Source organism: Aotus nancymaae, unplaced genomic scaffold, assembly GCF_030222135.1.
Source record: "Aotus nancymaae isolate 86718 unplaced genomic scaffold, 86718_ANA_hifiasm-v0.15.2.pri h1tg000058l, whole genome shotgun sequence".
Classification (NCBI taxonomy): Eukaryota; Metazoa; Chordata; class Mammalia; order Primates; family Aotidae; genus Aotus; species Aotus nancymaae.
In genome coordinates this window covers 5,877,056-6,021,234 of record NW_026988472.1, presented here as the reverse complement: position 1 = coordinate 6,021,234, position 144,179 = coordinate 5,877,056, and the positions used below count along the sequence as shown (strand labels likewise).

Sequence of the window (144,179 nt, the reverse complement as noted above, 5' to 3'; positions counted from 1 at the left end):
TTGGGGACCCCTGCCTTAGAGGTAAGAGAAAATCATATATCCATAAAACCAGAGCAAGATACTGTTTTTTTGTTTTTATTTTATTTATTTATTTTTTGAGTCAGAGTTTTGCACTTTCACCCAGGCTGGAGTGAAGTGGCACAATCTCGGCTCACTGCAACCTCCCAGGTTCACGCGATTCTCCTGCCTCAGCCTCCGGAGTAGCTGGAATCAGAGACATGCACCACTACGCCCAGCTGATTTTTGTATTTTTAGTAGAGACGGGGTTTCTCCATGTTGGCCAGGCTGGTCTTCAACGCCTGACCTCAGGTGAGCCACCCCCCTCAGCCTCCCAAAGTGCTAGGATTACAGGCATGAGCCACTGCACCCGGCCTAAGATACTTTTTTGTTGTTGTTGAGACGCAGTTTTGCTCTGTCACCCAGGCTGAAGTGCAGTGACCGAACTCGGGTCACTGCAACCTCCGCCTCCCGGGTTCAAGCAGTTCTCTGCCTCAGCCTCCAGAGTAGCTGGGATTACAGGCACCTGCCACCATGCCTAACTAATTCTCATATTTTTTAATAGAGATGGGGTTTCACCATCTTGGCCAGGCTGGTCTTGAACTCCAGACCTTGTGATCCACCTGCCTCGGCCTCCCAAAGTGCTGGGATTACAGGCGTGAGCCACCATGCCCAGCCAAGATACTATTTTTTAAGCAGAAAATGTGTTCTTGGAAATTAAAATGTATTATGAAGGCCCAGCACAGTGTCTCATGCTTGTAATTCTAGTACATTGAGAGGCAGAGGTGGGAGGATCCCTTGAACCCAGGAGTTTGAGACCAGCCTGTGCAACATGACAAGACCCTATCTCTACAAAAAAAAAAAAAACAGGAAAAAAATTGCCAGGCATGATAGTGCATGCTTGTATTCTCAGCTACTCGGGAGGCTTGCTTCAGCCCCAGAGTTCAAGGCTGCAGTGAGCTGTGATCATGCCACTGCACTCCAGCCTGGGCAACAGAGTGAGACTTTCTCTCTCTCTCTCTCTCTCTCTCTCTCTCTCTCTCTCTATATATATATATATATATATATATATATATATATAATGAAGAACGTGTTAAAAGGGTTGAATGATACTCATGTTTGGAGAAATCTTCAATCTTTCAGAAAGTAAAGCCAAATAATGAGTTAGTAAGTACAGATAGATGATAGATAGATGATAGACAGATAGATAGACAGAAAATAGGAGAGAAGAGAGGAGAAATAAGAGGTCTACACCAGAACATCTGACATCCAAATAATAGGGATTCCAGAAAGAATAGGAGAAAACAAGTGGAAAGAAGTGATCAATAATTCAAAAAAAAAATCTCCAGAACTAAGGTCATAAATGTCCCGCTAGAGCGGGAGCCTGTGGCAGGAGAATGCCTAGCACTTTCAAGGAACAGCAAGGAGGCCAATATGACTAGGGTAGAGGGAGTGAAGGGGAGAGTTGAAGACAGGGAGGTCAGAGTTGACACGGGTGACAGATAAGTCCTGGCAAACTAAGGATTTGGGACTTTTACTCTGAATAAGTGAGGAATGTTCAGTATTTTGAGCTAGGAGTGATATGATTTGACTTACATTTTAAGACTTTTTATTGGCGGGGCACGGTGGCTCACGCCAGTAATCCTAGCACTTTGGGAGGCCGAGGCGGGCGGATCACAAGGCCAGGAGATCGTGACCATACTGGCTAACACAGTGAAACCCCATTTCTACTAAAAATACAAAAATTGGCTGGGCATGGTGGCGTGTGCCTGTAGTCCCAGGTACTCGGGAGGCTGAGGCAGGAGAATCGCTTGAACCTGGGAGGCAGAGGTTGCAGTGAGCCAAGATCACGCCATTGCACTCCAGCCTGGGCGACAAAGTGAGACTCTGTCTCAAAAAAAAAAAAGACTTTTTATTTTGAAATCAGATTCACAGGAAGTTGCAAACATAGCTCAGAGAGGTCCCGTGCTCACCCAGTTTGCTCTAATGGATGGATCGTACACAATTATAGTACAATATAAAACCAGGAAGTTTACATTTTTGTGTTATGTATTGTTCTATGCCATTTTAACTTATATGTAGATTCATGCAACCTCCACAATCAAGATGCAACACTATTCCATCACCACAAATACCTTCTTTGTGCTTCCTTCTTATAGTTAGACACTCCACTTTCCCCACAACTCTCTAATCCCTGCCAACCAATAATCTTTTTGCTATCTCTGTAATTTTGTCATTTCCAGAATACTGTATAAATGTAATTATATACTATACTGTATTATAAAATTAGCTTTTTTCATTCAGCATTATGATCCTGACACCCGTTCAAGTTGTTCCATGTATCAATAATTTATTCTTCTTGGTTCCTGAGTGGTATCTGATGATATGGATGTACCACAGTTTAACCATTTACCTATTGACATATAGTATGTGACATTTAGGGCCTGGCTTTTTTCACGCCACATAATGCCCTTGAAGTTCATACAAGTTGTTATGTGCCTCAAGATTCATTCCCTGTTTTTTTTTTGTTTTTTTTTGAGACGGAGTTTCGCTCTTGTTAGCCAGGCTGGAGTGCAATGGCGCGATCTCAGCTCACCGCAACCTCCGCCTCCTGGCTTTAGGCAATTCTCCTGCCTCAGCCTCCTGAGTAGCTGGGATTACAGGCACGCGCCACTATGCCCAGCTAATTTTTTGTATTTTTAGTAGAGACGGGGTTTCACCATGTTGACCAGGATGGTCCCGATATCTTGACCTCGTGATCCACCCGCCTCGGCCTCCCAAAGTGCTGGGATTACAGGTGTGAGCCACCGCGCCCGGCAAGATTCATTCCTTTTTATTGCTGAGTAGTATTCCATGGTATGGATGTGCCAGACTTCATTCATTCATCTGTTGGTGAACATTTTGGTTATTTTCAGTTTTTTGCTATTACAAATAAGGCCAGGCACGGTGGCTCACACCTGTAATCCCAGCACTTTGGGAGGCTGAGGTGGGCGGATCACCTGAGGTCAGGAGTTTGAGACCAGCCTGGGCAACATGCAAAATCCCATCTCTGCTAAAAATACAAAAATTAGCCAGGCATGGTGGCGCCCACCTGTAATTCCAGCTACTGGGGAGGCTGAAGCAGGAGAATCACTTGAACCCAGGAGACGGAGGTTCTTTCACTGCATGAAATTTTGATGAAGTCCATTTATCAGATTTTTTCTTTTATGGACATGCTTTTGGTATCATGTCTAAAAACTCTTTACCAAGGCCTAGGTCCTGAAGATTTTCTCCTATATTATTTTGTAAGAGTTTTTTTTTAAAATATATAATTAGATGGAGATCACTAAAAAGAAGATCACTTGGTCTTTCATTGACATACTCTTTTTTTATTTTTTTATTGTATTTGGGCTCTGGGGTACATGTGCACGTCCTGCATCCTGCAGGATTGTTACATAAGTACATACATGCCATGGCAGTTTGCTGTCTCCATCCCCCGCCCCATTGCCTACATCAGGCATTTCTCCCGGTGTTATCCCTCCCCCTCCTCCCTGCCCACTCCCCGCTGGCCCCCCTTCCCTCCCCCCACCCTCCCCCACCTAGCTCTGTGAGTGTTGTTCCCTTCCCTGTGCCCATGTGTTCTCATTGTTCATCACCCGCCTATGAGGGAACATATGCGGTGTTTGGTTTTCTGTTCTTGTGTCAGTTTGCTGAGAATGGTGGTTTCTATGTTCATCCATGTCTCTACAAAAGACACAGACTCATCATTTTTTATGGCTGCACAGTATTCTATGGTGTATATGTGCCACATTTTCCTTGTCCAGTCTATCATTGATGGGCATTTGGGTTGGTTCCAGGTCTTTGCTATTGTAAACAGTGCTGCTATGAACATACATGTGCACGTGTGTTCATGATAGAACGATTTATAATCCTTTGGGTATATACTCAGTAATAGGATTGCTGGGTCAAATGGAATTTCTATTTCTAGGTCCTTGTAATTTATATTTTACACTTAAACTTATAATTCAAAAAATAAATTAAAAAACATAATTCAAATAAAACATTTGCTATTCTCTGTTTCTCAAATATTTAAATTGAAATTGAAATCTGGAAACATGGTTATTTCTGGGTTTTCTATCTGTTACATTGATCTATGTGTCTATCTCTTCACTAGTAGCACAGTTTTGATCGCTGTGGTTCCAGTGTTCCATGGCTTGTGGCTGCATAATCTCTGCCTCCATCTTCATATGGCCTTCTCCTTTGTATCTGTGTCTTCTCTGCTTCTACCTCTTATGAGGAAAGTTGCCATTGGATTTAGGGTTTATCCAGATAATCTAGGATGATCTCATCTCAAGATTCTTTTTTTCAGACAGAGTCTCAGTCTGTTGCCCAGGCTGGAGTGCAGTGGTGTGATCTCCGCTTACCGCAACCTCCACCTCCTGAGTTCAAGCAATTCTCCTGTCTCAGCCTCCCAAGTAGCTGGGATTACAGGCCTGTGCCACCATTACAGGCGTGCGCCCGGCTAATTTTTGTATTTTTAGTAGCGATGGGGTTTCACCATGTTGGCCAGCCTGGTCTCAATCTCCTGACCTCAGGTGATCTGCCTGCCTCAACCTCCCAACGTGCTGGGATTACAAGTGTGAGCCACCACACCCAGCCTCATCTCAAGATTCTTAATCACATTCACAAAAATCATTTTACTGAATAAAGTCATATGCACAAGTACCAGGGATTTGGATGTGGACATACCTTTTTGGGGCCCAACATTCAACCAAGTACAGCTCTTCTAGTTCTTGTGCCTTTCCATACAAACATTAGAATAATCTTGTGTATATCTACAAAAACTGGGGCTGAAAGTTTTGACAGGAATTGCATGAAACCTGTGTATCAATTTGGGAGAATTAATATCCTTACTATGTTGAGTCTTCTAACCAATGAACACAGAATGTCTCTATATTTAGATCTTCCTTTTCATCGGCATTTTGTAGATATCAGCCTACAAGTCCTGTGCAAATTTTGTTATATTTACACCTACACATTACATTTTTTAGTGACTGTACATTTTTCATTTACATATCTTTAATTGCAGCTCCCAGGTGTTGATTGCTTAGTACAGAGAAATATAATGTGGGAGTCGCTGCATGTTAACCTTGTATCCTGTAGCCTTGATGAAGTCACTTAGTTCCAGGAATTCCTTTTTGTAGATTCTTGGGATTTTCTACATAAACCATCATTGCGTCTGCAAATAAGAACAGTTTTATTTCTTCCCTTTCAATATGAATGCCTTTTATTTAATTTTCCTTACTAATCGGTCTGGCTATGGCTTCTGTGCTAAGTTATATAAGGGTAGTATATCAGACATCCTTACCTGTTCCTGGCTTTAGGACCACTAAATATGTTAGTTATAGATTTTTTGTAGATGTTTCTTATTCAGCTTAGAAAGCTGTCATGGGACCAAGCACAGTGGCTAACACCTGTAATTCCAGCACTTTGGGAGGCTAAGACAGGCGGATCACCTGAGGTCAGGAGTTCAAGACCAGCCTGGCCAACATAGGAAGACCCTGTCTCTACCAAAAATACAAAAATTAGCTGGGCATAGTGGTGAGCACCTGCAATCCCAGTTATTTGGAGGCTGTGGTGGGAGAACTGCTTGAAACCGGGAGGCAGAGGCTGCAGTGAGCCAAGATCACACCACTGCACTTCTGCCTGGGCAACACAGCAAGACTCTGTCTCAAAAAAAAAAAGTAAGTTGTCATGGACTAAATGTTTGTATCCCTCAAAGATTCATATGCTGAAGCCCTAACCCCCAGTGTGATGGTGTTAGGATGTTAGACCTTGGGAGATAATTCAGTTTAGGTGAGGTCATGAGGGACAGACCCTCATGATGGGATTAGTATCCTTATTAGAAGAGACAGAAGACAGCTGTTTGCAAGCTGGGAAAAGGCCCTCACCAGAACCTGACCACACTGGCACGCTTATCTCAGACTTTCCAGCCTTCCATACTGAGAAAAATAAATGTCTATTGTTTAAGTCACCCAATCTACAGTATTTTGTTATAGAAGCTTGAACTGACTAATACAGTTCTCCTCTATTCCAATTCTCCTCTATTTTTGAGTTTTTATCATGAATGGGTGTTGAATTTTGACAAACGCTATTTTCCGCATCAATTTATATGATAATGCAATTTTTCATTTTCACCTGATTTATGGTGGATTACATTGGTTGATTTTCAGTTATAGAACCAACCTTGCATCCTTGGAATGAACCCCACTTGGCCATGGTGCATTATTCTTTTCATATAGTGCTGAATTCTATTTGGTAATATTTTGCTAAGAATTTTTGTGTCTATATTTATGAGGGACATGTTTCCTCATACTATCTGATTTTGGTATAAGTGTAATAATGGCTGAACAGAATGAGTTGGAAAGTGTTTCCTCCTGTTGTTTTCTGGAAGAGATTGTGTAGAATTGTTACTTGAAGTGTCTGTTAGAATTACCTAGTGAAGGCTGGGTGTGGTGGCTGACGCCTGTAATCCCAGCACTTTGGGAGGCCGAGGTAGGTGGATCACTTGAGGTCAGTAGTTCGAAATCAGCCTGTCCAACATGGCGAAACCCCGTCTCTACTAAAAATACAAAATTAGCTGAGCATGGTGGTGCATGCCTGTAATCCCAGTTACTCGGGAGGCTGAAGCAGGAGAATCGCTTGAACCTGGGAGGTGCAGGTTGTAGTGAACCAAGATCGTGCCACTGCACTCCAGCCTGGGTGACAAGAGCAAAACTCCATCTCAAGAAAAAACAAAAAAAAAGAATTATCTAGTGAAACCATCTGTGCCTGAATTAGGGGAGTTAAATAAGATTCAATTTCCTTAATAGTTTTAGGGCTATTAAAATATCTATTTCATGTTAAGTCACTAGTTAAGTGTACTTTTTGAGGATCTGGTCCATTTTTCTAAGTTGTTGATTTAAACAAGCCACTACATTCCCTTAAGCCAAAGCCTAATCCAGAGCAAGGCCCTAATTCTCTTCAATTCTATAAATACTGAGAGAGGTAAGGAAGCTACAGAAGAAACGTTAGAAGCTAACAGGGATTTGTTCCTGTAGTTTAAGAAAAACCATCTCCAGAACATAAAAATGCAAGGTAAAGCAGCAAGTGCCGATGGAGAAGCTGCAGAACATTGTCCAGAAGGTCTAGCTAAGACAATTGATGGTGGGTACACTAAAAAACAGATTTTTGATGTAGATGGAACAGCTTTATATTGGAAGAAGATGCCATTTAGGACTTTCATAGCGTGAGAGAAGTCAGTGCCTACCTTCAAAACTTCAAAAGACAGCCTGACTCACTTGGTAGGGGCTAATGCAGCTGGCGGCTTTAAGCTGAAGCTGATGCTCATTTACCATTCTGAAAATCCTAGGGATCTTAAGAATTATGTTAAATCTACTTTCCCTGTGCTCTATAAATGGGGGGAAAAAGGCATGATGACAACACATCTGTTTAAAGCATGGTTAACTGGATATTATAAATCCACTGTTGCGACCTACTGCTAAGAAAAAAAGATTCATTTCAATATACTACTGCTCAATGGCAATGCACCGTCACCCATGAGCTCTGATGGAAATGTACAAGATTGACGTTGTTTTAATGCCTGCTAATACAACGTCCATTCAGCAGCCCGTGGATCAAGGAGTATTTTCAACTTTCAACTCTTATTATTTAAGAAATAGATTTTGTAAGGCTATATCTGTCAAAGATAGTGCTTCCTCTGATGGATCTGGAAAAAGTAAACAGAAAACCTTCTGGATGGCATTCACCATTCTAGATGCCATTAAGAACATTTGTGATTCATTGGAGGAGATCAACATATCAACATTAACAGGAGTTTGGAAGAAGATTCCAACCCTCGTGGATAATTTTGAGGAGTTCATGAAAGAAGTAACTGCAGAGCTGGTAGAAATAGCAAGAGAACTATAATTAGAAGTGGAGGCCAGGCACAGTGGCTCATGCCTGTAATTCCAGCATTTTGAGAGGCTGAAGAGGGAGCATTGGTTGAGCCCAGGAATTCAAGACTAGCCTGAGCAACATAGGGAGACCTCATCTCTACAAAATATTTTTTAAAAATTATCTGGGCACAGTGGCACATGCCTATGGTTCCAGCTACTCAGGAGGCTGAGGTAGGAGGATTGCTTGAGCCCTGGAGGTTAAGGCTGTAGTGAGCTGTGTTTGTGCCACTGCACTCCAGCCTAAGCAACAGAACAAGACCCTGTTTCAAAAAAATAAAAATAAAAGAAGAAGTGGAGCCTGATGATATGACTGAATTGCTGCCATCTCATGATCAAACTTGAACAGATGGGGAGTTACTTCTTATGGTTAAGCAAAGGAAGTGGTGTCTTGAGATGGAATCCACTCCTAGTGAAGATGCTGTGAACATTGTTGAAATTACAACAAAGGATTTAGAACAGATTACATAAACTCGGCTGATAAAACATCAGCAAGTTTTGAAAAGATTGACTCATTTTGAAAGAAGTCCTACTGTACGTAAAATGCTATGAAACAGCATCATATGTTACAGAGAAATCTTTCATGAAAGAAGAGTAAACAGATGTGGCAAACCTCACACTGTTGTCTTATTTTAAGAAATTGCTGCCTTCTTTCTTGGGCCGGGCGCGGTGGCTCACACCTGTAATCCCAGCACTTTGGGAAGCTGAGGTAGACAGATCACAAGGACAGGAATTCGAGACCAGCCTGACCAACATGATGAAACCCCGTCTCTACCAAAAATACAAAAATTAGCTGGGCATGGTGGTGGGTGCCTGTAATCCCAGCTACTTGGGAAGCTGAGGCAGGAGAATCGCTTGAACCCAGGAGGCAGAGGTTGCAATGAGCCGAGATCATGCCACTGCACTCCAACCTGGGTGACAGAGCAAGACTCCGTCTCAAAAAAAAAAAAAGAAAGAAAAAAGAAATTGCCACAGCCACCTCAGGCTTCAGCAACCACCACCCTGATCAGTCAGGAGCCATCAACATGGAGGCAAGACCTCCCACCAACAAGCAGATCATGACTTGTTGAAGGCTCAGGTGATCACTACCAATTTTTAGCAATGAAGTATTCTTAATTAAGATATGTACATTGTTTTTGACATAATGCTATTGCATACTTAATAGACTACTGTATAGTATAAGCATAACCTTTCTAAGCTTTATTTAGATATTCATTTTGTTACAGTGGTATAGAATCAAACCCCTCGATGTCTATGAGGTATGCCTGTATTGCCTTATCTTCCTTTTGTGTCTGCAAAATCTGTAGTGATACTCCATTTCATTTCTGACATTTATAATCTGTGTCTTCTTTTTGTCCTTTGTCAGTCTTGCTAAAGGTTTGTCAATTCTATTAATTTTGTCAGAGAGTCTGCTTTTGATTTTCTCTGTTCTTCTGTTTTCAACTTCACTGATTTCTACTCTTTATTATTTCTATCCTTTGGCTTGGTTTTCGTTTATTTTGGTCTCCTTTTTTTTAGCTTCTTGAGGTGAGATTTGAAACTTTCCTAAGTAAACTCTTAATGCTATAAATATCTCTCTCAGCACTGCTTCAGCTGCATCCCACGGATTTTGAAACGTTGTATTTTCATTTTTATTCAGATCTATGTATTTATTTTTATTTATTCACTTTTAGACAGCATCTTGCTCTGTTGACCAGATTGGTCTTGAACTCCTGGCCTCAAGCAATCGTCCTGCCTTGGTGTCCCAAAGTGCTAGGATTAGAGGTGTGAACCACCACGCCAGCTTGTACATTTTTATTGAGATATAATTCACATACCATGAAATTCACCATTTTAAAGGTCACAATTTCACCTTTTTTTTTTTTTTTTTTTTTTTTTTTCTGAAACAGAGTCTTGTTCTGTCACCCAGGCTGGAGTGCTGAGGCTTAATCTTGGCTCACTGCAACCTCTGCCTCCTGGGTTCAAGTGATTCTCCTGCCTCAGCCTCCTGAGTAGCTGGGATTACAGGTCCACACCACCACACACAGCTAACTTTTATGTTTTTAGTAGAGATGGGTTTTCCCCACTTTGGCCAGGCTGATCTCAAACTCCTGACCTCAAGTGATACGCTCACCTCAGCCTCCCAAAATGCTGGAATTACAGGCATGAGCCACAGCTCCTTGCTGGGGTAATGCTTTTTTATCCACCATCAACCTCTTAATTTTTGCACTTAGACCGTTTATACCTAATATAATTATTGATATATTAAGAGTGAATGGCTTGATGACTTGTGATTTTATTTAAAAAAAGGGTGAAGTGTGCCATTTTACTTGTATTTTCTGTTTAGTCTGTTTTTCATTTGTCTGCTTTCTTTTAGCTGTCTTCCTTATGGTTACTTGAACATTTTTCAGAAATCCATTCTTATTTATCTATAGTAATTTTATACAAAACAAAATCATACACATTTATTTACAGATCACAATACAGCAAAATGTAAATGAAATTTGAGAAAATTGCTCATTTTTTCTAACTGAAAATATAAAATAGAACTTCTTCAGAAAAAAAGATTTACATAAAAATTTACTTTGCCTCAGGTTTATGCTCTAAGAGTAAATTTTATAAAAATCAGCGACCAGTCTTCTTATGTTTAAATTAAAATAAACATAAGAAATATAAATGAATAACTTCCATTTATGTAGTAGCAAAAAGCATTAATTCTTTTTAAGAAAGAAACTATTTAATTTCTGCTCAGCTTGGATTCACCATAGATGCAATCTGTGAATGAGATTAGTATCTGTGAAGTCCACTTGTGGCACTCACTTTATTCTGTGCCCTAACTGAGAATTACAGAGTGCCCTGACCCACCCGACTGCAGGCAAGCTTGATCCCAACCTGGGCCTTGAACATTCCCAGACACTGATAAAGGTATCTAGGTTGTTGTCCAAAACACTGAAAGAAAGTGGCCCTGGCCCTGACCAAATTCCTTCAACCCTCATGTAAACTCCATACCCTGGTGCACTGGTTTCTAAACTTGGTTGATAAAGAACAGCAAGATTTGAAAAGACTGACTCCAATTTTTTTTTTTTTTTTTGTACTTTAGGTTCTGGGGTACATGTGCAAATCACGCAGGATTGTTGCATAGGTATATACATGGCAAGGTGGTTTGCTGCCTCCATCCTCCCAATCACCTATATCTGGCATTTCTCCCCATGTTAACCCTCCCCAACCTCCCCACCCCCTGCTGTCCCTCTCTTAGCACCCCCAACAGACCCAAGTGTGTGATGCTCCCCTCCCTGTGCTCATGTGTTATTGTTCAACACTTGCCTATGAGCGAGAACATACAGTATTTGGTTTTCTGTTCTTGTGAAGACTGACTGTAATAATTTTGAAAGAAGTTCTGCTGTGGGTAAAATGCTATTAAACAGTACTGCATGCTACAAAGAAATATTTTGTGAAAGGAAGAGTTAACTGATGTGGCAAACTTCACTGTTATCTTATTTTAAGAAATTGCCAGGCCAGGCGCAGTGGCACGCATGTAATCCCAGCACTTTGGGAGGCCAAGTCAGGGAGATCACTTGAGGCCGGGAGTTTGAAACCAGCCTGGCCAACGTAGTGAAACCTCGTCTCTACTAAAAATACAAAAATTAGCCGGGCATGATGGCACACACCTGTAATCTTCAGCTACTCACGAGGCTGAGGCAGGGGAATCGCTTGAATCCCGGAGGCAGAGGTGGCAGTGAGCCAAGATCATGCCACTGCACTCCAGCCTGGGTGACAGAGGGAGACTCTGCCTCAAAAAAAAAAAAAAGAAAGAAAGAAAGAAAAGAAAAAAGAAAAAAAGGAAGAAATTGCCACAGCTACCTCATTCTTCAGCAACCACCACCCTGATCAGTCGGCAGCCATCAACATTGAAGCAGGACTTTTGATGCAGACATACCTAGGTAGAACACTTCTTTTTTCTCACTGTCTGTTGTGAGCATTGCTGCAGCACTCTAAGTAAGTTCCTCTAATAAATGCTTTAGACTGATCGCTTTGGTATTTAGTGCTTCTTTCTTTAGAATCCCAACCAGCTCAATCTCAGGACAGTTTGGGGCACTCCCTTGTGTGAACTCCCTTACCACTACTTTTGGGGCAGCTCCAGCCACACACAGGTTCAGCAGCACAGAACAGAATCTCATCCAAAGTATAAATTTGCCATCTTTAGGAAAGTTTCAGAATTTCTTTCTTTCTTTTCTTTCTTTTTTTTCTTTTTTGAGGCAGAGTCTCACCCTGTCGCCTAGGCTGGAGTGCAGTGGCACCATCTTGGCTCACTGTAACTTCCGTCTCTTGGGTTCAAGGGATTCTCCTGCCTCAGCCTCCCAAGTAGCTGGGATTACAGGTACCTGCCACCACAGCTGGCTAATTTTTGTATTTTTAGTAGAGACAAGATTTTGCCATGTCAGCCAGACTGGTCTCGAACTCCTGACCTCAGGTGATCTGCCTGCCTTGGCCTCCCAAAGTGCTGGGGTTACAGGCATGAGCCACCATGCCAGGCCCTTATTGAGGCATTTTTATGATGGCTCCTTTATACTTCTCAGATGATTTTATAATCTGTGTATAGTTGACCCTTGAACAATGCAGGGTTAAGGGCAACAACCCCTCACACAGTCAAAAATCTGTGCATAACTTTTGACTCCCTCAAAACTTAACATATATGTATGTGTTTTGTATATGTATTATATAGAGTATTCTTACAATAAACTAAGCTAGAGAAAAGAAAATGTTATTAAGAAAATCATAAGAGAAAATACATTTACTATTTATTAAGTGGAAGTGGATCATCATAAAGGTTTGCATCCTCTTTATCTTCACTTTGAGTAGACTGAGGAAGAGGACAGGCTGATTTTGCTGTCTCAGACGTGGCAGAGGCAGAAGAAAATCCACTTATAAGTGAACCTGCACAGTTCAAACCCATGTTCAAGGGTCAACTGTATCTTGGTGTTCACATCTGTTGATTGTCTTTCCTCAATTTGAGATCTTTCTGATCCTTGGTATGACAAGCAATTTTTAATTGAAACCTAGATATTTGGGGTATTATATGATTCTGGAATTTAGTAAAATCTTCTGTTTGAGTTGAACTCCTTTGAGCAGAGTCTGGCAGGAAAAGGCGTGGTGCTACCTCATTAATGCCAGTGATCCACCTGCCTCAGTCTCTCAAAGTGCTGGGATTACAGGCATGAGCCACTGCATCTGGCCATGTGTGTTTTATATATATCTAGAGTTCTTGGTTATACTTAGTGGGCAAAATAGGAAAAAGTTTGTCTACTCCATCTTCTCAGAAGTGGAAGTTTCTGAGGCTGTAGATGCGGTGTTGAGATTAGACTATAGGGAAGTGATGGAGGAAACAGTAAGACAGGTTAGGAGGTTGTCGTGATTTTCCAAGTGAGAGGTGACAATTGTTCTCACCAAGGTAGTAGCAGCAAAGATGGTGACAAGATGTCAGATTCAGTAGGTATTTTTAGGTAAATCCAACGGGATCTTGGGGCCCCAAAATCACTAAAGCTAAAGGGAAAAGTCAAGCTGGGAACTGCTTAGGGTAAACCTGCCTCCCATTCTATTCAAAGTCACCCCTCTGCTCACTGAAGTGAATGTATATCTGACTGTCTCCTTTGGAGAGACTAATCAGAAACTCAAAAGAATGCTACCATTGGTCTCTTATCTACCTACAACCTGGAAGCCCCCTTCACAACTTCTGAGTTGTCCCACCTTTCCAGACCAAACCAGTATTCATCTTACATGCGTTGACTGATGTCTAATGGCTCCCTAAAATGTATAAAACCAAACTGTGTTCTGACCACTTTGGGCAGATGTCCTCAGGACTTCCTGAGGCTGTGTCACAGTCACACGTCCTCAACCTTGGCAAAATAAACTTTCTAAATTAACTGAGACCTGTCTCAGATTTTCAGGGTTCACAGCTTACAGCTTGGATATGAAGTGTGAGAAAGGGATGAATTAAGGATTCCCAAGGTTTTCGGCTTGCACAACAGGGAGGATGAAGTTGCCATCTACTAATATGAGTGAGGCTGAGAGAAAAGCAGGTTTGGGAACAGATGATTAAGAGTTAAGTTTTGGACATATTTCCACGTGAAAATATGGAGTAGGCAATTGTATATTACATCCCCCCACCTTCCCCTATTTATTCCTTCTGCAACTACAACTACTCATTTGTGAAATCATCTCATTCTGTCAGAGGCGTGTGAATCAGAGCAACTCCATCTCAAATAGGAGCTGGGTAAAATGAGGCTGAAACCTACTGGGCTTCATTCATAGACAGCGAAGGCATTCTAAGTCACAGGATGAGATAGGAGGTCAGCATAAAATACAGGTCATAAAGACCTTGCTGATAAAACAGGTTGCAGTTAGGAGCCGGTCTAAACCCACCAAAACCAAAATGGCGACGAGAGTGACCTCTGTTCATCCTCACTGCTACACTCCCACCAGCTCCATGACAGTTTACAAATGCCATGTCAACATCAGGAAGTTACCGTATATGGTCTAAAAAGGGGAGGTGTGATAATCCACCCCTTGTTTAGCACATCATCAAGAAATAAACATAGACCAGGCATGGTGGCTCATGCCTGTAATCCCAGCACTTTGGGAGACCAAGGTGGGTGGATCACCTGAGGTCAGGAGTTTGAGACCAGTCTGGCCAACATGGTGAAACCCCATCTCTACAAGAAATACAAAAATTAGCCGGGTGTGGTGGCAGGCGCCTATAGTCCCTGCTACTTCGGAAGCTGAGGCAGAGGAATCACTTGAACCCGGGAGGTGGAGATAGCAGTGAGTCAGGATCATACCACTGCCCTCCAGCCTGGGCGAAAGAGTGAGACTCTGTCTCAAAAAAAAAAAAAAAAAAAAAACTTCCGGCTAAACATTAACATTGGGTAAATATGTCCATAAGGTTTTATTAAAAATTGGGTTTAACATTAATAGTACATTAATGTAAAGGTGAAATTTGGCTTATTTGGTATAAAAATCATACCGGAAGGATTATCAAATGTGAAATGGTGTTTTGCTTTCTTTGGACTATATTTGCATAAATGTGTTACTGGTATATGTTCCAAAGTTATGGAAATCTCCTATAATTCTAATATGACTTAGTGTATGTTATTAATAATTATAATTGTTATGTAAAATTATGTATGCCACAGAAGTAACCAAATTTCCTTATCAATTGTGGCTTTAATAGTGGCTGTCCTAAAACTTTTTATCATCCACAGACAATTGTTGTCTGGTTTTAGTCCTCTTTAGAAGGTGGTTTATAATCAACTACAGACCTCTAGCAGGTGTTCTTAAATGCAGATTTTCGGATAACTTTGGAGATTGTAACATCTGACTAAAGGAAAAATCTTTCAGAACTCTCATAGAGAATTGAAATGTTCATAACTATCAAACAGAAGTTAATTACATGGACTAAACTAAAGAAGTTTAATCTTTTTAACTTTGCTTAAAATGTTGCTGATCCTTTGTTTTGTTCAGACAAGGAAACTTTTCAGAGTTAAGGAGACTTTTGAGCTACTTCCAGCTTGTAGCAATTGAGGAAAGTATACTGCTGTGAACAAAATTTGGAACGTAATTGTTTCTCTCTACCTGATTTCTCCAGAATTTGGAAACTAGTTGTGAGTATTTTTAACTTATGGCAATATAGTTATTTGCATAGTGCAATAAGAATCTGTTTTCTTTTGTAACGGGACACAACTGGAGAAATTGGTTATTTTACCAAAGCTTTGACTGGAATGGTGTGCTTTCCTTTAAGGAATCAAACTTGACTTATAAAGCTAATAAAAGCCCTTTGGGGAACCGGCCTCATACCTTACCTACGCAGTCCCTTGACAGGGATTCTGACCTATGATAAGTAAAGAACGTCACTTTCTCACAGGTCCAGGAGCCCAAGTTATCTTGGGACCTCAAAAGGACAGGAATTTACCCAACTCATAGGTATTTGAGGGTACAAACCCATGGCAGGGCTCAGCTTTAAAAAAGTCTTACCTGGGGAGAGAGATCCAAGATGGCTGATCGCTAGCAGCTTGGGCTCATAGCTCCCAGTGAAAGCGCAGAGAACGAGAGGACGCCACACTTTCAGACGAATATTTGTTGCTCACGGAACAAGAGATTCCCAGCAGAGGAGCCCCACGGGTCACTAGAGCGACTCTTGTAGCTGGCGCGGCAGTTTTGCTGGCGCCTTAGCGCGCCAGTTTTTGGTGCAGAGTCCAGAGATTCCCGGGCAGAAAAGCACCATCCATCTTAACACCGCTGTTTTGGCCGGTGCAGTGGATTGCTCAGATTTTGGCATTGGGAATCAACAAGTTGGACGTCAGCTCAGAGACCTAGTTAGAAAGTCAGTAATTACAAAGATGACAGAGGGATAAATATATAATGAAGAGAAGAAACCAGACTAAAAGGCAGAGAATACTCAAAATCAGAATGCCTGTCCCTCTACAGGGGATTGCAATTACTCATCAGTAACGGAACAAGGCTTAATGGAGAATGAGTGTGTTCCAATAACAGAAGCAGGTTTCAAAAGGTGGGTGATAAGAAACTTCTGTGAATTAAAAGAACTTGTTCTAACCCAATGCAAAGAAACTAAGAACCTTGAAAAAAGGTTTGACGAAATGCTAATGAGAATGGACAATTTAGAGAGGAATATAAGTGAATTGATGGAGCTGAAAAACACGACACGAGAACTTCACGAAGTATGCACAAGTTTAAACAGTCAAATTGATCAAGCAGAAGAAAGGATATCAGAAGTCGAGGACCAGCTCAGTGAAATGAAACGAGAAGACAAGATTGGAGAAAAAGGGATAAAAAGGAATGAGCAAAGTCTTCAGGAAATATGGGACTATGTGAAAAGACCTAATTTACGTCTGACAGGTGTACCTGAATGTGACGAAGAGAATGAATCCAAGTTGGAAAATACTCTTCAGGATATCATTCAGGAAAACTTTCCCAACCTAGCAAGGCAGGGTAATATTCAACTCCAGGTAATACAGAGAACACCACAAAGATATTCTTCAAGAAGACCAACCCCAAGACACATAATCGCCAGATTTATTAGGGTTGAAATGAAGGAGAAAATACTAAGGGCAGCCAGAGAGAAAGGTCAAGTTACCCATAAAGGGAAACCTATCAGACTTACAGCAGATCTCTCAGCAGAAACCCTACAAGCCAGAAAAGAGTGGGGACCAATATTTAACATCCTCAAAGAAAAGAACTTTCAACCCAGAATTTCCTATCCAGCCAAACTAAGCTTTATAATCGAAGGAAAAATTAAATCCTTTGCGAACAAACAAGTACTTAGAGAGTTCACCACCACCAGGCCTGCTTTACAAGAGCTTCTGAAAGAAGCACTATACATATAAAGGAACAACCAATATCAGCCTTTCCAAAAATATATCAAAAAGAAAAAAACATTAACACAATGAAAAACTTACACCAACTAATGGGCAAAACAGCCAGCTAGCATCAAATGCCAGTATTAAACTTATATATATTCTAATCGGATAAAAAGCCAAAACCCATCGGTATGCTGCATCCAGACCCATCTCACATGCAACGATACACAAAGACTCAAAACAAAGAGAAGGAGGAAGATTTATCAACCAATCAGAGAGTAAAAATAAACAAATAAACAGCAGGAGATGCAAATCTCGCCTCTGATAAAGTAGACTTTAAAGCAACAAAGAGCAAAAGAGGCAAAGAAGGACATTACATAATGGTAAAAGGATCAATGTAACAAGAAGAGCTAACGATTTTATAGGTCAACCAGACAGAAAATTAACAAGGACATCCAGGACTTGAACTCAGACCCGGAACAAGTAAACTTAATAAACATTTATAGAACTCTCCACTTCAAGTACATAAAACATACATTACCATCTCACACCTATTCCGTAAGTGACTACATAATTGGAAGTAAATCACTCCTCAGTAATCGCAAAGCATTTCATAGGTTTAAATGAAATATTGGTTGGCTGCTTGTTTGTTATTTTCTTCCCTTATTCCTTCCTGTCTACATCATTAAGTATAATTATTGGTATAAAAGAGGTTTTCAATACCCATTTCTAAAATGCATTCTAGCCTGGGCAAGAAAGCAATACTCCCATTCTCTCTCTCTCTTTCTCTTCCTTTTTCTTCCTCTTCATTCTTTTTCTTTCTTTCTTTCTTTTCCCAAAAAAAGAAAAAAGAAAAAAAAAAGTCTTATCTGCCAAGCACAGTGGCTCACACCTGTAATCCCAGCACTTTGGGAGGCCGAGGCGGGCAGATCACAAGGTCAGGACTTTGAGACCAGCCTGCTCAATATGGGGAAATCCTGTCTCTACTAAAAATACAAAAATTAGCCGGGCGTGGTAGCTGGCACCTGCAGTCCCAGCTACTCAGGAGGCTGAGGCAGGAGAATCGCTTGAACCCAGGAGGTGGAAGTTGCAGTGAGCCAAGATTGGGACACTGCACTCCAGCCTGGGCGACAGAGTGAGACTCCACCTCAAAAAAAAAGTCTTATCTGGGACTCCTTACAAAACAGAGTTCCATCAAAGCCAATTAAAAAGCCTATGTGTAAACTGGTTATTCTAGTTAGAAAAAAAAAAAAAGCCTATGTGAAAAATAATTATTCTTGCTGCACTTTATACAAATAATCGGCCAAATATAATAAAACAAGTTGGTCTTACCAGGATTTGTCTTTAGTAAAAATTGGAAACTGGAGAGAGAAATACTGTTTCACGAACCATGGTACACTTGTTATTAGATTCTCGTCTCATCAGTTGTTTTTGTTTCTGCAATTTAGGCTAACCCTGCTTATTCCTGTGAACCAACCAGTGATCTCTGACTGCTGCTCAGAAGAAACAAGAGGGATGGGTAATGTAAAAATCTGGATCAGGGCTGGGCGCGGTGGCTCACACCTGTAATCCCAGCACTTTGGGAGGCTGAGGCCAGCGGATCATCTGAGATTAGGAGTTTGAGACCAGCCTGACAAACATGAAGGAATCCCGTCTCTACTGAAAATACAAAAATTAGCCAGGCGTAGTGGTGCACACCTGTAATCCCAGCTACTAGGGAGGCTGAGGCAGGAGAATCACTTGAACCCAGGAGGGGGAGGTTGCAGTGAGCCAAGATCGCACCATTGCACTCCAGCCTGGGCAACAAGAGCAAAATTCCATCTAAAAAAACAAATCTGAATCAGTATTCTAATTCTGAGCACATTGCAATCAGTTAACAATCCCATATCAGCTTAGTTCCAACAGTTTCCCAGTTCATGAAAAGTCTTCTAATTTAGTTTACTTGGAATAACTTTACTTATTTTGCTTTACTCTTGTGGAATATATTCCTGTTATACTCTTTTTTTTTTAGAAAGGAAGAAAATTATTTTATGCTTGGGTCACTTTACAAACAAGGAAAACTACAGTATGGTCTTCAGTAGGATGAAATGAGCCAAACACTTGGAAAATACCACCCAGGCGTCTGAAGACCATATGGAAATATAGAAAAATTCTTTATATGCCTTTCTAAATTAAAATTAGGCAATAACAAATCAAATTAACTCCTATTAAAATTACAAATATGGTTGCCTAATTTTTTCATTTTTATTATACTTTAAGTTCTGAGGTACACATGCAGAATGTGCAGGTTTGTTACATAGGTATACACGTACCATGGTGGTTTGCTGCACCCATCAACCCGTATTTGCTTTTGCCAGATGCTCCAGAGAGAATGATGGTTTCCAGCTTCATCCATGTCCCTGCAAAGGACACGAACTCATCCTTTTTTATGGCTGCATAGTATTTCATGGTGTATATGTGCCACATTTTCTTTATCTAGTCTATCATTGATGGGCATTTGGGTTGGTGCCAAGTCTTTCCTATTGTGAACAGTGCCACAATAAACATACGTGTGCATGTGCCTTTATAGTAGAATGATTTATAATTCTTTGGGTATATACCCAATAATGGGATTGCTGGGTCAAATGGTATTTCTGGTTCTAGATCCTTGAGGAATCACCACACTGTCTTCCACAATGGCTGAACTAATTTATACTCCCACCAACAGTGTCAAAGTGTTTATATTCCTCCACATGCTCTCCAGCATCTGCTGTTTCCTGACTTTTTAATGATCACCATTCTAACTGGTGTGAGATGGTATCTCCTTGTGGTTTTGATTTTCATTTCTCTTTTTTTTCTTTTTGTTTTTACTCCATCTTGCTTCTAATGATTTGCATTTCTCTAATGATCAGTGATGATAAGCTTTTTTTTCATATGTCTGTTGGCCACTGCTGTTATACTCTTTGTGTAGAAATACAGGACAAGCTTACCGAATGTTTTCTTAAATTAAACACAAATTAATCTTCCGGACATCACTTTTTGTTGAAACTCAAGAATTATGAATGGACCTTACCATATTGATGTTTTCTGACTGAGCTCCTCTTTACCCTGAATGCAAGAGACTCTAATAGTTAGGCAGGAATATCATTGCCCCTATTCAGTCTGAAGAAGTTACAGAAGATGCATCTTCATCCCTCTGCAACCCTTAGGATTAAGGGTTCTCTTATAAAAGGGACGGGGGGAATGTCAGAGGTGTGTGAACCAGAGCAACTCCATCTTAAATAGGAGCTGGGTAAAATTAGGTAGAAACCTACTGGGCTGCATTCACAGACAAGTCACAGGATGAGACAGGAGGTCAGCACAAAATACAGGCCATAAGGACCCTGCTGATAAAACAGATTGCAGTAAAGAAGCCGGCCAAAACCCACCAAAACCAAAATGGCAACGAGAGTGACCTCTGGTTGTCCTCACTGCTACACTCCCACCAGCGCCCTGACAGTTTACAAATGCCATGGCAAAGTCAGGAAGTTACCCTATATGGTCTAAACAGGGGAGGCATGAAAAAGCTATCCTTTGTTTAGCACATCATCAAGAAATAACCATAAAGATGGGCAACCAGCAGCCCTTGGGGCTGCTCTGTCTATGGAATAGCCATTCTTTTATTCCTTTACTTTTTCTTTTTGAGATGGAGTCTCACTCTTGTTGCCCAGGCTGGAGTGTAATGGCACCATCTCAGCTCACTACAACCTCCCCCTCCTGGGTTCAAGCAATTCCCCTGCCTCAGCCTCCCGAGTAGCTGGGATTACAGGCGCCCGCCATGGCACCGGGCTAATTTTTTGTATTTTTAGTAGAGACAGGGTTTCACCATGTTGGCCAGGCTGGTCTCGAACTCCTGACCTCAGGCGATCCACCCGCCTCAGCCTCCCAAAGTCCTAGGATTACAGGTGTGAGCCACCGCACCTGGCCTCTTTTACTTTCTTAATAAACTTGCTTTCACTTTGCACTGTGGATTCACCCTGAATTCTTTCTTGTGCGAGATCCAAGCACTCTCTCTTGGGGTCTGGATCGGGACCCATTTCCTGTAACATATTTTTCTGTCCTGTAACAATTCTATCCTCCACATATCCCAGCCTCTTATCTTTTGCCTCTCTTTAACTCTGTGCTATTTGCTGAGTAATTTTGTAAGATCTATCTTTCAGTTAAGTGATCTCTTCAATAGTGTCTAATCTCTATTTAACTCATACATCGAATTTTAAATTTCAATTTTTGCGTTTTTGGTTCCTAGAAGTCTGCTTTGATTCCTTTTTCAAATCTGCCTGTTCTTTTTTTCTCAATAGTGTTTGGTTCTTTTGTTTTTATTTCTTCTTTTATTTACTCAATCATTTTAACATACTTTATTATTTCTATTAGCTTCTTCTGTTGTATGAAGTTCATGGAAGTTTAATTCTACTGTTTGTGGTGTTTGCTGTCTCTTGCTTATTGTGGATTACTTCATTCATGTTCAACTGAGGGATATATATGAAAATCCTGTTCAGCCTGGCTTGTAGTCATGTTTGTACTAACAGGTTTGGTATTTGCTTTTGCCAGATGCTCCAGAGAGACCAATTTATCTGTTAATTTCACAAGTTGTAGGTTCTGGGACCATATCAATAGTTTAGATTTGAACCAAAAACCTATGTACAGCTCAGTTACATTGCTAAGAAAAAATTTCCCCATCCAAAGCCCAGGCCAAGACAGACAAGCTACTTAGTTGTGTCCCTATGCTAGCAGGAAGGCTATTTTTTTAGTCTCTTTCCCTGAGGCCGTAACTTTGAGAGCCTCCTCATCTCAAGTGGGTCAAAGAGCTCTCTCCTATTCCTTTTGTGTTAAGACTCATTCCCCTGCTACTCATATTTCTTGATCTGGGTGATGATTACACTAATGCATTCACTTTGTGACAATCCATCAATCTGTACATTTAGAGTCTGTGCCTTTCTTTATATGTAGATTATACTTCAATTAAAAAGTACATAAAATCGAAAATCATTTTAAACCCTCAACAACATATCAGTTCAACCTAAACTGATCTACAGATTTAATGCAACTGCTTTCAAATCACCAGCAAAGTATGTGTAGGCACAGAAAAGCTTGTATTAAAATTTATATGAAAGGGCACAGGTCCTAGAATAGCCAAACAATCTTGAAAATGAAGAATAACGTGGGAGGAATCACTCTACATGATAAGAAGGATTCCTATATGGGTACAGTAAAAAAAAGCAGTGTGGTATTGATAGAGGGATTGATACGTAAGATTAACAGAACAGAATAGAGATTCCAGAAATGGACCCATACAAGTATGGCCACCTGATTTTTGGCAAAGGCAATTCAATGGAGAAAAAATAGTTTTTTCCAACAAATGGTGTTGGTACATTTGGACATTTCACAGGCAAAAAAAAAAAAAAAAAGAAGAAGAAGAAGAAGAAGAAGAAGAACTGAGGAACCTTGACCTAAAGCTCTTACAATATACTGAAATTATCTCAAAATGGATCATAGACATAAATGTAAACATAAAATTATTAAACTTTTAGAAGATAACAACATAAATTTTTCATGAGTTAGGCAAAGAATTCTTAAACAGGGAAATCCATAAAATAAATAAAATCAATAAATTGGAATTTATCAAATTTTAGAACTTTTGCTCCATGAAAGACACTGATAAGATAATGAAAAGAGAAGCTACACACTGGGAGAAAATATATGCAGATCACATATCGAACAGATAATCTGTATCCTAAGTAAATAAAAAGCTCTCAACACTCAATTGTAAAAAATGACCCAATTAAAAACATCAAAAATTTAAACAGGCATTTCACCAAAGAGAGAGAGAGAAAGAGAGAGAGAGATGGCAAATAAGCACAAGTAGAAGTATTATGTGGAAGTCATGTGGCTTATTTGAAATGATCTCACTCCCAACTCCAGAGGGTCTTTTTTTCACAATGATTGCACCATATAATCCAGGCCTACATCAGTCAGTAGAAAGCATTCCTGGGCCACAGGGATAGTTCAACTGGAACAGAACTCAGGCCCTTTGAAAAATGATTGTGGAAAGTGACCATATCCCTATTTGTGGCAGGCAGCCATCTTGTGACCATGAAGAAGTATCCTGAAGACAAATCTAACACACACAAAATAGGGCGGCACTGATATTATCAGGACCACAGCTCCGATCAAACTATGCCTAAAACTCACATACCTCTAGACTTATCAGTTACATGAGGCAATGTCCTATGCTTGACTTGCATTTTCTGTTATCTGCAACTGAAACATCTTTATGTCTACCACACTTAACGGTCAACATCCTTCAACACGTTACCTCCAGGAAACTTTTCATGGCTGGCAAATGCTCTTCTCTCTTTTCCTTTGAGCTCCTCCAGTCTCAAGAGTCTGAGTCACTTACCTTATCATTTTTCTCTCTCAGACATACACACACACGCCCCAAACCCCTGTGAAACTTTTGTGGTGTTTTCTCTAACTTTCCACCCTTCCCTTGGTTATAGCCCTGACCCTGGCATTTATTACACTGAATTGTGACTTGTCAGTGCCTGTCTCCTCCTTCCCTGAAGACAGTTCCTGAGGGCCTGACAGTCCGTTGACTCAGACAGACCTAGGTTGCCTCCACCTGGAATGTCTATTTTCACACATTCCAAATCCTACCCCTTTCAAACTCAGTGCCAACTCTGGAAGGAGGAAAGCCTGTGACTGACCGAGAAAGGACATGTGGAAACTTTCTGGGATTATGGTAATGTTCTGTATCTTGATAGGGATGTGGGTTACACAGGTCTGTACACTTGTCAAAACGTGAAATTATACTCTTAAGATGTGTGCCTTTATTTCATCTTATATTTTACCTTAAAAAAGATTCAAATAGTGAACTCTAGTAAATGACATGCATGCTGAAATGTTTAAAGGAATGTGTACACATGTCCATAATTTTGAAATGCATAAAGAGCTGATACATGGGTAGCATATGTGATAAAGCCAAGTGTAGTAAAATACTAACTGTAGAATCTGGGTGGTGGATATATGGGTGTTTACAGTACAATTACTTTGACTTTCTGAATGTTTGAAAATGTTCATCACAAAATGTTAGGGAAATAAGTAAGGACTGTGGGTCAACATCTCTGGTATCTTCACAGCCACAGACTTGGTTTAGACCTCATTACACCTTTTTATTATTTTTTTCTATTTTTGGAGACACAGTCTCACTCTGTTGCCCAGGCTGGAGTGCAGTGGGGCAATTTCAGCTCACTGCAACCTCCACCTCCCGGATTCAAGCGATTCTCCTGCCTCAGTCTCCAGAGTAGCTGGGACCACAGGTGCATGCCACCAGGCCCGGCTAATTTTTTGTATTTTAGTAGAGATGGGGGTTTCACCGTGTTGCCCAGGCTGGTCTCAAACTCCTGAGCTCAGGCAATCTGCCCACCTCGGCCTCCCAAAGTTTTGGGATTACAGGTATGAGCCACCGCACCCAGCCAACCTCATTATATCTTAACTGGAATCTTGCAATCGACTTCACACTGGCCTCCACATTAGCCCACTGCAGTCTCTCCTCACCCCAAGGATCACCAGAGAGAACCTTCCAAAACATTGGAGCCTCCGTGATTCAGTCCCTGCCAACCTCTTCAGCTTCATCCCTGACACTTGCCACCTTACTGCAGCCTGTACTCCAGCTCAACCCAGGGCTTGTAGCTCCACTCACACACCAGGTTACTTTATGACTTTCTACGTTTGCTCATGCTGTTCCTTTTGCTTGGAATGCTTTATTCCAACTCATCCTCTGCCCTCTTTGCCTGGTGAATGCTCTTCAAACTTAATCCAGGCATTACTTCTTACCAGAAGCATTTCCTGCCACTCAAACTGGGTTGGGTCTCCTTCTTTCATGCTCCCATAGCACCTCAAACTTATTTGTAATATAGTATTTATCCCACAATGATGCATGTGGGTTTCCAAGTCTCTATACTAAATTACATGCTCCTTGAAGATGAAGCTCTCTAATGGCATGCACAGGGTCTAAGAGGCTTTGATAAACGACTGTAGAACTGAACAATTGATGTTGAACTGGCATGGATGATACTGTGGCACCTTCAAACAATTTTGTTATAGATTTGGTTGTATCTCCACTACAGTTTAAGGCCCACCACCCCTATTGACTCAGCCATCTCCCTATGTCTCTCAACCACCACCTCTCTCATGAAGCCAACTCAATTTCTTGAGTTGGGATATCTTGAGTTGGGATAAAGTAAGGTCTTTTGACAGTTTCTTACCCCAGTTTGGAATATTGCCCCCAATTCCTCAAAGGTTTACTTTCTCTGTACTTCTCTGAGCTTCTAGGCCTTGTTGGGCAAATTTTGACTGGGAAAAATTCAACTACATTTGCTGATCACCTGAGTGCAGACATCAAAATACATATATTATATATAATTATATGTATTATGAATATAAATATATGTGTGTGTGTATATATATATATACACATATTTTAGTTCAAAGCCAGACAGAACTAAGAATTTTCTTTAAAGGCACTAGCTAAGCCAGGCACAGTGACTCATGTCTGTAATCCCAGCACTTTGGGAGGCCAAGGCCGATGGATCACAAGGTCAGTTCGAGACCAGCCTGGCCAAGATGGTGAAACCCCATCTCTACTAAAAATACAAAAATTAGTTGCGCTTGGTGGCAGGCGCCTGTAATCCTAGTTACTTGGGAGGCTGAGGCAGAATCACTTGAAGCCGGGAGGCGGAGGTTGCAGTGAGCCAAGATTACGCCACTGCACTCTAGCCTATGTGATGGAGCAAGACTCCGTCTCATAATAAATAATAAAAAATAAAAGCACTAATATAATTCCTCCCAAGAATCCTGTGCAGTAGGGATCATATCTTCATTTCATAGATGACAAAACTGAGGCAAGGAAATATGAAGCAACCAGTTTAAGATCACATAGGAAGCAGAGCTGGAATGGAATCACTGGTCTTCTCACCTCCCAGGCACATCCTCTTTTCACCGCAGCCCATTGTCTCCAGGTTAGGCCAGGTTCTGGAAAGCCTTCAGAGCCAGAGGGTGTAACAAGCAGTTGGAAATCATTAAGTGTTCTTAAGCAGGAGGGGATGATGAAAATATAACTTTGGGGAGATACTCCTGAAAGGTTGTATATGACAGAATACAGTGTGAGGGAGGCTACTGGAATCCTGACAAGGACAACATAAAATGGGTACTGTAACTCTCTCATTACAGTCATAGGTGAGTGCTGGCCTTACAACGGGGTCCCATGGAAAAGGAGAGGGCATGAGGTGGTTAACTATTTTGAGAGTTAAAAAGCTGAAGGGGATACAGGAGTCCATCTTGTCTCTTGGGTTGAGTGGCTGACCTCATGGTCTGCCTCCTGGAAATGGCCTGAGATTTCTGCCTTTTACGGGATGTAGGAGTCCAGGAAAAGGTCAAAGTTGACAGGACAGTTGGGTGAAGGCTTCCTTAGGAAAGTGGCATTCGATGGGACACTAGATGAGGTGGCGCCCTCCCCATCCCTCCTTCAGCAGCTTCCTCACTAGCCTCCCTGGCTTCAGTCTCTCCCCCTCTTCACTCACCTCCAAACTGATCCTTTTTAAAAAGTTGGATCATGTAATTTTCTGCTTAAAACCCTTTAAAGGTTATTTGCCATTCTTGGGATAAAGTAAGGTCTTTTGACAAACATCAAACTTACATATCCTCCATAATCTAGAATTTTAAAGTAAGCATTATGCCTAAAAACTAACAAATTATGATTATATGCCTTCTTAAACTACGTATTCCCTCTTGGGGACTGTGCTGACGTACCCCCAGCTGAGTCCCAGCAGCAGTTTATGATATTACTGGCTTTTATCTATACACACACACCCCAACCTCTTTTTATTCATGCTATTGCTTCATCTCGGATTACTCTCCCATTGTTCTTAGCCAGACCAACTGATTGCCTTTCATCTTTCAGCTCAGGCATCACCCAGTTGGAAGGCTTCCCCAATATTCTTGCTTCTCTAGAATGGATTCCCTGCTCATCTCTATCAGTGCGTTTTACCAATATGATGCTCCTCTCCTCCATTCAACTGACTGGATGGCAAGTGCCATTTCAGTTAAGTTGGTGTGTACGGAGTCTTGATGAAGGAGCCTATATAGTTGAGTCAAGGGAAACAACATGAGATAGCAAAAATGGGGAGCTGTACTCAGGACAAGTTAGGGCTAGAGGATTCAGTCTGGGAATTAACAGCACCCAAAAAGTTTAGGGACAACCAAGATTCTAGAGTCTTCATAGCTAAGATAATTCTATCTTGCAAATGTAGAAACTGAGACCCAGACAAGCAGTTTCTCCCAAATTACTTGGTTAGTCAATGAGAAGGAGGGCTCTTAGCGACAAGTCCTGTGCACTTTTCCACTCCATACTGGAAAGGTGGAAGACTGAAGTTGGGTACCTTGTTTCCCTCCCAATTTTGAGACAGGAGCCTCTGAACTGCTGGCACTTCCTGCCTAGACTGAGAGTAAGGTGACCAAGATTCTAGCTAATCCTCTAATCTGAGGCTGGTAAAAACAAAGCACAAAACAGTGCTTTGTCCCTTGACTGAGGAAGATGGGGTAGGAACTGGTGACAAAAATAACCCAGCCCGTCATTCCTGCAAAGGCTCTAAAATCCTTCCTATTTCCTTTCTACTAGGAAATAAAGTTCTCCATGCTGCAGACATGAACACCATCAAAACCCCACCTACTATTGAGACAGACTGTGAGAACTGGAGGTGGTCATTTAACCAGTAGGTGCCAAAACCAGACAGCCTCACTCCAGACCCACAGAAGCAGAATCTCCAGAGGAAGTAATCTTGATTGGGTTCAAAATACTTTAATAGGTGACCCACAGACAGTGAGCAGCCTGCCCTGGCTCACACACAGAATCACGGTGGTGGTGAATTTGAAACTGAGGCTCCCAAGATCACCCTGGGAGCTCTCCTGAGGAGGTAACTCTTAATTCTGCACCTTGCACACAACAGGGGCTTAATAAAGATCTGTTGGGTGCTTGAGCCTCAAAAGATTTTCTAATATGGTGAAGGGAAAGAACATGAGTTTTGGAATCAGGCAGATCCTGCTGCAGAAGACGTGGCAAACTTCAGTCCCCTTAACTGTAAAACCGGGCATATTACTTCATGCGGTTTTCAGTGAGAATTAAATGAGATATCCTAAGTAAAATCTCTAGCCCATGCCTGGCACCCAAAAGGCACTGAATAAATGGTAGTGGTTATCAGTGAGAAGTGGTGGAACAGAGTGATAAGAATATACATTCTGGAACCAAGTTGGTCCCAAAATTTTCATGTATGATACAGGAAGGTTACTTTGTTTCTTCATTGGTACGATGAGGGTGTTGGTGAGGATGAAATGAATCAATAAAGCATTAAGAGCCAGTGCCTGGCACAAGAAAACAAGTGCGGTAATTGTGAAAACAAGCTCTGATAATTATATTCTAACCTTTGTACTGGCCCTAAGCACAATAATCAAGTCCAGATTGTACAAGTGGATGGAAGAGATGTCAGAGAGAGAAAGGGGGAAAAAAAAAATCCCACACGCACAGAAAGAGGACACACTTCCAAAAGCAGTCTGTGGAAAGCTCTCCCATTGAACTTGTCAGACCCCTTTGAATTATCACACCCTTTCTTTTCTGCTTACTCTGCTTCTGATGATCTACTTCAGGTTTGTGAAGTGTGTCCCTCCTGAGGGTGGGAATACCCTTCCCACTTCAAGCACAAGACTGAGCACCAGGGAAATGGCCACTGACAACTTACTGAGGGACAAAGGAATACAAGGAGAAGGCGGCACTCCCGGACACTGTACCACACTACCACCCCCACCACGAAAAAAATAATGCCAAGCAAAGCAATTGCCAAGATAAATCACTTTTATCTCTATAGGAAAGGGAGGATCTAAAAAAAATATAAATTACATTAGTAACACAACATAAGAAAAAGACAGGGGCAAAACAACAAATAAGTCTGAATGATGTTATTCTAACCTATTTATAAAAAGGCCCTGCATCAGAAATTCACAATCCTACCCACTTCTAAAAATATATTTAGACATGTACAGAAGCGGTGGGCTTGTTTTTAAATTGTTTGTTTTTTTTGTAAAAATATATTAAAGGTGAATAGAAATCCTCTCTCCCTTCCCTCTATCCAGCCCCCAGCTGGGGATTGGAGATCAGGGGTGACTATCTCGAGGTGTTTTAAACTTGGATTACTAACACTCCCAACCCCTCCCCAACTCACTTCACTTAGAAGCTGAAACATTAAAAAAACAAAACAAAACAAAAAAACAAAAAGACATCAGCCTCTTTGGAAAAGCATAACTCTGGGTAAACTTGCTTTTCATTGGAAACACAAAATAACAAACAGGAGGCTCCAAGAACCCAACTAAGCTAAATGAAACCCAGTCAAATGGAGGCTGGGTTTCAGCTCCACAGAAAACTTCTAACAAAGAAACAGAGGGAAAAGGTCGGAATCAGGGGGATTTGCTAGCAATTAGCTGCCTTTGAAAGATCAAGGGGGTGTTAATGGACAAAAGGGCTGGGGACCTGATCTTGGTTACAGCAGTCACCGCACAGTCAGGCAGTTGCCTACAGAGGGACAGAGGCTTCTCCTGCCCTCCCCTCACTACCCTCTTCTGCCTTGAAATCCCCAAAATAAGCAAAGCTGGGTAGAAACAGAGGGGAGGGGAGTAGGGACTTACGTGCTGGGGGGGAGGTAGCCAGGCTTTTTGCCTTTGGTGTGACTAGATGGAGAACTGCTTGGCCCCTGGGGTCCCCAAGGTAGAGAAAGCAAATGGGCTAAAGGAACCCCTGATTCCGAGGAAGGAAAGTAGAGGCAGGGCTATGGAGAAAATAAAAGACAAACTGGAAATACAAAGATGACGAAGGAAGCCTCACAAATTCCCTGTGGCCTGCATGGTAGCTGTTAAATTCCCCAGAAGCACTGGGCAAGCTGGGGTGAGGTTGGAGTGGGTGGTACAGGTGGAGAGGGCAAGGGTACACTCCACCTGGGCAGTGCCAAATGGAGGTGGGGGGATGTTCTCCATCGAGTCCAGACTGCCAGTGAGGCAAGGCAGGTGGGAGGTGGGGGCACTGTCTAGACAATGGAGATAATCCACAAAGCAAAGACAGGGGAGGGGAGGATCGGATGGATGGTCTGCTTCTTCACAGATAGGTGTCTCTTCTCCTCGACTTGGCCTTGTGAATGGCCCGTCTGCACTCTGCTTCAAAGATGACCTATCGTCTGGAAGTGCAAAGGCTCAGGAGTGAAGATGTGAGTCCTGAGGTCTTCTTCAGAGCAAGACCTCAGGTGGAGAAAGAAGCATGAAAGTTCCCATTGGAGGACCCAGGTGTGGGCCGTCCTGTCACACCCTCCATAATGTCCAGGCTGTGCTCTGTGGTATAGGTGGAGCAAGCAGGCTGTTGGGCCAGGGTTATCTGCTTCAGTAGCAGGTGCTTTCAGGTTTCTGGGTGATGGTTTTCCACCTGCCAGGGCCCAGCCACAGCCACAGCCACGTGGATAATGTTCTACATGATTTCAAAATCCAGGCAAATCCCTGCAGCTCACCCTAAAACAAGTGGCCTCGTGTAGGCAGCTAAAAGTAGCTTCCTCCAATAGGCTACAAAGCCGTGGTCGAAGGCTTGGTCATCTGACCTCTCCCTACCTTGACAAGAGGGAGGAATCACCTTTCTTCCCAAGGATAAGTGAAGTCAGCATTTCTAGGCCACTTCTGGAAATGGCCCACAATGGGGCAGGAAGAAGGCTCTGGGCCTTCCTCTTTATTTCCATGAAGTATTTGGCAAGAGGAGGCAGAGACCACAGCCTTCTTCCATGAGCAAGTGTGGAGGTGGGGCGTATCCAATGGACTGGGGAAACAGGGCAAGCAGAATGGGTGGAGGTGGGCAGGCTTCTGGATATAGGGCTAGAGTTGCAGAAAGTGTCAAGCACTGGGCCTCCCACTTCATGGCTCAGGCTTCTTCACGCCTCTCCTCATCCTGCCTTCCAGCTCGAGGGGGCATCAACAGTAAAGGACAGAAAGGCAGGTGAAAGGGGAGTGGTTTGGACAAGTAGAAAACAGGATTCTAGTCAGCTGGAAATGTCTCCCATTTACCTGCTACTCAGAGGTATGGAGAAGGCAGGCAGGATGCTCTAGTGAAAGTGGGGAGGGAGCTAGGAGGAGTCGGTGGAGGGGTCCATGCCTTTGGTAAGTCCCAAAAAAGCAGGACAATACACCTCAGCACCTTGTCCGGGGCAGACAGGATCCAGGAATGCCCCGAGAGTTGACAACGGAGAAGGCAATGGGGGTGAAGGGGTGAGGGGTAGGACAGAGGAGGGCTCACAGAAGTAGTTTGCCATTTCTGTGGATTTTCAGGATACGTCCGAGTCTCTGCTTTGCTGTGGCCAGGCCCTTTTTGGGACGCTTTCCTGTGGGGGAAGAGAAAAGTAAACAAGGGCTATGGCAAGGGCTTTAACACAAATCTGGCACCAACTGCTGCCCTCCTTAAATATTTCCATCCAACACCATATGACCTCCTGTAGCAGCAACAGACCCCCTGGTTACAGTTTGTCTGGTTCTTCTCCATTGATTCCTCTGGTCCCAATCATTTGCCTTCCAATATTCCGCAAGGAGGTGAACGTGCTTCCACACCCTCTTATCCTACCCACGAGGACTGGGCAAGTGCCTGGTTAGTGATTAGAGCTCAGTGTTCCTGAAGTTACCATCCCTAGGGCCTTGCTTCATTAGAAGCTCTCATCTTCACCATCCTTCAACAACACATCAACCTCCGTGCCCTTGAACAGTGTACTCTAGGGACTGGGCTTTGAGGACCAAAGTGAGGGAAAGGAAGGCTTGAGTCCCCTAACTCTCTCTTGTCTCTGTCTCCCCACATTAAATCTCCTCCCATGTCCTATCTGACTGCCTCCATATTTGATCAGTTCATCTCCTCCCTCTCCATTCCCTCTGGCAGAGCCCCAGTTGCTCTTCCTGCCTGCCTGAATTTGTGCCTCCTCCCTACAGCTCCCATCTCTAGCCCACCCTCTACCTCCTTCTGGCCACCAGAAGCATGTTTCTAAACTAAAACCTGATCTTATCTCTACTTCAAATCAGTATCTCTCCATGGCCCATAAGATCAAATCCAAGCACCTGAGGTTGGCCTTCAGTGTCCCTCCCTGGTATTGTCATCTACTAGAGCATTTAGGATTTGGGACAGGTGGCTCTAAGATCCTTTGGTTCTACAACCACATGGCTATTGTACCTTGTCCTGCCTGATTGCTCTGGGAGCCAACTGAAGGGCGCCGCTGGGTCAAGAAGACACCGGGGGCCATAGGTGTGGTGCTGCGATTTGGCTGGGCCATGCCAAAGGCATTGGGACGAGCAGTGTACTCATGGTCAGCAAGACTTCCTGACAGGGCCTCTTGTTTAGGCTCAGGAGGAGGCAGGGGTGAGGAGGAGGTGACAAGCTGTGGTGTGGCAGCCACAGTGAGGGCTGGTACTGTCAGACTAAGATTGGAGTCTTGAGGGCGAGGCTGTTCCACCTCCTTCAGCAAAGGCTTCTTCTTGATATATTTCTTCTTTTGGGCCTTCTGTAGCTCCTGAAACACAAGCCAAGTAGGAGGAAAGATTCAGGAGAGAAGAAAAGAAGAAAAGTTCCCAGAAAAGGAACTAACTAGAAATGGCCAATATGATTGTGCAACCTGCCACCCTCTCCCTACCTGCACCAAGTCTAGTCTGGATGTAAACACAACATGTAACAGGCCTTCCAATACTTGAGATCATCTCTTTGTTACCATCGATCCTTAAGTCGCCACTGTCACTTATTAGTACAGTAGCAAGAGAGCTGTAAATGAATTTGAGACTAGGATTTTGGTTCTAGTGTTGCCACTTATGAGGCAGACCTTGGACATGTCTAATAATGACGACTAAATTTACACCAGCAGCTGAGGCACTCTATGTACTTTATCTCATTTAATCCTCTTAACAGCCCTAAGAAGAAAAAAAAATCCTAATTTTACAATGAGAAAATGGAGGTACAGGGATATTAAGTAACTTGAGCCCAAAGCCTTACAGCAGAAAAGTAGTTTGATCCAGTATTTAACCAGATCTGGAGACACCTTGCCAACTTCTCAAAATGGAAAATTTGAGTATAGAAAGATTATTAGCTTTCAAATGAGATAAAGCCGAGTTAAAATCCAGGCTTATGCTCCCTAAATTGGATGACTATGGTCAAAGTGACTAACTTTCTGAATCTTACCTGCCTCATCTATAAAACAGGTAAAATAATACCTGTTTTTAGGGTTTTTGAAAAGATTAAGTGATGACATAAAAATAGACAGATATTCAGTAAGTGGTTAATTATTATTCTATCTTCATCTCTTATACTGGCTTCTCTTCCTCTTGCTGGTCTTTTTCTTTTAACAGAGGGCTTGACAATCCTCCAGGTCGCTGGGTCTAAAAACCTCACTTTGGGATGGGAATGACAAATAAGGAGTTGTGTCACTTCTCTCAATACCTTGTATTTCAACCATCCACTGCCCTATAGATCTACTATCCACTGCATAGTGGGTACCTGTATAGTGGGCATCTGGAGCCCTGAGAACCTGGAAAGGTGGCACTGAGAGCATGTAAATAACTTCACCTTCTGAAATGCTACACAGCCACAAAAAACCAACTCGGTGATTACATTTCTTTGCCTTCTTTTGGCAACACAAGCCTACTCTACCTTCAGAAGATCTGACAGGCTGTGGCTACCACAGGTATTTCTGGGGGGCAAGAATAACAATATTAGTAACACATGCCAACCATTCTTCTGTAATTACTCACTTAATACTAGTAAGAACTGAAGAAGTAAGAATTATAATCCCATTTGAAGGATGAAGAAACTGTGGCACAGAGAGGCTAAGTAATTTCCCCAAGGTTACAGGACCAGTAAGTGGCCAAACTGGGATTCACATCCAACCCATTTGGCTTTACAATCTCTTCCCTCAGCCATACCACTATTCTATCCATACCACAAGCTGCATTTCTGCCCCTTTTTCTCTCACTTAAATACAGAAATTACCTCTTCATATCTAGATCACTAGCCTAAATGTTGCTAGCTTTGCTGCCAATCTCTTTCACATGTAATTTATCCAGATACCCCCACAGACAACTACACCATCTTATGACAGAACCACTTTCACCTTGCCAATCCTCTTGCTCAAAAAGCTGTTAGCAGATCCCTGCCCAAGTTCAAACTCCCTGGCCTGACATTCATAATCTTCCACAGTCTGGCTGTTTACACTTAGCCAACCGATAATGATGATAATGAAAAGCTAACAGGCCTATAATACTTACTCTGTACCAACTGCCATTCTAAAAGAGTTTGTATAAACATAACCTCATTTATTCCTAAAATGAAGTCTATGAGGAAATGAAACAAAGAGAAATTAATTTGCCCAAGTGGTAAAACTATTATATAATTTAAATCCAAGCAGGCTGACTCCAGAATCAATTCTTATAACCATTACTTATTTAAACTAATTCCCTAACATGAAGTCTCCAATCCAGAAAGATTTGTTTCATTCATTCATTCACTCACCCCAGTATTTTATTTTATTTTATTTTTTTTTATTTTTATTTATTTATTTATTTTTTTTGAGACGGAATTTCGCCCTTGTTACCCAGGCTGGAGTGCAATGGCGCGATCTCGGCTCACCGCAACCTCCGCCTCCTGGGTTCAGGCAATTCTCCTGCCTCAGCCTCCCGAGTAGCTGGGATTACAGGCACGCGCCACCATGCCCAGCTAATTTTTTGTATTTTTAGTAGAGACGGGGTTTCACCATGTTGACGAGGATGGTCTCGATCTCTTGACCTCGTGATCCACCTGCCTCGGCCTCCCAAAGTGCTGGGATTACAGGCTTGAGCCACCACGCCCGGCCCCCAGTATTGACTAAATACATGTTCTGACCCTAGTGGAGATACCAAGTTAAATATATTCCCACTCTTGAAGTATTCATAATTTAATAAGAAACACCAAAAGGTACATTTATGATCGTAAGTACTGCAAGAAAATGCTATAGAAGGATATAGAAAAAGGCCTCTGAAATAAAGTAGTGGTAAGTAGTGCGAAGGGCTGTTAGGTAAGGCATCTGAGAGGGTATGACTCTCAATGGGTAAAAGAAATATCTTGTGCCAAGGCACAAAAGCATGAGACAATTTGATACGCTCACTGAGGGGACTATGAGTATTGCAGTACAGTACGGTTGTATAAAGGGTGTGCATTAGAGGCTGGCAGGAGGTCAGGGAGATGACCAGAGACAAAATCAAGAGGGCTTTGTGGGCTATACCAAGGAATTCCTTTCTCCTAGAATGCCTCCCGGGCCCCTACCAGAAGCCCAGACTGCAAAACCCCTCCCCAATTTCAAAACCTTTTTTTTTTTTTTTTTGAGATGAAGTTTTGCTCTGTTGCCAAACTGGAGTGCAGTGGCACAATCTGGGCTCACTGCAACCTCCACTGCCTGGGTTCAAGGGATTCCCCTGCCTCAGCCTCCTGAATAGCTGAGCACAGGCATGCGCCACCACACTAGGCTAATTTTTTTTTTTTTTGTATTTTAGTAGTGACAGGCTTTCACCATGTTGGCCATGGTGGTCTCGATCTCCTGACCTCGTGATCTGCCCGCCTCGGCCTCCCAAAGTGCTGGGATTACAGGCGTGAGTCACTGCGCCCAACCTCAAAAGCTCTTCTTTGAGGTAATCTCTCATCATCCCAAACAGAAGTAAGCTACTTAAAAGGCACTAAAAGGCACTAAGAATAATTTTCTCACTTTTATTTAATTTATGTTTATATAAAACAGTAGAACCCCCTTTTTCAAATTATAGCTTACATTGTATTGGGATATACATAGGAGAGAGAAGTTCTGGTCAAAGAAGATTGCCAGGCCTGCTTGGACTCTGTTGGTTCAATACAATAGCCTGAGACATTTCTAATCAACTCTACTGCTCCATAGGACATCATATGAAAAACATCATTCTATTAAATATTATTTAAATAGGATATAATGACTTAACTACATAAACATCTGTTTAAATAGAAAGGAACATGAAGTTTGAAGTTAGAGGATATGAGTTTGAATCTTGTCTCCTCTATTTACTGGTTGTATTATCCTGGACTAGTCACTGAACGAGAGCCTCATTTTCTTCACCTGTAAAATGATGAAAATATCACCTGTTGAACAGGGCTATTGGGCAGATTACATTACACATTGTACACGAGTGCACCCAACATAAGGCAGATGTTTAATAGTGCTCTAAGCTATAGGATATAGCATTAGGAGATAATGGGATATTGATAACAAGAGAATCAGGAAATTCGCCTCCAAAGGCTCCTAAGCACATTACACAGATTAAAAAACTTTTAACTGTAATGCTAGGAGGTGAACTTGATTCTAGTGAAGATCACTCTTTCAGACAAAAAAAAAATTGGTGGGTAAAGATTAAGATATTATTTCATAAAGAGGACAAGAAAAAATTCTAATCAACCAAATTCCAATATTGGTGGGTGGTTGACAACTTGAGTGTACTCAGCTGAGTCACTCCCTTGGGCTTCATATGAGAGCAAAGGATGGATCTGGTCCTTCTCATCTGAGAGATTTTTACATACCAAGAAAGGTAAGTGATATCTGCAAGGGTTTTCTCTGGCCTAATATTTTCTTTCAGCCTAAATCATGTCAACTGTGTAACCTGTGGAAGTGGCTTGTCATTGAGTTGGGATAAGAGGGATTTAAGAGGGGATTGGGGCTGGGATACTGCCAAGGATAAAGATCAATGGTTACTCAATGACCACTGAGACAAAGGTGGGATCCTATCAGCCTGCAGGTCTAAATGTTGAGGCTCTAAGTCAAACTGCTTTCAGTTGCAGGGTCATTACCTGGGGTATCAGCACCTACCTGCTGGGCCAGCTTTGCAGCTGCTGCAGCCAAACCTGTCTCAATAGAGGCTACCCGGGTCCCCTCACGCACAGGACGGTCCTGCTTCGGCAGAGTTGGGGTCACACGGGCTGCAGGGGAAACAGGGTGAGAAGGTGTCACTAAGACATTTATCTGAATGCTAGCCATATTCCCTACCTCCAAGGTCTCTAAAGGTGGCGGTCTCATTGGTCTTCCTGCTTCTAACATTTTATGAAGACAGATTTTGCCATAAGCAGCTAATTCACAAATGCTCAAAGCACACATTGATTAAAGGATAAAAGTGAACCTCGAAGAGGAAAAAAGAAAGAAGAAAAAAAAGTGAATTTCCCTTGGCTCGGCATGATGGTTCATGCCTGTAATCCCAATGCTCTGGGAGGCTGGGGTGGGGCCTTGTCACTACAAAAAATTAAAAAGTTAGCCAGGTGTGGTGGCATGCACCTGTGGTCCTAGCTACTTGGAAGGCTGAAGTAGGAAGAGTGCTTAAGCCCAGGAGTTTGAGGTTACAGTGAGCTACAACTGCACCACTATACTCTAGCCTGGGCAACAGAGTGAGACCCTGTCTCTAAAAATAAAACAATAAGCCAGGCCAGGTGCAGTGGCTCACACCTGTAATCCCAGCACTTTGGGAGGTCGAAGCAGGTGGATCACTTGAGGCCAGGAGTTCGAGACCAGCCTGGCCAACATGGCGAATCTCATCTCTACTAAAAATATAAAAATTAGCGGAGCATGGTGGTACACACCTATAGTCCCAGCTACTCAGGAGGCTGAGGCATGTGAATTGCTTGAGCCTGGGAAGCAGAGGTTGCAATAAGCCAAGATTGCGTCACTGCACTCCAGCCTGGGCAACAGAGCAAAACTCTGTCTCAAAAAAATAAATAAAACAAATCAAAAATAAAAATAAAAAATTTTGGGAGGCTGAGGCAGACAGATCATGAGGTCAAGAGATAGAGACAATCCTGGCCAACATGGTGAAACCCCATCTCCACTAAAAAAATACAAAAATTAACTGGGTGTGGTGGCATGTGCCTGTAGTCCCAGCTACTTGGGAGGCTGAGGCAGGAGAATCGGTTTAACCCAGGAGGCAGAGATTGCAGTGAGCCAAGATTGCACCACTGCACTCCAGTCTCAAAAAAAAAAAAAAGTTAATCTCCCTGAATTGGCATTTAAGGTTGTCCCATATTCTGCTTTTGGCCTACTTACCTCTCCAACCTTATTTCCACATCCATATTCTCAGCTTCTCCAGACAGATGGCTTCCTTATTACATCTCCAGAGTTTCTACAGCTCATCCTCTCTCCCTGTGCTTTCATCCTCACCATCCACACTATCTAGAGTACTATTTTTCCTTTTTGTCTGCCTATTCAAAACCTACCCAATCTTTAAGGTAAGCTGAAATCAGTCTCCTACACAAAACCTCTTTGGTTCCATTGATCTCTTTATCCTCTGAACTTATGATCTATACAAATTACTTGATACATAGCACATACCACCTTGTCTCATTCTCTAATGCTGATGTGTGTTATTCTGTCTACCAATCAAGCTATGAGTTCCTGAACAAGACCGCCTTCTTGCATGACTAATGCCTTACCAACTTGAAATAAAAAATACTCAATCCACCGTTTCAAAAGGAAGTATATTTCAGGATAACCAAACAGCCCCGAATGATGAGACAACTATTCTTCACAGAAGAATGCCAGCTACTAAATGTAGAAGGAATGACAGAATTAGAAAATCACAACTGTGAAAATCCTAATGAAACGACTGACTCTAGGGAATTGGATATTCACACAGCACCAAAATATTACCTCACAGATTACCTGCTTATCTCAAAAAGAAAACATTTATAATGATGAGATCAAGAGATTACCACTTTAAGTATGAACTTTACTGTCACTAATAGTGAGAAAGCACAACACAACTTCATCCGCCTCTTAATGAGAAGCGATAGGAAATTCATACCACCTCATAAGTAATTTTGTTGAAGAGCTAAAATCAAGCAAGCTATTCATATTACTTCCAGTATTTAGGAAGCACAGGGATAGAAAAACAAGTTAAATGACACCAGAAGAAAACAAGCAGATATTCTACAAGCTAAACTGGCTTTGTCTCTTTAAAAAGACAATGTCACAAGTAAGCAAACAGACAAATCTAAAAGGTAGGACATGCTATAGGGCAATTATACCAGTGTCTACCACAAATCAATAGCACAAAACAATAAAGGGGAGACTGCTCTAGATTGAGAGGGTTAAAAGGCATGACATTCAAATACCATGTGGACTCTGTTCAGATCCTGATTTAAACAATCTATTATAAAAACACCTTTTCACGGTTTGACAATTTAGGAAATTTGATTACAGACCTGGAATTAGATAACATCAAAGAATTACCAAATTATTGTTATAAGGTTTTGTGAGAAAATGTCCATTTTTTAGAAATACATACTGAAATACATGGGGGAAATGGCATAATATCTGAGGTTTGCTTTCAAGCAAAGAAAAAAATTTTTTAGAACAGTTAAGTGATAAATGAAGCCAATATGGCAATATATTAATAACTGTTCATTCTCACTGGTGGATATATAGGAGTTCAATGAACTATTTTATTTACTTACTTATTTATTTATTTATTTAGATCGAGTCTCACTCTGTCGCTAGGCTGGAGTGGAGTGGCGCAACCTCGGCTCACTGCAACCTTGGCCTCCCGGGTTCAAGCGATTCTCCTGCCTCAGCCTACCGAGTAGCTGGGACTACAGGCACACACCACCACACCCACCTAATTTTTGTATTTTAGTAGAGATGAGGTTTTACCATGTTGGCCAGGATGGTCTGGATCTCTTGACCTCGTGATCCACCCGCCTTGGCCTCCCTAAGTGCTGGGATTACAGGCATGAGCCACCGTGCCCAGTCCTATTCTATTTTTAAAGGAAAAAATCTGTCACAGAAAAAAGATGTGGTGGTGCTGCTGACCTAGATTTAAACTCTTTGGTTAGCTATTGCTATTATAAAGGAGAATTTCTGGATAAGCGGTATGCATATTCTAGAACAAGCAATTCGGAAGGCTGAAATTCTTTCTTTAAAGGTAACATTTGTTTAAAACATGATTGGAAGCAAATTTACCAAAAATATTGATACATAATTTTTTAGGCATGGATACTTGGATATTTTTTATATTGTTCTCTATATTTTTGTACGTGTGGTGGTTTTAAAACATGGCTCCAAATCCTATGATACCTTTCCTATTGACAGGTGCCTGACTCTTGAATCTATGCAGGCTCATTTTGTAACCTATAGAATATGATATAAATGATACTATGTGACTTCTGAGGCTAAGTCAGTAAAGGCAATTTCAGTTTCCACCCTGCTTGTTGGAACAATCATGCTTAGCAATCTGAACTGCCATGTAAAAAGTTTGATTGCCTTGAGTCTCCTGGGCAGTAAGGAAGCTAGTCACATGGAGAGGCCACATGTTAGCCCTTTCAGTCTTTTGTGTCCTCCCAGGCCAGGCACCAAACATGTAGGTGAAAGAGACTTCAGATGACTCAAACTCTTAGCCAACAAGTCACCCTCAGCCTTCAAGGTTTTTCCAGCTGAGACCCCAGACTTTGTGCAGTAGAGACAAGTTGTTGCCACTGTGCCATTTCCAAATTCCCGACCCACAGAATACATGAACATAAGAAAATGGTGGTTGTTTTAAGCCGGGGGAAAAAATCCTCCTCGATTAGACTTGGGTTTTGGAAGGGGGAAAAAGCTATAAAAGACGTTTTGTGGAAACAGGTGGGGAAATTTGGTTATGAACTTGGTATTTAAAGACCTTAGGAAATTATTACTTAATTCTGGTTAAGTATTAAAAAAAAAAAAGTAATGTGGTTACAGTGGGGAATGACAAATGTCCTTATTCTTTTTTTTTAAGATGAAGTCTTACTCTGGTAAAATCTCTGGTCACTGCAACCTCTGCCTCCCGGGTTCAAGCAATTCTCCTGCCTCAGCCTCCCAAGTACCTGGGATTACAGGTGCCCACCACCATGCCTGGCTAATTTCGTACTTTTAGTAGAGACAGAGTTTCACCATGTTGGCCAGGATGGTCTCAAACTCCTGACGTCAAATGATCCAACCGCCTCAGTGTCCCAAAGTGCTGGGATTACAGGCGTGAACCACTGCGTCTGGCTGGATGTCCTTATTCTTAGGAGATACTAAGGATAAAATATGTTATGATGACTGTACATTACTTTGAAGTGCCTCAGGGAAAACTATAGATAGCCAGACAGATATAGATAGATGAATCAAGCAACTACAGCAAAATGTTACAACTATAGAATCTGGGTATTGAGACTATACGTATTCATGTGCTATCCCTTCTACTTTTATGTATATGTAATATGTCATATTATACTTTGGGAGGCCAAGGCAGGCAGATCACTTGAGGTCAGGAGTTTTGAGACCAGGCTGGCCAACATGGTGAAACCCTGTCTCTACTAAAAATACCAAAAAAATTAGCCAGATGTGGTGGCACACGCCTGTAATCCCAGCTACTCAGGAAGCTGAGGCAGGACAATCACTTGAACCCGGAAAGCGGAGGTTGCAGTGAGCTAAGATCGTGCCACTGCACTCCAGCCTGAGCGACAGAGTGAGACTCTGTCGCAAAAAATAAAATAGTCATATTAACGAATTTTAAATAATGAACAAGACTAAGAGATTATAATAACCAAATGCAATGTGTAATCCTTGAATGGATTCTGGTTTAAGCAAGCCAATTTCAAAAGATATTTGTGGTACAACTGGGGGAAATTTGAGTAAGTACATGGTACTAGATAACGTGGCTGGGCACAGTGGCTCACACCTGTAATCCTAGCACTTTGAGAGGCCGAATCACAAGGTCAAGAGGTCGAGACCATCCTGGCCAACATGGTGAAACCCCATCTCTACTAAAAACATACAAAAATTAGCTGGGCGTGGTGGCGCGTACCTGTAGTCCCAGCTACTCGGGAGGCTGAGGCAGGAGAATTGCTTGAACCCAGGAGGCGGAGGTTGCAGTGAACCGAGATTGCGCCACTACACTCCAGCCTGGTGCCTGAGAGAGACTCTGTCTCAAAAAAAAAAAAAATGCTACTTTTGCTTAGGTGTCATATAATGGTACTGTGGTTAAGAAAGAAAATATCATTCAATGCATATTTAACTATTTAGGATGAGATGTCATGATAGGTGACATCAGTGAAAGTGGCAGAGTAAGGACCTCCAAGAATTCATTCCCCTATAAAAAAACAAGGGAAAAACTAGCAAAAACTGTCAAGATGAATTTTTTCAGAACTCTGGAAAGTAACAAAAGGTTTGCAGCAACCTGGAAAACATTTATTCAAGAAAAACAGCTGAATCTCAGTAAGAACAATGAGCTTTGTGCATTTTAACTTGCCTTAGACATATCTACCTTGCCCTAGCTTAGTGAACGCCTTGAAAAACAGCAGCCCATGTTCCCAGTAATATAGCGAGCAGAACGGAGCTAGAGCTTTCTTTCAAAGCCTAGTACTAAAACCCTCTCCCTCCCTGGGGGATATTTTTTAAAAATGGTTAAAGGCATGTGCTTAATGTCATACCTGTTTAAGGTGATAGATAACAGTTGTGGTAAACAATAGATTAACCTAAACAATTTTTTTAAAAAAGCTAAGGAATGAGATGCCCATAGAGAAAGTGAAAAGCTCCCACACATTTCTGCAAATCAAAAGACCACATGCATGGGTTGGGGCTCTAAGACTGGAGAAGGCCCTAAGCATGCATCTCTGTCTAACTTTGAGATGTTGCACAAGGAGGATGTGAAGGCTACGGCAGAGTTGTAAACTACCTGGCTGAGTGAAGGCATGCTCCAACATGCACATAGAGAGGCCCTCAGCAAGCACTGGGAGACTCACTGGTTCCAGGTATTTCAGGAAATCTGTGTCCAATCATGAGACATCTACTAAGCTAAATGAGTAGAGACATCAGTGGGCACACACAGAAGTTTACAGACTTTACAGAATTAGTTCAGAAAAGCCACTAAACAAAACCCAACTACAACAAAAAGAGTGTTCCCTGAGAAGCAGAGTGGAGAAAATCTGATTTTCAGAGTTGCCACAGCATTTAAAATGTAGTTTTCAACAAAAAACTATAAGACATACAAAGAAATAAAGTAGAGCCATTCACAAGAAAAAAAGCCATCAGTGTAAACTGTCCCTGACTTCCTAGACAAAGTTGGAGTTATCAGACAAGGACTTTAAATCAGCTATTTTAAATGTTTTCAAAGGCAAAAGGAGACCATGTCTAAACAACTACAGGAAAGTATGAGAATGATGTCTCACCAGAGAATACCACAGAGACAGAAATTATAAAAAGAAACCAAATAGATATTTTGGAGTTGAAAAGTAAAATAACTGAAATGCAAACTTCAATAGAGGGTTTTAATAGCAGATTTGAGCAGGTAGAAGGAAAAATTACTGACTCTGAAGGTAAGTCAATTAAGATTATCCAGTCTGATGAGCATACAAAAAAAGAGAATGAAGAAAAGTGAACAGAGCCAAAGGGGATCTGAAGGACACCTATTTGAAGAAATAGCAACTAAAAACTTTCCAAATTTGATGAAAAACAATCTATACATTCAAGAGCTGAACAAACTCCAAGCTGGACAAACATAAAAGGCTACACATCATAACCAAAACCAAAGACAACAATAGAATTTTGAAAGCAGCAAGACAGAAGTGACTCACAACCTAAATTGAATTCTCCATAAGACTGATACTTTATTATCAGAAACCATGAAGGTTGGAAGACATATTCTAAGTGCTAAAAGAAAAACACTATCAATCAAGAATTCTAGATCCAGGCTGGGCACAGCAGCTCACACCTGTAATCCCAGCACTTTGGGAGGCTGAGGTGGGTGGCTCACAAGGTTAAAACTTCAAGACCAGCCTGGCCAAGATGGCGAAACCCCATTTCTACTAAAAATACAAAAAGTAGCCGGGTGCGGTGGCAGGTGCCTGTAATCCCAGCTACTCAGGAGGCTAAGGCAGAGAATCGCTTGCACCCGGTTGAGGGGGTAGAGGCTGCAGTGAGCCAAGACTGCACCACTGCACACTCCAGCCTGGGCGACAGAGTGAGACTCTGTCTCCAAAAAAAAAAAAAAAAAAAAAGGAGAATTCTAGATCTAGTAAAACTATCCTTCAAATATGAAGAAATCAAGATATTCCTAGATAAACAAAAACAAATAGTTTGACACTAGTAGACCTGTCCTATAAGAAATGCTAAAAGGAAACCTTCAGGTTGAAATGAAAGGACACTATACAATTGAATCTACATGAAGAAATAAAGAGCACTGGTAAAGGAAACTAGATAGGTATATATTTAAAAGACAGTATCTGGCCGGGTGAGGGTGGCTCATGCCGGTAATCCCAGAACTTCGGGAGGCCGAGGCGGGTGGATCACAAGGGCAGGAGATCGAGACCATCCTGGCCAACATGGTGAAGCTCCATCTTTACTAAAAATACAAAAATTAGCTGGGCGTGGTGGCACATGCCTGTAGTCCTGGCTACTCAGGAGGCTGAGGCAGAACTGCTTGAACCCAGGAGGCGGAAGTGACAGTGAGCCAAGTTCTCACCACTGAACTCCAGCCTAGCGACAGAGCGAGGTTCCATCTCAGAAAATAAAAGACAGTATCAGCATATTTTTGTTTGTAACTTTTTCTATCTGGATTAATAGACAATTACATAAAGCAATTACCACAACCCTATGTTCATGAACACAATGTATAAAGATGTAATTTGTCACAGTAAGAGCATAAAGGAGAAGAGTAACGGAGCTATATAGCAGCAAAGTTTCTGTGTAGTATTGAAATTGATAATAATGTAAATTAGAATGGTATAAATTAAGTTGTTAGACTACTAAGAAAATAACTTGGCTAGGCATGGTGACTCATGCCTGTAATCCCAGCACTTTTGGAGGCCGAGGCAGCCAGATCACCTGAGGTCAGGAGTTTGAGACCAGCTCGGCCAACATGGGGAAACCCCTACTCTTACTAAAAATACAAAAATTAGCCAGGCATAGTAGCACGTGCCTGTAGTCCTGGCTACTTGGGAGGCTGAGGTGGGAGGATCACTTGAATCCAGGAGGTGGAGGTTGCAGTGAGCCGAGATTGCACCACTGCACTCCAGCCTGGGCAACAGGGTAAGACTCCATCTGAAAAAAAAAAAAAACCTCATATATATATACACAGATGAAAAAGGGAATTAAAATGGGATCCTAGGGCTGGGCACAGTGGCTCATGCCTATAATCCCAGTACTTTAGGAGGCAAAGGCAGGTGAATCACCTGAGTACAGAAGTTTGAGACCAGCCTGGCCAAAGTGGTGAAACCCTGTCTCTCCTAAAAATACAAAAATTAGCTAGGGGTGGTGGTGGGTAACCTGTAATCCCAGCTACTCAGGAGGCTGAGGCAGGAGGAGAATTGCTTGAACCCGGGAGGCAGAGAGGTTGCAGTGAGCTAAGATTGTGTCACTGCATTCCAGCCTGGGTGACAGAGTGACACTTTGTCTCAAAAAAAAAAAAAAAAGTGGGGGAAATCCTAGAAAATAGCTATTAAACACAAAATAAGGCAGTAATTAATGGAGGAATTGAGGAACAAAAAAGAAGTAAGATATAGAGAAAACAAATAGCAAAATGGATGTTGTGAATCCAACTTTGGCAGCTATTAGATTAATAGACTGAACTCTCCAACTGCAAGGCAGATACTGGCAGAATGGAATAAAAATAACTCTACTATATGGTATCTGTACAAGACACACAGTTTAGATTTGAAGACACAGAGAGGTTGAAAATAAATGGATGAAAAAAGAGGTAATAATAAAAATGGTACTCAAAAACAATGGCTATACTAACATCAGACAAAAGAGACTTTGAGACAAAAATCATTACTAAAGACAAAGAAGAGCATTTTATAATGATAAAAAGGTCAATCCATCAAGAGGCTAAATAATTACAAACATATATATACCTAACAACAGAGGCTCAAAATAGATGAGGTGAAAACTGACCAAATTGATGGGAGGAAACAGATAAATTCAATAATAGCTGGAGACTTCAATACCACATTTTCAATAATGAATAGAACAATCAGAAAATCAGCAAAAAAACTAGAGATGTGCGATTTTGCTTAAAGTGCCTTGAAAAAATAGAATAAAGCAAATGCAGCAAAATGTTCATTATTAAATCTAGGTGACAGATATATATAGGTGTTCATAATAACCTCTTGTATTTTCTGTCTGAAAATTTTCATAACATTTTTAAAAGGAAAAATATTTCCTGACTATTCTTGTGCTTGTGATTATTGTAGCATTATAGTATATTTAAATATGTAATAGGCTAATTTCATTTACTTTCTCTATCCCAATATTCTTTAAGCTAATCATATCTGTTTATTTTTAAATTACTTTTAGAATGAATTCCCCATAAAATTCCATTAGGATTTTGATTTACGATAGTGTCAAATGTATACATTAATTTGGAAGGAAATGACTCTTTACAACACTCAGTCCTTCCAGGCACATGGCAAATCTCTATTTCTTCATGTTGGTTCCACACATATCTTCTTACAATTATTCTTGCATATTTTATATATTTGTTGCTATTGTCATTAGCATTTCTTTTTCTCAGTACATTATGGTTATTACTAATATGGTACTTCTTGATTTTTGGTTATCTGGTATATATCAAATGATTACCCAATTTATTGAATTCTCTTATCAGTATGAACAGTTTTTAGTTGATTCTCTTTCATTTTCTAATATTATATAATTATATCATAACTTTATTTTTATTTATTTCTATTTTTTTGTAGAGATGGGGGTCTTACTATGTGGCCCAGGTTGGTCTTGAACTCCTAGGCTCAAGCAGTCCTCCCACCTCAGCCTCCCAAAGTGACAGGGATTACAGGCATTATAACCACCATGCTCAACCCCATATCTGTATTTTCTATATTGATTATAAAATCATACCTTATCTTTCACTCATCAAATATTTATTAAACATCTCCTACAGGCCAGGCACGAGGCAAGGTGCTACAGATATAATGATGGTCAAAAGTAAACAGGATTCTCACCCTGATGGCTCACATCATGATTTGGTCTCTTCATTTCTAAAAGTTACAGTTCTTATTTCTGCTTCACTTCTAATTACACTGGCATGAACATCTAGAACAATACTAAATAATAGCAGTGTTAGTGGGCACATTAGTCTTATTCCTGATCTTAATGGGAATACCCTTAGTAGAATGCCTCGATCATTTCTGAGTTAAGAATTCACTTTGAAAATGTGATAAAAATTACTAGCTGAAGGAATATACATACATACATGCATGCATGGATTTACATGAAGTTTTAATAGAATTTTAGGAGATTCAAAGGTCCATGAACACCAACTAATGCAGCCCTGCTCTACAGTTTCATACTATTGGGTTAAGCTAAATGTTCTTCTTCATCTTAAGAACTGTCTTTGTAGTTAACTAAAAGTCACTTTTTAAAAAGTTTGCAGTTTTTTGGCCGGGTGTGGTGGCTTACGCCTTGTAATACCAGCACTTTGGGAGGCTGAGGCAGGTGAATCACTTGAGGTCAGGAGTTCGAGACCAGCCTAGCCAACATGCTGAAACCCCCTCTCTACTAAAAATACAAAAATTAGCCAGGCATGGTGGCAGGTGCTTTTAATCCCAGCTACTCGGGAGGCTGAGGCAGGAGAATCACTTGAACCCGGGAGGTGGAGGTTGCAGTGAGCCAATACTGCACCATTGCACTCCAGCCTGGCCAACAAGAGCGAAACTCCAACTCAAAAAGAAACACAGAAAAAACCAAGGGTGTTAATTATCTACTCTCTGAATAAGCAAACAAATGATCAACATTTGATATGAAATATTCATATTTTTCATGCAGAATGAGGAAGAGGTACCATAAGCAATTTTATGTGTAAAATGTGTGTGTGTGTTTGTATGAAACAAAGGATGACTAGTCCCTTATTATATAAAATGGCAACTGAAAAAGTTTAAGAATCACATGGATAAGTGGGCAAAGGATGTAAACAAAATTTATAATGGAAGAAATTTTAATGTTAATAAAACATAGAGGAAATGCTTAATCAAAAAAATGTAAATTAAATCAATGAGATACTGTTGTTTGCTTGTGAATTACCAAAGATCAAAAACTCATGGTAGAGGCCGGGTGTGGTGGCCCACGCCAGCACTTTGGGAGGCTGAGGCTCATCACCTGAGGTCAGGAGTTCGAGACCAGCCTGACTAACATGGCGAAACCTCGTCTCTACCAAAAATACAAAAAATTAGCTGGGTGGTGGCAGGCGCCTGTAATCTTAGCTACTTAGGAGGCTGAGGCAGGAGAATTGCTTGAACCTGGAAGGCGGAGGTTGCTGTGAGCCAAGATCACGCCATTGCACTCCAGCCTGGGCAACAGAGCAAGACTCTGTCTCAAAAATAATAATCATAAAAAAAAGTCCCTCATGGTACAGACTATTCATTCTCAAACAAGTATCATTCTCTCTTTCCTGCTTACTAACGAAAACACTGATTTTGTGGGATAGCAATATGCTTAGATAAAAAAACGTATCTCCTGGCCTCTCTGGCTGACACAATTTCAGCCAAAGAGATGTGTAAAAAAAGTGGAACTTAAAACTCCTTGAGAAGGGGGAGTGCTCAATAGGCCTGTTTCTTTTTCCTTTCGCTTTTCTCTTTCTTGACTGCAGCCCAGAGTCCAATGCTGGAGGTGAAGTAGCCAGCTTGTGACCCTGAGAGAATAAGCACTCACTAATGATATTTGAGACATTACTCATAAGCAAATACTACTCCTAATTGGTATGTTCAATGCTTGCATACATTTCATAAACAAGTACTCACACACGGCTGACAGAAGTGTAAATTGGTACAACTTTTCTGGAAACCACTTTTGCAATTAATTATCAAGAACCTTTAAAACATTATTAACAAACTGTGTTGGCAAGGGTATAGGAAAACTGGCACTCTTGTCCATTGCTTGTGGGAGTACAAATAATCCAATCTCTAAGATGTATTCCTTTTGTTTTTAAGACTCAGTCTCGCTCTTGTCCACCTGGAGTGCAATGGCGCCATCTCAGCTCACTGCAACCTCCGCCTCCCGCGTTCAACCAATTCTCCTGCCTCAGCTTCCAGAGTAGCTGGGATTACAGGTGCCTGCCACCACACCTGGCTAATTTATTTTTTTTTTTTAGAGACGGGGTTTCACTATGTTGGCCAGGCTGGTTTTGAACTCCGGACCTCAGGTGATCCGCCTGCCTCAGCTTCCCAAACTGCTGGGATTACAGGCATAAGCCATCGTGCCCGGCCTCTTTTGTTGTTTTTTTTTCTAGATGGAGTCTGGCTCTGTCTCCAAGGCTGGAGTGCAGTGGTATGATCTCAGCTCACTGTAACCTCCGCCTGCTGGGATCAAGCGATTCTCCTGCCTCAGCCTCCTGAATAGCTAGGATTACAGGTGTACGCCAGCATGCCAGGGTAATTTTTTTATTTTTAGTAGAGATGGGGTTTCACCATGTTGGTCAGGCTGGTCTCGAACTCTTGACCTCGTAATCCGCTGGCCTCAGCCTCCCAAAGTGTTGGGATTACAGGTATGAGCCACTGCACCCAGCCTCTAAGATGTATTCTTAAGAGAAAAGCAAAGCACATAAGAGTGCATAAAATATGTTTCCAATTGAGTTTAAAAAAAAAAGGGAGGGAGAGAAAACTTATAAACATATTCATGTATTTGCTTATATATGCATAAACTGTCTGAGAGGATAAATTAAAAAATTGATAACACTAGTTGACTCCAGGTGGGGAACTGGAAGGCTATGAAACAGGGGTGGGAAGGAAACTTTTCATTGTATAACCTCACGTACTTTGGCCCATCTAAGGTTTCATGGCGAACCATCCTAAGTAAATAATTGGAGATATAGACATTTACATATAAAGATGTTCACTCCAAATTTACTTATTGTAAAAACTTGACAATAGCCTAAATGTTAGAAACTATATATTAGGTGTATGGAACTGAAATCTTGTAGCCATTAAAAATATCATTTATAAACAATGGCATAGGAGCATGCTTATCAGTTAATGTAGAGTATTAACAATGTAGAGTATTTAATAACCTTGATAGCATAAACAAACAGAAGGTTACAAATGGGAAGAGTAGGGTCACTAATATCCGTATCTTACAAAGTAGGTAATCAAGGGAGATCGACGGCCTGTAATCCTAGCACTTTGGGAGGCCGAAGCGGCTCAATCACTTAAGGTCAGGAGGTTCGAGACCAGCCTGGCCAACATGACAAAACCCTGTCTCTACTAAAAATACAAAAAAAAATAGCTAGGTGCGGTAATGTGTACCTATGGTCCCAGCTACTCAGGAAGCTGAGGCATGAGAATCACTTGAATCCAGGAAGTGGAGGTTGCAGTGAGCCAAGATAGTGTCCAGCCTGGGATACAGAGTGAGATTCTGTCTTAAAAAAAAAAAAAAAACAGAGAGAGGCCAGGCGCAGTGGCTCATGCCTATAATCCCAGCACTTTGGGAGGCTGAGGTGGGCAGATCATGAGGTCAAAAGATCGAGACTATCCTGGCCAACATGGTGAAACCCCGTCTCTATTAAAAATATAAAAATTAGCGGGGCGTAGTGGCACGCGCCTGTAGTCCCAGCTATTCAGGAGGCTGAGGCAGGAGAAATGCTTGAATTTGGGAGGCAGAGGTTGCAGTGAGCCACTGTACTCCAGCCTGGTGCCTGGCGATGGAACAAGACCCTGTCTCAAAACAACAACAACAGCAAAAAAAAAAAAAAAAAACAGAGAGAGAATGACAGAAGCTGATTAAAGGAGAAACAGACTTGATAAATCAAGAAAGGGTGGCATACCTCTCTTGAGTTTTGGAGATATCTACCAGGAAATGAAAACTATGAGGCTGTCTCTTAGGAATGGGATTGAAGGTGAGGAAAGTAGGAGCAGAAGAACATTGCTTTTCCTCCTAAATGTATCTATACTTTTTGATATGTGACACACACCACTTTGATTAAAAGGCCAAAAATATTTTTAAAGCAGGGTGCATAATTGTATACACAGTGTGATTTAAAGCATAAACATTTAAAAATGTATAGGAATAAGACTATAAGGAAACATGTCAAAATGTTAATAGTGGTTGCTTCTGGGTAGCAGACTCATGGATGGTTCCTTCTTTACAATTCCTTTTCAGTATTTTCTAAAATTTCTATTGTGCTAACCAGAAAAATTTACTTTGACAGAAGAAAATAAAGCTGGACATGATAGGAGAAAATAAAATTTAAAAATAGGTCTTTTTTTTTTTGAGATGGAGTCTCACTCTGTTGGCCAGGCTGGAGTGCAGTGGCACGATCTCGGCTCACTACAACCTCCGCCTCCCCAGATTCAAGCAATTCTAGTGCCTCAACCTTTCAAGTAACTGAGACTAAAGGCACATGCCACCACACCCAGCTAATTTTTATATTTTTAGTAGAGACGGGGTTTTTACCTTGTTGGCCAGTCTGGTCTCAAACTCCTGACCTCAAGTTATCCACCCGCCTCAGCCTCCCAAAGTGTTGGGATTAAAGGCATGAGCCACTGCACCCAGCCAAATTTTTTTCCCCCCAGTTGAAGTTTTGCTTTTGTTGCCCAGGCTGGAGTGCAATGGCGTGATCCTGGCTCACTGTAACCTCTGCCTCCCAGGTACAAGCAATTTTCCTGCCTCAGCCTCCCGAGTAGCTGGGATTATAGGCACCCGCCACCATGCCCAACTAATTTTATATTTTTAGTAGAGATAAGGTTTCACCATGTTGGTCAGGCTGGTCTTGAACTCCTGACCTCAGGTGATCTGCCCACCTCGACCTCCCAAAGTGCTGGGATTGTAGGTGTGAGCTACCGCACCCAGCCCCCAATTTTTTTTTAAAAAGGAAACATTTACTCGTTAACCCACTAAGAGAACTCTTCTGAGGAATGCCCTGCTACCCCTACCACAGTCCGTCGACCTCAAGCAAACACCAAAAAGTCTAAATAAGGGAGAGTGAGAAGAACAAGCCCTTTATCTGCTGGGGAACCACAGGTACTGAAATCTTAATGACCTCTATGGCAGACTGTTGCAGTAATGGCCCTCAGCGTGCTCATGTATCCTTGTATGCATGAGCCTTTGTGATATGACTTTGCAGCTCTCCTCTCAAAAGGTGCACTCTATTTCTCCAACCCTGGGATCAAGGGTTAGCCATGTAGCTTGCTTTAGCCAATGGGACAACAGCAAACATGACATAAGCAAAGGCCTGAAAAGTACTTGCACATTGGGGCTTGTCCTCCTCTCTTGCTGCTAGAAACCTTTCTGCCATCTTGTGGAAAAGCTTGGTAGATCAAAGACCATGTAGAGAGAAGCCTTAGCCATGTAAGTAGGTCTGAGACACCCGAAGGAGAACTTTTGAGACCATTCAGCCCCAAGCAAGCTGGCCTAGACTAGAAGAAAAGCTCAGCCAACCTACGGAATCATGAGAAACTATTAACTGTAATTTTAAGCCACTAAGCTTTGGGTAGACTGTTAAGCAGCAAAAACTAACTGACGCACCCTCAGTGTGAATACTGTCCAGCCAAGGAGATGAAGAAAATTCTTTCATTACTCTCTAAACTCCATGTTCAAGTGAATGGTCATTCTTCTTTCCTCAGAGATGGCTCTCAGTATGGGTGATAATCTTGGGCCTTTTTTGTTATTTGTTTTTTTTTTTTTCGTTTTTTTTTTTAGTTTTTCTTGTTTTTAATCTTGGGCCTTATAGAGCTCAACAGTCAGCAGAATTTCCTTCCTTGACAACAAAACTATCAGAGCACTGGGATGATGGTATCAGAATGTTCTCAGAAGCCTCAGACTGCGTGCTAAAATCTGTTCGACGTCTTCCTTTCATCTCAAACCATGTATTATCAAAAGCAACATGCTCCATTACCTCTAATTTTACTGGACTAATTACATAAACTCTGTGTTATTAATCATTTTAGTTCCAGCACCTAATATAGTGCCTGGCACACAGCAGACACTCAACAAATGTTTGCTGAATAAACAACTGATTGACTGAATCAGGTCTTCTGATATTAAATATCCCCCCTACCTCAACTCTATTGTCCCCGACCACCCCTAGAGAGTTTAAGAGACAGAATACTAGATTACCTTTAGGACTCCATGGAGCATCATCCGAATTCTTCTTTTTCTTGGGTCGAGATTTCAAAGCAGGGTCATCATCATCAGACTCCAGTGAAGGATAGACTGCAGGGAGAGAGAAAAACAGGGTAAAATGAGATCTCATCCAAAGGGTGAAGACAGAATGACACCTACTCAGGCAGCTCCTACCCCTCCCCTACGAATGTACCTTTTACTTAATCCATACTCAACTCCAAGAGTCCCTGAATGTACCACATACATTTCATGTCCTTCTACTTTGCATACTTCCAGCAAATGTCCTCCTAGATTCACATATTTCTGATTCATTCACCCAACATCCGTTTAGTGAATAACTTCATGAGTTACTTTACTCACTCTTCAAAATTCGGCTTTAGATTTACTTCCCATAAGAACTCTCCCCTCCCTCTCCTAATCTGATTCAGACACTTCCTTCTCAGTGGTCCATAGTATCCTGGGCATCCCTCTATTGAAGATGTTATATAGTATTTAAGAGCTGATTAGTAAATCTATTGACTCCAATTTACCGTGAGGGCAGGAATATGTATCATTTATTTCAAATTAAGGGAGCCTACTAACACAATGAAGCATAAGTGCTCAGTAACTGTTTACTAAGTAAATGAAGAAATAAACGGTACATACTTAATGTACACAAAGGGAATAAAAAGATCACCTGGCTGAACTGGGAACAAGATTATTAGAACTGCATGGTCTGAATGGGAAAACACACACATCCAAGTATTCCACATAACACAAACACATACAAATAAATAATTTTATCACATTCTCCTCTCAATCCACATGTGAAACACATGTGATTTAATGGGAAGATGGTCTAGAAAGGTCCTGCTGATGAGATAAACACTGCTGTTGCTGCTAAACCTATAAGTAAAGGAAAGTGAGAGAGTGAAAACTTTCTCCTAATGATCCTAATCCCACTCCTCCTTGTGACTAGCTTCTAGTTTCTCTAGAATTCTACTTCATCAGAGGATTCCAGCCTCCTACTTCTTTCAGGAAAAGCCTCATTTTTCTAATGAGTCTATTTTCCAGGCGTTCCTTGTTGAACAAAGAGGTAAAATTCCTGCCTCTTGACTTCTTAAAGAATTTTCTTTTAAGAAAGACGGGCCACTGATTGTCCCTAGAAAGAAATGACCTAGTAAAAAAGTTGACTGAGGGAAGTCCTCTCCCTACTAGCCCCAGTAACTATCAATGATATGTCATTGGGTTGAAAGGTTTTTCTACCCCAAGGAAAATGTGTGGCATGGAACAAAGACCTTGAACCTCAGGGTCAGATAATTACTTAGAAATCCTGGATTGATCCACAAATGGCCAAGTAGAACCTCTAAGTCTTAGTATCTTCACCCATAAAACTGAAATACGACTACCTATTTGCAAAGTTGTGAGGATTACAAAATATGTGCAAGGCAACTACAAAAGGAATTCCATTCTAAGGTCCATGTCTTATTCAAGAGGGGCTAAGATATAGATAATTTAGACACTAATAAAAAAGTTTAAGAACATTTTAATGTTAAAGCAAATGCTAAATTAAATATTTTGACATCATAAAATCAAAAATATTTTAAAACATACAACACAGCAAGGTAACAAACATGGTATGACAGTGGCTAAAGATAAGATATATAGAACAATGGAACAGAATAGAGATCCCAGAAATAAACCCTTGGTTAATAACCATTATATGGCCAAATGACTTTTGACAAGGGTACCAAGACTACAAAATGGGGAAAGGACAGTCGCTTCAGCAAATGGTATTGGGAAAGCTGGATGTTCACATGCAAAAGAATGTTTTGTTTATACAATAAACAAAAATTAACTCAAAATGGATTAAAAAACCTAAATGTAAGACCTAAAACTATGAACTCCTAGAAGACAGGGAAAAGCTTCAGAAGACTGGACTTGGCAATGATTTCATGGGTATGACACCAAAAGCACAGGCAACAAAATAAGAAAGACAAATGGGACAACATCAAATTTAAAATCTTTGTGTACAAAGGAAGCAACTGACAGAGTGAAAAGGCAACCTACAAAATAGGAGAAAATAATTGCAAAGAGTATATAAATGCTCAATGACTTACAATGGGGTTACGTCCCAATAAAACTATTGTAAGTTAAAAACATCCTAAGTTGAAAGGATTTTTTTTTAATTGTGATTTATTTTTTTAAAAAAACTCCCATGACAGGGAGTGGAGCATCACATACTGTGGTCTGTTGTGCGGGGGGTTGGGGGGGAGACTAGGCAAGGGACAGCAGGGAGTGGCGAGGGATAATACAGGGAAGAAATGCCAGATATAGGTGATGGGGGGATGGAGGCAGCAAACCACCTTGCCACATATGTTCCTATGCAACAATCCTGCATGATCTGCACATGTACCCCAGAACCTAAAGTACAATAAAAAAATAATAATAATAATTAAAAATTTAAAAAAAACTCCCATGACAGATTACAAAAGCATATTTTCAACGTAGGGTATTATCAAGTTATAATGGGTAGCCCCACTGTAAGTTGAGGTAGGTACTAAATGAGTATCACTTTCATACCATAAAGTCAAAAAACTTGTAAGTTGAACTATCGTAAGTTTGGGACCATCTGTATAGATAAGGGGTTAATATCCAGAATATATAAAAACCCACAACACACACACACAAAAAAAAAGTGGGCAGAGAACTTGAAGAGACATTTTTCTAAAGAAGATGTACAATTGGCCAATGAGTATATGAAGAGATGTTCAACATTACTACTAATCATTAGGGAAATGCAAATCAAAATCACAATGAGATACCACTTCACACCTGTCAGTGTGGCCACTATCAAAAGAATAGAAAGCTGGGCATGGTGGCTCACACTTGTAATCCTAGTAAATTTAGTAGGAGGCTGAGGTGGGAGGATCACCTGAGCCCAGAAATTCAAGACCATCCCGAGACTCCACCGCTATACAATTTTTAAACGTTAACCAAGCTATGGTGTTGCATGGCTGTTGTCCCAGCTATTCAAGGATGAAGCAGGACTATCGCTTAAGCCCAGGAAGTCAAGGCTACAGTGAGCTATGATCATGCTACCGAATCCAGCCTAGGCAACAGAGTGAGATCTTGTCTCAAAAAAAAAAAAGAACAGAAAATATAACAAGTGTTGGTGAGTGAAGATATGAAGAAGTTGGAAACATGTACAGTGTTGGTGGTTATATAAAATAGTGCAGCCATTATGAAAAAAGGTATAAAGGTCTCTCAAAAAATTAAAACTAGGGTCAGCCACGATGGCTCATGCCTGTAATCCCAGCACTCTGGGAGGCTGAGGTGGGTAGATTATTTAAGGTGAGGAGTTTAAGACCAGCCTGGCCAACATGAAAAAAACCCCATCTCTATTAAAAATATAAAAATTAGCCGGGTGTGGTGGTGGCACGCCTGTAATCCCAGCTACTTGGGAGGCTGAGGCAGGAGAACTGCTTGAGCCTGGGAGTTGGAGGTTGCGGTGAGCCCAGATTGCATCACTGCACTCCAGCTTGAGCAACGGCTCCATCTAAAAAAAAAAAAAAAATTAAAAATACAATTACCATATGATCCAGAGATCCCACTTCTAGGTATTATCCAAAAGAATTCAAAGCAAGATCTCAAAGAGATATTTCCACACCTCCATTCACTGCAACATTATTCATGACAGCCAAGATGTCCACCAACCCAAATGTCCACCAACAGAATGGATAAAGACAATACAGTGTGTCCAAAGCAAATGGCAACAAAAGCCAAAACTGACAAATGGGATCTAATTAAACTAAAGAGCTTCTGCACAGCAAAAGCACTATCATCAGAGTGAACAGGCAACCTACAGAATGGGAGAAAATTTTTGCAATCTATCCATCTGACAAGGGCTAATATCCAGAATCTACAAGGAACTTAACAAATTTACAAGAAATAAACAACCCCATCAAAAAGTGGGCAAAGGATATGAACAGACACTTCTTAAAAGAAGACATATTTCATATGTTCAACAAACATATGAAAAAAAGCTCATCATAACTGGTCATTAGAGAAATGCAAATCAAAACCACAATGAGATACCACCTCACGCCAGTTAGAATGGCGATCATTAAACAGTCAGGAAACAACAGATGCTGGAGAGGATGTGGAGAAATAGGAACGCTTTTACATTGTTGGTGAAGTGTAAATTAATTCATCCATTGTGGAAGACAATATGGTGACTCCTCAAAGATCTAGAACCAGAAATACCATTTGATCCAGCAATCCCATCACAGGGTATATACCCAAAGAATTATAAATCGTTCTATTATAAAGACACATGCACACGTATATTTATTGCAGCACTGTTCACAATAGCAAAGACTTGGAACCAATCCAAATGCCCATCAATGATAGACTGGATAAAGAAAATGTGGCACATATACACCATGGAATACTATGCAGCCATAAAAAGGATGAGTTCATGTCCTTTGCAGGGACATGGATGAAGCTGGAAACCATCATTCTCAGCAAACTAACACAAGAACAGAAAACCAAAGACCACATGTTCTCACTCGTAAGTGAGAGCTGAACAATGAGAACACATGGACACAGGGAGGGGAACATCACACATTGGTGCCTGTTGTGGGTGGGAGAATAGGGGAGGGATAGCATTAGGAGAAATACCTAATGTAGATGACAGGTTGATGGGTGCAGCAAACCACCATGGCACATGTATACCTATGTAACAAACCTGCACGTTCTGCACAGGTATCCCAGAACTTAAAGTATAAGTTTAAGTTATAAACTTAAACTTTTCCTTTTCCTATAAGAAAAGGAAAAAAAAAAGAAAATATGGTGTGTGTAGCCTTAAAAAAGGAAATCCTATCACTATCACATACTACAACATGGACGAACACAGAGGGTATTATGCTAAGAACAAAAGGCCAGAATACTATACAATTCCACTCTTATAAAGTATCTAAAGGAGTCAAAATTATAGAAATAGAAAGCAGAGGCCAGGTGCAGTGGCTCACGCCTGTAATCTCTGCACTTCGGGAGGCTGAGGCGGGTGGATCACCTGAGGTCAGAAGTTTGAGACCAGCCTTGCCAACATGATGAAATTCTATCTCTACTAAAAATACAAAAAATTAGCTGGGTGTGGTGGCATGTGCCTGTAATCCCAGTTACTCAGGAGGCTGAGGCAGGAGAATCACTCAAACTCAGGAGGTGGAGGCTGCAGTGAGCTGAGATTGCACCACTGCACTCCAGCCTAGGCAACAGAAGAAAACTCTGCCTCAAAAAAAAAAAAAAAAAAAAAAAGTAGAAAATGATGACCAATGGCTAGGAAGAATTAGTGTTTAGAGGTATACAGTTTATGTGTTCCAAGATGAAAAAGTTAGAGAGATCTGTTGCACAGCGTGAAGGTACTTAACAGTACTGAACTGTACACTTTAAAATGATTAAGACAGTAAATTTATCAAGTCTAACAGAGCTTAAAGGTAAATAAGGGAAAAAAGATAAATTTAATAGTATGTGTTTTTTACAGTAAAATGTGCGCACGTACACACACACACACACACACACACGAAGAGGGTGTGGAGAGGGAGGAGTGACACCACTGATAATGGAGTAATAGGGAGTTCCAAGATCTGTCCATCCACTGAAACAATCGTCAACCTAGCAAAACATGTCAGAACAACTTTTATGGAACTCTGGAATCCAATAAAAATCTTATAGCAAGAAAGGGGGTGATTAACAAAGAAAAAGGCTGCTAAAATCAAGTATTTAAGAAACTCCAGATCCGGGTGGTTCACTTGAGGTCAGAGTTTGAAACCAACTTCGCCAACATGGTGAAACCCTGTCTCTACTAAAAATACAAAAATTAGCCGGGCATGGTAAAACATGCCTGTAATCCTAGCTACTAGGGAGGCCGAGGCATGAGGATTGCTTGAACTCAGGAGGTGGAGGCTGCAGCGAGCCAAGATCGTGCCACTGTACTCCTGCCTGCCAAACAAAGCTGTCAGAAAATCTCTATTAGAAAATCTCAGCTTACTAATGAGGCAAAGGAATGGAGACTCAGTAACTGCCGACAACAAGGAATATAATCTTTGTAAAAAGTAGCCAGGGAAAGTCACTAAATAGATGATTATAGTTCATAATAAACAACAAAAGCAAACTAAGGAAGGAAAATTTGATTTCCAGAGTAAACCACATTATAATATTCAAAATGTCCTGTTTCCAACAAAAAATCATGAGGCAGCAAAGAAAAGGAAAGTATGGCCCATTTACAGAAAAAAAAAAAGAGAAACTGATAAAAACTGTCCCTAAGGAAGCTCTGACTTTGTGTTTACCATACAAAGACTTTAAAATCAACTATGCTCAAAGAGCAAAAGGAAACCACTGACAAAGAACAAAAGGAAACCAGAAGAATGATGTCTCAACATAATAGAATAAAAAGCAGCAACAGAAAGATAGAGTATCTCTAACACATAAAAATTAAACGTACTTTTAAATAAACCATCAGTCAAAGAGGAGACCCCACAGGAAACAGAAAATATTTCCATTAAATAAAAATGAAATTGCAACATAAAACTGGGGGTGCAACTAAAGCTCTGCTTAGAGGGAAATTTAAAGTGCTAAATGTTTACATTAGAAATTAGGAATATCTCATGATAAAGGAATCATTACAACTGATATCACAGAAACACAAAGGATTATTAGAGACTACTATGAACAACTATACACCAACAAATTGGAAACCGGGAAGAAATGGATAAATTCCTGGACGCATGTAACCTATTATGCTTGAACTGTGAATAAACATAAAACCTGAACAGACAAGAAGCAATGAGATTGAAGCAGTAATAAAAAGTCTCCCATCAAATAAATGCCCAGAACCTGATGGATTCACTGCTGAATTCTACCAAAAGTTAAAACAACAATTCTACCTTAACTCAAAAAAAACTGAAGAAGAGGGAATACTTCCACAAAACTCATTCTATGAGGCCAGCATTATCCTGATACCAAAACCAGACAAAAATACAACTATTAAAACTACAGGCCATGAGTTCCTAGCAAAAGGACAAAACAAAACAAAACAAAACAAAACAAAACACTACAGGCCAATATCCCTGATGAACATAGATGCAAAAAATCCTCAACAAAATACTAGCAAACAATTCAACAACACATTAAAAAGATCATTCACCATGATTAAGTGGGATTCATCCCAGAGATGCAAGGATGCTACAATTACACTTATCAATAAATGTGATATATCACATCAATAGAACCAAGGACAAAAATCATATGATCATTTCAATAGATGTTGAAAAAGCATTTGATAAAATTCAACATCCTTCATGACTAAAAACCCATAAAAATTGGGTATAAAAGAACATACCTCGGCCAGGTGCAGTGGCTCATGCCTGTAATCCCAGTACTTTGGGACGCCAAGGTAGGCGGATCACCTGAGATCAGGAGTTTGATACCAGTCTGGCCAGTATGGCAAAACCCTGGCTCTACTAAAAACATAAAAAATTAGCTGGGCGTGGTGGCAGGCGCCTGTAGTCCTGGCTACTTGGAGGCTGAGGCAGGAGACTCGCTTGAATTCAGGAGGCGGAGGTTGCAGTGGGCCAAGATTGCACCACTGCACTCCAGTCTGGGTAACCAGCCTTTCCACTAAGATCTGTAACAAGGCAAGGATGTTCACTTTCATCACTTTTATCGAACATAGTGTTGGAAGTCCTAGCCAGAGCAATTAGACAAGAGAAAGAAATAAAGGGCATCGAAATTGGAAATGAAGAAGTCAAATTACCCTCGCTGCAAACAACATGATCTTATATTTAGGAAGACTACTAATTCCAACAAAAAGCTCTTAGAACTGATAAATGGCTGTATGCAGTAGCTCATGCCTGTAATCCCAGCACTTTGGGAGGCCGAGGTGGGAGGATCACTTGAGATCAGGAGTTCAAAACCAGCCTGGCCAACATGGTGAAACCCCATCTCTACTAAAAATACAAAAAAATTAAGGCCGGGCGCGGTGGCTCAAGCCTGTAATCCCAGCACTTTGGGAGGCCGAGGCGGGTGGATCACGAGGTCGAGAGATCGAGACCATCCTGGTCAACATTGTGAAACCCCGTCTCTATTAATACAAAAAAATTAGCTGGGCACGGTGGCGCGTGCCTGTAATCCCAGCTACTCAGGAGGCTGAGGCAGGAGAATTGCCTGAACCCAGGAGGTGGAGGTTGCGGTGAGCCGAGATCACGCCATTGCACTCCAGCCTGGGTAACAAGAGTGAGACTCCATCTCAAAAAAAAAAAAAAAAAAAAAATACAAAAAAATTAGCTAGGCATGGTGGCAGGCACCTGTAATCCCAGCTACTCGGGAGGCTGAGGCAAGAAAATCGCTTGAACCCAGGAGGCAGAGGTTGAAGTGAGCCAAGATCGCGCCACTGCACTCCAGCCTGGGTAACAGAGCAAGACTCTGTCTCAAAAAAATACAAATAAAAGAACTGATAAACAAATTTAGTAAAGTTCGCTGGGTGCAGTGGCTCATGCCTGTAATCACAGCACTCTGGGAGGCCAAGACGGGCAGACAGCTTGAGCTCAGGAGTTCGAGACCAACCTAGGCAAAATGGTAAAACCTCGTCTCTACTAAAAATACAAAAATTAGCTGAGTGTGGTGGTAGGCGCCTGTAGTCCCAGCTAGTTGGGTGGCTGAGGTTATAACTTGAGTCCGGGGGAACGAAAGTTGCAGTGAGCTGAAATTGTGCCAGTGCACTCCAGCCTGGGTGACAGAAGGAGATGCTGCCTCAAAAAAAAAAAAAAAATTCAGTGAAGTTGCAGGATACAAAATCAACATACAAAAATCAGTAGCATTTACATAAACTAACAGTGAACAATCTGAAAAAGAAATTTAAAAAGATATCCCCTTTATAATATCTACAAAAAATTTAAAATATCTGGTAATAAATTAAACCAAATAAGTACAAGATCTCTACAAGGAAAACTATAAAACATTGATGAAAGAAATTGAAGGGGACATACAAAAAATGGAAAGATACCATATGCACATGGATTGGAAAAACTAATATTGCTAAAATGTCTATACTACCCAAGAGCAATCCGTAGATTCCATGCAATCCCTAACGAATAGCAATGACATTCTTCACAGAAATAGAAAAAGCAATCCTAAAATTCTTATGAAACCACAAAAGATGCCAAATACTTAAAGCAATCCTGAGCAGTAAGAACAAAGCTGGAGGCATCATACTAACTGATTTCAAATTATATTACAAGGCTACAGTAACCAAAACAGCATAGTACTGGCACAAAAACAATACATGGGCCAATGCACAGCATAGAGAATCCAGAAATAAATCCACCCACTTATAGTCCACTTGCTTTCCACAAAGGCACCAAGAACATTCACTGGGAAAAGAGCAGTCTCTTTAATAAATGGTGTTGGGAAAACTGAATATTCATATGCAGAAGAATGAAACTAGGTAACATGGGGAGAAATGCCAGATGTAGGTGACAGGGGGATGGAGGCAGCAAACCACATTGCCATGTGTGTACCTAGGCAACAATCCTGCATGATCTGCACATAGACCCCAGAACCTAAATTTAAAAAAAAAAGGGGAGGCGCCGGGCGCGGTGGCTCAAGCCTGTAATCCCAGCACTTTGGGAGGCCGAGGCGGGTGGATCACGAGGTCAAGAGATCGAGACCATCCTGGTCAACATGGTGAAACCCCGTCTCTACTAATACAAAAAATTAGCTGGGCATGGTGGTGCGTGCCTGTAATCCCAGCTACTCAGGAGGCTGAGGCAGGAGAATTGCCTGAACCCAGGAGGCGGAGGTTGCGGTGAGCCGAGATCGCGCCATTGCACTCCAGCCTGGGTAACAAGAGCGACACTCCGTCTCAAAAAAAAAAAAAAAAAAAAAGGGAGAAAACTAAACAAACAAAATTCTCTCACCATATATAAAAGTATCAATTCAAAATGTTTTTGATTAAAGACTTAAATGTAAGACCTGAAACTATGAAACTACTACAAGAAAATATCAGTGAAATGCTATAGGACATTGGTCTGGGCAAAGACTGTTTTGGAGTAAGAACTCAAAAGCACAGGCAACAAATGCAAAAATAGACAAATAGGATTACATTAAGCTAAAAAGCTTCTGTACAGCAAAGGAAACAATCAACAAAGTGAAGAGACAACCTACAGAATGGGAGAAAATATCTGCAAACTATCCATCTGATAAGGGATTCATAACTAAAATATATAAGAAACTCAATAGCAAAAAAACAAATAATCCAATTTTTTAAATGGGCAAAATATCAGAATGGACATTTCACAAAAAAAGACACAGAAATGACCAACAGGAGCTCCTAAAGGAAGCACTAAATATGAGAAGGAAAAACTTTTACCAGCCACTATAAAAACACACTGAAGCACATAGACCAGTGACACTATGAAGCAACCATCCATATAAACAAGTCTGCAAAATAATCAGCCATCATGATGACAGGATTAAAGTCACACATAACAATATTAACCTTAAATATAAATGGGCTAAAAGTCCCAATTAAAAGACACGGAATGGCAAGCTGGATAGAGTCAAGACCCATCTGTATGCGGTCTTCAGAAGACCTATCTTAAGTGTAGACACACATAATTTCAAAATGAAGGGATGGAGGAAAATTTACCAAGCAAATGAAAAACAATAAAGCAGGGGTCACAATCCTAGTTTCTGACAAAACAGACTTTAACTCGACAACGATCAAAAAAGACAAAGAAGGCATTATATAATGGTAAAGAGTTCAATCAACAAGAAGACCTAACTATCCTAAATATATATGTCCTCAATACAGGAGCACCTAGATTCATAAAGTAAGTTCTTACAGACCCACAAAGAGACTTAAACTCCCACACAGTAATAGTGGGAGACTTTAATACCCCACTGACAATATTAGACAGATCATCGAGATAGGAAATTAACAAAGATGTTCAGGTCCTGAACTCAGGTCTGTATCAAGTGGACCTAATAGATATCTACAGAACTCTCCACCCAAAAACAACAAAATATACATTCTTCTCATCGCCACATGGCACTTTAATATTGATCACATAATCAGAAGTAAAATACTCCTCAGCAAATGCAAAACAACTGAAATCGTAACAGTCTCTCAGACCACAGCACAATCAAATTAAAACTTAAAACTAAGAAATTCACTCAAAACCACACAACCACATGGAAACTGAACAATCTGCTCCTGAATGACTCCTGGGTAGATAATGAAATTAAGGCAGAAATGAAGAAGTTCTTTGAAACTAATGAGAACAAAGAGACAATATATGAGAATCTCTGGGATGCAGCTAAACCAGTATTAAGAAGGAAATTTATAGCACTAAATGCCCACATAAAAAAGCCAGAAAGATCGCAAATTAACAACCTAACTTCACAACTAAAATAACTAAAGAACCAAGAGCAAACAAATCCCAAACCTAGCAGAAGACAAGAAATAACCAAGATCAAAGCTGAACTGAAGGAGACAGACACGAAAAACCCTTCAAAAAAAAACAAACAAAAAAATCCACGAGCTTTTTTGAAAAAATTAATAAAATAGACCACTAGCTAGACTGATGAAGAACAAAAGAGAGAAGAATCAAACAGACACAATCAGAAATAATAAGGGAGATATCACCACTGATCCCACGGAAATACAAACAACCATCAGAGAATACTATAAACACCTCTATGCACATAAACCAGAAAACCTGGAAGAAATGGATGAATTCCTGGACACATACACCCTCCCAAGACTGAACTAGGAAGAAATTGATTCCCTGAATAGACCAGTAATGAGTTCTGAAATTGAGGCAGTAATAAATAGCCTACCAATCAAAAAAGCCCAAGACCAGACAGATTTATAGCTGAATTCCACCAGAGTGTACAAAGAAGAGCTGGTACCATTTCTACTGAAACTATTCCCAAAAATTGAAAATGAGGGACTCCTCCCTAACTCATTTTATGAGGCTAGCATCATCCTGATACCCAAACCTGGCAGATATACAACAAAAACAGAAAACTTCAAGCCAACATCCCTGATGAACAATGATGCAAAAATCCTCAATAAAATATCAGCAAACTGAATCCAGAAGCACACCTAAAACCTTATCTACCACAATCAGGTTGGCTTCATCCCTGGGATGTAAAGTTGGTTCAACATATGCAAATTAATAAATGTAATTCATCACATAAACAGAATTTAAGACAAAACATTATTATCTCAATAGATGCAAGAAAGATCTTTGATAAAATTCAACATCCCTTCGTGTTAAAAACTCTCAATTATCTAGGTATTAAAGGAACATACTGCAAAATAGTAACAGCCATATATGAAAAACCCACAGCCAATAGCATGCTGAATGGGCAAGAGATAAAGAAGTGGATCTCACAGAAGTGAAGAGTGGTGGTCATTACCAGAGGCTGGAAAAGGAAGCAGGGGATGAAAAGTAGTTGGTGAACAGATACAAAAATACAATTGGATAGAAGGAATCAATTCTAGCATTCAACAGTACAGTCAGGAATTTACAGTTAATAATTTATTGTATATTTCAAAACAACTAGAAGAGAATTACAATGTTCCTGACACAAAAATAAAGGTTTGATGATAGATATATCACTAAGCCTAACTTCATCATTACACATTGTATACATGTATCAAAATATCACATGTACCCCCAAAACATATACAATATACTATTAATATAGTAATTTTTTAAAATACCAAAACAAAAGAAAAGTCTGGGCATGGTGGCTCACAACTGTAATCCCAGCACTTTAGGAGGACAAGGTGGGCGGATCATCTGAGGTCAGGAGTTCGAGACCAGCCTGGTGAAACCCCACCTCTACTACAAATGCAAAAATTAGTTGGGCGTGGTGGCATGTGTCTGTAATCCCAGCTACTTGGGAAGCTGAGGCAGGAAAACTGCTTGAACCTGGGAGGCGGAGGTTGCAGTGAGCTGAGACTGCGCCACCGTACTCCAGCCTGGGTAACAGAGCGAGACTCTGTCTCAAACAAACAAACAAAACAGCAGCAACAACAAAAATAGAATAAAAGTAAAAATACCAAAAAAAGAAATGAGAAAGTTCTCAAATAAATAATCTAAATGATAATCTCTGAAATTGGAAAAAGAATAAAATAAACCTACAGCAATCAGGATGGAAATAGCAGAATATAATTGTCAAAGATACGACATAGAAAATAAAACCAAAAATATTGAAAAGATCAATTAAATTGACACAATAAGGCCAGGCACAGTGGCTCACACCTGTAATCCCTGCACTTTGGGAGGCCCAGGAATGATGATCACTTGAGGCCAGAGTTTGACACAAGGCTATGCAACATAGTGAGATCCCCATCTCCAAAACAATAAAAAAATCAGCCAGTGGCACGCACATTTATTAAGTAAAAAACAAAAACGAAAAAAGGCCAGGTGCAGTGGCTCACGCCTGTAATCCCAGCACTTTGAGAGGCCAAGGCGGGCGGATCACCTGAGGTCAAGAGTTCAAGACCAGCCTGGCCAACATGGTGAAACCCCATCTTTACTAAAAATACAAAAATTAGCCAGGCATGGTGGCAAGTGCCTGTAATCCCAGCTACTGGGGAGGCTGAGGCAGGAGAATCGCTTGAATCTGGGAGGCAAAGGTTGCAATGAGCCAAGATCGTGCCCCACTGCACTCCAGCCTGGAGGACAAGGGCAATACATTGTCTCAAAAAAACAAAAATGACGAAATGCCATATTGCCCAAAGTAATTTATAGATTCAATGCTATCCCCATCAAGCTACCAATGACTTTCTTCACAGAATTGGAAAAAACCACCTTAAACTTCTTATGGAACCAAAAAAGAGCCCACATAGCCAAGACAATCCTAAGGAAAAAAAAAAAAAAAAGGTGGAGGCATCACGCTACATGACTTCAAACTACTTACGAGGCTACTGTAATCAGAACAGCATGGTACTGGCATCAAAACAGAGATATAGACCAATGGAACAGAACAGAGGCCTCAGAAAGAATGCTACACAACTACAACCATCTGATCTTTGACAGACCTGACAAAAACAAGCAATGGGGAGAGTTCCTATTTAATAAATGGTGTTGGGAAAACTGGCTAGCCATATGCAGAAAGCTGAAACTGGATCCCTTCCTTACACCTTATACAAAAATTAACTCTAGATGAATTAAACATTTAAACATGATGCCTAACACCACAAAAACTCTAGAAGAAACCCTAGGCAATACCATTCAGGAAATAGGCATGGGCAAGGACTTCATGACTAAAACACCAAAAGCAATGGCAACAGAAGCCAAAATAGACAAATGGGATCTAATGAAACTTAAGAGCTTCTGCATAGCAAAGTAAACTATCAGTAGAGTAAACCAGCAACCAATAAAAAAAATTTTGCAGCCTACCCATCTGACAAAAAGGGCTAATATCCAGAATCTATGGAGAACTTAAACAAATTTATAAGAAAAAAACAACCCCATCAAAAAGTGGCAAAGGATATCAACAGATACTTTTCAAAAGAGATAGGGCCTTTAAATAGGTAATTAAGTTAAAATGAGACCATTAGGGTAGGCCCTAAAACAATACAACTGGTGATCTTTTAAAAAGTAGCCATTAGGACACACAGAGAGACGTCATGGGCACGTATGCACAGAGGTATGACCACGTGAAGAGGCAACAAGAGGAAGGCCATCTGCAAGCTAACCAGAGAGACCTCAGGAAAAACCAACTCTGCCGGCACCTTGATCTTGAACTTTCAGCTGACAGAAATATAAGGAAATAACTTTCTGTTGTTTAAGCCAGCCAGTCTGTAGTATTTTGTTATGACAGCCACATCAAACTAATACAGGACACACAGATCCTCCATCTCAAGAAGTCAAGACAATGAACTGAAAACAAATAGAACAGTATAATAAGGTAGTCCAACACAGGAGTGATATAGGAAAGAATCAACTATTTTCCTCCATATTAGCAATAGCCAATTAGAAAACGTAATACATAAAAAGATGCCACTTTCATGAACCAAAATAAAATTCCTAGGAATAAACTGAAGAAGAAATAAACCAAAGAGGAGATATACAAGAAGATCTGAATAAATAGAGATAGACCATGTTTGATGACAGAAACATAAGATGGCTGCTGCTCATACCCAAAAGGTAAATAAGAGAAAGACGTCTGGCCGGGTGTGGTGGCTCATGCCTGTAATCTCAATACTTTGGAAGGGTGAAAAGGTGGACCACTTGAGGTCAGGAGTTTGAGACCAGTCTGGCCAATGTGGTGAAACCCCATCTCTACTAAAAATACAAAAAGTTAACTGAGCATGGTGTGTGCCTGTAATCCCAGCTACTTGGGAGGCCAAGGCAGGAGAACTGCTTGACCCAGGGAGGTAGAGGTTGCAGTGAGCCCAGATCACACCACTTCACTCCAGTCTGGGTAACAAAGTAAGACTCAGTCTCAAAAAAAAAAAAAAAAAAAAAAAAAAACCATAAAAAACATAAAGGCCAGGCGTGGTGGCTCACGCCTGTAATCCCAGGACTTTGGGAGGCCAAGGCAGGCGGATCACGAGGTCAGGAGTTCGAGACCAGCCTGGCCAAGATGGCGAAACCTTGTGTCTACTAAAAACACAAAAAAATTAGCCAGGCGTGGTGGCACGTGCCTGTAGTCCCAGCTACTCAGGAGGCTGAGGCAGAAGAATCGCCTGAACCCAGGAGGCGGAGGTTGCAGTGAGCCAAGATCGTGCCACTGCACTCCAGCCTAGGTGACAGAATGAGACTCTGTCTCAAAAAAAAAAAAAAATACAGAATGATGTCAATGCTGTTCAGAAGTTGTACCAGTTCAAAAACAATTTTCCATGGCATGTTGTTTACAACCAATTTAGTGGTAGACTTTTTCACAACTACAGAGAAAGCCTTAGCAACTAAGACATACAGACAAAAACTAAAAATCACACAACAGTTTGCCTCTCAGAGAAAAAAGTAAATGGTGACTCTGTTTTCTACAAAATTTAATTCTGATGGGGTAGGAGGCTACCTGACAGAGCAGATGAAGAAGCTGCAAAGACACTTCCCTCTGTATTTGCTTGTTTTGCCAAAAAAGACTGATAAAGACTAGGCCCTGGATCAGATTTTAATTTGATTAAGGTGGTATCTATTTTAACCACATGCCCTCCACAATCCAGATTTGGAAAGAGGAATCCTGAGTCCAGAGCTTAAGGCTGTAGAGAAGCTACTGACTGTAATGCTGGGTACAAATGCCATTGGGCTCTAACTGGGCAAGAATTATTATTAGGACTGCTATTATTTGAGTCAGTGTTTTGGCTTCAAAGTCACACAGACTTTGAGGGCCGTGGCCCTAATCTCTTTTTGTATGTCTTATTTTTAGTGTACAAATTTTCAGGACACGAGGTTATATTCAGGAATGCAGAAATCCCAGTATAGCCGAAAGGCCTCTGATGAAATATATCAGTCTCCATAAATTAATCCACAAATACCACGCAGTCCTTTGACAAGCTGATTCTAAAATTCATCTGGAATAGAAAAAGCTCAACAGCAGCCTTGAAATTCTGGAAAATTAAGAACAAGTAGGGAGGTCTCTCCTTGGTAAGCTGCCTTTCCATGGTTGCTGGGCAAAGCAGGGAGAGGAAGGACGGAGAAGAGGCTGAGTGAGCTGTTCTAAGAGGACTGGTTAAATCAAGTCCAGATGTCTAAGGTGCAGGTCTATGTGATTTGACTGCTCACAGTAGAGTGGGTGGTCAGGGGAACTTGCCATGTCCCTAAAACAAAGAGAGCCTTGCTGAGCATCTATGCTCTCCTCAGGTTTACAGCAAGATCTGTAGAGGGGATTTACTCTACCAGTAACAAAGTCTTTGGTAACTAACCTACATGGTATAGTCACAGGAATAGACAAGTTGATTTTCATTTTGTTTTTTAGCATCTATTTGGTGAAATAAAAAAAATTTTTGACAAGTTGATTTTATGGAACAGAATAATATTATCTAATACACAGTACTTATGCACTTGGCAATGTTTTAAGAGCTTTCTGTACATTTATTTAACTCTCACAACAACCTATGAAGTAGGTATGATGATCACAGAGAGGCACAGAGAGGTTAACTAGCATGACCAAGGTCATATAGCTATTAAGGCACAGAACTGGGACTATGTGGAAAACAAGTCCCCTTTATATATGGGAATTTAGTTTATGACAAAGGTAGAACTTCAAGTCAGGAGAATAATGATGAACTAGTCACTAAATGGTGTTGGGGGAAATGACTACCAATGTGAAAAAAAATAAAGTTAGATTCTAACCTCCCACAATTCAAGAAAACTTAATTCCAGATAAAGAGCTAAAATTTTAACTCCTTTAGGGGAAAATATAAGAAGGTCTTCTTAATCAAAACATAAAATACAAAAAAAACTATTAAAAACTGATAAAGAAGGCGGGATGTAGGGGCTCACGCCTGTAATCCCAGCACTTTCGGAGACCAAGGCAGGAGGATCACCTGGGCAACATGGCAAAACCCCATTAGTGCAAAAAATAAGCTGGGCGTGGTGGCATGCACCTATAGTCCCAGCTACCAGGGAGGCTGAGGTGGGAGGATTGCGGAGGTCGAGGCTGCACTCCAGCCTGGGTGACACAGTGAAACTCTGTCTCAAAAAAAATTTCATAAAGATGACAGTGTAAAAATAAAAATCATCTACATGCTAGAAAGACACAATACAATTAAAACACAAGCCTAAAAGGAAATATTTTTCAACATTCCAGAATATACAAAAAATACTCCAACAAATCTAGAATAAAGAACTCTGACAAATTAATAAGAAAAACATCCCAATAGAAAAATGGGTAGAAAAATTCACAGGCTTTCCCTGAGCAAGAAACTGTGCCAGATAATAAACATATAAAACAAACAGACACCATCTTTTGCCATAGTATTCACAGAAATTAAAAAGGCGGGTAGTATTCACTGCTGGTAAGGCTATGGGCAAACAGATATTTCTCATACATTAATCATATACTGGCCCTTTTGGAGGGAAATTTGGCACTATTTATTAACATTTGTCTTGCACATACCCTTCAACTCAACAGGTCTATCTCTTCCCTAGAAAAAAGATTAACTGGCACACAGGCACAAAAGGTTACTGTAAGAATTTTCATTGAAGTGTTGTTAGTAAAAGTATAAACTTAGGAACCAATTAAATGTCAATCAGTAGGGAATGATTAAACATATGAGATATTTCTATATTACAGAACACTATGCAGCAGATAGATCTCTATGTATTGATAAAGTAGATCTCTGTACTAACACTGAAAGAAAACTAAGCAAGTTTCAGAACCACACACACTAAATAAAACTATACTTCTATCTACATATGTCTACATACGAATATAAACACAACAAAATAAAAGGTATATGCAAAAACAATGACAAAGGTTATCTGTGGGCTCAGAGGTTAAGAGTGTTAGTCAAAAAGAATTTTTGCTCTGTCTTAATCTAATTTTGGTCAGTAAGCATTAACTATCTTTGTATAACTTTTGAAACAGTAAAACAATGGCTGGACATGGTGGCTCCCAGCACTTTGAGGGGCCAAGGCAGGTGGGCAGATCACTTGAGGCCAGGAGTTTGAGACCAGCCTGGCCAACATGGCAAAACCTTGTCTCTAGTAAAAATACAAAAATTACCCAGGCGTGATGGTACACGCCTGTAATCCCAGCTACTCAGGAGGCTGAGACGCAAGAATTGCTTGAACCTAGGAGGCGGAGGTGGCAGTGAGCTGAGATGGCACCACTGCACTCCAGCCTGGGCGAACGAGGGAGATTCTGTCTCAAAAAACAAAACAAAAATACACTTACATTATGCAGTCACCTGTATTATACAAAAGAGTGCCTTATACAGTATAGTACTCAATAAAATCTTGGCTTAAAAAAAGGAGTCATCTCTTAAGTATAAAAAGCCCACTGAAAGGTCATTATACACCTTTGCAAGGGACAAACTGGCCAACACAGAACACAAATGACACAGACGATGGCAGTCTAACAGGCAAGAGAAAAAAAAAGAGTCATCAGCGGTAAAGGTTGGACATTACTAAAAATAGAGGATAGCAAATTATAACCACCATTGTTTGAAGGCTTTCCCTGAGCAAGAAACTGTGCCAGATGATCTGTAAAAGCATAATCTGGAATTCTTAACATTAACCTGTGAGATATTCCCATTTTACAAATTAGGAAAATATGGCTTAGAGAAACCAAGTATCAGGCTTAAGGCCAGACTTTTCTCACAAGCTATCCTCTACTGGGACTAGGATGGAGACTGGGACTGAGGAGACCCCTTCTGCCCTGAACCCATGTGCTTAGCTGCCCTTACTATACTCTGCGTCCTTGAAGCATGCTCCCAAACTGTCCTGTTCATCCAGACTGGCGTTCTCCTCCTCCTCCTCGCTCTCGGTTCTCCAGTATGCTGGTCGCTTGATGGGCCGCTTCCCTGGGGTGCGCTGGGAAGCAGGACTGTTTGACACTGTACCCAACCCACTGCTGGAGCTCCCACTGCTTCGGTCCTGCCCCCCGGTCCACCAGGCCTGCAGGCTGGAGGTAGCCGGTGAGGACGATGAGGACTGCAGGTTGGCCATGCACAGCATGCCCTGGATGGCCTCCTGAGTGCTGGGAGAAGCTGGGGCCTCACTGCAAGGGACAGAAGAGAAATATTGATGGAGTTGATTTTAGCTGTCAGAGTAAACTGGTCATCAGAATACTCAGGGAGGAGGGATAACAGCTATGAAGATCAAGGTGGGAGGAAGGGGAGAATCATCCAAAGTAAAAATTTAGAATTCAACCTAAGGATCGAGATAGTATCAAAGATTGTTTCCATGAAAAGCCAGTCCTTTTTGCCTTATGTCTCTCCACAGACAGCAGGCAAGGTGGCAAAAAAAAAGGGGGCACACCTCCCTCCCTGTTTATGCATGCTGTATTCTCCTTGCATGATTCTTCCAGCCCCTCTTCCCAACTTCCTAAGTGCCCAAAATCGATTCCTCTTCAAGTTTATACATCTTATTACCATCAGATCTTAAATTCCTTAGGACAGGTTTCATGCCTACTTTATTCTTTCACCCAAATGCCCTGGATAATTCTTTGTCCCTTTAAATGGCTCAATAAATTATCTACTAATTGGCTGACCTGGCACCTTGGGCGGGAGCAGGGGTTGCTGTCTGATAGCCTGGAAAGGGAAGATAAAAGCCAGTACTCACGTGAGGGCAGCATAGTCAGGTCCCCCCACCTGCCTGCTGGCCTTGAGCAGATCAAGAATGCCACCAGCTCCACTACCATTCCCAAGCTTGCCTTCAACCCCTTCCACCATGTCCTCGTCTGTTGTATAGTCCTCCTGTGGGAGAGAGAGTGTATCACCTCAGCTGCCCATGATTGGTCTAGTAAGGCCCCGATACAAGGGTGATGGTCTGACTCCTGACATTAATATCTTCTGAGCCCCAAGTATAGACCAAGTACTAAGCAGAATATTCATTCTTTTATCTTAATTTCCAAGGTATCTTTGTGAGGTAGGTATTATACTCCCATTTTAAACAGATAAGAAAACTAAGGCACAGGGAAGTTAAATAATTTGTGCAAGGTCACATCAGATACTTCATGTTAGATACTCTTTCTGCTAAATCACACTAGACTTTTATTTTTTGAGATGAAGTCTCGCTCTGTCGCCAGGCTGGAGTGCAGTGGCACAATCTCGGCTCACTGCAACCTCTCCTTCCTGGGTTCAAGTGATTCTCCTGACTCAGTCTCCCAAGTAGCTACAACTACAGGCGCACATCACCACACCCAGCTAATTCTTGTATTTTTGGTAGAGATGGGGCTTCAACATGTTGGCCAGAATGGTCTCAATCTCTTGACCTCATGATCTGCCCACCTCGGCCTCCCAAAGTGCTGGGATTACAGGCGTGAGCTATGATACCCAGCCCACACTTTTATTCTACTCTGCATTAAAGGATTTTTAAATGTATTTCAATTAAATTGAAATCTTCCATTTATATACTCAGCACACTTAGCACACAACTTTTCATTTAATAAATATTTCATTGTGTACACTGGCTCACCCTGTGATTCAAGAAATTTGGGAGGCCAAGGCAAAAGACTGCTTGAGCCCAGGAGTTTGAGACCAGCCTGGGCAACACAGCGAGATCCTACTGCTACCAAAAAAAATTTTTTTAAAGAATTAGCCCCATGTGCCGGGCGTGGTGGCTCATGCCTGTAATCCCAGCACTTTGGGAGGCCGAGGCAAGCAGATCACAAGGTCAGGAGTTCAAGACCAGCCTGGCCAACATGGTAAAACGCTGTGATTACTAAAAATAAAAATATCTGCTGCACGTGGTAGTGGACGCCTGTAATCCCAGCTACTTGGGAAGCTTAGGCAGGAGAATCGCTTGAACCCAAGAGGCAGAGGTTGCAGTGAGCCAAGATCATGCCATTGCACTCCAGCCTGGGCAACAAGAGCAAGACTGTCTCAAAAAGAAAAGAATTAGCCCTGTGGGGTGGTATGAGCCTGTGATTCCCAGCTACTAGGGAGGCTGAGCTGGCCCCGGAGGTCGAGACTGCTGCAGACTATGATCATGCCATTGCACCCCAGCCTGGGCAACAGAATAAGGAGACCCTATCTCAAATAATAATAATAATAATAAATAAATAAATTATTCACGAAATGAATGCATAGGATGTCTTTCTCCCCACATATCCCCCAACTAGAATGACAATCTGCCTTCTGTTTCTATCACCAGAATGAGCAGAAGACTAGACAAAGGACAGAAGCCTACCTCAATGTCAAATTCAACTTCTCCTGGTTCACGAACTCGGTTGGGGTCAGAGCAAGGCTTCGCACGGGGCAATTTCCGGGGAAATTCTAGAAAACAATGGAATGCACTTATTATGAAGCTATGATTAGCATTTCAGCCAAATACCCAGAAAAAGAAAAATAAGACTAATTTTCTTGGAAGTAATGACCACAGACGACTAATTTAGAAAGGTTAGGGATCAGCTGATAAATAAATCTCTAGAACAAAGGAAACAATGAAGGCCTTTAGAACCTAGTATAGCAGAATGTCAACAAGTACAGGCCTAAGGTCTTGAGTGCATCAAGAGGGCCAAAATCAAATATAAAATGGGCAGAGGCTGGGCACGGTGGCTCACACCTGTAATCCCAGCACTTTGGGAGGCCAAGGTGGGTAGATCACCTGAGGTCAGGAGTTTGAGACCAGCCTAACCAACATAGTGAAATCCCATCTCTACTAAAAACACAAAATTAGCTAGGCATGTTGGCACAAGCCTGTAATCCCACTACTCAGGAGGCTGAGGCAGGAGAACTGCTTGAACCCGGGAGGTGGAGGTTGCAGTGAGCCAAGATTGTGCCACTGCACTCCAGCCTGGGCAGTAAGAGCAAAACTCTGTCTCAAAACAAACCAACCAACCAACCCCAAAAAATGGGCAGGGGAGGAAAAAGAAAGAACAGAGACACACTTGGTCTTATTATGAGAGTTGCCTTCTCCTTTCCCAATCTCTCGTCAATCTGCAGCTCATCATCTGAATCCAAGTCAAATTCGTCTTCCATCACCTGTTCTGCCACCAGCCTAGCCTTGTCTACCTTCTTTGCTATCTTGGTTCGCCGAGATTTGGGTAAGTTCTTCATCCTTTTCGTACTGAAGGGAACGAGAACATAAAAACAGTCACTAGCAATATCAAGATTGTATTTTCTCTACACTGACCTACGGATTCAATACAATCCCTATCAAAATCCAGCCAGCTTTTTAAATAAAAAGTTGGTAGTAAAATGTACATGGACATACAGAGGACCTAACACAGCCAAAATAATTTTGAAAAAGAACAAAATTGGAGGACTTATACTGCTCAATTCTAAAATTTACTCTAAAGCTATGGTAATCAAGGCAATGCAATATCAGCATAAACACAGACATACAGATCAGTAGAAAAGAACTTTTGAGTTCCGAATAAACCCTTAAAATTTATGATCAACTGATTTTTGACAAAAGGTGCCAAAGCAACTAAGTGGGGGAAAGGATGGTCTTTTCAATAAATCTTGCTGAGAAAAATGATGCAAAGAGGCTGGACACAGTGGCTCACGCCTGTAATCCCAGCACTTTGGGAGGTCGAGGTGGGTGAATCACAAGGTCAGGAGTTTGAGACTGGCCTGACCAACACGGTGAAACCTCGTCTCTACTAAAAATACAAAATTTAGCCAGGCGTGGTGGCGGGTGCCTGTAGTCCCAGCTACTCGGAAGGCTGAAACAGGAGACTCGCTTAAACCCCAGAGGCCGGAGTTGCAGTGAGCTGACATGGTGCCAACTGCACTCCAGCCTGGCGACCGAGCGAGACTCGGTCACAACAAAAAAAAAAAAAAAAAAAAAAAAGAAATATGGATGCAAAGAATGAATGTGGACCCTTACCTTATATCACACACAAAAATGAACTCAAAATGCATCACACATGTAAATGTAAAAGCTAAAACTATAAAACTAGAGGAAAACACAGAAAAATATCATTATGACCTGGGATTAAGTAAAATTATAAATTTTTGTATTTCAAAAGAAACCATTAAGAGATTAAAATATAAGCCACAAACTAGAAGACAATATTTGGAAATCGTTTATCTGGCAAAGGATTTGTATCTAGAATTTTTTTTTTTTTTTTTGAGACAGTGTCTCACTCTGTCGCCCAGGCTGGAGTTCAGTGGCGTGATCTTGGCTCACTGCTACCTCTGCCTCCCAGGTTCAAGTAATTCTCCTGCCTCAGTCTCCCAAGTAGCTGGGACTACAGGCGTGCACCATCACACCTGGCTAATTTTTGTGTTTTTAGTAGAGACAGGGTTTTACCACGTTGGTCAGGCTGGTTTCAAACTCTTGACCTCAGGTGACTCGCCTGCCTTGGCCTCCCAAAGTGCTGGGGTTACAGGCATGAGCCACCATGTCCGGTCTGTATCCAGAATATTTTTAAAACTCTTAGAATTCAATAATAAGACAACAGAATTATAAAACAAGCAAAAGATTTGAATAAGACATTTCTCCAAAGATAATATATAAATGGCCAACAATCACAGGAAAAGATGCTCAACATCGTTAAGTCATTAGGGAAATGCAAATAAAAACCTTACTGCCATTTGTGACAACATGGATGAAACTGGAGGACATTATACTAAATGAAACAAACCAGACACAGAAAAAAAATATTATCTAACTTATATGTAGAATCTAAACAAGTCAAACTCAGCTGGGTGCAGTGGCTGATGTGTATAATCCCACGGATTGGGAGGCCAAGGTAGGAGAATCACTTGAGTCCAGCAGTTCAAGACCAGCCTGAACAACAGAGCAAGACCCTGTCTCTACCAAAAAAAAAATGTTTTTTGTTTTTTTTCTAAATTAGGCAGGTGTGGTGGCACATGCCTGTAGTCTAAGCTATTCTGAGGTAGGAGGGATTACCTGAACCCAGGAGTTCAAGATTACAGTAAGCTATGACCGCACCACTGTGCTCTAGCCTGAGTGACAGAGCAAAAACTTGTCTCAAAAAATTTGTTTAAAAAGTCAAACTCATAGAAGCAAAGAGTAAAATGGTGGTTACACCAAGTGGACAGGAGACATAGTGATAAAAGAGGACAAAATTTCAATAATGTAGGATAAATTCTAGAACTCTAACGTACAGCAAGGTGACTGCAGTTAATAATACCGTATTGCAGTCCAGCGGCAACAAGTGATCTGCCCGCCTTAGCCTCCCAAGGTGTTGGGATTATAGACATGAGCCACTGCACCCAACCATATTTAATTTTTTTATTTTTTATTAAAAAAAAATACACATACAATGAGATAACACTTTACATCCACCAGAATGGTTATAGTCAAAAAGAAAATAACAAATGTTGGCCAGTAAGTGAAGAAACCCATGATTGCTGGTTGAAATGAACACTGCCTTTGTCCAGAACTCAAAAGTGGCTTCGACAATCCCATTAACACATAGTAGATGATATTAACCAATAAAAACTGCTGGATAAAACCTCATAAACAGTTAAAAAGAAATATGTTTTTGGTAAATCAGTATATTAATACATTCAGCAACTTTTGTAATTTTGTTAAACTGACTTTCAGTGAAGTGGCTGTCATTTAACTGACCTGTTTTCTACCTCAGAGAGTTGAGGATTAAATGAGCTCATACAGAGCCTGATCCATGTCAACTGCTCCATGTAGCTAATATTATAAAGTTCTCTGGCTCTCAGTTTTCACATTAGTAAAAGAGAGATAATAATACTTACTTTTGGGGTTGGGGTGAGGATTAAATAAAATAGTATATGTAAACAGCTAAGATAGACTGACACAGAGCAGATGCTCAATAAATGATAGTTATGTATACCCTGATCTTTTATTAACTTCTAGTAATTAAAAATTTCAGACTCTTGCCTCCTTCCCTTCACCCTGAAAATAATAATAAATTAAAAAATTTCAGCTGGGTTGTGGTAGTCCACGTCTATAGTATCAGCTAACTCAGGAGGCTGAGACAAGGTTGAACTGCTTGAGCCCAGGCAATACAGCAAGACCCTGTCTGTAATAATTTTTTAAAAAACGTTAAAGAAAAATTTGAAACATACACAAAAATATAAAAGTATAATGAATTCTCATGTACCTATTACTCAGCTAAGTTTCAGCAATGATCAATACAGCCAGTCTTGTTTCATCTATACCCTACTCTCTGCAAAACACGAAGTTTAGAGAGAAGCCCAGACAGTATCATATCATCTGTAAATATTTCTATACTTTGACTATCTGGGTTCACTTAACAGCTTCTGGCAGCTGCAGCAGGTTAATAAGCAGCAACACAAGAGGGACTGCTGGCCGGGTGGGAGGCAGGAAATGTCTTATTGTATCCTCAATAGCCATTATAGGCTGGATTCAGGACTCTAAATTTTCTCATCTCCAGGAGACCTATCATGAGTTCTGGATAAAGACAATATTCAGCAGTCTCTCTAATCTTACACTTCAGTAACTGGATTCTCAACCCCCAAGAATAGCTCTGTTGCTTTCACAATCTGCCTTACTCTCACTCCCTTTTTCCTTATTTACCACACAGGTGGGCCCAGATGAACCTGAAGATAACTTTTTTCTACAAAGAGGCTATTAAGTTACCTTGATTGGTTGTGTACCTACATTGTTCATATTCTGCACTTGGCTCTTGACTGCTGCTATCTAGTGTTCTGAGTAAAATAGCCCTTACTGCTTCCCCTGCATCTGCCTCTATGTATTTCAGGCTTTCTGACAATCTTCTTAGATTCTGGCCACAGCCACATTATTATCACCATCTTCATGGTGAATACTTTTGCCTCTATCTTCATCATTTATTATCATTATCAAGCATGTATTATATGGCAGGCCCTATGGTTAATGTTCTACATATATTATTCTCATTTAATCCTCCAACAACCCTAAAGTAAGGTTTTATGGTTGTTGTTTTTTTTTTTTTGAGACACTGTCTTGCTCTGTCACCCAGGCTGGAGTGCAGTGGCACGATCTCGGCTCACTGAATCTCCGCCTCCCGCATTCAAGCGATTCTCCTGCTTCAGCCTCCCAAGTAGCTGGGATTGCAGGCACATGCCACCACGACAGGCTAATTGGTTTTTTTGTGTGTGTATGTATTTTAGTAGAGATGGAGTTTTACAATGTTGGCCAGGATGGTCTCGATCTCCTGACCTCGTGATCCTCCCGCCTTGGCCTCCCAAAGTGCTGGGATTACAGGCATGAGCCACTACATCTGGCCTTAAAGAAAGTTTTTTTTTGTTGTTGTTGTTTTTCTTTTTTTTTTTTGTAAAGTAAATTTTAACTATAGAATACATATAATGAGGACACTGAAGCTCAGAAAGGTTAATTAGTTTGCCAAAGTAGAACAGTGAATATGTGTCACAGCTGGGATTTAAACTTGGGATTGCCTGATTCCCAAGCCCATGATTTTGTTGTAAACAGCTTTTATTTTATTCTTTTAAAAATTGTGCCTTTAAAATTATTTAAAGAAAATACATGCTCATTGTACAAAATTCAAATGCTGCTGAAGTGAAAATTTGCTCTCTTACCTCCCTATCATACTTTCCAGGGATAGCCACTGTTAAAACCTTGGTATAACAAGGCTAGGCATGGTGGCTCATGCCTGTAATCCCAGCATTTTGTGAGGCTGAGGGAAGGATCACTTGAGGACAGAAGTTCAAGACCAGCCTGGCCAACATGTGGAAACCCTGTCTCTACTAAAAATACAAAAATTAGCTGACGTGGTAGTGTGTGCCTGCAGTCCCAGCTATTTGGGAGGCTGAGACACGAGAATCACTTGAACCAACAGGGCGGAGGTTGCAGTGAGCCAAGATCGCACCACTGAACTCTAGCCTGGGCAACAGAGCAAGACTGTCTCAAAAAAAAAAAAACCTGGTGTAACAAGCATAAAATATGTAACTAGGCCAGGCGGCTCGTATCTGTAATCCCAGAACTTTGGAGGCCGAAGGGGGAGGATCACCTGAGTCTAGGAGTTAGAGATCAGCCTGGGCAATACAGAGACCCCATCTGTATTTTAAAAAAAAATTTATTTACACACACACACACACACACACACACACACACACACACACACCACACATATCACATCACGCTATTTGCCTAAATGTACATACGTATCTCTGGAAGAAAACCACTGACATTGGTTGTCCATGGGAAGTAAACAGGAAAACAGATGGGTGTGAGATTTTTCACTGTTCTCTTTCACAATGTTTTATTTTTAAACCTTGTAAATTACATTTTTAAACCTCTTCAAAAAATACAAATAAAAGTCTATATATTGCTTTTCCATACGTGCATATACATACACGTGTATACATGCCTTTTTAAAAGTAAAAATGGAACTATTCCTATGTATTATTCTGTAACCTGATTTTAAAAATATACGTTGAACATCTTTCTGTGTCAACAGATATTGAACTATCTCATATATTCTATAGATATACCATCGTTTATCCAGCCCTTACTAATGAACACTTCGATGTTTCCAATTACTATTACAAACAATGGTGCAGTGAATACTGAACATTTGTCATTATATACTCGTGTACAAAGATTTCTGTAAACTAAATTCCTAAAAATCTAATGGCAAGTCAAAAGGTGTAGAAAAAACTAACGCTTTTAGTAAGTATGCTATACTAATTTCTACCAGTGGTTCTCTCCCAATGACTTGCTGAAGTTTCTAGAACTAATATAAAATCTTTCTCAGGCTTGCCAATTCAATTTCAGACCTCTTCCTCTACCCACCTCCAACACCACACCATGGTTCTCTGAACTAAGCAATGACACATCATTAGTATCTAGGTATTGCCCTAAGTACAGTCCCTCCTCACCCATGTCCCAACCCCTAGACTCCAACTCCATTCCCTGTCTCAGTGGCATATTACCACTGACAATTCCAGTTACCTCTGTGCTCCTCCTTCCCAACTCACCTGCCATTAGACATCAATAGGGCCAACGGGCTCTCATTTCCATCAAGGTCCAAGTCCGGTGAGTCATCATCTGAGTCATTGAAGCGGGCACCAGTGATGTTGAACTGCAGGAGTAGGAGGCTCAGTTGTCACCTGTCTGGGACTCCCTTGGGAATCACGATGCCAAGTTCCCTCCGGTTTCACTGGTTGAGTTCACTGTCAAAACCACCTGAGCCACGGACCTCTGCAATACTGTCCCCCCACCCCTACTGATCACAGGGGCAGGAGGTTGAAAATGTGTGCTGGTTCAGGGGATACCTATCAATCTTGCGAACCATGTTCCCTTAAAAAAGAGGGGGCACACCTTCAGGTGCCCATGGAGAGAATCACAATCCTGAGGCAAGAAGGAGCCCTGATGGAGGGCTTTTCTCAAGGACCTGCTCAAGACTACAACCTGACACTTATATGCAATGTTTTCAAATCTCATTCCCGTCCTAGCATTTCAAAATTCAGCTAAGTGTCATGTTTTCTAAAAAGAGCTCCTGAAAATCTTCCCTATCCAGACAAAATCAACCCTCCTCTGTATCTCAGGGTCCCACACACACTCTTGATTGTGGTATTCACAATACTTGATTGCACTCATTTTTATGCCTGTCTTTCTCACTCGCCTGTCAGCCTCTTGAGAGTTACATCCACAGCACCTATCACAGTGCCCAGCATAGAAAGGTCTCAATAAATGCCTGTTAAATGAGTGGGACTGGGTAGCCAAACACCAGGGGGCCTAAGGGACATGGCAGTCAGACAGGATAGCCTGCTTTTTGAAATCCTGCTCTTCCAAGGGACACCCAAAAGGGCTGGGCTGAACCCATGGGCCAGCACCCACCTTTGCTTTCTGGAAAGAGCCTGTCTTCAGTGCCTGATGACTGTATGTGTCCATGAGATTATAGCTCAACTGGCCAGCAGGCCCCAAGGCTGAACTCTCCTTGCCCTTTCGCTCTGCCTTCTTGAAGAGTTCCTTGGGCTTCAGGCCTTTCTTCTTTGAACCATTTTTGGAGGGCAGTGACAGCCTGGACATGGACACTGAAGTGGGATGGGCTGGCCTGCTTAGGGGAATGGAGCCAGCTGGGAAGATCCTCTGCCGCCCAAAGACATTGCTCGTCTTCCCAACGTTCTGTTGGAAGATGTCCTACAAGAGTGTTAGTACATGGTGGGGTTAGAGCTTACTCAAGGGTTCTCTCAACACTAAGAGCAGAGGTCTGTTCCTGGCACCAATGGTACTGCCATGGAAGTGGCTTACAGATGCTCCACGTATGCACACCCTAGCTTTTCCATAACGAGTCATCAAGAATTTATTGGGTGGCATTTCTTTACCCAGCCATTGACAAGTAAGAAGACGAGCAAAACACTACTGTCAAAATTGGAGAGAAAATACTCCGTAAGTAGCTGACATGAGAGAAAACAATCAAGTACTAATCTGTGGTTCAAACTCTAAGGACTATAGGATCTAAGAGAAGGAGAGAGGTTCTAGTCCCAATTCAGCTACTATCTAGCTCTGTAACCTGAGGAAAGTTATCTGACCATTTGAGACTGTTTGCTTAGCTGTAAAATTAAAGGACTAAACTGGAAAGGTGATTTTTGAAGATGTTCTGTGGCTCCTTTGACCTTCTTGGGAGAAGCCCTAAGAATTGGGGGTAGATAGAAGGCGAATGAGAAGAACAAGTGGAGCCCTAGGCTCCTACCTTCATCTTATTCAAAGCAGCTATGCTTTAAATATTGGGCTTCCCCCTAAAATGTCATTTTTTAAAAAAGGATTCCATTACTTTAAAATATTTGAAAGCCCATGGACCACATATAACCTATCTCTAAGTCCTCTTCCAACCAGTCCAAAGTTTTGTGGTTTAAGTGGGAAGTGCTGGAGAAAAGGTAGGCCTTTAACTATCCTGAATGATTCTGACAGATGGGAGTGGAGGAAAATAAGAAGTAGGAAGTGGACACTGTAAGCTACGGTGTAGGCAGTGAAACATGCTGCAAGCAGTGAGGCTAGAAGCCCAACTTCCTATCTCACTCTGACCACCCTTCAGCATGGACATATATATCCTGGGCACTAAATAGAACTTTATAGCTTCTGAGCTTAAAGTAAAGTCTAATTCTCCTCTGGTGCCTCTGCTACTTCACCATCCCACACCAGCTTCTCTCTTTATTGCTATAAAGTCTACTAATAACAATGGCTCACATTTATTGAGTACTTACTCTGCCAGGCACTGTGCGAGGGGCTCTACATATATATTAGCTTTTTATCCTAACAAAATTCTGAAACGTTAGTGTTATCCTCACTTTACAGATGAGGAAATTGAGGCTCTGAAAGGCTTGCAAGGGACAGAGCAGGAACCAGAACCCAGGTTTCTCTGAATCTCTTACCACTATACCTTACTGCCTCTTGGTATATGCCACCTGTTGAAACATGGCTTTGTAATCATCTTCACCCCGAGAGAACTGTCATTTTGCAGAATGCAGAGACTGAGTCAAAATTAATAACAACAACAACTGCCACCACCACCCACCACCATGACCCACCATCAGAATTTACTGTGCACCTTCTGTGTGCCAAGCACTCTACTTTTGTGCTCAACCTACATTACCTTATTTAATCCTTTTAACAATCCTTGAGTAGGTACAATTATCCCCATTTTGGAGATGAGAAAACTGAAGCCTGGAGAGGTTAACTTTGCTCAGGTCCTCTACTAGGCTGAGTTCTTTGTGATCAGGTACTATTTATATATTTTAAGAGCCTAGCCCGATGTGCGGCACACTTGAAATACAGTAGTAATTATTTGAACAAATGAATTGGGTCTTTGGTAGGGTCTTGCCAACACTTTCCCCTGGGCTCTCATGCTAACTGCAGAGGCCTAACCTGTCACTTGAGCCTCAAGGCCTTCCCAAATGCCTTCTCTTCCCTGCCCCATGCTCCTTACTTCCACCAGGCGGATCTCCCTGGCCAGATCTTTAATGAGCTGTACAGTTCGCACTGTCTCCGGGATCTCATCCTCATGGTCTGGCAGAGCCTGTCAAACAAGAGGCATGAGGAATAAACCCACACACAAAGAGACAACTGATTTTGGACAAATAGATCAAGGCAATTCAATGGAGACAGGGTAGTCGAACAAATGGTTCTGGACAAACTGGATATCTACATGCAAAAAAAAAAAAAAAAAGAACCTCAATCCATATCTTACACCATACGCACAAACACAAACACAAACTTAAAATGGATCAGAGACCTAAACGTTAAACCTAAAACTATAAACCCTTTAGACCAAACTTGTCCAACCCACTATCCAGAACGGCTTTGAATGCAACAACACAAATTAGTAAGCTTTCTTAAAACATTATGAGATTTTTTTCTTTTTGAGACAGAGTTTTGCTATTGTTGCCCAGGCTGGAGTGCAATGGCGCCATCTCAGCTCGCTGCAACCTCCACCTCCCGGGTTCAAGCGATTCTTCTGCCTCAGCCTCCCCAGTAGCTCAGATTAAAGGCACATGCTACTACGCCCAGCTAATTTTTGTATTTTTAGTAGAGATGGGGTTTCGCCATGTTGGCCAGGCTGGTCTCAAATTCCTGACCTCAGGTGAACCGCCCATCTCAGCCTCCCAATGTGCTGGGATTACAGGCCTGAGCCACCACATATCAGCCGAAAACCCCTGCTTTAGACAGAGGAGAACATCTTTGTGGCCTTCAGTTAGGCAGATTTCTTAGATAGGATATAAAAAGCATGGACCAGAAAAGAAAAAAGTTGATCAACTGGACTTAAAAAGCAAAACTTCTTTTTGAAAAACCTGTATTATGTCAGCACCTCTGCTACTTTGCAAGCCACAGACTGAGAGAAGATAATTGTAAAACATCTATCTAATAAAGGACAGTATCAAGAGGTATAAGGAACAAAGTTGTGGGCTTGGGCCACACCCCTCAAAAAAGTCAAGGACCTCAAGGAGATCAATGAGGACAAACCAGCCTCTCCACTTGTGAGGAAGGAACTCTGTGCTGAGCAGCTACTGGCCCACAGCTAGCTCAACAGCAACACAGAGCAATCCCTGTTAGTTGTCTCTCTTTTGTTTGCCCTCTTTTTGAGTACTGGGATTTACATTTTTATGTAGATCTCAAGGTTTTCCTTTGTGGGTTTTTTCTACCACTTTTCACTTCATTTTTGTATCCAGAGGACTGACAAAAAAAAAAAAATTCCTCAGCATTTCCTTGTTTCTCATGTTTTTTTTTTCCCCCTTTAACTCTTTTCATGTATCTGGAATTTATTTTGGTGGCTAGGTGGGGAGCTGAGAACTCATGTGACCCAGCTAGATAATCTTATGGCTTCCTCCTTCTCAGACCAGGGTCTCTGGAAAGGTGAAGGGGCAAGTTCCTCCCCTACAAATCATCTGCACTTCACAAAAGACTCCTTCCATGAGCGTGGGCTCCTCAGAACTATGTTCTACTCTCCTCCAGCTCCCATTGATCACTCTGTTTGGGGCCATCCCTCGATCTCCAGGTCTATCCTGAGTCATGAGTGCTTGGACCCTACCCACCTCCTTTTTGGTGTTTTTGGGATATAGCCAACTTTAAAGTTCACTCCATGGGAGGGGTCAGAGATGAAATTCAAGGTAGTCAACACATGAGAGATGTGGAGAAACAGAATCACAGGCTAAGGTCCAGGTGTAGGTGAGCCCAGGGAGCAAGGGAAGGCTCAAAATATGAAGTCCAAGAATATCTGAGGGGAAGGTTGGCAACAGGAACTGGGGAGATTGTACAAGTTAAGCCCTAGTGGCTGAAAGGTCTCTGTTGGTCACAGTATACACAGGAAAAGGAGCATCTAAATCCTAACATTACATGTTGACATTTCTTCTCTTCTTGATTTCTGGGTGTTTTTTTAAATTCAGTATTCTGAAAAGTTAATTTGTTCACATGGGTCAAAAATCAAACAATATAAAAAGATGGGCCGGGTCCAGTGGCTCACACCTGTAATCCCAGCATTTTGGGAGGTCGAGGTGTATGGATCACTTGAGGTCAGGAGTTCAAGACCAGTCTGGCCAACACGGTGAAACCCTATCTCTATTAAAAATACAAAAATCAGGCAAGCATCGTGTCCGTGTCTGTAATCCCAGCTACTCGGGAGGCTGAGGCACAAGAATCACTTGAACCCGGGAGGCAGAGGTTGCAGTGAGTTGAGAGGGACAGTGAACCACTGCACTTTAGCCTAGGCAACAGAGAGAGACTCCATCTCAAAAAAAAAAAAGAAATATAAAAAGATAGATATTGAAAAGCCTCATTCCTACCCTGTCCCCGTCATCAATCCTATCATCCCACTCCCACAGGTAACCATTTTCATTAGTTTCTACATCCCTCCAGATCCTATCTTCAGGCAAATGTAAGTATATACTAACATAATTCTTGTTTCCCCCTTTTTACATGTAAAATGACATACTTTACAGATGGTTGTACACCTTTACCTGACAAATTCTGGAGCTCTTTCCAAAGCAGTACATACAGATATTTCTTTTGTTTGTTTTTTTTTGAGACAGAGTCTCGCTCTATCACCAGGTTGGAGTGCAATGGTGTGATCTGGGCTCACTGCAACCTCCACCTCCTGGGTTCAAGTGATTCTCCTGCCTCAGCCTCCCAAGTAGCTGGGATTACAGGCACGCGCCACCATACCCAGCTAATTTTTGTATTTTCAGTAGAGATGGGGTTTCACCATGTTGGCCAGGATGCTCTCGATCTCCTGACCTCAGGCGATCTGCCTGCCTTGGCCTCCCAAAGTGTTGGGATTACAGGCGTGAGCCACTGCACCCGGGTTTTTTTTTTTTTTTTTTTCTTTAATAGCTGGTTAGTGTTCAGTTGGATAAATGGACATTTGCATATTTCTAAAACCCACTTTGTCAGTATGCATCAAGAGCTTTACATTTTTTCATATACTTTGATTCAGTAATTGTTCTTCCAGGAATCCATCCTGAAGAAACAATCAAGAAATAAGGGACAAAGACTGATATTTACTGTATGATTCTTTAAAACTATCCCCTCAACGAAATAAAAAGGAAGCAGCAATAAGTAAGTAGTTAGGCAAGGATAGTACATTCCTGCAAAAGAGTATCATATAACTATTAAATGTTTCTGGAGAACTTTGGTGACACAGGAAAATTAAGATAAAGCAAAGATTCAAACATAAAATTGGATATATGGTTGACCTTTGAACATGGGTTTGAAATGTATGGGTTCATTTATATGCAAATTTTCTTCTGCCTCTGCCACCCAGGACAGCAAGACCAACCCCTCGCCTTTTTCTTCCTCCTCAGCCTCCATATGAAGACAAGGATAAAGCCCTTTATGATGATCCACTTCCACTTTATGAATAGTAAACATATGTTTTCAGCTTACTTTATTGTAATAATATGGTATATAACACAAATAACATACAAAATATGTGTTAATTGGCTATGTTATTGGTAAGGCTTCTGGTCAACCGTAGGCTGTTAGCAGTTGAGGTTTTAGGGAGGCAAAAATTGTATGTGGATTTTTTACTACATCGGGGGGAGAGTCTGCACCCCAACCTCCACACTGTTCAAGAGTCAACCACACAGTGTGATAGTAATTATGTTTTTAAAGTGCATATAAAAAGACCAGAAGGAAATGTATCCAAGTGTTAACAGTAATTCCTGCTGAGTATTAAAATTATAGGCGATATTTTTCCTTCCACATGTTTCTGATTCTCTAGTGTAAGTATGTGTTACTTTTTATCATCAGAAAGAAAGATTTTAAAATGTAATCTATGGAATCCTAGCCCAGACCTCCACTCTACACCCAGGAGCCCACAAGCTTCTCTGGTCTCTTCTGTCTCTCCAAAACATCTGCCCGAAGCCAGTCCCTACAAAGGGCAAAACTCCAGAGGAGGTAGAGAAATAGGCATATTTACTTCTTTCCTTGTCCAAGCTCTAAAGGCCAAGTTCAAAGCTTTCCCACCATGGACCAGGTAGGAGGCAGGGTGTCTCCTGTTCTCTCGCAAACCTAAAGGGGGAAAGAGGAAAGCAGAGTGTCAACAAAGCCATGCAGGAAAGTGAAGGACTTGTGACCTTTGTTAGGCAACCAGAGAAAATGCTCAAGGTTCTGAGCACAACTGCAGATCTCAGTTCTAACAGTGTTCATTTACTGAGTACCTAGTAAGTGCTAGGAATCTGATGTCTATTATCTCATTTAATCCTTATACCTATCCTGTAAGCAAGGTATTATCATTATACAGTCCAGGAAACTGAGGCTCAGAGAGGCAAAGAATCTTGACCAAGGGCACACACCTAGCAAGTGCCAGAGTCATGACTAAAACCGTGTGTATTTGAATCTGAGGCCTGTGCCCCTTCCATGACATTACTGTACCCCTTGAGTTTCAAAATGAGAACACTCAGGAGGACCATGAGTTCTACCTACACAGATTTGAAGGGCCATTAATGTAGAAGGTGGATTAGCTATGTTCTGCCTTATGTCAGGAGGTTACTACAAACAGCCAGATTTAGGTTCTATAAGTAATTTTCTACTGAACCAAGCTGTTTGGAATAGGTAATGAGCAGTTAGTCATACAGCATCTGATTAAACACTTAAGTGACAGTCTAGGTGGCAGAGTAAGAGCTTGAGGTATTGGCTACGAAGCTGCACTCACGGCCTCTGAGATTCTTTGTAACTTATCAATATTGATTTCTCCTGGCCAAGTTACCTTGAAGAATCTTAGGCCTAAGTAAGGGACCCACTCTATTCCAGATTAGACCAGGAAAGAAGAAACCCAGTAAGTAAATTGGCTTCCAACTAGGCTAATACCGAAGAACCAAATCGATGATGCCAGGATGGTCAGGACTGTGCCTTATCCCCAGCGGAAGCAGATCCAGGAAACTCTCAGACTATTCAGATTGAGCTTTCTATCTTAACCAGCAGGAAACAGAGATAATTTCACTGTGATCCAATTTTCTCAGTCACACTTGCTAAACAAAAAGTTTAAAATCCATGCCCTGTTATGCATTATGCTGAGTAAAAAAGTGAATCTGAGAAGGTCACATACTATATGATTCCATTTATACAATATTCTTGAAATGACAAAATTCAGCAAGGCACCATGGCTCACGCCTGTAATCCCAGCACTTTGGGAAGCCAAAGCAGGCAGATCACCTGAGGTCAGGAGTTTGAGACTAGCCTGGCCAACATGGTGAAACCCCATCTCTGCTAAAAAAGTACAAAAATTAGCTGGGCATGGTGGTGGGCACCTATAATCCCAGCTACTCAGGAGGCTGAGACAGGAGAAGCTTGAACCCTGAGGGCGGAGGTTGCAGTGAGCCGAGATCATGTCACTGCACTCCAGCCTGGGTGACAAGAACAAGACTCCATCACACACACACAAAAAAAGACAAAATCATAGAAATGGAAAACAGATTAGTGGTTTCCAGAAGTTTTGGATGGTACAGGGGAGGAGAGTCGGTGAAACTACAAAGGGGTAGCATTGCTGGGTACCGCGGCTCATGCCTGTAATCCCAGCATTTTGGGAGTCTGAGGTGGGAGAATCACTTGAGTCCAGGAGTTTGAGACCAGTCTGGTCAACACAGCAAGACCCTGTTTGTACAAAAAAATTATTAAAATTAGCCAGGTGTGGAGGCCCATACCTGTAGTCTTAGCTACTGAGCAAGCTGAGGCAGGATTGCCTGAGCCCAGGAGTTTGAAGCTGCAGTGAGCCATGATCATTGCACCACTGCACTCTAGCCTGGGTGACTGAGTGAAGTCCTGTCTCAAAAAAGAAAGGGCTGGGGCTGGGGCAGGGAGGCAGCACTAGGGAGATTTCTTTAATCACTAATTATTACTTTTTAAAAACTGAACATATTTAAGGTACACAACATGATGTTTTAATTTATATACTTGAGATATTTCTGGTAATGAAATAGTACCACGACTTGATTGTGTTACACATTCACACACACACTCCCTCACTCGCTCAGGGGAGAGAGGCAAAAAGGACAGTTGGCAAAAGGCTCCATACCGCGAAAGATGTCCAGGATGTGTTTCCCCACATACCAACAGATGGTCTCAAAGTTTGGGAATTTGAAGAGGTCTGCTGTGCTCAGCCGCTTCTCAATCTCATAGGCTCTAGAAGGAAGAGACAGAACAACAAAAACAAGGATTCATTTACTGAGCACCGCCTATGACTCAGGTATTGTTCTGGATGCTTTCTATCTCTTCCTCAAAACAACTCTGCAAGATCTGGCTTTATACATTAGGAAACTTGGGCTTAACGGTTATATAATTTGCCCAAAGTCAAATAACTACTAAGTGCAGAAAACGTGTTAATCCTCAGCTGAACATCATCAGGATGAGGATCCATTCCTTTCTGGCCATCTCCCCTTCTTCTACATTATACTCCTCACTCTAGGACTAGGAAAGAGCCAAGGACTCCAGCAGACAGGAGTGGCCAACATGGAATCACCACAGTTTCAGGACTCACTTGAGTTGCATCTCGATATTAAGGCTGTGTAAGAAGTTCCCTCCAAAGGCAAGGCAGTCCACAGGCGTCAGCACAGCATGGATCCATCCTGCAGTGTAACAAGGCAAAATCAAAGCTAAAGAGGGCCTTTCTTCCTCTGGATATCTCCACTACCTGCTCAGCTGAAACCAAACTCCATAAGAGCAGTTAGCCTCCAAACTGGCTCCCCCACACCAAATGTTCTCAAGGTGTAGTCCAGGAAATCCTTAAGCTCCCTGAGACTCTTTCAGAGAAGCTGAGATGCCAAAACTATGTTCATGAAAATATTATGATGTCCTCTGCCTTTTTCACCCTTATTCTCATGGGTGTACAGTGAAGTATTCCAGAGGGTACATAATGTGATACCAAACAAAATGAAAGCAAAAGCAGATTTGGGGATCTGACAATTTTTTATTAACCCAGATATTATAGAGATTTGCAAAGATATAAAACAATGTCACTCTTCCCACTATATATTTTTGAAAATAGGTTTCATAAAAAAAATTTATTTATGCTAACACGTAATGGGTGTGTAACTATTTTTCAATAAATTAACAAGTATTTTAAAATTTTGTTTTAATTTATATGCTAAAAATTGATAAATATAAACCACATAAATAAAAGCTCTTCTGGATCCTTAATAATTTTTAAGACTATAAAGGAATACCAAGTATTTGCAACCCACTGCTCTACAATAATCTCAAACCTATCCTTCACATCCAATCCTAAGCAATGTATCTAAAACATAAATTTGGGTCAGGTGCAGTGGCTCATGCCTGTAATCCCAGAACTTTGGGAGGCCGAGGTAGGCAGATCACCTGAGGTCAGGAGTTTGAGACCAGCCTGGCCAACACGGCAAAATCCCATAGTTACTAAAAATAGAAAAATTAGCTGGGCATGGTAGAGGGCACTTGTAATCCCATCTACTCGAGAGGGTGAGGCAGGAGAATTGCTTGAACCTGGTAGGTAGAGGTTGCAGTGAGCCAAGATCCCACCATTGCACTCCAGCCTGGGTGACAAGAGTGAAACTCCATCTCAAAAAAAATTATAATAAATTAATAAATAAATAAATCTGCCCATGTCATCCTCTGCTTGAAACTCTTCACAGGAGAATGGATAAACTGTCAAATACTGAGACAATGGAGTATCAGAAAGTAAAATGCATTAACTACAGCTACATGTATCAATATGGATCTCACAATCATAATGTTCAGAGAAAAAAAGCAAGTTGACAAGAATACATATAATATGATTCCATTGTGTAACATCCAAAACCATGTAAAATAACAATATATATTATTTAGTGAGGCATAGTAAAAGAATGATAAAAATGCATGAGAAAGATAAACACCAACTTTAGGACAATGGCTCAGAAAGGGAAGAATGGGCATGTAATTGAGAACTATTACTGGAGGCTTCAAATATACCTGTAACATTTTACTTTTTTAGTTGAGTTATGACATAAATATTCATTATGTTATTATTTCTTTTTGAGACAAGAGTCTCGCTCTGTCACCCAGGCTGGAGTGTAGTGGCGCCATCCTGGCTCACTACAACCTCCGCCTCCCGGGTTCAAGCGATTTTTACGCCTCAGCCTCTCGAGTAGCTGAGACTACAGGTGACAGGTGCCCGCCACCATGCCCAGCTAATTTTTCTATTTTTAGTAGAGACAGGGTTTCACCATGTTGGCCAGGTTGGTCTCGAACTTCTGACCTCAAGTGATCCATCCATCTCAGCCTCCCAAAAGTGCTGGGATTATAGGCGTGAGCCACCGCACCCAGCCTATGTTATTCTTTATATGCTTTACTACATCTGAATTATTTCATTAGAAACTAAATAAACAAATAAACCTTCAATGGCCCTCAATCGCCTCTGCAGTAAGTTCAGTCGGCCTACCTTTTCACTTTCATCCACCCCAGCCCTTGCTCTTTAAGCTCTAGTATCTACAAGCTGCTTCACACATCTTTGGTTTCCTCCCACCTTTCCCTATGTCTGAAATGCCATTCCTGTTTTGTCTTTTCTTAGTCAATCACTACTCGTCCTTCTAGTATTGCTCTCCCAAGATTTTCACAAACCTCTGGCTAGACTAAGCACTCTTTGCTTCCAAAACTAATGGTGAATACCTCTATTGGTGCTATGGGGCTATTAGAACATTATACTAAAACAGCCTATCAATCCTTTGTCCTTAGGACTTAGCCCAATGCTAGACAGTAGATGCTCAATGCTTATGGCACTAAGTAGATTGCACCCGGTGTGTGGCTATTTCTACCAAGATGTAAATTAATTAACTCAAACCTCTAATGGGCAAGTTCAATTCACCAAACAGTTACTAAGTGCCCAGTATAGTAAAGTCATTATGGACTAGACCAGGCAAAGGATTCAAAGATGGATGAATAAATGCCTGGAAATAGAAAACTATAAAAGAGAAAAGCAGATGGGGTGGGGGTTGGGTGGGAGTGAATGACTTGCCTCACCATATATTAAACATTCTAAAAAAAACCAATGAAATCAAATCAATCATATTGATACATGAAGAGAAAAACAGACTTGTAAAACAATAGACAATCCAAAATTATACAATATATGATTAGACAAAGATGGTAGAATTATATAACAAGAATTGGAAAGAAAATATTATAATACCTTAATGAGCAATTCCAAACATGCTTGACACAAAAATAGGAAATAGAAATTCTCAGCAAAGAAATACACAAGAAACAAAATAAAATTTTAGAAATGAAAAATACTATGAATTCTGGGCCAGGCGCAGTGGCTCACGCCTGTAATCCCAGCACTTTGGTAGGCCAAGGTGGGCAGATCATGAGATCAGGAGTTCGAGACCAGCCTGGCCAGCATGGTGAAACCTCGTCTCTACTAAAAATACAAAAAATTAGCCAGGCATGGTGGTGCCCACCTGTAATCCCAGCTACTCGGGAGGCTGAGGCAGGAGAATCACTGGAACCCAGGAGGCAGAGGTTGCAGTGAGCTGAGATTGCGCCACTGCACTCCGGCCTGGGCAATACAGCAAGACTCTGTCTCAAAAAAAAAAAAAAAGAGAAAGAAAAATACTATATCTGAAATTAATGCAATGGACAAACTCAACAGAATAATGGAGACAACGGAAGAAAGAAAACAGAAAATTCGAAGACAAGAAACCAAAATTACCCAAACTGAACTTGAACAGAAAGAAAAAAGACAGAGAAAAATCAACTCAGGGACTTGCGGGACTAAGACAAAATATATAAAATTCATATAATCAGATCCAGCAGAAGTTAAAGCATAAGTCTCAAAAAGTATTTCAAGAAATAACGGCAGCCGGGCAGATCACCTGAGGTCAAGAGTTCAAGATCAGCATGGCCAACATGGTGAAACCTCATCTCTACTAAAAATACAAAAATTAGTGGGGCATGGTGGCACACGCCTGTAATCCCAGCTACTCAGGAGGTTGAGGCACAAGCATCACCTGAATCGGGGAGGTGGAGATTGCAGTGAGCCAAGATTGCACCACTGCATTCCAGCCTGGGCAAAAGAGCGAGACTCCGTCTCGAACAAACAAAGAAAAAAAAACAGAAAAAGAAATAATGGCTAAAAATTTCACATATATGGCGAAAGACATAAACCTACACATTCAAGAAGCTCAGTAAAAACATTCAGCCTTATAAACCCAAAGAAATCCATGCCAAAAAAACATCATGGCCAAACTGCAGAAAACTGAGGGAAAAAAAAGAAAAGAAAAATAATGAAAGCATCAAGAAATGACACATTATCTATAGGAGAAAAACAATTCAAATGATAGCCAAAATCTCATCAGAAACCATAGAGGCCAGAAGGAAACAGCACAACATTATTTTGGTGTTGAAAGAAAACAACTATTAACCTAGAGTTCTAGATCCAGAAAAACATCCTTCAGCGATGAAAGAAAAAAAGGCAAGACATTTACAGATGAAAAAAAACTAAGAACTTGTTGCCAGTAGACCCACCCTGAAACTCTAAACAGCAGAAAGGAAAACAGAATAGATGAGTAGAAACATGGATAAATACCATATAGTTTCCTTGTTGAGTTTTCTAAATGTTTGATAGGTGAAGCAAAAATTGTAAAACTTTATGGTATAGTTCTCAACATATGCGGAGGATAGTAGCCTTCTTGGTGTAGTGGGTAGCACATCAATCTCGTAATCAATGTATGAAGAGAAATATTTAAGACAAATACACAAGAAAATGTAAAACATGAAAAACTGTAGAAAAATGGGAAGGATAAAGGGATTTACAAAGAGGTAAGGTTTTGGGCTGGGTGCAGTGACTCATACCTATAATCCCAGCACTTCAAGAGGCTGAAGTGGGTGGATCGCTTGAACTTAGGAGTTCAAGACCAGCCTGGGCAACAAGGCGAAACCCCATCTCCACTAAAACTTAAAAAATTAGCCAGACATGGCAGTGTACATCTGTGGTCCCAGCTACTTGGGAGGCTGAGGTGGGAGGATTGCTTACACATGGGAGGTCAAGGCTGCAGTAGCTGTCACCTTACCACTGCATTCCAGTGGTAAGGTGACAGAATGAAATCCTGTCTCAAGAAACAGAAGGTTTCACTCCTTCCCTCAAACAGGTAATATGTAAATACTAGCAGACTGTGTTATGCTATGTATGTATAAAGTAGTTACTAGAGCAAACACTAACAAAGTAACTAGAAAACCTTTATGAAAGCTGAACCAAAAAATTCTTATGAAAATTCAAGGGGCTGCCTGGGCATGGTGGCTCACGCCTGTAATCCCAGCACTTTGGGAGGCCGAGGCAGGCAGATCAACTGAGGTCAGGAGTTCGAGACCAACCTGGCCAACATGGTGAAACCCCGTCTCTACCAGAAATACAAAAATATTAGCCAGGCATGGTGATGGGTGCCTGTAATCCCAGCTACTCGGGAGGCTGAGGCAGGAGAATCGCTTGAACCTGGGAGGTAGAAGTTGCAGTGAGCCAAGACTGCACCATTGCACTCCAGCCTGGGCAACAAGAACAAAGCTTCGTATCAAAAAAAAAAAAAAAAAAAAAAACCAAGAGGCCAAATAATCCTGAAAAAGAAAAAGTTGGAGCACGGCACTTCCCAACCTCAAAACTTACTACAAATGTACAATAATTGAGATGGCGTGTCACTGTTAGAAGAATCAATGGAATAGAATTCAAGGTCCAGAAATAAACCCTTATCTTTGGTCAACAGATTTTTAACACGGGTGTCAAGACAATTCGATGGGAAAAGAACAGTCTTTTCAAAAGGTTCTGGGACAACTAGGTAACTACATACAAAAGAAAGAAACTGGATCCTTACACCATATACAAAAATTAAATCCAAATGGATGAAAGATCTAAGAACTAAAACTATAAAATGCTTAGAAGAAAACATAGGCATAAATCTTCATGACCTTCAATTAAACAACAGTCTCTTAGATACCAAAAGCATAAGCAAATAAAGAAAAAAATAAATTGGACATCAAAATTTGTAACTTTTGTCCTTCACAGGATGCTATCAAAGTGAAAAGACAACCCCAAGAATGAGAGAAAATATTTCCAAATCACTTTGTTCTCTATGCAGTATCTAAAAAGAGAAAAAAAAAAGTTTAGTATCTAAAGTATATAAATTCTTACAACTCAACAATGAAAAGATAATTTAATTAAAGTATGGGCAACGGATTTAAATATATATTGCTCAAAAAAAATACAAATGTCCAATGAACAAATGGAAAGATGTTCAACAGCAAAGGTCATCAGGAAAACAGAAATTAAAACCTCAATGAGATACCATTTTACACCCATTAGAATGGCTATAATCATAAGGACAGACACCAACAAGCACTGGGGAAAGATGTGAGGAAACTGAAATTCTTATACATTACTGTTGAGAATATAAAATGGTGCATGTAGCTGCTTTGAAAACAGTTTGCCACTTCCTCAAAAAGTTAAACACAGTGTTACCATATGACCCAGTAATTCCCCTCCTAGGCATATACCCAAGAGAAATGAAAACATATGTTCACATAATAATCTGTACATGAATGTTCACAGCAACATTATTCATTAATAGCTAAAAAGTGGAAACAACTCAAATGTCTATCAACTGCTTAGTGGATAAACAAAATGTGGCATATCCACACAACAGAATATTATTCAGCAATTAAAAAGAATAAAGTACTGGCCGGGGGGATGGGTGGCTCACACCTGTAATCCCAACACTTTGGGAGGCCTACGTGGGCGATCACCTGAGGTCAGGAGTTCGAGACCAGCCTGGCTAACATGGTGAAACCCCTAAAAATACAAATATTTCTCTATTAAAAATACAAAAATTACCCAGGCAGTGATAGCAAGCACCTGTAATCCCAGCTATTTGGAAGGCTAAGGCAGGAGAATCACATCAGCTTGGGAGGTAGAGGTTGCAGTGAGCCAAGATCATGCCACTGCACTCCAGCCTGGGCAACAGAGTAAAATCTTGTCTCCAAAAAAAAAAAAGAAAAAAAGAAAAGAATGAAGTAGTGATCAATGCTATAACATGGACGAACCCTGAAAACATTATGCTGAGTCAAAGAAACTAGACACAAAAAAACAACATATGACAACATTCCATTTATATGAAATATTCAGAAGGGGAAATCCATACACAAATGAAGTGAAAAAGGGGTTGTCAAGGGCTGGCAGACAAATGAATAAAGAGTGATTGCTAATGAGTATAGCGTTTCTTTTTAAAATAATGAACATTCGGCCCAGGTGCAGCAGCTCACGCCTGTAATCCCAGCACTTTGGGAGGCCAAGGCGGGCAGATCACCTGAGGTCAGGAGTTCAAGACCAGCTTGGCCAACAGAGTGAAACCCTGTCTCTATTAAAGATACAAAAATTCAGCCAAGCGCAGTGGCTCACGACTGTAATCCCAGCACTTTGGAAGGCTGAGGCACGTGGATCATTTGAGGTCAGAAGTCCGAGGACCAGCCTGGCCAACATGGTGAAACCCCATCTTTACTAAAGATACAAAAATTAGCCAGGCATGGTGTCATGTGCCTGTAGTCCCAGCCACTTGGGAGGCTGAGGCAGGAGAATCACTTGAGCCTGGAAGGCGGAGATTGTGGTAAGCTGAGATCATGCCACCGCACTCCAGTCTGGGCAAGAGTGAGACCCTGTCTCAAAAAAAAATAAAATTAGCCGGACGTGGTGGCACGAGCCTGTAGTCCCAGGAACTCCTCTCAAAATAAATAAATAAATAAATAAATAATGAACATTCTCTGGTATTAGACAGCAGTGATGTTTGTACAACCTTGTAAATATACTAAGAACTGAACTGTACCCTTTAAAGTGGTAAATTTTACAATATATAAGATGTATCTCAATTTTTCAAAAGCTCATTTAACTAAATTAAAATACAACATGTCAAAATTTGTGTGACACACCTAAGTAAGTGCTGAGAGGGAAATTCAGGGAAAGTCTGAAATCAATTAACTAAGCTCTCATTTCAAGACTAGAAAAAGAACAAAATAAACCCAAAGCAAGCAGAGGGAAGGAAAAATACAGATAAAAGCAGAAATCAATAAAACTGAAAACAGAAAGACAACAGAGAAAAATCAATAAAACTGTGGGCCAGGCACAGTGGCTCATGCCTGTAATCCCAGCACTTCGGGAGGCTGAGGTGGGCAGATCACAAGGTCAGCAGATCAAGACCATCCTGGCCAACATGGTGAAACCCCGTCTCTACTAAAAATACAAGAATTAGCCAAGCATGGTAGCAGGCACCTGTAATCCCAGCTACTCGGGAGGCTGAGACAGGAGAATCGCTTGAACCTGGGAGGCGGGGGTTGCAGTGAGCCGAGATTGTACCATTGCACTCCAGACTGGACAACAGAGTGAGACTCAGTCTAAAAAAAAAAAGTGGCTCTTTGAAAAGATCAATAAAATTGACCAACCTCTAGAAGACTCACACAAACAAAAGAGAAAGCACAAATAACTAATGTCAAGAATGATACAAAGAATAATACCACTAGAGACTTAGAAGACATCAAAAGGGTAATAAAATACTATATCCGGGTATGGTGGCTCACAACTGTAATCCCAGCAGTTTGGGAATGGGGAGATACACTGTATTCACAGAAGACTCAATCAAGTAAAGATGTCAACTTCCCCAAATTGAGACAACTGGGTTTTTTTTTTTTTTTTTTTTTTTTTTCACAATAAATATACTCAGAACCCACCCCAGACCTAAGAATTCATAATTCTAAGAGTGAAGCCCAGGTACATACTGTTTAGGAAAAAAAGTCCCATCCCCACCACAGGTCATTCTGACTTAGAGCCTAGAATGCCAGCCTCCCAGTTACTATCCCTAGAGTCACGGGGCTTAGAGTCATGTTCTCTTATCTGCTCATCAAGTTGACGTCAACCCAGGACAAAAAAGTCTATCAGCCTCCTCCTGGACATTCCCCACTTTCAGCCTCCCCAGATGACCATGCTCCCCACTGACTACCACATGAAATTTCTTGAGACCCTTCTGGGCCTTTGGCTGATATGAGAAAGAAGAAAAGCTCCCTTCTTCTTTCCACCCTCCCTCAAACCCTTCCAGAGGCGCCCAAGGAAAGACCTGTGGGAATGAAAAGTGTCTGTCCTTGCTTCACAGAACACTTGTAGCACTTGTCCACCTGGTCCCCAAAGAACATCTCATTCTGATTAGAAGAACTGCTCCAGCACTCAAAAAGAGTCAGATTGGCATTTGTTGGGCGGATCAGGTAGAAGATCTTTTCACCCTGAAACAAAAAGAGGTTGAAGTTGTCAAAAATATCAGGGGTTCCCAGAAAAGTCCTTAAGGGGTACTCCAAAGGGCTATTATTTCTCTCATGCTCCAAAACCATGGCAATAGGTCAGAGTTCTTACCCAGATCCATCCAAGAATCATTTTTATGTGGATTTGGAAAACTTTAAAAGGTCACTTTGCTTTTTGTACTTTTAAGTTTCTATAAACTTGACAAAAACAAATTGGAAAGGGCATTTCAAACAAAATTGTTCAAGTTAAGACAAATGTACACCAAGTGTTCCTATTTTAGACACAATGCCAAATAAAAAAATGGCCTCTATAGATGAGTAGATCAATACTAGTAGCCTTAGGAGAATTTAAGGCCACATTACTGATGAGAAGAAAATTGAATTTGCCTTCAAATGCCATTTACAGAGTGTTCCTTCCCACACCTGCAATCAAAGCTAATAAAAGTTTAAAAGTTCAGTAATCGCCCAAGGACTTCTGGAAGATTATGTTATGTGATTATCTTTTGGAAGAACATTTATTTCCTAATTGTGTTTTGCCTGGATAAACACAAGATAATTTGGCAAAAAAAAAAAAAAAAAAAAAGGAAAGAAACAACCCAGTAGCACAAATATATGCTTAAAGCATGATTGGTTTAACCAATATTTCACAATAATAAATTTCAATGTAGAAAAGTAACACTAGAAATATCAGTTGTACAACTGAGGACAAGAGTTTGAGACCAGCCTGGCTAACATGGTGAAACCCCATCTCTACTAAAAAATACAAAAATTAGCTGGCATGATTTTTGAATTCTGAATCAGATCTGTAGATTAGGTACTAGTATATCAATGTTAACTTCCTGATTTTGATTAACTATACAAATCATTTAAGATATTGTCTTTGTTTTTAAGACGAAGTTTTAAGACAAAGTTGTAGTTAAGAACTACCACTGGGCCGGGCACAGTGGCTCACTCCTGTAATCCCAGCACTTTGGGAGAACGAGGTGGGTGGATCACGAGGTCAGGAGTTCAACAGCAGCCTGGCCAAAATGGTGAAGCCCTGTCTCCACTAAAAATACAAAAATTAGCCAGGCATAGTGGTGCGCGCCTATAGTTCCAGTTACTTGGGAGGCTGAGACAGAAGAATCCCTTGAACCTAGGAAGCTGAGGTTGCAGTGAACCAAAATTGTACCATTGCACTCCAGCCTGGGTGACAAAACAAGACTCCACCTCAAAAAAAAAAAAAAATTTACAACTGAATTACTAAGATATAAAGGAATGTTATGTCTGCAACTATGCACAAATGTCTCAGAACAAAATATATATATAGGCATTTTATTGTGTTTGCTTTATAGAAAGAGAATATAATAAAATGGTAACATCTGAGGAATCTTGGGTAAGGGCAGATAGGGATTATTCCCATTATTTTTGAACTTTTCTATAAAATGCAATTATTTTAAAATAAAAGAGTTAAACCTAATATTTGCATAATAGCACTTTCATTTACACATTCCAATTTCTACATGATAAACCAATGGAAACATCTAGTTAAGGACTTGTGATCACTTGGACAAGAGCCATAATCCAAGTTTTCCATTCTTTTCTTTGACTTTTCTGATAAGAAAACCAGGCCAAGCATGGTGGCTCAAGCTTGAAATCTTAGCACTTTGGGAGGTCAAGGCAGGAAGATCACCTGAACCCAAGTTCAAGTGCAGCCTGGGCATGGGACCCTGTGTCTACAAAAAATAAAGTAAAAAAAATTGTCTAGGCACAGTGGCTCATGTCTGTAATCCTAGCACTTTGGGAGGCCAAGGCAGGAAGATCACTTGAGCTCAGGAGTTTGAGACCAGCCTGGGCAACACAGGGCTAGTCTCTACAAAAAAAATTTTTTAATTAGCCAGAAGTGGTGGTGCACACCTGTAGTCCCAGCTATTCGGGAGGCTTAAGTGGGAGAATAACTTAAGCACAGCAGGTCCAGGCTGCAGTGAGCCATGATCATGCCACTGCACTCCAGCCTGGGTGACAAAGTGAGGCACTGTCTCAAAAAAAAAAAAAAAAAGGGAAAAACTAGCTAGGAGTGATGGCATGTACCTATAGTCCCAGCTGCTCAGGAGGCTGAGGTGGAAGTATCCCTTGAGCCCAGGAGTTAGAGGCTGCAGTGAGCTAAGATTGCACCACCGCACTCCAGCTTGGGTGATATAACCAGATTCTGTCTCTAAGTAAAAAATAATAGTAATAAGGGGCCGGGCGCGGTGGCTCACGCCTGTAATCCCAGCACTTTGGGAGGCCAAGGCGGGTGGATCACGAGGTCAAGAGATCGAGACTTTCCTGGTCAACATGGTGAAACCCCGTATCTACTAAAAGTACAAAAAATTAGCTGGGCATGGTGGCGCGTGCCTGTAATCACAGCTACTCAGGAGGCTGAGGCAGGGGAATTGCCTGAACCCAGGAGGCGGAGGTTGCGGTGAACCGAGATGGCGCCATTGCACTCCAGCCTGGGTAACAAGAGCGAAAACTCCGGATCAAAACAAAAAATAATAATAATAATAATAGTAATAAAGAAAACTAAATAGTGTGAACAATGGTGAAAATCAAAATTATTTAAGATATTTGTTTTCCAAACTTCAAAAATCTTTTATAGTCACTGACAATCGATTACAGAATTGTAACAACCACTAAAAAGGAAACTGTAGAAATCCTGACTTTAAAACGACTTCTCATACATGTTCTATCTCCACTGCAGTGGCAGTTAAATAACTATACACAATTATCAAAATTCATCAAATTGTACAATTAAAATGGATTAATTTTATGGTACATAAATTATACTTCAATAAAGTTGGAGGAATGGAAGTTTCTCATGTTATCAGGAATTTCCAAAGTAAATACGGACATTTCCATACAAGCTGGTAGAATTATAAATTGGTTCAATTAAGAAGGTAACAACAGGCCAGGCGCGGTGGCTCACGCCTATAATCCCAGCACTTTGGGAGGCCGAGGAGGGTGGATCACAAGGTCAAGAGATCGAGACCATCCTGGTCAACATGGTGAAACCCCGTCTCTACTAAAAATACAAAAAAATTAGTTGGGCATGGTGGTGCACGCCTATAGTCCCAGCTACTCGGGAGGCTAAGGCAGGAGAATTGCTTGAACCTGGGAGGCAGAGGTTGCGGTGAGCCGAGATCGTGCCATTGCACTCCAGCCTGGGTAACAAGAGCGAAACTCTGTCTCAAAAAAAAAAAAGAAGGTAACAACAGCTGGGTGCAATGGCTCATGCCTATAACTTCAACACTTTGGGAGGTGGAGGCAAGCGGATTACTTCAGGTCAGGTTTAGACCAGCCTGGCCAACACAGTGAAACCCCATCTCTACTAAAAATACAAAAATTAGCTGGGTGTGATGGTGGGTGCCTGTAATCCCAGCTACTTGGGAGGCTGAGGCAGGAAAGTCACTTGAACCCAAGAGGCAGAGGTTGCAGTGAGCTGAGATCACGCGACTGCACTCCAGCACTGGCAACCGTCAGCTTGGGTGACAGAGCAAAACTGCATCTCAAATAAATAAATAAATAAAATCTTTGTTTTCTCTCTGTCTCAACAACAACAACAAAAAAAAGGTAACAATCAGGAAAACCTCAGGCATCCGCTATTATTAAAAAATGTTTGATTAAGCATCAAAATTGCAGAATAGGCCATCACTATATACATGATCCATCTACCAAGTATTCAACTCTGATAGAGTAGTTATGTGGAAATGTCACCCTTACAGAACCTGGGAGGCAGGCAGGCCTTAGCAGTCTGTTCTGTGCTGCCACCTGACATATATAGGGAGGCCCAAAGCCTGGCTGCCTCCAGAAGCCATGTACTTTCCTACCTTGAGTACATGGTACCAGACAGAGGTGCCACCGAAGTCAATGTGAAAGTCTGTATAGCTATCTCGCACACTCATGAGGCAGTACTTCTGTACATTGGGTCTCTCAAAGACACATTCCTCTGGCCACAAGTTCTCGACCCATGACAGCTTTCGAACAATCTTCGGTGTCTCCACAAGGTTAGAAAGCCTAGCAAGGAAGGGGTGGAGAGCAGATGTCAGGTGATTGGTAATTCAAGGTTGAGGCATGAATAAAATACCCCACAGTTCAGTAAGGGTCAGGTAAGTCAGAGAACAAGTTCCCTCCACAGAATCCCCAAAGGCACATAGAACACTTATTTCTGTTCTATAAATCTGGTCTGTATCCTCATTCTACTCATCTCCAGAAGTTCCAAGTCCCAGCTCCACAGCCTTCTCCAGTCAAAGGTGTTCATTTCCTCCACTAAATGATCATACTCCCCCAGCCCACTCCAGACTACTCACTTGGCATGTGGATTATAGAATTTATTGCACTATCCCCATCTCACAGTGTCTTCTTTATGAGAAACCACTAGAGCAACCTCTCAGGGCTCAGTTCCAGGTAAAGAAATGTTTCTCTGAAACATCTGGTTGTTTTTATCCTATGTTAAAAGCCACAAATCTTACAATATTGCACTCCTCTCTTTGTTCTGATCTTCAGGAAATTCACTGAAAACTCTATAGTCCATCTCCACCAACTATCCAGAATTCATAAATGCATTTTATGTGCAGAGTACCCACCACATGCATCCTATTTCCCAATCTTATTTCACTTTTGTTCTAATTTTCTCTTTCGTCTTCTCCACATCTCTGTAAGCTACCTTGAATATTCTGTCAGCATCAAGTGAGGTATACATAAACAAATATGGTTTTTAAACACTCTCAGGTTGTTTAACCTTGCATCTTAAAAACAACACCAAGGGTCTTAATATTGTACTGTAATTACATAAGATGTTACCACTGAGGGAAGCGACTAAAGAGTCCACAGGACCTCCCTGTACACTTCTTTGCAACTTAATATGAATCTACAAATTAAAAGTTAAAAATGTAAATAATGAGACAGTAAGTTTCCTAAGGGCAAAAAGATGATTTCTTGGTATTTCTCACAGTTCTGACCCAAAGAGAAGATTATATATACAAAAATTAGCTGGGTGTGGTGGTGGGTGTATCTATAGAGTGTGAGAGTCCAGATATAATCATTTAAAAGGTAAACAGGTTTCTTTTTTTCTTTTTAAATGTAAGAAACCTACATGGGAATAATTTTAGTAAATCTATTTCCAAGAACTGAGGACATATCCCAGCAGTTACACAATGACTATGCCATGTTGTATATAGGAGGAAAAGGTCAAAGAAGGCTGTCCTAAGGTCTTGAAAAAGGAGACAAAAATTAATTAAAATAGCTACTGTGTGATCTATCCAATGCTAGAAACTAGAGGAGAAATATGACTCAACTGTTATAATGTGAGCAGCTACCCTAGAAAATATAACCGAGCTCGCCATCCCAAAGGAAGAAACGACCAGGAAAAAGGGAAAAGAACATGAGGCCAGGCATGGTGGCTCATGCCTGTAATCCCAGCACTTTGGGAGGCCGAGGGAGGCAGATCACCTGAGGTAGGGAGTTCAAGACCAGCCTGGCCAACATGGTGAAATCCAGTCTCTACTAAACATACAAAATTAGCCAAGCATGGTGGCAGGCACTTGTAATCCCAGCTACTCAGGAGGCTGAAGCAGGAGAATTGCTTGTACCCAGGCGGAGGTTGCAGTGACCCGAGATTGTGCCACTGCACTCCAGCCTAAGCAACTAGGCAACAGAACAAGTCTCCGTCTCAAAAAAAAGGAATATGAATGTACACTAGGTATATATATCACACAAGTTTTAGGCATTTTGTCAGGCTTTTTTGTTACTCCTGCTCCTCTTACCTGGTATCAGAGAATTCCAAACTAATGACATTGAGGACTTTCTCCCTCTTCCCGCTGTAATAATATTTCACAAAATCACCAAGCTTCATCTTGCAGTCAGCCTGGCGGGTCACATCAATCACATCAATCTCTTTGTCAGAACCTGGAGTAAAGAGATAAGTTCTGCACCAAGTAGTCTCAGGGACTCTGGAAGACTCTCTTGTCCCTTTATCAGTCCCTTACACTCAAAGCTTCTCTCCTCCGAATGAGAGAGAGAGAGAGAGAGAGAGAGAAATAGAGAGAGAGAGAGAGAGAGAGAGAGAGAGAGAGAGTGTGTGTGTGTGTGTGTGTGTGTGTGTGTGTGTGTGTTTGGGGGGCAGGTTCCTTAGATCTATGTGCTAGACACAGATCTGCTAGGGCAATGGAATTACCAGACACCTAGCCTCACACACAGTAATCCACCTGCCTGGGCCTTGCTTCTCCATTTCTTCTCATCCTCTCCCCAGAAACTCATGCCCAGACAACAAGTGGCATGTGAGAGGAACAGTCAAAAGCTTTCTCATTTCAACAGAAGAGAGATGATGATCCCTAGAAATTTCCCAGGTAAAAAAAAAACAGAGCTCAACCTAGGGTTGTATGGACTATTAAAAGGAGAAGGATCTGGGCATAGTGGCTCACGCCTATAACCCCAGCACTTTGGGAGGCCAAGGCGAGAAGATTGCTTGAGCCCAGTAGTTGGAGACCAGCCTGAGCAACATAGTGTGATCTCATCTCTACAAAAAATAAACAAAATTAGCTAGGCGTGGTGGTACATCCCTGTAGTCCCAGCTAATGGGGAGGCTGAAGTGGGAGGATCTCTGGAGCCCAGGAGGAGGTACAGGCTGCAGTGAGCTAATCGTACCACTGTACTCCAGCCTGGGCAACAGAGCAAGACCCTGTCTCTGATAAATGAATGAGTGAATGAATGAAAGGAGAACGAAGGAGACTAGAATTGGGGCTCTATCTCTGCCAAAGAATGACTTTGGACAAAGCACTTCACCTTAGATTCCCAAGATGGCTAGAGAGGAAATGCAAAAACAGATTGGAGGGGAAGGGACACAGATCTTGACAGGAATGAAGAATGTTACAGTTAAGAGGGTCTGTAGTGTCTTACCAACATAGTGTTCAACATCCCTCACAGTGAATGATGGTGAGGGCAGCGTCATGCCCAACCCATCCTTCTTCAGGACCAGGATGGGCACACTGAAACTATTTTCTTCCAGGAATTCCACAGTCAGTTGATTTCCAGTGGGCTTCAGAATCACTTCATCTGAGCTGTGGGCCACAGGAGAGAAAGCCTGAGCCTGAGGCCCTTATTGGATGCTGCCACTCACCCAAGATGTGTTTTCATGAGGGGACCTAATGTGAGCTGACAACAAATGGCAAAAACCTCATGTGCCAGGGAAGAAATGACCTGTCCAAGGCAAGAGACCAGGTCACTGCCAGAGGTGGGGAGTATTCTGCCAATATGGTGCTCTTGTCTGGGTGACAAGAAGAAATCAGTCAACAGCCTGGCCAGAAAGAAGATATATCTGACAAGTTTGGCAGATTAGTTCTAACCTAGAGCAGCATTACCCAATTTAAAACACTGTCAAATAAAGAGAAAAGACTGATTAAAACAAAACAAAAACATTTTTACAACTTTCTCAACATGCATACTTAGTAAGTTTCAGCCTGGGCATCACTTCGAAACCCTTGTTTCCACAAAAAATTTCAAAATTAGCTGGGCATGGTGGTGCAGGCCTATACAGTCCCAGATACTTGGGAGGCTGCAGCAGGAAGATTGCTTAAACCCAGGAGTTGAGGTTACAGTGAGCTTTGATCATGCCACTGTACTCCAGCCTGGGTGATAAGAGTCCCTGTCTCTTTTTTAAAAAAGAAACAAAAAGGAATAAAAGAAGGAAAATAGTTTTCTTTTTAAACCATTTGGAGAAAAGATTTGTATTTGACAACTCTGACAACTTGTATTGGGACAAATATATTAAGCTCAATGCCTATCCCATTATTTATTTATTTTTTATTTTGAGATGGAGTTTCACCCTTGTTGCCCAGGCTGGAGGGCAATGGCACGATCTCGGCTCACTGCAACCTCTGCCTCTAGGGTTCAAGTGATTCTCCTGCCTCAGCCTCCCAAGTAGCTGGGATTACAGGCATGCACCACCACGCCCGGCTACTTTTGTATTTTTCGTAGAGATGGGGGTTTCTCCATGTTGGTCAAGCTGGTCTTGAACTCCCTCCCAACCTCAGGTAATCCGTCCGCCTCAGCCTCCCGTAAGTGCTGGGATTACAGGCGTGAGCTACTGCGCCCAGCCTATTTCATTCTTTACATAATCCTAGACAGTCCAAAGATTAAATTGCAAAAAAGAAAGCTTTAAGAGTAGAAAAATCTGGGAAAGGCCCAGTCGTCATTAAAAATAGTAATAAATAAATTTAACCATATAAAAATTAAAATTTTCTGCAAGAAAGCAATTATAAATTAGTAACACAACAGAATGCCTGTCAACACAAGCAAGTAGTTCACAGAGAAAACAATCAAGCTGATTTATAAATGTATGAAATCTAAGGCTGAGTGCAGTGCCTCACAACTGTAATCCCAGCACTTTGGAAGGCCAAGGAAGGCAGATTGCTTGAGCCCAGGAGTTGGGAGACCAGCCTAGGCAACATGGTAAAACCCCATCTCTAGAAAAAAATACCAAAAAAAAATTAGCTGGGCGTGGTGGCACACACCTGTAGTTCCAGCTACCCGGGAAGCACATGAGGGAAGATCACTTAAGCTAGGGAGGTCGAGGCTGCAGTGAGTGGTGATTGCACCACTGGACTCCAGCCTGTCTCAAAAACAAAACCTACTTACTTCCTTCATAATTAACGAAATACAAGTGTGGGATGAGTGTGGTGGTGCACACCTGTAATCACAGCATTCTGGGAGGCCAAGGTGGGGGTAGGATCACTTGAGGTCAGGAGTTCGAGACCAGCCTGGCCAGCATGGTGAAACCCTGTCTCTACCAAAAATATAAAAATTAGCCAGGCGTGGTGGCAGGCACCTATAATCCCAGCTACTCAGGAGCCTGAGGCAGAAGAATTGCTTGAACCCAGGAGACGGAGGTTGCAGTGAGCTGAGATTGCACCACTGCACTCCAGCCTAGGCAACAGAGCAAGACACTGTCTCAAAAAAATAAAGAAAAGAAGTACAAGTGGAAACAGCAGGATTTCACTATTTATCTTATCAGAAAGGCAAAAACAATTGATAATAAACAATACTGGCTAGGATATAAGGAAATCGGCACCGTCCACACATTATCTGTGGGAGTATGAAATGGTACAGCCACTTTGGAATTGGCAATATTTATAAATTTTTTTTTTTTTTTTTTTTTTTTTTGAGGTGGAGTTTCGCTCTTGTTACCCAGGCTGGAGTGCAATGGCGCGATCTCAGCTCACCGCAACCTCCGCCTCCTGGGTTCAGGCAATTCTCCTGCCTCAGCCTCCTGAGTAGCTGGGATTACAGGCACGCGCCACCATGCCCAGCTAATTTTTTGTATTAGTAAAGACGGGGTTTCACCATGTTGACCAGGATGGTCTCGATCTCTTGACCTTGTGATCCACCCGCCTCGGCCTCCCAAAGTGCTGGGATTACAGGCTTGAGCCACCGTGCCCGGCCATAAATATTTTTAAAGACCATGTTCTTTGACCTAACAATTTTACTTTTAGATAGTAAACCTACATATACTCAACACATATGCAAAGATATTCACTACAGTATCTAATAGCAAAATACTGGAATCAATTTAAATGTCCATCAGTAGAGGACTAGTTAAATAAATGTTATACCACACAATGTAATATTAAACAGCCATAAAAAAGAACATCTGTATGTGCTATTATGGATTGATCTCAAATATATATAAGTTTTTTTTTAAAAGCAAGATGCAGAACAATATAGTGTTTCCATTTGTGTCAAAAAAGGAATAAAAAAATCTGTCTATATATGCAAAAACTATTTCTGAAAGAATCTACAAATAACAGGTTGACTTTGGAGAAGGAACCTGAGGAGTTCAGGGTACAGAGGAGAATTTCTGCCTTTAAATAAACAAATAAAACAAGAAATATAAAGTTGAAGAAACACTTATTCCAAATAACACTTCGGCTACAGAAAACCTGAAAACAAGTCAAAACATAACAGATTCTGATAATGCTGCAGAGAAAGGGAATATTTATACCATGTTAGTGGGAATGTAAATTAGTTGAGCCACTGTGGAAAGCAGTTTGGATATTTCTCAAAGAACTTAAAACAGAAATACCATTCGACCCAGCAAACCCATTACTGGGTATATACCCAAAGGAAAATAAATCATTCTACCAAAAAACGCATGCACTGATACGTTTGCAGTACTATTCACAACAGTAAAACAGGGAATCAAACTAAGTGCCCATCAACAGTGGAAAGGATAAAGAAAAGTGTGGTACATATATACCATGGAATACTACACAGCCATAAAAAAGAATGAAATCATGTCGTTTGCAGTAACATGGATGCAGCTGGAGGCCATTATCCTAAGCCAATTAATGCAGGAACAGAAAACCAAATACTGCTTGTTCTCACTTTTAAATAGGAGCTAAACACTGAGTACCAATAGACAAAGATGGGAATAGACACTGGGGAACACTCAAGTCAAGAGGGAGGTAGCGGGGAAAGGACTGAAAAACTAGCTACTGGGTACTATGCTCACTACTTGGGTGATGGGACCATTTGCACCCCAAACCTCAGCACATACAATATACCCATGTAACAAAACTTTACATGTACTCCCTGAATCTAAAATCAAAGTTGAAATTATTTTTTAAAAACTTGAGGGCCGGGCGTGGTGGCTCACACCTGTAATCCCAGCACTTTGGGAGGCCGAGGCGGGTGGATCACAAGGTCAAGAGATCGAGACCATCCTGGTCAACATGTTGAAACCCCGTCTCTACTAAAACTACAAAAAATTAGCTGGGCATGGTGGTGCACGCCTGTAGTCCCAGCTACTCAGGAGGCTGAGGCAGGAAAATTGCCTGAACCCAGGAGGCGGAGGTTGCGGTGAGCCGAGATCACACCATTGCACTCTAGCCTGGGTAACATGAGCGAAACTCCGTCTCAAAAAAAAAAAAAAAAAAAAAAACTTGAACATGGTCCAATGAATTAAAAAACCAAGCAAAAGAGAACACTTTGTTCCTTATTTTTTTAACTCATTATTTTTGCTTAATTCAAATAATTTACTTTTAACAAGGCCAGATGAATAAAAAAAGATAAAACTTCTTTTTGATCATAAAAGAAATACATGACCAATAATTTTTTTATATTAAGTTTCTTCTTCTCTATGAGAGAATTAAACTTTCTGATCCTAAGACTGCTTCTAGTCAGCACTCCTTGGGTGAATGTAATATAACTTAGGTGAATACTGCCTCCCAACTACCAAAAGTTAAACTGACCAAACCAAAGGAAACTTGAAGAGCCCTGAAGATACTTACAAACCAGGAAGGCACCTAATGGGACAGCCACTGGGAAAGCTGGGAAGAGGTGAGTTCCAGCCTCCCAGAGCCCTGGCATTCACCAGCCCTTGGAGGCAGGGCTCCTCACCTGTCAAAAGTCCTACTCCGGAGCTCTCTGATGAATGTAGGGCTCCCGGTCTTCACTGGTTTCCCCTTGTGTGTATCATGCCCCTTTGAAGATCCACGGCGTTTTTTCACTAAGCCAGAAAAAGATGAGAGATTGTGAGTCAGAACGGTCATGAGTTATGAAACCAAGAACAAAGGCCTTAGCAGATCCTTCTCTTCCAATCTAACCACCCTTGGAACATCTGGAGTCAATGACACTCTCACAGATTCAGAAGTTCCTGGTGAAGATGAGTACTTTCTCCATACAACCCTTAGGAAGGAGGGAGGTGAAGTTATACACTTCTGCCCTCTCAGTGAGATAGCTGCTGGCCTGTGGAGCCTGCGTAGGTCTCTGCTTTGTCCTGAGGAAGAAGAATCTGAAGTGCTCAGGTAAAAACAATCACTGCCCCAAGTTTCCTTTCCTTTGTTTCTCCTCTGTATCGTCCTCTCTCGGAAACCCTAAGATCTACTTACTAATAGAGGGCCCATGCAAGACTTCACAGTTTGGGCAGTGGTAGAGGTCAATGTCAGCAGCCTTCTCCTCTTCAACACCAACACAACTGAAAAAGATAAAAAACAGTCAAGGTTTATGGAAATTTTATTTTTTATAATGTCTAGAATAGTGCTGTCCAGTAGAACAGCTAAGTACATGTGGCTATTTATGTGTAAATCCATTAAAATTAAGTAAAATTTAAAATGCAGCTCCTCCATCATACTAGCTACATTTCAAGTGCTCAGCAGGCACATATGGTTAGGGGTTACTGAATTAGGCAGTGATGCAATCATGACTCACTGTAACCTCTGCCTCCTGGGTTCAAGTGGTTCTCATGCCTCAGCCTCCCAAGTAGCTGGGATCACAGGCACGTGCCACCACGCCTGGTCAGTTTTTGTATTTTCAGTAGAAACAAGGTTTTGCCACATTGGCCAGGCTGGTCTCAAACTCCTGAGTTCAACTGATCCACCCACCTCTGCTTCCCAAAGTGCTAGGATTATAGGTGTGAGCCACTACGCCCAGCCTTATAACCTAATTTTTAAACTTGAGATACTTTATTAAATGAAAAAGACAAAAAAAGTTATAGTCAACAGTAGTTCTGAATGAAAAATTACAGATAATCCTTTTTAACTTATCTGTTCTTCTAATTTCCTACAATCAATATCTGTTGCTTATTTCACATTTTAAAGACTTAAAAAGAGGTCAGGTGCAGTGGCTCACACCTGTAATCCCAGCACTTTGAGAGGCCAAGGCAGGTGGATCAGGAGGTCAGGAGTTTGAGACCAGCCTGGCCCACATGGTGAAACTACTAAAAATACAAAAAATTAGCCGGGTGTGGTGGCACGTGCCTGTAGTCCCAGCTACTGGGGAGGCTGAGGCAGGAGAACCACTCGAACACAGGAGGCGGAGGTTGCAGTGAGCCGAGACTGTGCCACTGCACTCCAGCCTGGGTGACAGAAACTCCGTCTCAAAAAAAAAAAAAAAGACTTAAATATATGTACTTAATTTTGAAGATTTGACTTTGCATGTATATGAGGTGGTAATCTCACAAAATTATACCTTCCCTTACTAGGGAAGGCACCAGCAGCCCTCCAAATAAATTCTGTCTAAAATTAAATACCTAGGCCCAGGCACAGTGGCTCACACCTATAACTACAGAACTTTGGGAGGCCAAGGCAGGAGGATCACTTGCTGCCCAGGAGCCCAAGACCAGCCTGGGAAGCAAAGTGAGACCCCCGTTCTCTACCAAAACAAACCAAAAAAATTTATCTGGGCATGCAGGCTGAGCTGGAAGGATCACTTGAACCCAGGAGATCGAGGCTGCAGTGAGCCATGATTGTGTTACCACACTCCAGCCTGGGTAACAGAATGAGACCCTGTCACCAAAAAAAAAAAAAAAAAAAAAAAAAAGGACTCAAGTCTTAAAATCTTTGGTTGGCTGCACACAGCAGGGAACATTAAGGCAGAGCTCAAGTTGTTTCAGCCAAGATCATACTCATAAATGGACTTCCTGAGATTAGGACTCTAACATCTTCCCAACTAATAATCTTATGCGTATAAACCAGCAACATATGAATAAACTGGGGATATCACCATCAACTTCGTAGGGTTTTTAAGGATTCAATAAGATAATGCATATACAAAGTGTGTAGCATGGCTAGTCGCGGTAGCTCATACCTGTAATCACAGTACTTTGGGAGGCCAAGGTGGGAGGACTGCTTGAGGCCGCGAGTTCAAGACTAGCCTGGGCAACATAGGGTAACTCCATCTCTATAAAAATAATACTAATGTGCCGGGCACTGTGGCTCACGCCTGTAATCCCAGCTCCTAGGGAGGCAGAGGCAGGAGGATAGCTTGAGCCCAGGAGTTTGAGACATACCTGGGCATTATAGCGAGACCCCGTTCTCCACAAAAAGGAAAAAAAAGAAAAAAGACAAAAAATAATAATAATATGTGTGTAGCACAGTGAACATAAAGTCTGGTACATAAGTATCTGGTTTCACAGTAAGTGCTAGAAGTGCAGTCCAGACCTCATCCTTCACCTGCCTAAACCTTCTTCAAAGACATTTCCCAGACCTTGTAACATTAACTCACTGTCCTGGACTGCATGCTTTCTATCTCATATCCCTGTTCCCCCTGGACCGTGCTGAAGAAGGAAGCCTCTTCACCTCTCTCTCCTAAACTTTCACCCCATGTGGCTATGTGCTTTCTCTACCCTAAACACCCGCTGCTCATCTCCTTTCCCAAGTTTTCTGTCATGCCCCCAGCAAACCCATCCCTTGGTAAACAAACTGCTCAGCATTGGCACCCCCTTCAACAAATACTCCTTCACCTTCCAGGCTTAACTGAAGGAAGCTTCTCCTATGGGAAAATCATTTTCTCTACACCAGTGCCACTCAAAGTATGGTCCACAGACTAATGCTGGTCTGTTAACTGTTTACTACAGGTCTGCGATAAGTACAGAAAATAAGAGTAAGCAGCACTATTATGCAAAAGTTTTTATAGCAATTTGACAGAATAATTTTATGTCTGTTCAATCTAATAATAAAATGTGGGGCTTATCTTTTATATGTTTTTTTGCTCATACCATTCTTCTAGTAATTCTTGTTTTATATTATGAAAGGATTGGCCCATTATAGATTGGAAATTTTAAAAGTGCCTTGGTTTTTTGCCACAAAAAGTCTAAGCAGCACTGTGCTAGAGCCCTATATAGCTGCACATTCTCCCAGACCCTCAGGGCTGGGTTGTGGGCAGCCATCCCCCTCACTCTCTGGTGGAACTTCCAGATCATCTCTCCTCTACCCTTGTATAAGAGCTCCCACTCCTCTGAGTTTCATACCATCCCGCCATACCACTTCCTACTCCTCTTCATCACTGCCACATACCCATCTCCCCAACATACCCCATCACTTGCTGAAGAAACTGGTCAGATTCTTCTCCACCCCAAGTCCTGCCAACATCCTACATAAAATCAGTATCCATGTGGAGATACAACATTCCCGGCACTTGATTCTCTGATCTTGTCATCTTCAGAGACTGTTACCTCTACTCACATTTCAGCTACCAACTCTCATGACCATCCCCCAGACCTTGTCAACACCAGCAATTGCCGTTATCTCTAGAATATGAAACTCATACATTGCCCTCTGTGACCACAAGTCTATCTACCCAGCTCTCATTCACTACAATCTGTTATTTGCCCTCAAAACTCTTTATCTTCATACTTTTCACCTATTCACACATTCTTGACTTTATTTACCCTCCTTCCCTATCTAGTTGAGATTCCAGCATTCCTCACTTCAATCATTCTCTTATAGATATCCTCACTTGCCCCACTGCCTTTCATGCCCACATGCAAACCCTAACCCTGCCTTGGTCCAACGACCTAACTCTGGACCACTAGATGTAGCTAGAGAAAAATCACCCATTGGATTGGTACTATCATAAATTCACTGTCCAAAATATCTGGATTGGCCAGGCACGGTGGTTCACAACCTGTAATCCCAGTATTCTGGGAGGCCACGGCAGGCAGATCATCTGAGGTCAGGAGTTCGAGACCAGCCTGGCCAACATGGTGAAATCTGATTTCTACTAAAACTACAAAAATTAGTCGGCACGGTGGTGGGCACCTATAATTTCAGCTACTCAGGAGGCTGAGGCAGGAGAACGGCTTAAACACGGGAGGCAGAGGTTGCAGTGAGCCGAGATTGTGCCACTGCACTCCAGCCTGGGTGACAGAGCAAGACTTCATCTCCAAAAAAAAAAAAAAACAATCTGGATCATGCTGCCTGACAATCCTTCTGTAATTCCTCACTCAACTCTCTCTCTTATTATCTACAGTGGCTATTTTTTCAAAGGTCTCACCCCACTACTACCCACTTCTTCTCTCTCAGCAAATGACCTTGCTTCCTACTACTTCTGGTTTTGTTTTGATTTTTTAGCATCCTTTGCTTTCATTCTTTAAGTTCCTTAATGGTTTTGTTTTGGTTTGGTTTATTTAGAGTCAGGGTCTCACTGGGTCACACAGGCTGGAGAGCAGTGGCACAATCATAGCTCACTGCAGCCTCAAACTCCTGGGCTCAAGTGATCCCCCTGCCCCAGCCTCCCAAGTAGCTAGGACTACAAGCACACACCACCATGCCCAACATGTGTGTGTGTGCATGTGTGTGTGATCTTGCTTTGTTGTCCCAGAATGGTCTCAAACTTCTGGCCTCAAGTGATCCTTCCACCTCAGCCTCCCAAAGTGCTGGGATCGCAGGTGTGAGCCATCATGCCAGCCACTTCCTACTTCTTAGAGAAAATTAAATAATCAGAGGTGAACTACCTTAACTTCCCATCACCAAATCTACCTCCTTCTACACCCATCCTTTTTTTCTGTCACAACAAAAGTACTATCTCTCCTTCCTTCTAAAGCCAAGTTTTCCACCTGGGTCACATCTTTTCTTATCTTCTCAATCAATTATTCCTTCTTTCTGCAGTATCTTTAATCTCTCTCTCTCCTTTCTCTTCACAATAGCATTTAAACAAGTCTACTCATCTTCACAAATAAAAAAAACCAAGACCTACCCATCTTCCAACCTCCCTTCTTCCTGTCTCCCCCTTCACAGCCAAACATCTTCTTTCTTTAAACCTATGCCACTTAAAATAAACAAACCTAGGAAGCTCGATAATGACCCCTTTTTTGAATAGGTAAGTCATATATGGTGCAAAACTCAGAGTACAGAAGTGTATACAGTAAAGAGTCTCCCTCCCACCCCTAGCTGCCCAGTAGTATCCAGAGGTGTTCTATCAGAGCCAAATCAATACTTTTTTAGGGTTGCTATATGCACTTTGTGACTCATCCCCTGCTACAGTAGTACTTCTCTGCTTTATCTCAACCTCAGCAGCATTTTCACACTGCCAACCCTGTACTCTTTCTACCCAACAAGCTCTTTACCCTTGACTTCTATAATGCCCCATTTGCCTGGTGCCCATTCCTTCAGCTGACATTTAGTGAGCATCTGCCAAGCTTTTCTAGGTGCTGGTGAGATGAAGACACAAAACAAAGCATACAAAAATCCCTGCCCTCATAGAGCTGATTTTCTAGCGGGGAGGCAGACAAGAAACAAGATAAATCAATGTAATTGGTGAAACACACTGTATGTAAGAAACAAGATAAATCAATACAAATTGGTGAAATACATTGTATGTTAGTGAGGAGACCTAGGTAGAAAAAAATAAAACAGCAAGGGGAATATAGAGGAATATACATGTGTGAATGTGTAACTATACACAGCACACACAAACACACAATGGGGAGCCGGGAAGAATGGTAGTGAGGGTGAAATATTAGATAGGGAAGATAGGGAAAGACTGACAAAATGACTTTTGAATAAAGACCCGAAGGGTGTAAGGGAGCAAGCCCCTCATGTAGCTATGAAGGAAGAGCATCCCAATAAGGACGGCAAGTACAAAAGCCCTGTGGTGGGAATGTCCCTAGACTATGAAAGCAGCAGAAAGAAGGAAAGTGTTCTAGAGTAGAGAGCTAGGAGGACAGTAAACAAGTCAGAAAGGCAACAGACTCATGTAGTAGGGTCTTGTAGGCCACTGTAAAGCACTTTGGCTTTTCCTGAGTAGCCACAAGAACTAAAGCATCACAGCCATTTTGAGTAGAGATGTGATGTGATTTTAATTATGTCTCTGGCTGTTCCTTTCTCCTGATGAACTCTTTTTCTCCTGCCCAGTCTTTAAATGTCGAAGTTTCTTAGGTCCTCTTACCTGGGCACTCTTTTCTCCTCACTTTTCCTCATTGTTCTCAGTCTCAGGGTTCCATGTGCCCTTTATGCACTTATAACTCCAGGTCGGATCTTCCTGCTGGGTTTTAGACTCTTCCCTCCAAATGTCTCCCAGAGGAGACATTTCTACGGGATAGCCACTCATGTACTTCAAATTCAACATGTCCAAACTCAGTTTCTCCCTCTGTCTGTCCCCTAAACATGCTCCCTCTCTTAGGTTTCCCACTTCAGCAAATAGCTCCACTTCACCAGGCATTCAAGGCAGAAACCTGGCAGCCATCACTGATTCACCTCTAGCCTTCTCCCTCCACTATACCTTGAAGTAGGCATTCTAGCATCAAGAACACTTGACTTTAGATCCAGACTCTCTGGGTTTGCATCGTGGCTATGCTACTTACTAGCTGTGGGATCCTGGACAAGTTATTTAACCTCTCTGTGCCTCAATTTCCTCGTTGTAAGATGGGGATAAAAACTATACCTACTACATAAGGTTATCAAAAGTAAATGAACATATAAAAAGTGTTTAGAACAGTGCTTGGCCCATAGTAAGTGCTCTGTATGTTTGTTGTTATTATCCAAGTTATCACCATGTCCTATCAACTCTATCTCTTTATTAGCTATCAATTGTGCCCTTTTGTCATCCTTACTGCCCCTACACTAGTTCAGGCCACTATTATCTCTGTGTTATTATCCTGCCCTCCTAACTGTACTCCTGGCCCCTATTCTGTCTCTACCCAATTGGCCCTCCATAGTACAGCCAAAGTGATCATTTAAAAACACAAATTTGATCCTATCAACCCATGCTTAAAATGCCTCACAGGCTCCCTATTTTTCCTAAGGTAAAGTATAAACTTACCATGGCCCAAAAGGCCTTGCCTCTCTGGCTGAGCTCACCTCTTGCTCCTCACATACAGCGTAAGCTGGGGGAGACATTCCTATTACACAGCCCATTTACTTACAATCTGTTGGGCCTAATGCAAATGAAAAGTGGGAGCTCCCTGTTCAAAAAACAGAAAAGCTTTTTCCTTTCTTCCATGGTCTCTCACTTACCATGCAGTTTTAATATGCTATTAACTGTCACACTCTCTTGGGTATAGGAATAACTCAAGGGTTGAGTGCAGGCCCACACAAGTACCCTGGGGCCCTGCCCGGTGACTTAGTACACAGGGTACACGCACCCAACCGACTCTGTCCACACCTGCACCTGGGCCCAGCTCCCCAGGCAGCTAGCCAAGAATCTGTTCTGAGAGGTAGAAAAACAGCAGGAGGTAGAACCACATATGAGCCAAGGCTCCAAGTCCCCAGTACACACTCCATTGTTCCATCACATACAAATCACAAAATCAAAGGCAAAATTATTAAGAATTTCAAGACAACCACCACAGAGTATTAAACCTCAGGCACGGGGCATCATGTGACTATAGTGACTGCACACTCATGAAGCCAGCCCTGCTCTAAAAAGTCAGTGGACTCTCAGTGCCATATTCTGTCTAGCTCTAGCCTCTGGGTTTCCTCACATAGCTCCTTCTACCTGGAACATTCATGCTCTTCCTCTTTCCTGCTGCAGTGGCACCCCCCACACACTATCCCTATTTCAGCCTTCACCACGAGGCCTTGGAACTGCTCACTTCACTTACCTGCTGTCTGTACCCACTACATTTGGCAGATAGTATATCTTGTTTACCAAAAGTCCTCACCTTTCCCATCTCTCAGTCTTGCCTTACTTATTATTCAACAAACATTCAATGTGCTAGACAACTCCTCATATCAGGGAGGCACACAGATGAAAAATCGGGCTTCCGGCTGCACTGTCTCAATAGTTACCACCTGGGACCAAGGGTGGTAAATGCTCTGAGTAGCTTCCTTAGTCAAGAGGGTAATTATTATAGCACCAGGTCATGTGATTAAGTTTGAGTTATCCCCATCATATATTGCAAAGCCAAGCACATAGTAGGCACTCAGTATTTGTTAAGTAAATGAGTGCATAAATTCAACAAATATTGATTGAGCACAGACACTGCCGTCACGGACTGGACCCTTTAGAGGAGGAGACAAAGAGGCAGTGTCAGAACAGTTTCATAAGTGTTATAAAGTCAATAAAGCAAGGTAACAGGATGGCAAGTAAACGAGTGAATTTGAAGTTTGCATAAAAGGCACTGAGAAAAAAACTGAGCTATGAACTTTACATATTATCACATTTAATCACAACAAATCAGGGCCTTCCATACAACATTCAGAGATATTAAACACAGAAGCAGAGGTTTAAAGTACAGGCTTAGGAGCCAAACTGCCTACGTTTGAATCTTACCTCTGCCACATACTAGCTATGTGAACTTAAGCAATTTATAGTTAACCTTTCTGCATCTCAGTTTCTGCATCTGTGAAATGGAAGTACTGACAGTACCCACTTCACAGTGTGGTTAAGAGGATTAAATGAGCTAAAATAGGTAAAGTACTTAAAGTTCTTGGCACATTGTAAGTATTAGCTATCATCATCGTTAATATTACTCTAATTTAACAGATGAGAAATCTGGGTCTGAGTGGTTACGTAAATTGTTGGCAATTACAAAACTAGTAAGTAGCAGAGCAGGATAAAAATTCAGGATTTTGTGACTCTACTGTATCACAACAATATGTAACCAGGGTACGGGCACAGTGGCTCACGCCTGTAATCCCAGCACTTTGGGAGGCCGAGGTGGGCGGATTACAAGATCAGGAGTTCAAGACCAGCCTGGTCAATATGGTAAAACCCCGTCTCTACTAAAAATACAAAACTTGGCCGGGCATGGTGGCGCACAACTGTAATTCCAGTTACTCAGGAGGCTGAGGCAGGAGAATCACTTGAACCCAGAAGGTGGAGGTTGCAGCGAGCTGAGATCACACCATTGCACTTCAACCTGGGCGACAGGGTAAGACTCCACTTCCAAAATATATATATATATATATATATATATATATATATATATATATATATAAAACCAGGATATAATAAGGGATAATTAATACAGTCAAGTGTTATGAGCACGCCAAAGTGGACACTCAATTCTTCCAGGGATGTGGAACTGAGTGGGAGCTGAGGCTTGGAGATGCCTGAGAGATGATGATGTTGCTCTAGATCCTGTCTGGTTTCTTATCTGCTCAACCTCTGCTTTCTGAGGGTGCTCAAGGTTCCAGCTCCAGACAGAGCACCATCCATAAAACCAGAAGCTGAAGCATTCACCGTTCTCACCAGTTTCCACCCCCACCCCAAGTCCAGGCACACAGGACTTAAAGGAATGCAAAGGACACAGCAAGTTCCAGCATACCCAGGAAATGTCTCCTTTATGAGTTTGCCATGTAACAGGCTTCACTAAATTCTGGATGCACCAACGGAATAATGTCATATGCACTGACATGCACACAAACAGGCTGTTCTATCTCAAAAAAAGAAAAAACTCAAAAAAAAACCCTTTTGTGATCATGATCCCCTCAGTCACTACCCCATTACACTAGCTCCCTTTACACCAAATTCCTCAAATTGACTCATTCTTGAATTTCTTCTTTCACAACCCCAATCCAATCTATCAGCAAATCCTGTATCAATATATATTCAAAATCCAGCCACTTCTCATCACCACTGACTCTGGTTTAAGCCACCACTGCCTAACTAGACAAGTGTTTCTGAAATTTTAGGGGATAACAGAAACACCTGGTAAGCCTGTTAAAACACAGATTCTAAGCTGGTGCGGTGGCTCATGCCTGTAATCCCAGCACTTTGGGAGGCTGAAGTGGGCAGATCAAGAGGTCAGGAGACTGAGACCACCCTGGCCAACATGGTGAAACCCCATCTCTACTAAAAATACAAAAAAAATTAGCTGATCCTGGTGGCACATATCTGTATCCCCAGCTACTCGGGAGGCTGAGGCAGAATTGTTTGAACCCGGGAGGCGGAGGTAGTAGTGAGCCAACATCCCCGCCACTGCACTCCAGCCTGGCAACAGAAGACTCCGTCTCAAAAAACAAAAACAAAAACAGATTCCTAGGCCCCATCCCCAGAGATCCTGATTCAGTAGGACTGGGTTGGGCCTATAAATGGGTTGGGCCTATAAACGTGCATTTCTAATGATCTCTCAGGTAATGCTGATGCTGCTGGTCTAGGGACCACACTTTAAGGAATAATGATCTACAGTAGCCCCCAAATTCTCCCTGCTTCCACCTTCCTCCTCACCTTCAGTTTATCCTCACAAGAGCCAAAACCTAAATCAGATCACAACTCTCACTTGCTCAAAAACCTTCTGCGGCTCCCATCCAGTGTAAAAACGAAGTCCTTACACCCTATACCTGTGATTTTTAAACTTTAGCATGCATCAGAATCATCTGAAGGGCTGTTAAACCACAGATTCTGGGGCCCCATCTCGAGTTCCTGATTCATTCAGTCTGGGGTGGGATCCAAGAATTGGCCTAATGAGTTAGATGATGCCGATCTGGCTGGTATGGGAACCACACTTAGAAAATCACTGCTGTATATAATCTGTGCACACCCCACTCTTAACCTCAGCTTCTATTACTCTCCTCTCACTCACTCTCACTCTGTTCCATTAACATTGGACTGGAATGGTAACATGCCAGGCCTTCTCCCCACTTGGGTCCTTTATTTCCTCTACCTGGAACACTCTTCCCCTACTTACCAGCATGGTTCCCTTCCTCACTTTCCTGCAGTCTCAAATGTAACCCATCCGTAATCATCCTGTATAAAATAACCACTACTTCAACCCTGGGTGGTACTCCTCCTCCTGCTCACCCTGCTTTACTTTTCTCTAGACCATGTATTATCACTTGACAAACTATTACTGTCTCATGTTCACTGCCGTATCCCCCCAACCCACTGTGTCCAGAATGATGCCTGGCACAAAGCACATATCTGATTTTCCCTATCTTCCATAACTTCTAACAAACACTGCTTTATATTGTCTACAGTACTGTATTCTACAGTGAGTACAGGAGACCCAGGTTTGATCTGTGGTCCAGCTAACTGTCTGTGTAGCTTTGGGCACGTTATTTAACCTAATGGGGAGAAACAGTTGCTCCAAATAAAGCAGTGAGTATTTCTCCCCATTAGGTTAAGCTTAACTCATCACTGCTGGTTCTGGAACAATATGAAGCAGATGCACTTCTCCCTATTCCTCCAAGTACAGCTAAAAACCTTGGACATTTTACATAAAACATAAGACTCTAAAAAGTGAAGGGAAGAAGGCAGACCAACTAGGGGCAGCAGGATCCACCCACCTAGGAGGTGGTGGATACCACCAAAGACCAAGTGGGGAACCTGTACTTCCACCCCCACCTGGCAGTTATGAAGTGGTACCCCTTTTCTGCCACTGGAGTGCAGTGTCTGAGAAGGCCTGCAGAAACAGAAGTCTTAAATAAGATCCAGGATCTCATAACATAATGCCCAAAATGTCCAGAATATAATTAAAATAATTACTTGTCATATCAAAAACAAGGAAAATCACAACTCAAATAAGAAAAGAAAATCAACAGATATCAAGACTGAGATGACACAGATGTTGGAATTATCTGACAAGAATTTTAAAGGCGCTATCATAAAAATGCTTCAATGAGCAATTAAGAACATGCTTGAAACAAATGAATAAATAGAAATAAATAAAAAGTGTCAGCAAAAATTAGCCGGGCATAGTGACATGTGCCTTTAATTCCAGCTATTTGAGAGGCTGAGGCAGGAGAATCGCTTGAACCCAGGAGGCGAAGGTTGCAGTGAGCTGAGATCACAGCACTGCCTGGGAGACAGAGCTGGACTCCATCTCAAAAAAAAAAAGTTTAACTGTCAGCAAAAAATAGAAAATCTCTTAAAAAACAGAAGATAGAAAAGAACCTAATAGAATTTTTAGAAGTGAAAAATACAGTAACTTAAATGAAAATTCTTTAGATGAGTTCAACAGCAGAATGGAGACAATAGCGGAAAGAATCAGTAAGTTGAAAACAGAACAATAGCCGGGCGTGGTGGCTCACACCTGTAATCTCAGCACTTAGGGAGGCCGAGGAGGGTGGATCACCTGAGGTCAGGAGTTCAAGACCAGCTTGGCCAACATGGTAAAACCCTGTCTTAAAAAAAAAAAAAAGAAAGAAAGAAAGAAAGAAAATAGAACAATAGAAATTATCCAGTCTGAACAACAGAAAGAAAATAGATTGGAAAAAAAATGAACACAGCCGGCCAGGCGTGGTGGCTCACGTCTGTAATCCCAGCACTTTGTAAGGCCAAGGCAGGTGGATCACCTGAGGTCAGGAGTTCAAGACCCACCTGACTAACATGGTGAAACCCTGTCTCTACAAAAAATATAAAATATTAGCCGGGCGTGGTGGCACGCACCTGTAATCCCAGCTACTCGGGAGGCTGAGGCAGGAGAATCACTTGAACCTGGGAGGCAGAGGTTGCAGTGAACTGAAATTGTGGCATTGCACCCCAGCCTGGGCAACAAGAGTGAAACTCTCTCAACAACAACAACAACAAAAAAAAAAAACAGAGCCTCAGCAACCTATAGGACTATAACAAAAGACAAACCCAAAGAAATCCACACTAAGACAAGGCTTAATCAAATTCCTAAAAGCAAAAGAAAAAGGAAAAATCTTGAAAGCAATGAGAGATAAATGACACATTACCTCAAGGAGAATATCAATTTGAATAACAGAGGCTCTCTCATCAGAAACCAAGGAGGCCAAAAGGAAGAAGCAGAACAGTTTTCAAGTGCTGAGATAAAAGAACTGGATACCCAGAGTTCGATATCAAGTGAAAAGATCCCCTAAGAATTCGAGGGAAACAAAGATATTCTCAGATGAAGGAAAACTAAACATATTTGTTGACAACAGACTTATCCTAAAAGAATGAGTAGGCCGGGCGCAGTGGCTCATGCCTGTAATCCCAGCACTTTGGGAGGCCAAAGCGGATGGATCATTTGAGGTCAGGAGTTCAAGACCAGCCTGGCCAACATGGTGAAACCCCTTCTCTATTAAAAATACAAAAATTAGCCAAACGTAGTGGCACGTGCCTGTAATCCCAGCTATTCGGTAGGCTGAGGCAGGAGAACCGCTGGAGCATGGGGAGACAAAGATTGTGCTGAGCCAGATCACACAATTGCTCCAGTGTGGGCAACAGAGTGAGACCCTGTCTCAAAAATAAATAAATAAAAGAATGAGTAAAGGAAGCTCTCTGAAACAGAAAGAAAATGATAAAGGAGGAATCCTGAAACATCAGTTCAGTTAGACTGAACAAAGAATAAAAATATGAGTAAATACAATAAACCTTCCTTCTCCTCGAGTTTTCTACATCATGTTTGATGGTTGAAGCAAAAATTATACCACTGTATAATGTGATTCTCAATGCATATAGAACAAATATTTAAGATTCATTATATTATAAACAAAGCTGGGCACAGTGACTCACACCTGTAATCCCAGCACTTTGGGACGCTTAATCGGGAAGACTGCTTGAGCCCAGGAGTTCAAGACCAGCCTGGGCAACATAGCAAAGACCCAGTCTCTACAAAATAAAAAATAAAAAAATCAGTCAAGCGTTGGGGGGAGGCAGGGGGCTAAGGTGGGAGGATCACTTGAGCCCAGGAGGTTTAGGCTGCAGGTGAGCCTTGACTGTGCCACTGCAATCCAGCCTGGGCAACAGAGCAAGACTCTGTCTCAACAACAACAAAAAGATTAATTATATTATAAACAAAGGAACATAAAGGCATGTAAAGAAAAGTAAAGTTTCTACTCTTCAATCAAACTGGTAAAATGTCACGAGCAGTTGCTTGTGGTAAGTTATACGTATAATGTAACACCTACAGCAAGTACTGAAAAAAGCTATACAGGGGTACCTTGGGGCAGGAGCAGTAGCTCATGCCTGTAATCCCAGCATTTTAGGAGGCTGAGGTGGGAGGATCATCTGAAGCCAGAAGTCAATACGATCCTAGGCAACAAAGGGAGGTACCACCAACCTATACCCACACCCTCCACACACAAAAACTTCAAAAAACTAGGGGACACAGTGGCACATGCTTGTAGTTTCAGCTACTGAAGGGGCTGAAGCAGGAGGAGCCTGCTTGAGCCCTAGAGTTTGAGGCTGCAGTCAACCATGATCACACCACTGCACCACAGCCCAGGCGACAAACTGAAACCCTGTCTCTAAAAAAAAAAAAAAAATTTAAATTAAAATAAATTAAAAATAAAATCAGCAAGGATAGAGAAGAAATCAGCACCACTAACCAACAGCAATTAATTGACGTTTATAGAACACCCTACCCAATAATGGCAGAATACACATTCTTTTCAAGTGATCATGAAACATTTACCAAGATAGACTCTGGGCTATAAAACAAATCTCAATAAATTTCAAGGAATTGAAATCACACAGAGTATATTCTCTGACCATTATCAAACTAGAAGTCAATAACAGAACTGTAACAGGAAACGCTACAAAAACTTAAAAATTAAACAACATATTTCTATATACTTCATGGGTCAAACAGGAAGTCTCAAGGGGAATTTAAAAAAATGTCTTGAGGCAGCAGGAGGATGACTTGAGCCCGGGAGCTGGAGGCTGCAGTAAGCTATGATACTGCCGCTGCACTCCCACCTGAGCAACAAAGTGAGACACTGTCTCAAAAAAAAAAAAAAAAAACACCTTTTTTCAAATGCCTTACACTACATGAAAATGGAAAATGTAACATATCAAAATCTATTGATGCCAAGAAGGAAATTAATAGCTAAAGGCTTACATTAGAAAAGAGATAAAGTCAGCCGGGTGCGATGCCTCACGCATGTAATTCCAGCACTTTGGGAGGCCAAGGCAGGTGGATCACAAGGTCAGGAGTTCAAGAGCAGCCTGGCCAACATGGTGAAACCCCATCTCTACTAAAAATACAAAAATTAGCTGGGCGTGGTGGCAGGTGCCTATAATTCCAGCTACTCAGAAGGCTGAGGCAGGACAATCAATTGAACCCGGGAAGCAGAGGTTACAGTGAGCCTAGACCATACCATTGCACTCCAGCCTGGGTGACAGAGCGAGACTGTGTCTCAAAAAACAAAAAAACAAGAGATCAATAATCTAAACTCCCACCTCAAGAAACTAGATAAAGAGCGAAATAAACCCAAAGGAAGAAGAAAATAATAAAGTACAGAAATCAACGAAATTGAAAACAGACAATAGAGTCAATGAAACAAAAAGCTCGTTCTTTGAAAAGATAGATAAAACTGACAAACCTCTAGCAAGTCTGACAAATAAGACAATTGTTTTCTTGAGATGGGTCTTGCTCTGTAACCCAGGGTGGAGTGCAGTGATGCAATCACAGCTCACTGCAGCCTCAAATTCCTGGGTTCAAGCAATCCTCCCGCCTCAGCCGCCCAGGTAGCTGGGACTACAGGCGTGCGTCACATGGCCGGCTAATTTTTTGGATTTCTTGTAGAGACGTGGTTTTGCCATGCTGCCCAGGCTGGTTTCGAACTCCTGGGCTTAAGCAATCCACCAGCCTTGGCCTCCCAAAGTGCTGGGATTACAGGCATTGACATCACATGCCCAGCCTGATATATTTTTAGTATCACTAATGAAAGAAAATTATCACCACAGTGCCTAAAGATATCAAAAGGATAATAAATACTATGAACAATTCTACAAACATAAATTTGACAACTTACATGAAATGGATCAATTCCTTGGAAAGCACATATCCAACATAAAATAGATAATCTGAATAGTCCTATAACTATTAAATAGAATAATTTTTTAAACTCCCCAAAAAGATCAAATAAAGATAATTAGGTGAGGTGGTTATCATAGTGAGTGGAACATTAGCTTGTGCTCAGTAAACCATAGCTATAGCCGGGCACAGTGGCTCACGCCTGTAATCCCAGCACTTTGGAAGGCCAAGGGAGCGGATCACAAGGTCAGGAGTTCAAGACCAGCCTGACCAAGATGGTGAAACCCTGTCTCTACTAAAAGTACAAAAATTAGCCAGGCACAGTAGCAGGTGTCTGTAATCCCAGCTACTCGGGAGGCTGAGGCAGGAAAATTGCTTGAACGGAGGTGGCAGAGGTTGCAGTGAGCCAAGATTGTGCCACTGCACTCCAGCCTGGGTGACAGAGTGAGACTCTGTCTCAAAAAAAAAAAAGAAAAAAAAAATAGCTAGAACCATTTTATTTAAATCATCACAACCTCTCAGGGAAACTGAGGCTTCACAGAGAAGAAATTCTTTGCTAATACGTAACAGAATCAGAATTTGAACCCAGATCTGAAATCAGTGCCCTTTCCTCTAGAGTTTAAAATCCACACCATTACTTCCTTGGGGATGTATCAGCCAATATTTATTTTATAAACAGGAAAACTGTAAAGGAGTGAGATTTGTGATCAAATCCCGGAAATCAGTAAATGCTTGCAAACTAGTTTTCTCCACTAGTGTATAGCAACAATTCTCAAATGTTAGGGTGAATCAGAATCACTTGTTTGTTAAAATATAGATTGCTGAGTCCCAGTCCCAGCCCAAGAAATTGCATTCTGAACAAATTCCCAGCTGATGAACTATACTTTAATAATGTTCATTCCTCCTGTGTTAGCTTACTTAGGAATTATTAAAAAAAAGAGAGAGAATGACTGATACGCAGTAATGATATGTTAGTCCATCCATCCTTCAGTATCAGAAGCTATCTCACTCTGCAGAAGGGGAAGGAATAAAAACAGGATAATGTTCTAAATCAGTGGTTCTCAAGAGCGGGCCCTGCTTACCTACTGAATCAGAAACACTGTAGCTAGGGCATCCCTAACTTGTTTTATCAGGTCTTCCAAGTGAGTCTGATACATGCTAAAGTTTGAGAACCACTGCTGTACAAATCAGTGTTTTTGCAAAATCCAGCTTCCTACAGGAAGAATGAAGCAATACCATGTTTTTTCCACTTCTGAGAACCTGAGCTCTGGAATCAAATAATTCAAAGTTCAAATCCACACTCAGAAAGTCACTTAACCTCCACAAATTCCAGATTCTCCACTGCAAAATGGAAGAGTTGCCTCCCTTGTAATAACCTTTCCAGAAAGTAACTTGGCATTATATTCCATTAATCCCTAGCTGGACTTAAAGAAAGCTATCCTACAAAAGTCACTAGCGATATGAACAGATTTCTATCACCTCTCGGCATTTGTGGATTTAAAATTTGCTGGCTTGAAAGCAACCATAAAAAGTCCATAGCGGCCGGGCGCAGCGGCTCACACCAGTAATCCCAGCACTTTGGGAGGCCAAGGCAGGCAGATCACAACATCAAGAGATCGAAACCATCCTGGCCAACATGGTGAAACCCCGTCTCTACTGAAAGTACAAAAAATTAGCCGGGCATGGTGCGTGCCTGTTGTCCCAGCTACTCAGGAGGCTGAGGCAGGAGAATTGCTTGAAACCAGAAAACGGAAGTTGCAGTGAGCCGGGATCGCGCCACTGCACTCCAGCCTGGCGATAGAGCGAGACTCTGTCACAAAAAAAAAAAAGTCCATAGCATGTAGTAATTTTCAATTGTGCTGAAGTACAAACAAATGGAGCACTATGAGCCTGGTGTGTTTGTGTGAGCAATGCACTGAGTAAGCAAGAGCAGCCACCCACCAAGGACCTGATTCTCAGCTAGCTTCCTTGTTCAGTGGGGGCCCATAGACAGAAGTGTGAGAAGAGATTTTTTTAATTTGGTGTATTTCATGGAAAAAATTAAGGCAGTTAACTTGTGTTAGGGTGTAGGGTATACATAGAAACAAAGAACTCACCATAGAAATGTGACTAAAGAGGAGCCTGGCCCATAAGCCCATTTCTGTATTTGTAAGTTTAGAATTCTTTAAGGCCTCAATGGTGCTCCTTATAAATGTCAAGTATCTACTGGGCAAAGATATTTGCCACAATGATTTTCTGGTTTTTTATTTTTTTTGAGACAAAGTCTCACTCTGTTGCCCAAGCTGGAGTGTAGTGGCGTGATCTTGGCTCATTGCAACCTCTGCCTCCTGGGTTCAAGCCATTCTCCTGCCTCAGCCTCCTGAGTAGCTGGGACTACAGGCACATGCCACCATGCCTGGCTAATTTTTGTATTTTTAGTAGAGATGGAGTTTCACTATGTTAGCCAGGCTAGTCTTGAACTCCTGACCTCGTGATCCGTCCACCTTGGCCTTCCAAAGTGCTGGGATTATAGGCATGAGCCACCGTGCATGGCTTATTTTTCTGTTTTAATCAGCACTCATATCAAGATGCAAAACCTTTCCAGAACCCTCAAAGTTTCCTCACAACATTATTTATAATATAAAAAGGTACAAATAATGTTCAAAAAAATACAGCGTCCAACCATAAAGGAAATGACCAAGTTAACTGGTGACACATATGTATCATGGGGTATCAGAAATCAAGTTTAGCTGAATATATAATGACCTAGCAAACACATTATAACACTAAGTAGAAATAAAAAAAATAGGTTGTAAAATGGTATTTATAATGCAATCCCATCTTGTAAAAATATGTTTATATTCTAACTCAAAAGATGGGAGTTAATGCCAACAAAAAATTTAACAATGGATTGTGCCAGACAGTAGTAGACTCGGGTGACTTTTATTTCCTTCTTTATACTTTTTCTGTATTTTCTACAAGTAGGTCTCACTGTAAAACCAGGAAAAAGTTAAGAATATTATTTAAAAGAAAAATAACCAACTTTCAGGCTTGGATATGGACTAATTTATCCAAAGTCCCTGTCATGGGGTCTGGCAGAAAACATAAGCACTTGGGAAGCATTCATTCCTGTTTCCTGTTTCCAGAGTGAGGTTTAGCAGGAGTCCATTTTACAGGTCTGAACCTACACATTTCCCATACAATCCAAACTAAGGGCGACAGGCAACAGCTGTTTTTCTTTTTTTTTTTCTTTTATTTATCTCCATAGTGTTTTCCAGGCAACAGCTTTTTTTTATGAAGACTCATTCATTCATTCAAAAATGTACTCAGCATCTATTACATGTTTAGCACTGAACTAGGTTCTGGGGACACCAAAAAGGAAAAGAGACATCTCTGTCCTCAGGAAACTCTGGCTAATGAATGACGCAGACTTATTTATAACTATGATATGATAAAATAATTACTTTTTAATAAAGATGCACACAAAGTGCGATGGGAACCAAGAAGAAGAAGACCTTTTACATCTTTTACAGTCTGTGAGTTGTAAAAGGGAGGACATTAGTGGGAATTTGCATGTACAAAGACAAAAGGGCATAAAGGAGTATGCAATTCTCCCAGAACTATAGGTAGTTCAGTCTTGCTAGGACATACAGAACAAGGAAAGAGTAGTGGCAGAAAATGAAACTGAACAAGTAGGTGACAAAAGCTCTTGTCCGTCACACAAAGGATACTGAATTTTATCCCATAGGTGAACCACTGAAAGAATTTTAAGCTGAGGAATGACTTGATCAGCACTAGCAAAGATACCAGGAATCCTGAAAGACATCTTAATCCCATTTATTTTCAAGGCAAAGGAAAAGGTCCCACCCTCTAGGCTTGTTCACTCTTATTTTTTTTTTTTTATTTTTTTTTTTTTTTGAGTCAGAGTTTCGCTCGTTACCCAGGCTGGAGTGCAATGGCGCGATCTCGGCTCACCGCAACCTCCGCCTCCTGTGTTCAGGCAATTCTCCTGCCTCAGCCTCCTAAGTAGCTGGGATTACAGGCACGCGCCACCATGCCCAGCTAATTTTTTATATTTTTAGTAGAGACAGGGTTTCACCATGTTGACCAGGATGGTCTCGAATCTCTTGACCTCGTGATCCACCTGACTCGGCCTCCCAAAGTGCTGGGATTACAGGCGCGAGCCATCGCGCCTGGCTTGTTCACTCTTAAATAACATGAGGCAGTAAACAGAACTCTGTGCCTGGCACATAATAAATATTCAATAAAGATCGGTTAAATATGAATTTGGATATGGGGCCGGGGGCAGTCCATGCTGAGGGCATGATTTTAACAGCACCAGCACGTTTAGTTTGGTCTTGACCGTGATAAACAGAAATAGCTCGCTGGGGGCAGTGGCTCACACCTGTAATCCTAGCTCTGTGGGAGGCCAAGGTGGGAGGATCACTTGAGGTCAGGAGTTCGAGACCAGCCTGGCCAACATGATGAAACTCTATCTCTACCAAAAAAATACTAAAAAATTAGCCAGGTGTGGTGGCGTATACCTTTAATCCCAGCTACTTGGGAGGCTGAGGCAGGAGAATCACTTGAACCTGGGAAGCGGAGGTTGCAGTGAGCCAAGATCATGCCATTGCACTCCAGCCTGGGTGACAGAGTGAGACCCTGACTCAAAAAAAAATAAGTAAAAATAGAGATAGCTTCTCTGGAGGAGACCAGACAACTGAAAATGCTAGAATCTAATAGGCAACAGGAGGAGAGTGCCATACACTGTTTTGTTGTGCTCCAGTGTACAAAGCCCCCTCAAGGTTGTCTTTCCGTAGCTGAAATTTAAATCCCATTAATGGGGTATTAGTTTTATCGTACTTATTAACCTCTCCAGAATTCTGGGTGACAGGTGCTTAGGTTAACTCAAGGGAATTCATCAGTGGTTTTACTCCTGCTGTTTTACCCAGTATCTATTCTGCTTAATTCAATTTAGTTGGATGGTTCTGCAGATAAATGCTGCAGAAATAAAATACTGTTGTATTTCTGCTTCCATTTATGGAGTACATGCAAAGTGTTTTGCAAAGTCAGAAAAGATATATTTGATACACTTATAGCTGAGGACAATGAGGCTCAGAAAGGCAAAGCAACTTGTGCAAGGTCACTCTATACTAAGTACAAAGCCACGACTCAAATCCCTGTTTATGGACTCGACTACCTCAAATGACCAATATTGTTTTCCCCAAAGCCAGTGTCTGAGGCAAAACATAGTTGTCAGAATATAAAAATGATACTTTGTGAGAGGAAAAAAAAAGGAGGGGGTCTTATACATCTACAAAAAATACTCAAAAGAAAGGCGCAAAGAAGAAATACATAGGGGAAAACACAGAAAAAGGAGAAACCTCTAGAGGCTAATGTCAGTTAGGTCCTAGTCTGCAAGGAGAGATGGCAGAACCTGAGTCTGGGAGAGGGGGTTCTGAGCCGGAATGTAAAAACAGCTGAGAAAGGGAGAGAGAGCAAGTGGGAACACCTGGCCACCGCACCCTGTCTGGCCCTGCCTGCCCTCCTTACCTGCCATGAAACCAGTCCTGGCACATGTCACACTCGATCATGAAGCGGGTCACATCGTAAGGCAGCCGGCAGAGGCAATACACCGGCACTGAGGCCATCTTCGCTCGGCCCTGGAGCGCTCTGCGGCAGGCCAGGTTCGTCGTGTCAAGAGGGGCGGGAGGCGGCAGCAGGCGTCCTCTCTGGACGACGGCTAGGCACAAACAACACTTTTTACAGAGTGAATCAGCCCCCGCCCCCCACCCCCTTGCACCAACCCTCAGTTCTCAAATAGAGAGTTAGCGCCGCCAGGATGCAACACAGCTGGTGCGGCTGTAGGGGGCAACCAGAGAAAGTCCACCCGGCCTTTAGAATTTCTTTCACACGTAAAGAACGGCGCTCAACAGTCGAGGCTTCCCACCGCCCCCACACAGCACATTCCCCACTCCCCACCCCCACCCCCCCACCCCCCTCGGCCCCAGAGTGATAACTTCTTTCCGGGTTTGAGGAAAATACCTGAAGCCTTTTCGGGAAGCTTCTTTAATCTCTCACTGAACCCTCTCCTAGCTGGCCCGTTTCACAGGGCTCCCTTTATTAAGACGCAAACCACAGCCTCAAAAATGAGGCTAGGGGTATCTCAAGACGACCCTCCTCTCACCCCCGAAATAGGGCCAGCCAGAGAAAGATAAGGGATCCCTGAAAGTCTGTTCAGGTTACTCAAAGCCTTCACGAACAAGATAGACAAGACTAGGCGCCCAACTCAAATCACAGTTCTGGGGTCGTGTTCGGTGACTTTAAATGATCCTTTCCATCACTCTCAGTATCATTCCTCCGACCACTCAGGAGTCTCATCACCCCCAAAACTGAAATAAATATATAAACTCATCAGCTCGTTCTGTACTTTAAAGATGACAGGGTTCTGGTTGCACCCCCAAAACTCAAAAGGATCTCTTCAAAACCCCTCAAACTGACTAGATCCTCACACTCCTTAAACTAAGCAAGGATTCTTCCACATCACTCAGAAACTGGCAGGGTTTCCTTGCGGCCCCCTCAAACTGATTAGAGCTCCCTAGTCTCCCCAAATGTTCAGATACCTCACAGTATGTCCTAAAACTGACAGGAATATCCTCGCAGCCCCCGAAACTTACAGGAATCTTAATGCTTCCCCAACTGACAGGAACCTCCTCACGCCCCAAACCTGACAAGAACGTCTTCGGTCCCGAATCCTACAGGGACCTCCTCATGCTTAGCGCTGCAGGGACTCCACGCCCGCGGAGCTCAGTCCCAGCGACACGCCGGCAGCCGGGCTAGCTCCGGGGCGGCGAGGCGCCTCAGTGGAGGCGTCCGGTAGTTCCGGCCCCTACGGCGGCGCGCGTCGAATTCTGGGATAGTCCCCGTACCGCGGAGAACCTCGCTCGCCTTCCCGTCGAGCCCCCTGCTGGGTCGCGCGGGCACCAGCCGCCCAGCGGTGCTTCAGAGCAGCCTCTTCCACAACATTCCCCTCGGCCCGGATGTTGGGGCCTACTCGAGACCGCGGCTTGGGCCTAGTCTGGCGGCCACCCGGCGAACGGGCAAGTGGCGTCGTCACTGGGCCGGCAAGAGATAGCCGCGAGCAAACCAACGAGGAAAGAGATGAACGGGCCGCCACGTCCGAGGCACACGGCCCGAAAAGTCGCTAGGAGAAGCCCAGTGGCGGTGGTAGGCAGTTCGGAGTAGTCAATAAAGTTTATTCAAAACAACGAGGAAGTTGAGGCGGAGAGGGGAGGAGAAATACGAGGTAAACAGCTACCATGTTGAGAGTGGCGGCGCTGCCAAAAGAGCCAAGGCGACCGCCATCTTATGAGGGCTGGGCTGGGCTCGCGAGGTGAGCGCGGCGGAGGCGGGGAACCGCGAGCCGCCGGCTCCCTTGTGACGTCATCAGGGGCGGGGCGCCACCTTGAGAAAGGAGAGCGGTTCTCAGCCACCTTTGGAACCCCTCTTCTCTTTAAGGTGCCCAATCGCCGCTAAAGACCTTGATCCCAGAGGCGGAGAAGCCGCCATCTTAGGCGAGGCAGACGTTTGGCTCCATTTTGAGTGGGGCCCGAAACTTCCCGGCCTTCCCCCTCCTCCGGGCAAACAGGGAGTTAAGCTACCCCGAGTCGCACACTCCTCCTCCCCAGCCTTCTCCTCCTATGAGAGGAGGTGAACTCGGTGACTCCAAACTACAAAATTAATAGGTGGCGGTGGGGCGGGCTTCAGCCGGGGTAGAGGCGGACCGCGGCTCCCGTTCATTGAGCACCTTCAGCGGGCTGGGCTTTTTCCCACGGCCTCTGTGTTGTTCTCCCCCGTGAAGGAAGCACTGTGATTATCACCAAATGAGGGCAGGGGCTTCGAGAAGCCAAGTGACTTGAGTCCTAGAGCAGAGACGTTAAACGTTGCGCCCTGTGCTACCCGCGTTCTATCTTCAGGCCCTCAGTGTAGTTCTCTGTAAAGCTGCTGCCAACTTCACAACTCTGAACTCTTCTTTGACCCTGCTGTTTCACTTCAGTTCAAATACAGTTAAAGGATTTGTTTGCACCTGTCCCACAATTTTCTGACTATAGCCTGAGGGGAGGGGAGGGGATGAGAAGAGAGGCTTAGTTAGTGGAGCTTTGCTCAGTTAGTGGAGCTTCATACTTATGCTTCAAGATGGCCCTAGTTTTCACAAACATTCTAGAAAATTCTGTAGAAGTTCTCTTACTATTTCACTTTCTTAAAGGGTCCCATTGCTTTAAAAAAAGAAAAAGTGTGCGTGCACACAATTTCCTAACCAGTGATGGTGGGTTAGGCCCCGGGGATGCAACGGTGAAAACACGGCCTCTGGCGTGGAAGGGCATCTGCCAGTGCAGGAAGCAAGCTCGCAAGTAAACAATTGAAATAGAAGGCACGGTAAACACAACTCCCGCAAAATGACCTTTGCAATATGCTACATAAAGCTACAAAAGAGCCTTAGAAGCTGCTTGCTGCCGTAAGAAAGACTGCAAGGAGACAGGGAGGATATAGTTTACTTGAATCAACAAGCAAGAACATTGTACTCAAAAGGATCAACGTGTACAAATGCACGGAGGCACACAGAAAAATATTTACTAAAAGTTTAATATTGTTACAACAAGAAAAACAGAAGAGAGACAGGAGGTCAAACTGAGTAAAGGGTCACAATATGAAAGATTGCGAAATGCAAAAGAGTTTAGATTGTATGCAGTTAGCAAAAAGAAAACAGGTTTCTGAGCAGAAATAGCTTGAGTCTCACATTTATGACTTACCCAGAGGATGGTTTAGGAGTTTATGTTTGGATTTTTTTAAAGACAAAGTCTCCGCCAGGCGTGGAGACTGTAATCCCAGCACTTTGGGAGGCTGAGATGGGTGGATCACTTGAGGTCAGGAGTTCGAGACCAGCCTGGCCAACATGGTGAAACCCCATCTTAAAAAAAAAAAGGGCCGGGCGCGGTGGCTCAAGCCTGTAATCCCAGCACTTTGTGAGGCCGAGGCGGGTGGATCACGAGGTCAAGAGATTCGAGACCATCCTGGTCAACATGGTGAAACCCCGTCTCTACTAAAAATACAAAAAATTAGCTGGGCATGGTGGCGCGTGCCTGTAATCCCAGCTACTCAGGAGGCTGAGGCAGGAAAATTGCCTGAACCCAGGAGGCGGAGGTTGCGGTGAGCCAAGATCGCGCCATTGCACTCCAGCCTGGGTAACAAGAGCGAAACTCCCTCCTAAAAAAAAAAAAAAAAAAGACACAGTCTCACGCTGTCAACTGAGGCTAGGAGACCATAGCTCACTGCACCCTAGAACTCCTGGGCTCAAGCGATCCTTCCGCCAGAGCCTCCTGAGTATCTGGGACTTACAGGCACACACCACCACACTCGGTTCATTTATTTTTGATTTTTTGTAAAGCCCAGGCCCCGCTGTATTGCCCAGGCTGGTCTCAAACTCCTGGCTTCAAGAAAAGTATTGGAATTACAGGCGTGAGCCACTGCACTGGAAGGTCCAGGTTTAATGAGACCTGAAGTTTACATGGTTTGAGGGAGGAAAGGTGAGACGTCTTTTTCTTTTTTTTTTTTTTTTTTTTGAGATGGAATCTCACTTTGTCGCCCAGGCTGGAGTGCAGTGGCACGATCTCCGCTCACTGCGACCTCCGCCTTCCGAGTTCAAGCGATTCTCCTGCCTTAGCCTCCCAAGTAGCTGGGACTACAGGCATGCACCACCACACCTGGCTAATTTTATTTTTTTTTTTTTAAGATGGGGTTTCACCATGATGGCCAGGCTGGTCTTGAACTCCTGACTCAGGTGATCCACCCATCTCGGCCTCCCAAAGTGCTAGGATTACAGGCGTGAGCCACCACGCCCAGCCAATTTTTTGTATTTTTAGTAGAGACAGGGTTTCACCATGTTAGCCAGCATGGTCTCAAATCCTGACATCATGATTCACCTGCCTTGGCCTCCCAAAATACTGGGATTACAGGTGTGAGCCACCGTGCCCCGCCTAGGGTAAGACATCTTTGAAAAAAAAAAAAGCCGAGCACAGTGGCTCACGCCTGTAATCCCAGCACTTTGGGAGGCCAAGGAGGGTAGATCATGAGGTCAAGAGATCAAAACCATCTGGCCAACACTGTGAAACCCTGTCTCTACTAAAAATAAAAATATTAGCCAGGCGTGGTGGCATGCGCCTGTAGCCCCAGCTACTCAGGAGGCTGAGGCTGGAGAATCGCTTGAATGCGGGAAGTGGAGGTCGCAGTGAGCCAAGATCACGCCACTGCACTCCAGCCTGGTGACAGAGCAAGATTCCGTCTCAAAATAATAATAATGATAATAATAGACTTATGAATACAAAATTCGGTTCAAATGTAGTCAGTAAGAGTATTTCTACAAGCAATTCCTACACCTGGGTAATAACTATGAAGAGAAGTGATACAAGGCACATATAAATGTACCATGGGGCCTGGTGCAGATTGCATGTCTGTAATCCCAACACTTTGGGAAGTCAAGATGGGAGGATCGCTTGAGCCTAGGAGTTCAAGACCAGGTTGGGCAGCATACTGAAACCCTGTCTCTACAAAAGTTAAAATGAAAATTTGTAAATAAATATCCCATGAAACCCAACCTAAATGTGTCCCCCAAATCAACTTCCCCTTAGGTGGATCTCAAAAATGTCAATCAGGTCCAACACCACCTAATGCAAGGGAAAGTATGACCAGGCCCTCAGTGGAAAGGGACAGCAGTTCGAACCAATGGTTGTTTAAACATATTTTGTGAACTTTATAAAACACATGACCCATGTGACCCTATGGAAAGTGACAGGTCCTGCAGTTTAAGCTTTCTTAGCTTCACAAGGAGGCAGGAGGAATGACGCTGCTTCACTAGTGTGGGGGGAAAAATGTTGGTCCAGGATGGTTTGGGAAGGGGTAGAAAAAGATGAGATGATTTGGGTATTTTGGAGGTTGAATAGTCAGGGTTTGGAGACTGATTATAGTGGATGAGTGAGTGAAAAGGGTGTGAGTTCATTTCTGGGTTGAGAGTCAGTGTGCATGACAGTGCCACTGAATGAACTGTGCTACGCAGAAGAGAAAACAGGTTTGGTGGGGAGGAGACTAAATTTAATTTGAACTATGTGAGTTCAGGTGTGTGTGAAACATTGATTCACTCACCCAACAGTTCTTTATTGATCTACTATGCACCACGCACTGTGCTAGGTGCTGAGGATGTTGAGGTACCCCAGATAAGGCCATGGCCTGCATGGAGCTGACTGGCAGAAACAGTCATTAATCAAATAAAATTTCATTCACATATTTTCTTTTTTTTTTTTTTTTAAATGGAGTCTCGCTCTGTGGCCAGGCTGGAATGCAGTGGCAAGATCTCAGCTCACTGCAACCTCCAACTCCCTGGTTCAAGGGATTCTCCTGCCTCAGCCTCCTGAGTTGCTGAGATTACAGGCATGGCACCACCACGCCCAGCTCATTTTTGTATTTTTAGTAGAGATGGGGTTTCACCATTTTGGCCAGGATGGTATCAATCTCCTGACCTTGTGATCCGCCCGCCTCAGCCTCCCAAAGTGCTAGGTTTACAGGTGTGAGCCACCACGGCCGGCCCACATATTTTCTTGAGCACATACTATTAGGCACTGGGGATTTAGGCGGAAACAAAACAGACAAGGTACCTGCCCTCCTGTGGCTCATTTCCAGCAAGGGAGACAGATTTAAAAAGTGAGGCAAATCAGAGGATTTCTGACTGCGGTGAGTGCTATCAGAAAAGTAAGACCAGTTATGAGATAGAGAATGATTTAGAAGGGAAGCAGTCTATATTAGATATGGTAGTCAAGGAAAGCCTCTCAGAGAAGGTGACAGGAGCTGTGACCTGAGTAACAAAAGAGCTAGCTAGGGACAAGGGCAGAAGGAATCAAGAGTGTGAAAACCATAAAATGCGGGTGGGAGGACTGAGCAGGTTACAGGTGGAGGTCAGGGTCTCCAGCCCTGAATTAGAGACCCTGTGTGTTCCTTTAGGGAATAGACTAATAAATTAACAAAACAAGGAAGCTGGAAAAGGTCAAACCCTAAGTGCTACCCAGAGGTTTGAGCAACCTGTGTGGGAACAAAGAGGCAGTCACAGTTAATTCAAACGCGTTCAGTGGGTGTGTGAGGAAAGGCTTCACAAGAGGTAGCATTGGACCTCGGTACAGTGGTACATACCCCGACTCCTGAAATTCCTCCCCAGTGTCCTTGAGAGGTGGGGAGTAGACAAAGGATATTGGGAAAGGCAGCGCTGCCAGGGGTCTGAACCAGAGGCAGTTGGATTTGCTGACAGACAATTTTGCTACTGCTAAGGGTGGGAGGCAGCCAGCTGCTGCCCTGGAAATATGTGGACTGGTCCAGTCTCATAGAATGCAGTACATGGTGGGACCTGGCTGCCACAGCACAAGGCTGCCCTGGAAACCTACCTCCCCCAACCCACTTCCATTTAACAGTTGTAGACATTTATTTTTAATAACACAGATGCAGTTCCATCCCATTGTAATGTAAATGCATTCCCATTATAAACATTCAAACAGCCAGGCTGAAGTTTCCCCGTGACAGGGCATTCAATGCCTGCTTACCTCTCTAGAGGGAACCTCATCAGGATCCTTTCCAATTCATTTCTCTACATATATGTACATATAGCTATTGAGGAAAAAAAATGATGAGGGCTCCTAAAAAATAAAAATAAAAATAAAAAATAAAAAAATGATGAGGGCTACAATGGACTATAAAATACATGAGTGGAAAAGGGGGAATGTGGGGGAAATTTACATGGGGAAAAACAGGCGTCCTCCAAAACAGATCTGAAAGTACAAGGACAGAAAAAACAAAAGACAAAATAATACCAAATAAAATTATCTGAGAACTTAATGTAACAATGCTAACAATGCTAAGCACTGTTACAAACCAGTTACAAGCATTAAGTCACTGAATCCTTAGAACAACCATATGAAGTAGATAGCAATACTGATACCATTGTAGGATGATGAAGCTGAGTACAAAGACTTTAATTCACTTGCTGGAGGTCACCTAGCTAGTTTGTATCCAAGCTGGGGTTCCTGGTGATACAGACAGAGTCCAGGCTCTTAACCACTCCTTTATACCACTAGTGTGGATTTAACAGCAACTGGTGTATAAATGTAATGGGAAGGTAATCAATTAGTGGTTCTTTGCATAATTTGAAACACAGAAACAAAATGTGGTTTGCACACACTTGAAATAAAAACTAGCAGGATGGTGCCTCAGGTGCCAAACTAAGCAATGGAGAACACCAACCCATGCCTCCAGGGCCAGCTTCGTGGGTGGGCCTCCTTGCTCCTAAAAGGGGCCTTAGGCTTGGTTTAATGTAATTCTGTGGTTGTCTTGAAATTGATCATTTTATCTTTAAGCTTGTCTTTTCTAAGTGTAGTCCACTGTGACAATGGATCATGCACATGAGCAGAAGGGATATGCTAAGTGGCAGCACCCATAGCTTATGGGCACTGCAGGCAGTGTGCATGCCGCTGAGCAGTTAGACAGGCCTCTAGTGTGCACAGACACACCAGAGGGGGACAGACATCAGGGCCCAGAGGGGGGAACATCAAGCCAATGACAACAGTGGCAACAGTAGCAGAAGCAGCAGCACAGGTAGCAGTAGCCATATAGCCCTGGGAGAGAGGAGGGCCTCTGCATGGAAATAGTGAGGAGACCTGTTGTGAGATGCAATCTTGTCCTGTCACCAGGACCTGTTCCTGCAGGATCTGTACAAAGAGTAATGCTTTGGTCTGCACACTGGGACAGGAACTGCTGGCACTCAGGCAGTAAACTTTGCAAGGAAATGATTATGAAATAAACAAGTACTCATGGACATTGTAGTCAAGTATATGAGGGGATTATTAGAATTTTTCTAAGAGTTTAGAATCTCTGGTTTTAAAAACTGGTGCAACACTCCAAAGCAAATATTTTAGGGGTTTTAGGTTAGGATCTTTAAAAAAAAGCTAACAGGACGCCTGTAATCCCAGCACTTTGGGAGGCCGAGGCAGGCGGATCACGAGATCAAGAGATCGAGACCATCCTGGCCAACATGGTGAAACCCTGTCTCTACTAAAACTACAAAAATTAGCTGGGCTGTGGTGGCATGCGCCTGTAGTCCCAACCACTGGGGAGGCTGAGGCAGAAGAATCACTTGAACCTGGGAGGCGGAGGCTGCAGTGAGCCGAGATTGCTCCACTGTGCTCCAGTCTGGCGACAGAGCAAGACTCCATCTGAAAATAAAAAAAAAACCCACAAATAAAAATTAAAATTAAAGATTGTCACAATAGACACATTAGATTAAAAGTGTCAGATTAATTATTAATGAAGACGACAATATAAAAATTTCTTCCTTGTAATTGAAGATACAGGCCAGACGTAATGCCTCATACTTATACTCCCATCACTTTGGGAAGCTGAAGCAGGGGAATTGCTTGAGCCCAGGAGTTTAAGACCAGTCTGGGCAACAAAGTGAGACCCTATCTCTAGTAAAAGCTAAAAAAAATTACCTGGTTTAGTGGTTCGTGCCTGAAGTCTCAGCTACTCAGGAGGCTGAGGTGGGAGGATTGCTTGAGCTTTTGAGGTAAAGAAGGCTGCAGTCAACTTCCTGGATGGGCAACTGAGTGAGATGCTGTCTCAAAAAAAAAAAAAAAAAAAGACCAGCAAAGATCTCAACAAAGTGAGACCTCGTCTCTATAAAAAAAATTTAAAAATTAAATTATTAGCCAGGCATGGTGGTGTGCACCTGTAGTCCCAGCTACTGAAGATGCTGAATTGGGAGAATTCCTTGAGCCCAGGAGGTCAAGGCTGTAGTGAGCTGTGATCCCTCCACTGCACTCCAGCCTGGTTAACAATAAAGTGAGACCCTGTTTTTTTTTTTTTTTTTCTTTTTTGAGATGGAGTCTCATTCTATCGCCCAGGCCATAGTGCAGTGGTGCAATTTCGCCTCCTAAAGTGCTTGGATTACAGGCGTCAGCCAATGCGCCCGGCCGAGACCCTGTCTTTTTTTTTTTTTTTAATTTTTTTTTTTCAGACGGGGTTTCACCATGTTGGTCAGGCTGGTCTTGAACTCCCAACCTCAGGTGATCCGCCCGCCTTGGCCTCCAAAGTGCTTGGATTACAGGCATGAGCCACCACACCCAGCCGAGACCCTGTCTTTAAAAAAAAAAAAAAAAAAAAAGAAGTTGCTAAAAATGTTGATGACCAAGTAATTGAATTTGCAGAAAAGAGAGTGGGAAAAATCTGGTATCATGATACCATATTAATAACATTATTTTCGCCTGGTACAGTGGCTCTCGCCTGTAATCCTAGCACTTTGGGAGGCCGAGGCAGGTGGATAACTTAAGGTAAAGAGTTTAAGACCAGCCTGACCAACATGGTGAAACCCCATCTCTACTAAAAATACAAAAATTAGCTGGGTGTGGTGGTGTGTACCTGTACACACCTGTAATCCGAGCTACGAGGGATGTTGAGGCAGGAGAATCGCTTGAACCTCGGAGGCGGAGGTTGCAGTCAGCCAAGATCTTGACGCTGCACTCCAGCCTGGGTGACAGAGTGAGACTCTGACTCAAAAAAAAATTATGTAAAATTATGACAAAAATATTTTTTCTGAAATTTGTCATTATTCATGTGTTACTATTATATTTACTATCTTTTATAAGTAAAAACATTTTTTAAAGGATAAAAAAATGTTTTTTTTGAGACAGAGTCTCCCTCTGTCGCCAGGCATTAGTCTGGAGTGCAGTGTGGCTCATTGCAACCTCTGCCTCCTGGGTTCAAGTAATTCTTCTGCCTCAGCCTCCCGAGTAGCTGGGACTGCAGGCGCGTGCCACCATGCCCAGCTAATTTTTGTATTGTAGTAGAGACGGGGTTTTACTATGTTGGCCAGGATGGTCTTGATCTCTTGACCTCGTGATCTGCCTGCCTCGGCCTCCCAAAGTGCTGGGATTACAGGCGTAAGCCACCGCGCCCAGCTAAAAAATATTTTTTTGAGACAGAAGTCATGCTGTGTCACCCAGGCTGGAGTGCATTGGCGCAATCTCAGCTCATTGCAGCCTCTGACTCCTAGGTTCAGTCGATTCTCCTGCCTCAGCCTCCCAAGTAGCTGAGATTACAGGCACACACCATCATATCGGGCTTTTTTTTTTTTTTTTTTTTTTAATATTCAGTAGAGACAGGGTTTTGCCATGTTGGCCAGGCTGGTCTCAAACTCCTGACCTCAGGTAATACACCTGCCTCAGCCTCCCAAAGTGTTTGGATTACAGGCATGAGCCACCACATCCGTCCTTGGAAGAAGACTTTTCAGGTTAGGATCTTTAACTGCACTTCCCCTCCTCCTCTACTTTCTGACCATGGGCCTCTCGATTCCA

The 144,179-nt window shown here is 42.0% G+C and overlaps 1 protein-coding gene across 3 annotated transcripts; it reads right to left on the bottom strand.

Moving 5' to 3' along the window:
- Nucleotides 1–29,222: 29,222 nt before the first annotated feature.
- Nucleotides 29,223–135,133, bottom strand: PHF8 (PHD finger protein 8). 3 transcript variants are annotated; one of them, XM_012471735.2, is made up of 23 exons: nucleotides 134,418–134,577; nucleotides 133,294–133,483; nucleotides 112,286–112,371; nucleotides 111,795–111,903; nucleotides 107,298–107,458; nucleotides 106,166–106,307; nucleotides 104,231–104,417; nucleotides 100,205–100,367; nucleotides 91,588–91,675; nucleotides 91,126–91,232; nucleotides 89,032–89,123; nucleotides 85,048–85,137; nucleotides 82,959–83,261; nucleotides 82,097–82,200; nucleotides 76,093–76,271; nucleotides 75,393–75,478; nucleotides 73,915–73,957; nucleotides 73,753–73,792; nucleotides 72,947–73,260; nucleotides 53,524–53,619; nucleotides 37,291–37,400; nucleotides 32,622–32,958; nucleotides 29,223–31,791 (listed from the first exon to the last, which is right to left on the bottom strand). In XM_012471735.2, the coding sequence occupies exons 2-23, from the start codon at nucleotides 133,389–133,391 to the stop codon at nucleotides 31,703–31,705; spliced, it is 3,024 nt and encodes a 1,007-aa protein (XP_012327158.1). In that variant the 5' UTR covers nucleotides 133,392–133,483; nucleotides 134,418–134,577; the 3' UTR covers nucleotides 29,223–31,702. The 3 variants fall into 3 exon arrangements, with proteins under 3 accessions (XP_012327158.1, XP_012327156.1, XP_012327157.1); XM_012471733.2 differs by lacking the exon at nucleotides 73,753–73,792 and having other exon boundaries at nucleotides 73,824–73,957; nucleotides 134,418–135,133; XM_012471734.2 differs by lacking the exons at nucleotides 73,753–73,792; nucleotides 82,959–83,261 and having other exon boundaries at nucleotides 73,824–73,957; nucleotides 134,418–134,571.
- Nucleotides 135,134–144,179: the final 9,046 nt, after the last annotated feature.

Coding starts and splice junctions, on each gene's coding strand:
- PHF8 (XM_012471733.2), bottom strand. CDS start 133,391: ATGGCCTCAGTGCCGGTGTATTGCCTCTGCCGGCTGCCTTACGATGTG. Junction 73,958..75,392: donor AAGTTGAATTTGACATTGAG/GTAGGCTTCTGT, acceptor TCTCTCCCACAG/GAGGACTATACAACAGACGA. Junction 32,959..37,290: donor CTGCAAAGCTGGCCCAGCAG/GTAGGTGCTGAT, acceptor CTTGTGTTTCAG/GAGCTACAGAAGGCCCAAAA.